At 48.4% G+C, this 137,337-nt stretch overlaps 8 protein-coding genes, 3 pseudogenes and 3 gene segments (V, D, J or C); 7 read left to right on the forward strand and 7 right to left on the reverse strand.

The window, feature by feature from the left end:
* Positions 1-2,768: 2,768 nt before the first annotated feature.
* LOC116798714 lies at positions 2,769-63,939 on the reverse strand. The segment is given in 5 exon segments: positions 2,769-3,716; positions 4,157-4,263; positions 5,323-5,370; positions 5,833-6,096; positions 63,777-63,939. Coding segments are annotated over 5 exon segments (477 nt in total).
* Positions 63,940-65,120: 1,181 nt separating this feature from the next.
* Positions 65,121-66,859, reverse strand: LOC116798717. The segment is given in 2 exon segments: positions 65,121-66,477; positions 66,735-66,859. Coding segments are annotated over 2 exon segments (396 nt in total).
* Positions 66,860-78,190: 11,331 nt separating this feature from the next.
* LOC116798716 lies at positions 78,191-79,739 on the reverse strand. The segment is given in 2 exon segments: positions 78,191-79,259; positions 79,688-79,739. Coding segments are annotated over 2 exon segments (462 nt in total).
* Positions 79,740-84,676: 4,937 nt separating this feature from the next.
* On the forward strand, positions 84,677-85,597 carry LOC116798713 (olfactory receptor 6F1-like). The gene has a single exon (XM_032711306.1). It carries the CDS (start codon positions 84,677-84,679, stop codon positions 85,595-85,597), a length of 921 nt encoding a protein of 306 aa, XP_032567197.1.
* A 2,067-nt stretch (positions 85,598-87,664) lies between these two features.
* LOC116798526 lies at positions 87,665-90,262 on the forward strand (annotated as a pseudogene).
* Positions 90,263-95,932: 5,670 nt separating this feature from the next.
* Positions 95,933-96,238, forward strand: LOC116798857 (feather keratin Cos1-1/Cos1-3/Cos2-1). Its single transcript, XM_032711521.1, has one exon. It carries the CDS (start codon positions 95,933-95,935, stop codon positions 96,236-96,238), a length of 306 nt encoding a protein of 101 aa, XP_032567412.1.
* A 3,396-nt stretch (positions 96,239-99,634) lies between these two features.
* LOC116798858 (feather keratin Cos1-2-like) lies at positions 99,635-107,874 on the forward strand. Its single transcript, XM_032711522.1, has 2 exons — positions 99,635-99,656; positions 107,554-107,874. The coding sequence occupies exon 2, from the start codon at positions 107,575-107,577 to the stop codon at positions 107,872-107,874; it is 300 nt and encodes a 99-aa protein (XP_032567413.1). The 5' UTR covers positions 99,635-99,656; positions 107,554-107,574.
* Positions 107,875-111,634: 3,760 nt separating this feature from the next.
* LOC116798720 (feather keratin Cos1-2-like) lies at positions 111,635-112,399 on the reverse strand. Its single transcript, XM_032711310.1, has 2 exons — positions 112,255-112,399; positions 111,635-111,955 (listed from the first exon to the last, which is right to left on the reverse strand). Exon 2 carries the CDS (start codon positions 111,932-111,934, stop codon positions 111,635-111,637), a length of 300 nt encoding a protein of 99 aa, XP_032567201.1. The 5' UTR covers positions 111,935-111,955; positions 112,255-112,399.
* A 2,919-nt stretch (positions 112,400-115,318) lies between these two features.
* On the forward strand, positions 115,319-116,363 carry LOC116798727 (annotated as a pseudogene).
* A 2,885-nt stretch (positions 116,364-119,248) lies between these two features.
* Positions 119,249-120,013, reverse strand: LOC116798722 (feather keratin Cos1-2-like). The gene is made up of 2 exons (XM_032711312.1): positions 119,869-120,013; positions 119,249-119,569 (listed from the first exon to the last, which is right to left on the reverse strand). Exon 2 carries the CDS (start codon positions 119,546-119,548, stop codon positions 119,249-119,251), a length of 300 nt encoding a protein of 99 aa, XP_032567203.1. The 5' UTR covers positions 119,549-119,569; positions 119,869-120,013.
* Positions 120,014-122,921: 2,908 nt separating this feature from the next.
* LOC116798728 (feather keratin Cos1-2-like) lies at positions 122,922-123,977 on the forward strand. The gene is made up of 2 exons (XM_032711322.1): positions 122,922-123,071; positions 123,371-123,977. Exon 2 carries the CDS (start codon positions 123,392-123,394, stop codon positions 123,695-123,697), a length of 306 nt encoding a protein of 101 aa, XP_032567213.1. The 5' UTR covers positions 122,922-123,071; positions 123,371-123,391; the 3' UTR covers positions 123,698-123,977.
* Positions 123,978-126,862: 2,885 nt separating this feature from the next.
* Positions 126,863-127,627, reverse strand: LOC116798729 (feather keratin Cos1-2-like). The gene is made up of 2 exons (XM_032711323.1): positions 127,483-127,627; positions 126,863-127,183 (listed from the first exon to the last, which is right to left on the reverse strand). The coding sequence occupies exon 2, from the start codon at positions 127,160-127,162 to the stop codon at positions 126,863-126,865; it is 300 nt and encodes a 99-aa protein (XP_032567214.1). The 5' UTR covers positions 127,163-127,183; positions 127,483-127,627.
* Positions 127,628-130,535: 2,908 nt separating this feature from the next.
* LOC116798730 (feather keratin Cos1-2-like) lies at positions 130,536-131,591 on the forward strand. The gene is made up of 2 exons (XM_032711324.1): positions 130,536-130,685; positions 130,985-131,591. The coding sequence occupies exon 2, from the start codon at positions 131,006-131,008 to the stop codon at positions 131,309-131,311; it is 306 nt and encodes a 101-aa protein (XP_032567215.1). The 5' UTR covers positions 130,536-130,685; positions 130,985-131,005; the 3' UTR covers positions 131,312-131,591.
* A 2,884-nt stretch (positions 131,592-134,475) lies between these two features.
* On the reverse strand, positions 134,476-135,228 carry LOC116798760 (annotated as a pseudogene).
* Positions 135,229-137,337: the final 2,109 nt, after the last annotated feature.

Genomic DNA, 137,337 nt, shown 5'->3' on the forward strand with positions numbered 1-137,337 from the left:
AATTGCAGGGGGACTTTTCACAAGGTTGTGTAGTGAGAGGACAAGGGGGAATGGCTTCAAACTTCCAGGGGGCAGGGTTAGATGGGATATTGGGATGGAATTCTTCCCTGTGAGGGTGAGGAGGCCCTGGCACAGGTTGCCCAGAGAAGCTGTGGCTGCCTCATCCCTGGAAGTGTGCAAGACCAAATTGGACAGGGCTTGGAGCAACCTGGGCTAGTGGAAGGTGTCCCTGCACATGGCATGCGGTGGAACGAGACGGGCTTTCATGTCTCTTCCAACCCAAACAAATCTGGTGTTCTGTGATTCTCTGATCAATTTCGGTCCTATCAAAGCTATTCCCCCATCGGAATAAGCTTCAACAAATCCATCAATGCCTTCAAGCCCTGCTCCTCATAAAGTCTGTGCTCGGGTTCCTGGTCACACAAGGAGAAGGATAAGAAGAAAGGCTGGTTTGTACACAGGACCTTGTTTGGTGAGAGATGACAAATGTTGGGCAGGGTATTTCCTCAAATGAAACCCTTAGAAAATGTTCAAATTCATCTACCCATAGGCAGGTTTGGGGGACACGAGCTGGTATAGGGGAGAGGGTGCTAGAGATGGACCATGCAACATCTTCCCTGCCAGTCTGACAGGACTCCGGCCTGGCCGTTCATCCTCCCTTCTCCTCTGGGTCAGGAGAAATGGAAGGATTTTTCTGGATGGATTCAGTCTGTATAAAGGGTCTGTATAGAGATCTATCAGCAAATTCAGAAATCTGACACAATTCTAAGATCTTTCCCCACCACCCACCACGCTTTATAATGCATTTTCTCCCCTTCTTTCCCTGCCCACTCTATTCATAGCTCAGTCCTTCCTGCTATAACCAAAACAACTCCCCCACCCTCCCCAAGTGCAGGCTGTGGTGAGGGGGTGGGAGGGAAGGATGTACTAACCTCATTCCACTTTGGCTTGTGGTCTAACGTCTGCTGTTCTTTTCCTTTCCACAGCTTCTCCCCCTCCCTGCCATGTGCCACCCCAACCCTGCACCTCCACCCCCATTTGTGCTCCACTTTCCAGAGGAAGTGGTTTCTGTGGTCAGATGTAGATGAGCATCAAAAGGTGACCCAGATCTCGATTGTGGCGTCATGGAACTGGTGCTGTGGCCTCTTCCTGCCTCACCTGGGCCGTGAGTCCCTTTCTACCTCCTGTCCTGCTGTATTATTTCCTGCCTTTGCTTTGCTCTGAGGTTTTTATTCTCAAAATAAACAAGAAAGCACAAAGGGGACAGGGGCACATTGTGGTGGTGGGAGATTGCCAGCCTGATATCTCGAAGTGTCTTTGAACATGCCCAGAGCCACATTAGTCAAAATATTTAACTCATCCCCCACTTGGAAAATCCTGTCACTGGGGTCGTTTAACCTGAAAGAAGAAAGACTGAGATGTAGAAACGAAGGCAGAACGGTCCTTAACCCTTGCCCTTACAGCTGGGAGTAGGTTTGAAGTGCAACATAAAAAAATTAAGATTTAAAAAGTGATGTTAAAAGTAAATGAGTATGGAAAGTTTTCTCCCACATCCCTGAAAGTTGCTGGGATGAGGTCAATCAGTTGGAAATTTGTGAAATTCAGTTACTTGCTTTATAATTCAAATATTGTTTAAGCAGCTTCATCAAGCTGCTTCCTGGTGATTTGGCAGATCTCATCATGAGCAGAGTGTAAGCTCCAAGAGCTGCCTGGAATCCAGCACTTAAGGAGCCACAGGCTTCCTACATCTGGAGAGATACCAGAGTGACTGTTACGTCAAGGGAGAGACAAGAGAACAAATCCCTGAACATCTGTACTATAAAATAATCAGGGCAATAGACACAGAAAGGTTAAAGTTGTTCCTTGGCAGGAGGGGTCAGTAAGTTTGTCACCCTGTGATAGGCCACCTCCTAAATGGTCAGGGAAGCTCACTATGATAAATGGTGACCATGGCAAGAGACCGGTGAGACACTGTCATGTTGCTGCTCAGCACTGCAGGGTCAGATCCTGGCATGGTCCTCCCACATGGAGCACCAGGACTTTTGGCTAAAAGCATTTGAATCATGAGCCTTTATGAAATCAGCCCCATGTGAAGGCTGTGAATCCAACAGGGTGAGAAATACCCTATGAGGGGGAATCATCCCCACGAGTACAGCGAGGCTTTTCCCACCACTCACTTTGGGCACCAGTGTAAGGTACGAGCAAGGCTCAAGCTTGTGTTTCTGTCAGAGCACACTTCTCATTCCTCCCTCCAGAGGAATTTCTGGGGCTTCAGAAGAAGATGGAGAAACTGATGTCACAAAAGGAGAAAAATTCTTTTCCAGTCTTGCCAGGGACAGATGGAACCTGGAGGCAGAGGGCGATCTGTTGGTGTCACCACTGCAGAGCAGCTGCCTTGTCCTGCAGTGACACTCAGAAGTGGGAAAACAGTTTGAGATAAGACACTTCAGGCTCCTGTGTCCCCCACAGCAGCAGGCAGCCTGGACCCATGACTAGTCCTCTCACTGGCCAAGCATGTTTTACTAGCACAGAGTCTGCTCTTGGAGAAGAGTTCCCCTGCTCCACTCCTTCCCCAGCCACACTCTTCTCACATGGACAGAGCACGGATGTCCTGGAGAGGGAATCTGTAGCTCTTCCCACCCTCCATGGTGAATCCAACCCCTTCCCTCCTTCACCCCAAAGGCCAGGCTCATTCCTAAAGCCCAGCTGAAGGCTGAAGCAATTCCTCAAACAACAAATACAACAGACAAACAAGTTTCTCATTTTGGTAAGAATTGTTTAATAACAGCCAAAGGCCTAAAGAAATGCCAAGACACGGTGTGGGTGCCAATACAGTTCATGCATTAGCGGCATGTGAATGTCATAGGCATGCACTGTCCAAAGGTGGGCACATGTGTACGGGTAAATATTACAGTATATTTTTATGCAATGATTATAAAAAGAAGTTGGGAAACCTCAGGCTGTTAGACCTAAACAAAAAGAACAAAGGTGGTTTGTATTTTTACTGAATACAAAGCCAAATCTGAAGCTGGTTTAAATTCAGGAAATAGTAAGGCCAGATAGACTTCAGAAAATAATAATTTTTTTTTAATTTTTTTTTTTTTTGTCTGTGATAGTGAGGTGACAATTTCACTGAATTTAGGACTTCTGGGACACATAGCAGCACGTCCTTTAGGGGAAATAAGAGATTTCTTGCTCTGATCTAGTAAAGGATAGCAGGACATGATGCACAGCATCCTGAGAAAGTCTCCCTTTGCTTTTCAAATTGTTTTATTTGTACATGAAAACGTGGCTAGGGGGTGCACCCTAAGAGACATGCATACCCTGAATCTGCCAAAATAGGAAAAAATCACATTCAGGTGATATTTATCTCGCAGTTTTCAACAAGCAGCACTGCTCCAGGCAGAAATTGTCATTTTAGTGCAAGTAACAGTGATATTTGGCAATCTATATTTATAGCAATGTCTGCTGCCTGCAGAAGAGGTGAATGAACCATTCGGGGGGGCAGAAAGCTGCAAATTTTAAGCTTAGTTTTGAGTAATTTTGTAGCAATGCAAACAAAGCAATTTGGAATAGAATGGTTGGTGTGATATATAAGAACAACAAGAGATGTTCCTTGCACCAGGAATATTCCTGTGTTCACTCTTGCTCTCAATGGTCTCTCAAAGATTCCTCAGGAGATTTTTTTGGACTACACCATCCAGTTACTTTCAATTCTGCGACAAAAATAAAGGTATGCTAAATCATTATTTGGGTTACAGTCACAGCTGCTGAAGTGACCAGGCAAGAGAAAGAGAAGAAAGAGACACTGGGCCAAAGCAAATATATTAAGGTCTTATATTCAAGTCTCTCATCTGGAGACTGGTCAGGGGATAAATCTGACAGATGAATGCAGACAAGGGAAGGGATGATGTAGAAATAAAAGGGAGAGATGTCTTGAAACAAAAAAAAAAATTGCATATGGACAAGGAAAGGTACTTGAAAGGTGGGTGAAAATGGTCTGGCCAGAGAAGTGGATGAGTTTTACTGTTGGTAGACAAAAGGTGTATGGATAGACTGCATAAACAGATGTTCCAGAGTGAAGGAAGATTCATAACTGATGAACTGATCCAGATATTTTCTGACAGATGATTTCAGACCCCCCATCCATATTCACTTCTTTTTTCCACAGGAGCATTGTCATCACCACATTAAAAATTAATCCTTTCATTAAAATTATTTTCAGGCTCAGCTGTGATAAAGACAGTGTGTTCAGGTGTTCATCTGGAAAAACATCAGAAAATGAGAGTCACAAGAGCACTGAGACATCCTTGTTCCAGACAGATTAAAAAACTTCCTAATGAGGCTGCTCAGATGGAGTCAGCTGGTGGGACAGGGAGCAGGACTGATGGACTTTTATTTCTGCCATTCAATAACCACTTAATTATCCAATATGCAAGTCTGCCAGCCATCTAAATACTGTGCATTATGAACTCAGGATGCTGGATGTGTCCCTCCTCCCTCTCTCTAAATTTTTTTAAAGATGAGCAGGAGGAAAACAAATCTAAATTTTATTCATAAAACAAAATTGTATTTGGATTTTCTATTAATCTGAAGTTTGAAAATACATTGTTCTATTCCGGAGAAGCAGAGAGCCATCATCAAAAACACATTTTATGTTTATCATCGAAAATCTCTCTCTGAAAGGCTGATCAAATCAGCACATTTACTGATGAGTATTTCCCTGAAATGGTGTTTTGGAAAGATTTGCAAAAGCACAACTGTTCTGTGAGCAGGGCAAGCTCAGGGGCAGGCTCAGCTCCTTTGAACCGGCAGGAAGAGCAGTCCTTGGGCTGCAGCACTACTCATACACCCCCCAGCCCTGAGCTGGAGCTCAGCTTGCTCAGATGCACCACAACTTTAGTGCATCCCTGAGCACACACAGCAAAAACCGCCTGCTTAGCTATTGGTTCATTAGGTGTTTGTGCACCCCAAAATAAACCCAACTCTTCTGAAGTCTGAAAGGCAGCAGACAGTGAGGCTGACTCATATCAGAACCTGAAGCCCCCAGTGATGGGCAGTAGCTATTTGGTGAGTCATTGCAGGAACATGTGAACACCGGCTACACTGGTTGCATAAAATTACCAGCTTGGATCTGGAAGGCCACATTTACCCCAGGACTCCTAGCCTTGGTTTTTAAAGCCTGTGGGGCCCTTTGGGAAATTTCCAGTCTGAACTTTTTGGTCCAACAACAATTCTGCAAGCAGGAAATATCTGCAAAAATTTGGGAAAATATTTCCTCTAATCAGGCCAATCTTTACTACTAAAATGCTGTGTACATACCTGTCCTGAAGTGTAGGGACAGCCCTGTAACACAGACAGTGCTGGCACCTGCAAAGAGTAAAGACAAATTTAATTAATAACAGAAATGGACTTATTCAGAAGCTCATAATGATATCTCTGCTTAGAAGGGATAAATTAGAGTTTCTGACCATCAAAACCTCCCATAAACACTCTTTTCTGCTGTTTTCAGGGCAAGTATAAAATATGACGTAATTAAACTTCAGGGTCCCACTGGGCAAAGGAATGTCAAGGTTTCCTTCCACACTCCCCCTCAAAGTGTTTTTAAGATCTCTCTGCTGTGACTGTACCAATCTACTGACCCTTAATCTTTTTTCCACCAAAGAGGAAGAAGAAAGAAAAGAGGGGCAACAAGGCAACATTCTTCTGGACTGTGAGAGTTAATGGAGCATTGCTTGCATTGCTGGGAGATGTGAACCAGTCCTGCTCACACGAACAGCCCAGAGCCCAGAGCACCTCTGACCCTGCACACCCCCCCAGCCATGCCATTACCACTTTCAGGGCCCTCGCCCTCCAGTTCTCCAAAGCCCACATGACTGGCACCACACTGCATTTCATCTCTCCTGGCCCAGTAGGTTGACAGGTAGCTCGATTCCACGCTGTTCTCAGCTGTTGCCACCTCCACAACAGCAGATGTGGCCTTCTCAGCAGTGTAAAAAGTGACATTTTCAGGGGAGTAATCTGTGATCAGGCACATTTCCAAATCCTCATCATCTTTAGAGGTCAGCCTGTAGGCTGAAGGAGACGGAGGAGCTCCTGAAAGTAGAGAAAATAAGAGTCATTCGATGAGAGTACACATTCACAGTTCCTTTAGTCTTAACATACAGACCCTTAGAAATGCAGGTTCTTCCATTACTCCAGTGGGAAGTTGCCTGATCATAGGGATCTTGTGCTAGGACACCTTTAGAGAACCAAAGCTTCTACTGCAGATGATGCAGGAGCTACTTCTGTTGACTTAGGTTATGTGGGAGACACAGAGAGTGGTCAGGCAGGGCCCCTGGAGCACCTCAAAAGGCACTCATGAACATCCACACTCTGGATGTTCACATCTAACCTGACCATTCCTCTCTGGAACAACTCCTCAACTCTGCTCTGCAGCCTGGGTGCACTCAGGAATGTGTACAACAGGTGAGAGGGCACCTGAGCAACCTGGGCTAGTGCAAGGTGTCCCTGCCCATGGTTGGAACATGGTCTTTAAGGTCCCTCCCAGCCCAAACCATCCTGTGATTCTGTGATTCTTTCTTCACTGCTATGACATGTAATGTGTCTGGAGAGAGCTGAGCAGCCCAGGGCCATTCAGCCTGTTCTACAAAGGTTTGGTCAAATCCACCAGTGAAACCTCTCTTCTCCCCATGTCCTGAGGGGCAGTGGATAAACCACTAAACCTAAACAGATCTCAGTCATTTACCATGAGTCTCACTAATGGTGCTCCTACAGCAGAAAGGTAGAGAAGCCACTGAAAAGCAGGAGCACATGGCTGCATTCAGGGAGAGGTGGATGAAGTAAAAAAATGTTTCATCATGTTCCACCACTTGACAGCTCAGTGCCAGTTCTTTTTACTAAATTTTACGCTGCAGAAAGGGGGGTTGAGGAACTAAAGGCTGCAGATATAAGACACTTCATGTTCATTACTGTTTTCTTGCTTCAAACTCTGCTAGCAAGTCAGTCAGACTGGGATTTTCCACACATAAAAACACAACCTGTTCATATACCTAACTGATAAATATTGTAGAAATGCTGAAGACTGCGTAGCTCCTAGATGAAAAATTCTTAATTTCTTCCCATATGAGAGGTTTGGAATAAATCTCGGCTTCTAGAAACTGTCTCAAAATCTATCACTCAGATAAATGCTCTTCATCTGTTTGGTTGCCAGCTGTCAGCACCATAGAGAAACAGCCATAGTTCTCTATTAGGATGACATCAGAAAAAAACTAATCCACAAAGCCCAACGGTTCGTTCTCTGGCCCTTCTTCTAAATTACGGTTCATCTGTCCTCACTTTGCCCTGGCTTTGAAGAACCTGATGAGAGTCTTTTCAAACTATGAAGAAATACAGTCCAATGTGTGTTCTGACTCCCTCAGCCCCTCTTCCCACCTCGCATACTCCCAGTTTTGTTTTGGAAATTTCAGTGATTTTTTTTTAGGGAGAGAAAGACAGGTGTAGGTAAAAAGTTTGGTGATAGATCCTTGTATGAAATACAGAGGAACCAGGGTACATCACTACCCCAGGGTGCATGGAAACAAAAGAGAAGAGGAGGAATTGCTAGAGCTGTTCTGTTTCTCTCTCATCACGAGCACTGTGCTTTCTGAACAGCTACACATCTCTCCAAATTAGGGTGGTTTTCGCTCTTTCAATCTGTGCAATGCTTTGATCTCAAGCAGATAAAACAATAGTCTGTTTTTCACAAGAAGCTTCGGCAGTACCTGTTTTGCAAAATATTCATCTCTCGATCTTACTCAGAGTGGGGCTGCTCTTGCTCTGGTGCTGTTTGTAGTACTGATAAGTTCTTTTATGTATCTGCACACCGTTATGAAAGTTTGCAGATAGTTTTGGTAAATACCAACTACTATAACCACGGCACTGTGACCTGTTATTCTGTCTTAATGAACTGGCAGATGTGCTGGAGATGCTGCATATTTATGAACTCTATTTACAGGAAAGATTGGGAAGTGATTCATGTTACTCTGAGCTGTCCACACTGCCTAATTTTATTTTTCCTGAAGAATATTTTCCAGATGGAAGAACAGGAGTTGTTGGAATGCTATTCCTGCCCAGTTTACAGAGAAAGCTAACTCCGAGGCTGATTTCATGGAGAGAGCAGTAGAACCCTGTTCCAATATCAGACTGAGACCTCTACCTTTTTTTATTTTTTTCCCTTAAACAAGCTTCAGTAGAAATCCTGAACTGGTTTTAATACCCAGTTTGTATTGCACAGAGAATGATCTCATTCTCCATTCCCCCTAAGGCAAACTCTCTGAATCTCTGGTCACTCTGGAACTGGTGTGACAGAGGTCTTTGATGCTCTTACCATTTCTCAGTCTGAGACATGATATTCCACAGCTTGAATCAACCTGGAGCTATGCCCAGTTCCAGGGACGTCTGCACCCCTTCACACACTCATACAGGCTGATCTTGACCCCAGAGGAGCAACTCCAATGAATTAACAAGCACTTTAGTGATGTTCCCCATCTGTCCCCCAATGCAGGTTCCAAAAGGTCCTCTGTGAAGTCTGCATGGATGCTGGGATGGCTACAGCAAGACTAGATGAACTTAGATAAGACCTTTAATAGATAACTTTCAATGCTCTTGTCTGGAGACTCTCAGGTAACAGAAGCCAGGTCCTAGTCCAGCATTAGCCAAGTCACCCAGAGTAGAGACTCTGTGCAGAGATTCACCATTTGCAAATGTGAATATGCTCCTTCGCTGGCAGACTTCAGGCATAATTCTGTTCTCCAGCCAAAAAATGTTCTTTTTATTGCCTCTGTAATTATTCTTGGAGAATTCAAACTACCTAAACTATCCAGAACCTCTCTCACAAAGCATTTAAGGGAAAGATTTCTAGCTAAACTAAAACTAACAGTGACTTAATAGAGGAAGATACCCAGTAGGTGAAGAGATATCAAGTGTTTAACGGATTAAATAGTTCTCTAGTACCAAACCAGGATGAATCTGGGGCTTTTATCATGTGTTCACATTGAGCACTCCATGCTAAATTTCATGAGTTCTTACTACGCTGTTGGGAGCTAGGCGAACTACCATCAGACCTTCGAGATGCAGTCATCATCACCCTATATAAGAAGAAAGGAATTAAATAAGACTGTTCAAATTACCGTGGTATTACTCTGCTCTCCATTGCTGGCAAAATCTTGGCAAGAATACTCTTGAACAGACTATTACCCGCTATAGCAGAAGGAATTCTACCTGAAAGCCAATGCAGTTTCAGAGCCAATAGGAGTACCACAGACATGGTGTTTGTTCTCAGACAACTGCAAGAGAAGTGTAGGGAACAGAACAAAGGTCCCTATGTAACCTTTGTTGACCTCACCAAGGCTTTCGATATTGTGAGCAGGAAAGGTCTATGGCAGATTTTGGAACATGTAAATTGTCCCCCCAAGTTCCTCAAAATGATTATCTCACTCCATGAGGATCAGCATGGTCAAGTCAGATATGGCAATGCACTTTCTGAGCCCTTTCTAATAAAGAACAGTGTGAAACAAGGCTGCGTTCTCGCACCAACCCTGTTCACCTTCTCCAAAGGGCCACAGCAGACCTCGAGGATCAGGACGGTATCTACATTCGATACCGTACTGATGGAAGCCTTTTCAACCTAAGGCGACTGAAGGCCCACACCAAGACCTTAAATCGTCTTGTCTGGGAGCTGCTTTATGCTGATGATGCTGCCCTTGTTGCTCACACAGAAGCAGCTCTGCAGCATTTAACATCCTGCTTTGCTGACGCTGCTGAGCTCTTTGGGCTGGAACTCAGCTTAAAGAAGACAGAAGTTCTCTATCTACCTGCACCTCAGGAAGTCTTCCATCATCCCCATATCACCATTGGCCAATCAGAGCTCAAATCAGTCCAGCAGTTTAATTACCTAGGTAGCCTCATCTCCTCAGATGGTAAGATTGACAGAGAGATAGACAACAGGTTAGCAAAGGCATATAGTGCCTTTGGAAAGCTTCACAAAAGAGTTTGGCAAAATAAACACTTGAAGAAAAGTACAAAGATCAGTGTTTACAGAGCCATAGTGCTGACTACTCTCTTATATGGTTCCGAATCATGGGTCATCTACCGCCACCACCTGCGACTCCTAGAACGCTTCCATAAACACTGCTTCTGTACAATCCTAAACATCCACTGGTCAGATTATGTGACCAATACATCTGTTCTAGAACAAGCAGCAGTCACAGGTATTGAGGCCATGTTGCTGAGAACACAGCTGTGCTGGGCAGGGCACATCTCCAGGATGAAGGACCCACCACCGCCTCCCTAATCCTCTTGCTTTATGGTGAACTTGCCACCGGCTGCCACAAGAGAGGAGCCCCGAAGAGAAGATACAAGGACTCCCTGAAACAACATCTCAGCCTTGGCCATATTGATCAACATAACTGGTCTACTCTGGCCTCAAATCAGGAGGTCTGGAGACACACCATCTATAACGCTGCTGATGCCTTTGAGAAAGCACTCAGGATCACCCTTGAGGAGAAAAGACAGCGCAGAAAGAATCGTGCCTTGCAGAATTTACCACCTAGGGAGTCTTTCTGTTGTGCCTTTTGCAACTGGACATGCCTGTCTCATATTGGCCTTTTTACCCACCAGCATGTTTGTAACAAACGTGTGTAGAGACCTTTCCCTAATCTTCATTCGCAAAGCCCAGCCATGACATTGAGAAAAAAATGAAATGGATTTTTCTTAAATTTCATATTGGGAAGCAATACCCTGTTTCTGTTCATGCACAGATCTGCTCATGCATCACCCAAACCATAGGAGAGACTTAGTATGATATGTCCCAGGTGACTGAGATGGCTTAACCCACCCATGGGACAGTTGCCTGGAAACAAAAAGACTTGAAATGTCTGCCCATGAACTTCCTGAGAACCTCTGTCTTTTTCACAAGATACTTTTCCATGCTTTTTCTTCCAAAATCAGACTGAGTTTTAATTGCCAGATCAAGTTTTCAACTTTATATGCCAGAGATTTAGTTTCTTAAAAAAAAAAAAATCCTAGAATCATAGAATGGTTTGGGTTTGAAGGAAGCTTTAAAGCTCATCTAGTTCAATCCTCAATTCAAAAAATGTCAACTAAATAAAAGAAACTTTCTAAATTAGGGATTAACTATTAATGTAGCCCCAGACAAAAAAAAGTGCATTTGTTTAATGAATAAAAAGCTCAAAAGAATCAACCTGATATCCCTTTCTAAGAATAGGTAAAAGTTAATTTTTTGTTCAAATCAGAAAGTCAGAAGAACTTTTGATCTCACTCTTGTGGAATTGCTTCAGGCATGTCTAGTTCACACTAAAATAATATCCATTCCCAATCAGTCTGTTTAATGCATACATTCAATTAGGTAACTTATTTGGGATCATACCTTTGTGCTGCTTCTCCCAGCTCCAGTATTCCATATCCCCCGGTTTGAATCATTGCAAATACTGTAGTCTAAGTCACCTGGGACATTTCTTCACAGTGCAGTGTGAAACTAAGACTTGACTATGAACCCAGAGGTATCTCTGATTTTTTTCCCTCTCTGACTAAGGCAAAACACTGTTACTGTCAGACAGGACTCAGAAGTTAATGATAGACCAACATCATTAACCTGAGACAGTGAGGATGCTCTCTCACTTCCCACTATTCCCAGTGTCCCTGCTCGACCTTCGCAAGCATCCTGCTGAGAAAGAATCTTGGATTCATTTTCTTTCGGCCTTCACTCTTCCCTCTACTCTTCGTCAAGAGTTTATGCTCATTCTCCATGAAAGCAGAGCTATTCAGAGACCCTGACCAGAGGACACTGCTCCTGCCTTTACACCTTGATAGCCTGTCCTTCTCCAAATCTTACACACTTGGTTTGACTTTAAATCTGATCCCTCTTCCAAACACGAATTTACTGGTTTTTTGAGTTTCCCACTCAACAAGAAGCCCCAGTTACCATAAGAATAACCAGGCATGACAAGAAATTTGGTTCCCCTTCCAGATGCAATCTTTGTACTTCCCGACAGCTCACACTGTAACAGTAGTTGTTGCAAATATGGAAGAGGACTTTATTTTTGGGTTTTAAAACCAAAAGATCATTATATATTTTCTTAGGCTAAGACTTGGAAAATCCAGGCTTCAAGTCCCTGCTATGACTATTAAACCTGTGTCAACATCACCATCTTCTCTTGCTGTTTTCTCCTGCAGTGGGTCACTGGCACACCACAGCCAAGCACCCCTTGCATTCCAAGACAACATCTCTAGTCCAGCTGGCTTTTGTCAAGGGAAGCTGAAAGGAAGTTAGAATATGCTTCCACCATAGTCCCTACTCCACCCACCCAATAAACACCAGTCCTGGTGTTAATATGGAAGAGAAAGCTCAAACTTACTTGGGGTAACAACAAGTTGGGTCCCAGTTCCAAATGTGAGTTTCAGGTATCCCTGGTTGGCACAGTGGTGTCAACCTCTACAAAAGTGTGGGCAGGTTTTCTCAATGCTTACTGACACCCAGGACAGCAGAGCAGGGAGCAATGATGAAACATGCTGGTTTAAGATACCATTAAAGTACCAAATAAATCTACTAAAAAATGATCAGGATCAGAAACACAGAGATCAAATAAAAAAATATTCATTCATTCGCTGGTTACAATTGTGTGTTACATCTTTTGGGGCAATAAAAAGAACAATCTGCTTTTCCATCTGCAACACCACCTAAAACTCCAGTTCCCTGAGACATGATGTTAAGGGCAACAGCCTGTGAGTCCATGTTTTTTCCTGAATATTTACTACCCTTGATCACCAACAGCATTCTTTTCTCTAATGTCAGCTTGTATCCTCAATCCCCATAATTCACATAGTTCAGGAAACCTTTGCAAGGACTCCTTTTGACCTTGGTTATAGTTCTCTCCTTACAAGTTTCAGTGGCACACTGTGTCCCTGTCCAGGTCTTAGAGCTTTATAGGTGGTTGCAAAGGCAATCTGAGCCTTCTAACTCCATTACCTGGGGTTTCACATGCTGAGCTCTGCAGTAGCCAGAGCAAGTATTTACACATGGCCTTGCAGCTGCAACAGCTCAGCAAACCTGGGTTCAAGTCACAGAGTCCACTTGCAATATTTGTGGATAATACAGTGTCTGTACATCAGGCAGACCAGCTAAAGTCCAGTTCTCTTTCAAGAGTAATATTACAAATGTTGTAGTGCAAGGTTCCTTGATGGGATTCTGATATGAGCAAAGACTGAAATGGTGATAATCACCGTAAATGGAATCAAAGATCCGTAGAGTTGTTTGGGTTGGAAGAGACCTTTAAAGGTCATCAACTCTCCTGCAATGATGAGGGACATCTTCAACTAGGTACGATTACTCAGAGCCCCATCTAACCTGACTTCTAATGTTTTCAAGGGTGGGGCATCCACCACCTCTCTGGGCAACCTGTGTTGGTGTTTCACCACTCTCATAATAAAAATTTCTTATTTAACTCTAGTTTGAATCTACCCTCTTTTAGTTTAAAACCATTCCTCCCTGTTCTCTTGATACAGGTTGTGTTAAAAAGCTTGTCACCATACTTTTCGTAAGCCTGAAAGTACTTATAAATACTGAAAGGCTGTAATAAAATCTCCTTGGAGCCTCCTCCAGGCTAAACAGCCTCATTTCTCTCAGCCTGTCCTCCCCCTAATCATTTCTGTGACCCTGCATCCACTCCCACAGGTCCATGTCTTTCCTGTGTTGGGGGCCCCAGAGCTGAGGCAGCATTGCAGGTAGGGGGGAGGTCTCACCAGAGCAGAGCAGAGGAGAATCACTTCCCTCAGCCTCCTGGACACGCTGCTGGACATGCAGCCCAGGACAGAGTTGGCTTTTTGGGCTGTCAGTTCACATCTCTACCTCATGTCAGGCAATGCAAATATTATAAATATTCTTGCGTTTCAATGACTTATATAATCTATGACTTTTCTTGAGGGCAGTGGAAGTGGCATGGATAGATCCTTAGGGGAGAACAAAGCCACATGGCTGACTTGGCAGAAGAGCAAACCCTGGCTTTGTCTTAGCTGATCCCAGGACTGCAATGGACGGAGGAGCACTGAAAGCACATCCTGCCTGCACCTGCCTCCAGGAAGGGCTGCTTGGACACCTGCCTGAGCTAAAGGTTAAGGTGGGCTACGCTGCCATTGACAACTGCCATTCCCCAGATCTTGGTGTCTATTCACAAAAAAATTGCATTAGTCAAAAAATCAGGATAAATGTACTTGGAAAAACCAGAAGCCTTGTTCCAAATCCAAATGTGAGTTTGTAGTTACTTCCATAGTCACACAATAGCACAGGCCTCTACAATATCCAGAGTAGTATTGAACGAAGCCTTCAACGAAGAAATACTCCACCAAAAGAAATCCTCTTTAACTAGACAGATCTATTTATCTAGGACTTTTCTTCTTATTGGCTTTCTTTCCATGTGGTATATTGCATCTGTCACACTCCCAAAAACCTGTTCTTTAATATTCCCCTCCACTGTATTTGTCCCATTTCTTCCAGAAAGCCACCTGTATCACAACATCTATTCTTCGTCTTATTCCTCATTTATTTAGTCTGCCAGTCAGGTTCCTCTCTCAAAATTAGTTTATTTACTGTTACTTCACACCTCACCTGGGGACTGATGGTGCAGTGCAACCTCCATCATCCCATTCTCTTGGATTTCCCATCTGAATTAGTCTAGAGTGATTCCAGAGCAAATATGCCATTTAGTTTTTCAGTAGAAAGCACTTTTTTGTGTGTTATTTCTTTGTGGCAGAGAGACCATTGTTCATTCTGTCATTAAACACTGAGGTTTCAGGATGCATTAGGGAAGCTCTGACAGTGTGACCAGAGTAAGACCTGGAGCAGTTCACACAGATATGACCATAGTGGTAAATCTGGAGACATGTAAATTAATTCAGGTAGAGCTTTGATTTATAGCTCCTCTAGCTTACTGATAGCTCCATATAAACCTGAGATTCTCATTTCTCTCAGATGCTTTTGAACAGGGTCGGAAGGGTCATTTGAAACAAGAGCAATTTCTTCAGAAGTTTTCAGAATGAACACTTTCTTTATGCTGCTGGTTTTTGTAACTTTCAGAATAAAATCATGGTGAAATTATGTTAACAATTACTACAACTTAAAGAAAGTGAAAAATTGCTTTTCAAGAGTAAACCTAACCTGTTTATATATTAAAGAATCCTAAATGTATTCTTAAGAAATTTGGAAAAGTTGATATATTTACAAAAAATATTGATATCTTGGGATCTGTCTTGCCCTTTTACAAAGAGTTTCAGACAAGAGATAGGGTGTGGAGTTTTGAGGGGACTTTTTTTCGTATATTTGTGGCAGCAACAGTCAAAGCACACATTTTTCCACACTTTTTTGTTCAGAAAAAAATATTTTGGAGTCAGGATCACCTTTCTATCCTTCCACCAAAGTCATTCACTAACTAACTTTGCTTCTTTCCCTCTTTCCACTCCATCTAGGTGTCTATGCCATACCCAATTTTATGGCTTTCACACTGTTCTCCAACAGTTTCAGATCCTCACTTTTAACGTGCTCCAAACTTCACCTGGATGTTGAAGGGCAAGATAAATTCCCAGTACTCAACACTACCTGGTTGTGATTACAAACTCGGTATCATTCTCAAGGTTGTTTTCTGAGCTTCCTGAGCATCTTGAATTTATATAATGTCTCACAGTGACAGAAAACACTCCCTCCATTACAGCTTGAGGATCTCCAGAGCAGAGACCCAACATGTGTATTTTTTGCATCCACATACAGTTATGAGTCTGGTTACCTCTAAGTATTTCTATCCACACACTGGAAAAGTCCTTTTTACCTCCTACAGCTTTACGTAACCAGCCTCACCACTCTGTATTTTGCTGATCCATGTTGTCTTTCATAATTTCCCTTTGCTTCTCCTCTACTTGAGGAGTTTGATTTAGGAGCCCACTTGCTCTTAGCTTTCCAAGGAAAATCCTCTTGCACATGTAAAACTTCTACTATGGCTGGTTCATCACTGGGAATAGGGAGGGGAAAATATGTATGCAGCCATGGAAATCACTTGCTCTTATACCAGTTCCAAATTTATAGTCCTGTTGCTAATGTAATGTGAGGTGACAAAATAGGCAAAATAACTTGTAAACTGAATGAAATACTGCCAAGAGAAATCCCATCTGAGAACTCAGACATACCTGGGGAAACCACGACTTTGGTTCCAGCTCCAAATGTAAGTTTGCCAAAACTCCTAGTATGGCACTGTGACACAGTGCTTTGCAAAATGGTACTCTGAGATGTACCTGTGCTGGATGAAGACTTGAGAACATAGAAATGCAAGATTTCTGTTGGAGGTATCTAACCAACATTACTGGCCACCACCTCAGAACCTACAGTGAAATAAACACTTCCTTCAGTCACATTCCTCTGCCTGGTTAATTCATCATCTGTTTATGGTTTCTTCTGTCTCCACACAGCATCTGTCCATCAGTGCGTGCAAACACAACTTTCCAGGCTCTGACTGCTGCTGTTGAGTCTCACCAGTCTGTGTTACCTTTCTGCTCTCTTATCTTGCAATGTCCACCTTCCTTTGCAGACTGCACTTCATGTTGTAATAATCCATACTTAGAATCATAGAATCATGAAATTGTTTAGGTTAGAAAAGCCCTCTAAGATCATAAAGTCCAACCCTTCACGCAGAGCCACCATATTCACCTCTAAACAATACAATTTTGCAATTTGGACTGTCCAAATACCTCCTCCCAATTTGCACAACTCACAGGAAAGCTCCACAGCTTGTGCCACTCCCATCACAGCTGTGGACCATCCCTGCTGCTCTACAGTTCCCAGCAGATACAACAGTAACCTACAGATCACTGTTATTACTTGTTGGTAAAGGCCTGAACTGCATTTTGCTACTTTCTTGCAGACATTAACCTTGGCTTTGTGTGGATTGAAGTTTTCCGCTGGGCTCAATGTCCAAAATCTCAGAAATCTTACTTTTCTTACACATCTCTGCTCTTAAATTTCACTTACTTTGTTGTCGCTTTTCCCCTGCTTGGATGCATATCTAGTGCACAGCAGTTAAGCAGAAAGTCTACCACTTCTTTCCAGGGAATACTAAACCCATCTAAAATTGCTCCACAAAGCCACTGCACTATTATTTCTACAGCTGAAGTCCAACATTGTCTATATTGAGTCCCTCTTGACTCAGAGGAGAGACAACTCACCTGGGAAAATGAGAAGTTTGGTTCCACTCCCGCAGGTGAGTTTTACCCACCCTCCCGAACCATCACTGTGTGACAGCTCATTACAAAATGGACCTCTTCATCCAATCCCCTCAGGGGCTGTTGGAGGGCTGGGATCTATTCCATCCTGGATCTGCCTCTGAAAGAGGTTGTAAACACCCAAACACATTTCCATAGATCTCCTTTAAGTTCTCTTTGCCAAACACTTTTCTTAATTTTTGAATGAGTGTGAATAACTGGTCTTGTTTACAGTCACCTAAGATGGGAAGAACCTACTCCTGAGGGTAGGTTATCAGGCAACATTTTATGATCCCTACCCCAAAGGCTGGTTGTACTGGAATGGAAAAAAAGAGTTTGAAATAAGAACCTGAACACAGCCTAGGCTCAGGGTCACTGATGCACTCCACCTTCCCAGGAGTCCAGACTTCCAGCTACAGGAGGCATGTTTGCAATGCTAGAGGTGCTCCACTATTTAAATAATTGCTCTACATTTCAAGTAGGCAGTTCCTCATTGCCAAACCACAGCAGAGCCCCAGGACAGAATTGGCTGAGGTTGCAACACTCAGGCATTGACCCACTCGTTTGGCAAGGTGGTGACTTGAGTCCCTGAGCCAAAGGTGAATTGGAGGTTGTTCTCAGAACAGCAGAGGACAGAAACCCAGAGAGTTGGCTCCCAGCTGGGAGCTACACCTCCCCCAGGGGGGCTGTCCTGGCAGCCTCCTCACTTATACCCTGGGCAATCAAGATGCCCACTGGAAGTGGAAACCTGCTGCATTCCTGCAGAGTGGTTCAATGGGGGACAATCTCACTTGTCTATTTTGGGGTCCTTACACTTCTGTCTGTCTGCTCAGTGAGATTACTGTCCTCCTTTCACTGTTCACACCTCAGCCAGGCTGAAATATTATAGTGCTCTGCATCTTTTTCTATCTGATCATGCTCAGAAGAACAACCTACCTACATACAGGTATTTCACAGCACTATCAGCCAATGTGCACAAACCATGATCGGAGACCTGAGTGAGTCAACTGAAAGTCCTATGTAAACAACAGAACTGAACCCCTTTACATTTCCTCTACCACTGTCTGCAACCTTGCTCAAATACTGAGCACACAAGCTGGTCAGTCTGCACGTCCTAAACCTCTCCCCTGTTCCTGTGGGCTGCTGGACTATCAGCATGTCAGTGCCATGTCCATAGTACATTTCTCTAAGCAGCAAATCCTCCACCTGGAAAAACTTATAGGCACAGGAGTATCTTGAAATACAACCCAAGATCTCCTTCTCATGTGTAATGTGACCCAGTAACACGAAGAAATTCTACAGTGTGCTCCAGGGAACACCCAAAGATTTTCAAAAATGAAACACATGAAGGCTGCACTCACTGGGCTGGATGGACAATCTGGTCCCTGAGCCAAAGGTCACCTTGCTGTAGCTGTCCCACAGCATTTCCTTCCCTAACAAAAAGCCCAGCAAGGCAGAGCAGCACCTCTTCCCCAGCCTTTGCCCAGCCATGCCCATGCTCACAGGGGCAGCAGGTGTTCCCACTACAACAGGAGACCACCGGGATGCAGTGGTACATGATGGGCTGCCCACAGGACATTTGTGAGCAGGTGTGTGACCACTCTGTCCATTCCATTCCAACTGAGATCAAGAAGGGTGAAGACACACCCCATGCCCCCACTCTGATTGTAGGATCAAGGACACTGTTGGACTATGAGGACAAACTCTGAGAGGCTGCTGCTCGTGCTCAGGGATAAAAAAGAAAGGATCTCATGCAGGTTCACCACCTCAGACTCCTCATCAATGCATCTACTGCATTCAATGAAATTACAACTTCCCCTATCAAAGATGACCCAGACTCAAAAAGTACATCTCCAAGACACTCCAGTGGACACTCAAAGACTTCTGACCAAGAACACAGAGGAAAGTTGCACACTCACTGGGCTGGATGGACAATCTAGTCCCTGAGCCAAAGGTCACCTTGTTGGAGCTGGAGCCAGAATCTCACAGCATTTCCTTCCCTAACAAAAAGCCCAGCAAGCCACTGGGGAGCAGCACCTCTCCCCCAGCCTTTGCCCAGCCATGCCAGCGCTGGGGGGACAGCAGAAGGTGACACAATGCAGGAGGTCCCTGGGCAGGAGCAGAGGCTGACATTCTGAGTCAGTGGGAGGAGGTCAGGGCTGGGGCCAGAACTAAGGGGCACCCACCACACCTCCTCCTCCTCCTCCTCCTCCTCCTGTCCCCACAGGGTCTCCAGGCTGTGTCCTGGTTTGCTGTAGGAGTGGCAAATCTCTGCCATGGAGAGAGAAAACCTGGCTGATGGTACACGTTCCCTGGGGATCAGAGAGCTTTAAAAGGATCAGGAACTTGGGCCTGGCCAGCCAGCACTTCCTGGGCATCCCCAGGAACCTTGTCCCACTCCCAGACAGGTCCCAGTGGGAAGCACCATTGCTTGCATGCTGTTTCCTGGAGCAGCGCAAACCCTGCTGAGTGCAGGGACATCAGAGAGCCAAAGGACTACCGGATCCACTTCAGTGTGGATGGGAACAGGTCTCCAAAGTGAAGTGTCAGGTCTCTGCGACACACACACCTCCCATCCCTGTTCAGAGGGAAGACAAATATGGGAACAGGCAATCAAAGAAGCTTTGACACTGTAACAGGACACATGGGAGGACAAAGCAGGGGGACATGTGGGAAAACCAAGTCCAAGGGACACCTGGGGAATTGCAGGTGCTCCGGCATTGGGCTTCCCAAAATTCTGCCCCTCAAAACAACAGAACAAGGTGAGAATGAACCAATTCCAGTCTGCAGGACAAGGGGTTGTTTACCTGGAAGGACAGAAAGCACTGTCCCCTTCCCCAAGGTGACTCTGCCTGCGACATTTACACCCTGACACATTTCATTACAAAAATGTCTCTGTCAGTCCTGCACAGGATCTCAAACACAAAGCAGCTGCATCCAGGCACCAGCAAATCTCCCTCACACAACAGGCTCCAGTCTCGTGACGTTCCCTGGAACAAGGCAACATCTATTCCTCAGCTCCCCCACACTTTTCCAAAAACCATTTCCCTTTGCCATTCCTAATTTTTAGAACCCCTGAGACACAACTCCCATCCATGGCAAAGCTTTTCCAGAATCATGGGGACCTGCTCCTGTGCAGAGACCTCATGGAAATTCCCAAGGTTGGGTGTAGGTGGATTTCAAAGGTGACTGTCAGACCAGTTGGTGCCCATGGAACTGGGCACATTTCTGGCAGCCCAGACCCAGATCCATTTGCTGAGGAAGAGAGAGTAGCTTGGGAAAGAAGGGACAAGTCAGCAGATTCTATTCATATCCAAGGGATGACTGCTCCAGTCAGATCAAGGTATGTGCTCAGGGAGGTGGAAAGAGAGGAGAGGGATAACAGAGCATAGGAATTCCCACCAGCTGGGCAGCACTTGTACTCACTGGATTTCACAACCAGCCGTGTCCCTGTCCCCAGTATCACTTTATAGTTCCCTGTGTCCACACAGTCCTTCACCCCCTAACAAAAACCATCAGCTCTCCTGCCACTTGCTCCTCCAGGGACCTCCAGGAGATCGGCTCCTTCCAAGCAACACCAGGCCTTTGAAGCCAGGAAGAACTGCAGCCTTGGGAAGAAATCTCTTGGCAAGCTCATCCACAGGAGGGATGACAGCTGGGATTGTGGTGTACACAAAAGCATTGTTAATTCACCCTTTTCTCTGCAAGGAGAAGCAGCCAGGGCTGTGCTAGAGAGAGCCATCAGCATTCCATCTTGATTTTCACTGGTGTGGATGAGATGAATTGTATATCCCTGAGCAAGAGGGCTCAGAACATCTGTCTACTTATGTGAAAGGAGAGAGCAGGAGCTGGCAGGGATATGTAGAAGGAGTAAATTCGTTGTTGAGTGAAGCTCCCTTCTGCTGCCAGAGAAAGCAGAGCAAAATTCCTCACAAATTGAATCGGCTTCCCTCCACTACCCCAACACTAACTGATGACCTAAAACTGTTCCATGCATTAGAGCAGGAAAAAGCTTGAAAACTTACTGGGATTTATTCTTAGCTGAGTTCCACCTCCAAAGATGACCTTGTTGCCATAACTAGTCACACAGTGTTTGCCTTCACAACAAAAACCCTGTCAGTCTCTGTGTAGGTTTATTCCCTGGAAAGCTGTACTTTGCTGGCTGGGCACTTCTTTTAAAACCTCACAGTTGGTTCATCCCTTTCAGCTCTGGCAGAGATGACCCCTGAGGCATCTTTGTCCCATGTCGAGGAAAGATGCAGAGTTATGATCACAGCTCCTCGCTCAGCCCTGGGAAAATGGCCCTAAAATGCGACACCTTCTCTCAGGCCTTCCTACACACACTGTGCACTGTCAAAATACTTTCCTTGCTCCTGGCTGCTCCCTGTCTCTCAGCCCCCTCCCATGCACAAACTCCATCCCTGTGTAGACCACTTTCCAACACAACCCAAGTGTTTTTCGCCAAGTAACGGATATACCTTTCCTATCCTCACTCCTCCAGCTACCTTTCTATCTACCAGGTTTCACCTTCAGCTGTGTCTCACTCCCAAAGGCAACTTTCCAGTGGATGCTGAATTCACACTGTGACTCTTCCATGAATAAAAACCACACACCACTTTTACTCCAGAAAGCAGTACAAGATTTCCCACAGATATATATAGGGATATCTTCTTAGTCGCATTCCTCTGACCTCTCCAGGTAAAACCAATCAAGAAATACATGCAGAGGGAGTTCCAAACACGTGCCCAGGTGGGCAGATGAGAGTCACCCCCACTGACAGGGTGACCAGGTCCCTCTTCCTGCTCCGTATTTCAGCCAACAGGACACTTAACAGGGATCTACTCACTGGCTTTCACAAAAAGTCTGCTACCAGGCCCAAAGGAGAGTTTGCTAACACCTGTCCCTGCAAAGTGCCACAACAGGGCCAGCTTTACCAAAACCCCACAGCTACCAGGAAGGAAACACCCAGAAGACACTGACATTTGGCTTTGCCAGCAGAGGCTGGAAAAAACAGTAAAAGATAAGGGAAATCCCTAATTCCTGAGCTACAACAACATCCTCCTCCCCTCCCCAGGCTGACATAGAGCTACTCTCCCTGCGACAGGGTCCTTGACCACAGGGTTGCGCTGCCTGGAGCCCCTTCCAGAGCATCCAGGGCTGCCCAGGGCACAGCTGGTGCGACTCAGGCACTTCTCTCAATCTCACAGATTTATGTACCTTTGCAAAGAGCTTTCCCCCTTTCCAAATACAAACTTTTTGCCCAGCCCACAGCAGCTCACAGCTTTTTCATTCCCAGAGAGAGGGCACTGGGATCTGTGTGCCTTCAGAAAGGCTTCCTAAGATTTACACCCCGACATTATAGCCTTGGACATTACTGCATTGCCCTGCAGGGCTAAAATGGACCTTTGAGAGGACTCACAAGGTGTCACTCCTCGCTTTGTCCCAGCTCCAGAGGTAGACCTGAGCCCATGCAAAGCCCTGAACAAAAGCCATCACAGCAGTGCTCTCATCTCCCCGGAGCATGGAAGCCCTCGGTGCGGCTGCCAAGGAACTTCCCAGCAAGGCACAGGTGACACTTTTCCAATAATCACACGGACCTCAAGTTGAGATTTACTCTGTGCAAGCACAGCCCCATTACAGACTACACTGAGGGCATTCTCAGAGTGTGAGGTGGCAGAGAAGGCATTTCAAGTGCACAAAGGCAAAAGGAAAGAATGAATATAAAAACATTCCCATTGCAGGAGAGGAATTTGGAAGACCAGTAGCAAGCTGCACACTCACTGGGCTGGATGGACAGTCTGGTCCCTGAGCCAAAGGTCACCTTTCTGGAGCTGTCCCACAGCATTTCCTTCCCTAACAAAAAGCTCGGCAAGCCACAGCAGAGCAGCACCTCTCCCCCAGCCTTTACCCAGCCATGCCAGGGCTGGGGAATCACAAATCCTTGTGTCTGTATCCCACATCTCAGACTTCTCTTTAGGATCTGAAGGTGCATTAGAGCAGGAATGCAGCAAGAGGAGACAGCCTGGAGAGAAGAAACAGGAGCAGAAAACATACTTGGCAGAACACGCAGCTTCGTCCCTGGCCCAAACTGCAGTTTTCCTGTGTTGCTGGTCACACAGTGTGATACTCTCCTACAAGAACCCAGGGCTCAGCCTGGCTCTCACCCCTCTGGTCTCCTTTTGAGAGGAGAGGGACGAGACTCCTGGACAGGAGATGGCTTTCCCTTAGGAACTGCAACAGAGAGAGGAGGGAAAATAAAACCTCAGGGGTCACTTTCTCAGGCTGTTTGCAAAATCCCTGTCACTGACTGGCATTGAGACTTTTCAGGACATGGTGCCCCAGGGCTTGGTGTTGGTCTGGTATCCAAAATAGAAAAAGCACACTTTGTCCATGGGGTTTGTAGTTCAGCACCGACATTACTACCCCTGACAGCTCAGTTTACCTTTGGTCTCCTCTGTGCTTATCCTGTGCTGCTGCTGGAGCACAGCCCCAGGACAGAATTGTTGGGTGACATTGCAACCCAATTGCTCCACAAAGTCACTGCACTGTTATTTCTGCAGCTGAAGTCCAACATTGTCTATATTGAGTCCCCCTTGACTCAGAGGAGAGACAACTCACCTGGGAAAACGAGAAGTTTGGTTCCACTCCCGCAGGTGAGTTTTACCCACCCTCCCGAACCATCACTGTATGACAGCTCATTACAAAATGGGCCTTTTCATCTAATCCCCTCAGAGGCTGTTGGAGGGCTGGATTCTGCCTCTGAAAAAGGTTATAAACACCCAAACACATTTCCACTGGTCTCCTCTATGTTCTTTTTGCCAAATACCTTTTTCCGTGTACAAATCCCTGGGAATAACTAGATTTTATTTTGGTCACTAAAGGTGTCAGAGACAGGAAGAACCTATCCCTGAGTTATCAGGGAACATTTTATGATCCCTGCCCCAAAGGCTGGTTGTACTGGAATGGAAAAAAGGATGGGAATAAGAACCTGAACCTAGCCTAGGATGAGGGTCTCTGGTGCAGTCCACATTTCTGTCATTTCACTGTCCATATTACATTTTCTAAAGGGCAGAAGTCCTCCAACTGAACATGCTACTAGTTTCAAGAGTCTCTTGAAGTAGTACCCAAGGTATCCCTCCATCTGTAATGTGATCCAGATAAAAGTAATTCTGCAGTGTGTCCCAGTGAACACCCAAGGATTTCCAAAAATTAGGCAAAGGAAAACTGCAGACTCACTGGGCTGGATGGACAGTCTGGTCCCTGAGCCAAAGGTCACCTTGCCATAGCCAGAGCCAATATCACACAACATTTCCTTCCTTAACAAAAAGCCCAGCAAGCCACTGCAGAGCAGCACCTTTCCCCCAGCCTTTGCCCAGCCATGCCCACGCTCACAGGGCCAGCAGAAGGGAGACAGTGCTTTACACTGCATCACCTACCACCCTGGGATGCAATGGCACAGCACAGCCTTCCCACAGGGCAGCTGGGACATTTGGGAGCATCAAAGTGTGGCTACTTTGTCCATCCCAGGCAAACTGAGAGCAGGAAGGGTTGTTTTGGGCATTCCCTTAAAACAAAGCCCATCCCTGGATATGGACACCCAGAGATGACCAAACAACCAGCCAGGCTGCTGCTCTCAACCACCCAAAGAACGGCCTCAGAGAGAACACACAGAACTGGACTTACCTGGCCAAACAGTGAGTCTCGTTCCAGAGCCAAAGACAAGTATATAAGACCCATATCCTGTGTTCACACAGTGTTTCTTCCCTCAACAAAAACCTTCCTCACCAGTCGGCAAGGCTGGTCACCTGCATCTCCACTGGGTAGTGCTGAATGTCATTAGCAGTGACAGCCTTAGGTGAAGAACCCCCCACACTCTAATTGCAAGGACACTGTTGGACCTGTGGATACAAACCCTGTTTGGGAGCCCTGTTGCTTCTGCCCAAAGCCAGTGCCTGTCTTGGAGAAAAGAAGGTGGCCTCTAACCCCATAGCTGAAGGGCCACAAGCCCAGGAAGGGCATCCTGGAGATGTCAGTGGGCAGGGGGCTGTTTTACTTGACATGGAGGGAGACTACAAGAAAGCAGTCGTACTTACTAGGAAAAACTTGAAGTCCTGTCCCTCTGCCAAGTGTGAGCTTGTGTCATAGTTCACACAGCTGTTTTCACCTCAACAAGAACACAAGCTCATCCACATCCCAAGAGACGAAAAGCAACCCTTCTGGCATGGCCATGGCACAAAATGTCCTGAGCAAATGTGTTTAGGACCCCATATTGCCTATCTGAAAGGAAGGACGTAGATTACTGACAGAGTAATTGTGGACATATCTCAGTTAGACCTGTCTCAACTCACATATCACTGGTATGATTTTTTTGTATCTTTCTTTTTTATATTTACAACATTGAGCAAATAATGGCTTAACCTTACTTGGTTTTACCCTCAGCTGCATTCTACTTCGAAAGGTGAATTTGTTTCCATAACTATTCATACAGTGTTTTTCTTCAAAACAGAAACCTTTTTTTCTCCTCCAGTACCGAATTAGATCCTGCTTAACATCTTTTTAACTTAGTCTACCCAGTAAATTCCATTTACTTTAAAGACTTTTCCTAGCTGATGGTTTCTTTCAGTTTGGTCAGAGATGGTCACTCACTGCAAGTTTTGTCCTTCATTCCTGCAATGAAATGCTACACCAAAATTCCTCCTCCAGCATTAGATCAGAATTAAAACAGAGATCTCCCCCTGGACCATCCTACATGGCTTCATAACACATTTCTTGATTCCCCAAACAAACAATGCCCTGCCTGTTCCCATCTCTTTCCATGACAGCCCAGCTTTTTTTTTTTTTTTTTTTTTTGCCAAGGAGTGAAAACCTGGATGGAAACCTGCCTGTATTCAGACATAGGAGCAGCTGAGCAAGGGGTAAGACAGTTTTTCCAGCTGAGAAGGAACTGCATCTTCTGGGACGTTGTCTGGGTTCTGGACCATGGAAATAAAAGGACAGTGTGAGGTCTGCAGGACTGGAAGTTTTCTGGGAATATGTAGTAGTGAAGAAAACGACTCAAATGTTACAGCTCTCAATGACACATATGCTATAAGAAAGTCCTCCAGATAGGTATTTAGCTTTACAAAGAAGTTTTTTTTCTGGTCCAGGGTCAACTCTGACCTTTTCCTAGCGGAAGGATAGAGCAAGGGAATTTTAATGGCTGTTTCAAAGAGGAATTAAGCTTTCCTATCCTTAACTCCTTCAGGCTTTCTACCTACCTCGTTTCACTGTCAGTCGTGTCCCACTTCCAAAGGTCATTTTCCAGCTGGATGCTGAATTCACACAGTGATACATTCACTAACAAAAACCACACACAACTTTGGGGCACACAAATATGTGTGTTTTTCAAAAGAGATCAAGAGGGAACACAGGTGTCATCCTTGTCACATACATTTGACTCTAAAAATTATGATGTCTTTCTAGCTGCATACCTCTGATCTTTCCATAGAAATTCAGATAGAAACAATCCTGAATGCACTAGAAAACCAAGCCCCGTTCCCTCTTAGCATAATGCAGCTGAAGTTCTTGGACAGTTTTTAAGTAGAATGATTTTTGTCATGATTAAGAGACAGGAGAATCTCAGCCTTGCATTTATAATGTGAAATAACTATTTGTTTTAAGATGTACCTGATCTCAGAATTAGTTTTGTGCCTCTCCCAAAGGTGACTTTTCAGGAAGACAGTTATCCCACTGTAACCAACCTTTATACAAAAACTGTTAAGGAGAGAAGCCCCAGCCTTTAACAGCCAGAACAGGCTGCTAGACATTTCAGAGGGAGATAAAATTTCCACCACTTTTTAAACAACTAACATAGCTGTTTCCAAAACTTCTCATGATCTGAAAAAGGAGTCAGATCAGCCAGCTAGTCAAGCTCAAAAGCTGAGCAGACCCATAAGAGAAAGAAGCCAAGAAAAATTAAGTAGAAGGAAACTTCCAGAGAAAACCAATGTAAGGTCCTATTTTTTCTTGTTTATTTAGTTGTAAAGGAGCACAGTAAAGGATCCAAACCCAAGTCCCAGAGACCAGCTCTGTCTAATGTTTTGAGTAAACAAAGGCTATTCATGAACACTAATCTCAAATACATTCCCCTTCAGGGTGTCTCCCGACTGACTGACTGCTTGGACAACACAAAGGCCATTCACTAATTTTCAGCAGAAGAGCAATTTCCAAGCTGTTCCACTCCAGCAACAAGTTAAAAGCTAATTGTTCAGAATGTGATCTCCTTCCCCATTCCCTTTGTGCTTCATATCAAAAAGAAGCTTTTCTCCATTTTGAGGAAGATCTAACAAAAGACCTAAAAGACTCTGTCTGTCCTAACCCTGTTGGTGAAGAGATACCTACTGGGCTTTATCAGCAGCCTGGTTCCTCTTCCAAAGGTCAATCTGTCTGCATTTCCTGAATACACACAGCGAAAAGCTTCCTTACAAAAACTCCATGGTCTTCTGAACGTTTCAAATTCCACGGCAGGAGACATGATTAGTCATTGAAATAAAACTGTATGTGCAAAATGCCTGTTACAGATCCTTACAAAATGTAGGCTGGGTTGTCTCTTTTCTGTCTCCTCTCAGGTTTTGTGTCAATTATTTTTACAGTTTAGGAAAGATGAAGTGCCCTGAACATGGGATGCTTTGTCACAGGAGGAATAAACTAAGACACCCCCCATATGGAAATCATACATCTATTAACTTCTATTTTCAAAGCTGTGCATTGGAAAGAGAGAGAAACATTACCAGAAGCACTTCATTCCCCAGTCCCGAAGAGTTTTGCAGGGGAAGATGTAACTGGACAGTCAGAATATCTGGCAATGACACCTGGCCTAGAATTTCACAGGAGAAGAACTTTTGCAAGCTCTCCTATATCTGATTTAATGCATATTAAATCACTTTTTTATAGGACAGAGACTTGTCAGTTCTCTGAAAGGCCATGTTCTCCTTTCTGCTTCTTGCTCACGTAATTCCACACATGGTGAGCCCTTGAGGTACTCTTCAAAAGAGATAAATGTGAAAAACACAAGGAAAATCCATTCTTTTCTATGGTCTGCCAAGGAATACCATGAAGCTTGATCAACTTGAGCAATGAGACAGCTCTATAGTTTGGGGAAAGATTTCCCTCTCTCTGGCACCTCACTCTGATTTACATGGTTTCCATTTTGCTGAGAATCTAGTCCTTGCTTCCTTTGTGTGAGTAGAAACTAACTGTAATTACTAAAAGCACTCCTCCCATAACAGCTAGTCTCCATGAACTCCCAGACATTACAAAAAAACCCCAGATTTCTTCTTGCTGCTGAGTTTACACTGAAGGGTCCAACCACGTTATCATTTCATCCTTACAAACAGTAGATACAGAAGGAGATTCCCCTCCCAGGATAATTACATAAAACCAATTCCAAGTATCAGGTTCTCCAATACTTTTCAAAACATTTTTGTTCAGATCATACACTTACTTGGTTTAACACTGAGACTCGTTCCTTTGCCAAACTGCAGCTTACTATAGCTGATGCTGGATTCACACATCATTTAACTGCTTTGCAAAAAACCTTTCCTGTTCTGCAACAAAATGGGGAAACTCCTGATATGTGATGATTTCTGGACAGGAACAAACTAAGATAATCCCATCCCAGACTTACTGCACCCAGCAAAGAAAATCTAGGCATATATTTGGGATCTCAATAAGTTTTTTCCATTCTTTAAGCTACCTGGAGAGGAAAATGCTCTCACCTGAACTACAAACCTCCATTCGCTGTTCCTCACTAAGAGTTCAAGCCATATATGCTGACTGAAATCTAAGGGAGAGAGAGAAAGACAACTTGCCCTTGCAGTCAGATAATTAACCATCCTCTTAACGAGTTTCTGTGATAGATAGGCCCTTTTCAGCTATTCATTGCATATCCTGTATGGTCTCACATAGATTTAAGTGGATAACTTGTTTATGTGAAGTTTTTAGAAATGCAAAAATTAAGATGTCACAAATGCAACCCCAACTAGTTATCCTTTCTGCACCCAATCAGGGCATAAATCACTTGCTGGATCCTGAATAGGATCCGGATCCAATGAAGTCTGTAGGTTAGTTAACCTACGCATTGTGGTGCCCACTTACTAAGAAAACCTTTGATTTCCTCCTATCATTTTCTACATGTCAATTTTCATTACCAGCATCCCCCTACTTGTATCACAGCCCCCCAAAAAATCTCTGCACTTTGACAGATATTAGCTTGGAAACAAAAATCTGGCACCAAAGGCTCGAATACAAACCCCGTTATAAAGTACCTCCTGGCAATTGCAAGGGCAGGACAGAATTTAACAGATGCTTGCAGTTACCCTGCCTGTGTATTCTGCTGCAAGCCTCTGGGATGAACCTGAATTCATTATTCCCTGCTGAATCTCTGGGAGAAGATCTCTAGGCCCAGAGCACAAGGACATTTCTGTATCCAGCTCTGCTGAGTGCTTAGGAGCCAAATGGAATGGACTCTGCTGGACCTGGGATGTGCCCAGATGCTATTTTGGAGTGAAAACAAATGCTGAAACACTGTTGCTGAAGCACTGCTTTTCCTGGAAGACTTACTTGGAAGCACAAACAGACGAGTTCCTCTACCAAAAGTGAACTTTCCATAAGCACCAAACACACTGTGAGAAGGTGCTTTCTATAAACCACTGCAGGTTGACTTGAACAGATTCCCAATCACCGCTAAATGACAGGGTCAACTATTGCCTTTCCAAAATCTGGAGAGGTCAGCATGAAGCAAAATGTCACTGTGCTGATGATTGTAGCCACATAAATCTACTTTTATTCACTAAAATTTTGCTAAACTAAATCTTATCATAAATGTCATTAATTAATACTTTAGTGTTCACATCAGGATATATTTTGGGTCTGTAAAAGCAAAAAAGTTTTATATCTCCCTGTTTTTTTCCATTTAAGATATTTCAGTTGAAGCATGGATACAAAAAGACGGTATTTAGTATTGACACATTCACCTGCAACCATTTTTGTGCCAACATATTAATTATAAAAAGACAAAAAAAATTTGTCTGAGTCATTTCCACCACTGCCCTTGTAACACAGTACATTTGGGAAGGGTTGACATACAAAAAATCAGTATTGAAAGGCTTTTCAGTCTTATGGATTCTCACCAGAACAGAAACAAGTTTTCCTATACCTTCAAACAAATGAAATGCTTAGAAAATAAGCACATGGAAGTGTAATTCTTACATTATTCATGCTCACTTACGTGGTTTTACAATAATTCTTGTTCCTTGACCAAAAGTTGTTTTCCCAAAGTTTCCTGCATTCACACAGCCAGAAACTGCTTTACAAAAACTATGCAGAGAAACAAATTTGCTTTTATAACTCTTCCTTTCCTAGAAGAGAAGCTAAATAAACCATCTGGGAGTAGTAAATTGTGATATTCACAGTTTGTTATGGAATGAGACTCATGGCTTAACTAAAGACATCACCATGAACCCATTACTCATAATTATACATGTCCCTTTCTTTTCTTTCTTCTTTAAACTGGAAATTGATTTCCTTCACCAAGGTGTAGTTATCACTCCATCTCAGTTATATATCTGCTTTCAGCTACAAAAGCATTTACAAGGCAGTTCCTCTCTAGGAAAAAACCCCACCTGTTTTTACCAGTAGTTTATTCCCATTTCTGAAGGAGAATTACCAGTTGAAAGGAGAACTCAGAGTAATGGTATCTGCAGTAATAAAAGCTTTAATGGACTCAGTTTCTACTGGTACCTCTTTTGCTGTAAAATACATGATCAGCTCTGGCTTAAAAGTCAGAGGAAGTTACTCCCTGTGAACTTTGCCAAAACATGCTGCAGCAAATTGCTTCCTCTTCTGTGTAAGGACTGGGCCACCTCCAATCACACAGGCAGGAATAGTCTCATCCAAAATATTGAGCTACTATAGTTGAAATGAAACCTTCTTTGGAAAGTCATCTAAAGACAGATGCAAGGGGGCACTTCTGGAAAACACTAAGTTCTTACCTACTCCTATCTACAGTCTGATAATCTGCCTTGGGACAAAAATCCATGAATACTTGTATTTTCTGAACACTAAAAATGCTGGTTGTCAAACCACTAAGAAAACTTGTTGAAGGATAAAGACACTCAAGAATATTTTTTCAATAGATTTCAGTGACCAGGGTCAGGCAATGACATGCATGAATTCTTCCCAGCCTCTGATATTCCAGTGCTTTTAAAATTCTAAGTTATATAAAAATTAAAAGTGAAATTTCTTGGACTATTGAAATGTTAAGTACTCACCTGCAATCCCCACTTCCATTCTGGAAACTTAGAATAATGCAATGACCCAATTCATCAGTTAAACTCCACGGGAGACTGATTGTGGATATGTGTGCCCCAAATCTACCTGCATGCAATCCTTGGAACTACAGGCACTTGCTTTTTAAAGTCTTTCACGATCCTTTTAGGCTGACATGGCTTAATTTTATACGTATTCCTTATTCCCATTTAAGCTCTTGATTTTCATCTCCAAAGTTGCACCTTGGCAGAGCTTTACAAAATCTTGGCTACGGAAGTTCTAATCCATGACAGACTTTTTCTCTCTGCTTATTAAATGCTCTTTCATTTCTAAAAATAATTGGACCTTAATTTGAAAAGAAACTGGCACTCTGAACTACATGTTCAGAGAAATGAGGTGTCTTGAGAGGTCAGAAACACATCCTACACGAGATATCTAAACTTATTACAGATGTCCTAGTGTCCCTTATAATCCATAGAAAAATATGGGCATTTTTCAAGCACATTCTCATCTTGAAGATACTACTTCAAAAAAAACACTTCAAAAAGCAGTGATGAAGATGGAAGCAAAATCCCCCTGGGTTGGTAGGTTTGACCTTGAATGTTTTGTATGAGAGCGAGTAAACTCACAAGTCTGACAATTTCAAGATGAATATTCACTTATTCTTTATCTGAAAGGTGGCACATCCACTGACTGTTGGTAGTTGGAAAGCTTGTCATTAGGTGGAAAATTATCTTTAAATCCCTGAACCATAGAATCATAGAATGGTTTGGGTTGGGATGGACCTTAAAGATTATTCAGTTCCAACCCCCTGCCATGGGCAGGGACACTTTCTACTAGTCCAGGTTTCCCAGAGCCACATCCAACCTGGCCTTGAACACTTCCAGGGATGGGCCAAAGCTCATCTCAGTATCATCAAACCCAGTTTTTGTGACATTTGTTTCTGGCACTTACTTGGATGAACAGACAGCCTTGTTCCTTTTCCAGAAGTCAGCTTTTCGTAGGTGCCTCCGGAGGTTCACTGTGACAAAGAGCTTTACCAAAACTGCTGGCAGCAGTTTTTGACTCAAAGGAATTTTTTAACTTTGATGTGTATTGACAGCTTTCTCAGGGTGTTTATTCTCAAGCTTCCTAGATCAAAAGTCTGAGTGAGCAACCTGCTCTAGAGGAAGGTATCCTGCCCATGGCAGGGCGGTTTGAATGAGGTGATCTTTAAGGTCCCATCCAACCCAAACCATTCTATGATTGAAATGCTTGAAAAAATTCTCCCGACAACTCCCTACATGAATCCCAGAGCTGTGGGATCCTCTCTCACCAGCCCAGCTCGTGTCTATCACAGAGGAGATTGTAGTTCCATCCTTCTGTGATAACAGCAAGTGTAGAAGTCAGAATAATTAACTGTGAGCATGAAAATGAATAAGAAAAAGCATAACACAGCAGAAATTTTCCTACAGCACGTGGTCCATCCACCTCAGTTATAGTGTTTATCTTGTCCCAGCTTGCACCAGCGTGCAGCATGAGGCACCTCACAGCAAAATTGTCTGAACTCCTCATCCAAGTGTCCCCCATCCCCTGAACACCACCAAAAGGATGATGAACCCTTAAGGATTTACTCCTCTGTAAGATATGACTGGTGAGAGATAAAGCACTGAAGTATGTTCAAAGCAGAGTGAATTGTTCACTTGGACTTCACGGGACACTGGATTATTGCTGATGATTTACTGAGAACAAGAATTGATTTGCTCCTGTCTGTCTAGTTTAGCCGTAAACCAAGAGAGTTCATGGAGCTGTTTTCCCCATTTGGATTTATTTGGAAGTAATTGAGCCTATAGAGGTCTGTGTATTTCTCATATTTAAGAAGAAATAACGCCTCTTTTAGGAAAAAAAAAACCAAAACAGGGGGAAAAAAGCCCAGAAGTTCCTATGGTGAGTGGGATTTAGTGTCAGATATATCCCCTTGACAAAAAGTCAGTTGATATTTGCCCCAAGTGTTTTCAGTACTATAGAAATCTTTGTAAAAAAACCTAATTGGAGTTAAAAAAAAAAAGAAGAAGAAAGAGGAGGAGACTGAAACATCTCCTTATTTTATTTTTTCATCTCCTGCAGTAGTTCTAGGTTTTTTTCATATTTTTTTTTTGAAACTGCTGATGTACAGAAAAGAAGCATTGCAGGATTTTAAATCCCAATTTTCCTTTCTCAAATATGACTTCAAATCCTTCCACAGAGACAAACCACCCTACGTGGTGCTTCTGTCTCTGAACAGGCAGAAGCTTCCAACCTCTTTCTCATGTAACACTGGACTGGCAATCACAACCAGTTTGTCCAGTCAGAAAACAGGTCTTAATCTGCAGAACAACATCAAACTGAAAAGATACGATTTAGTGGCAAGGATCTCAACTGCTCCTGGCCTTCAAAAGTTAAATGAACTTGAATTAAAATCAAATTTAAAAAATTAAAATAAAAATAAATTTAAACTTTAATTTTAAAATTAAATATAATTAAAATTAATTAATTAAAATAACATTAAATTAAAATTAAATTTGCTATCTGTATGCATCAAGTTAAATGCACAGGGAATAATGTGATCTAATTTGCTCATATCCATTCATTTGCAGTGTTTTTTCCCAATTTTTCTTACCTGACTGCACTTTCTGCTGTGAAAGGAACCTCTGGTGGAGCTGCTTCATTTCTATGTTAGACGATAGCTTTGAAAGCAACCACTGTAAGAAGGATTTTACTGATTATCTGCCTTTTACTTCCCCACACTGGCTACTATAGTTGGCAGGGAAGGGATTTGTTCTTCAAAAAAACATTTCCCCCCTGATTTTGGAATTGTAAATGGGAACAAGGCCCTTGGGAATAGCATCCTCATATTCCTGCAGCTAAACAGGAGTAGCTCACCTGAAACCACCACCAGCTGAAATCCAGACACAAACTTGAGCGTCTCAATGAATGCGTCCACAGCAGCTCAGCCCTTTACAAAAATGCCACCTCCATCCCCTCCTGAAATTTAATGTTTCTATGGCACATTAGGATTTTTAACTATTCCTTATCACATAGAAGTGTCGGTAATGTTTATTTTAAAGGAACCTGATAACTACACACAGGAATTAAATATTCAAAGCCATGAAAAATCCATTAAGCAGATCAGCACCTCTAAAACCAGCCAATAAAAACATTCCTCTGTATGGTAACACTGATTTGAAGAAATCAAGTAATTTCATTTGATTTGATGAAATCAATAATTCTGTAATAGTTTCTACAATTGTTAAATATGTGTAGATTTTCCTTAGAGTAAAAAGAACATTTTTTCAAATTTTTACTTTTCCCCAGAATGTAATCTTTCTTTCTATGTCCCACTCCATAGAGAAGGAAAACATTTTGAATAGATTTTCAAGACCGGATGAAAAAAAATCTGGGCATCTCTTTTGAAACAACTTAGTCCATCACTCCTATTCCAGCCAATTCTCAAGCGCCTTTACTTGAAGTCAACAGAAAACAGTTAATGATATTTTCTTCTTGGTGGCAAGTACAGCAGGGCTTGTGTCTTTACTCTGTGACAGTGGCTAAATTGAAGAGTCTCTGTGGTTCCTGCACAGAAGTCACTCCCAGCATCACAGTGTCACAGTACTTCACAAAACAATCCCTTCTTCCCATGTCCAGCTGAGTTTTTCTCTGTAGGTCACCATAGCACAATTGGCATTTGGAATTGTTCTTTGAGTGCCATTTCCAAAATTACTGTACAGCAAAGTGAGGAAGGAGGAAAGGCAGGAGGGAAGTAAGGAAAGGAAGGGAGAGAGGGAAGAAGGGAGGAATTCTAATGTTCAAATTATAAGTTCAGTGATAGGAAACCTTTGTACCTGCCCATGCAGAAATGATTTCTGTACAAACTCACTAGCTTTACAAACTACTCTGTATGTGCAATTCCTTCTAGAGTAGAAGATTTTCTGCTAAAAGCTGGCTGAGATGAGGGAGGAAAAACTGCTCGGTTCATTACAAGCTGGAAAGCAGTAGATTACATGACTAGACAGTTTTAAACCTCTCAGCCAGAGTTCTAAATACACAAACTTGTTCAACAATGGAAACTCTCTCACTGATGCTACTGTAACATATCATTGGAACATTTTATATATTTATATAAAATAGATAGAAAATTTTATATTCATTTAAAACAAAACCAGATCAATTCTGTCTCTTTAAGTCATTCCATCTTCCTCCAAGTCCCTGCAGCATTTTGGTACAGAAGAATTTTTAAGGAATTTAATTTCTCTCTTCTATTTCACAGAGTAGACACCATAGGATAAGTTATTTTACACCCACCTTCCCCTTGATTGCCTGTACCATGGACCCCATCACACCTCTTCAAAGCACCCCCTGAGGATTGTGATGCCTAAAGGAGAGAAGGACTCCACTGTATGGCACTCTGAATTCCCAGCTGGCTGAAATTCCAGAAGTATTATATCCATAGGTTTGTGCCATGCAGACAGACTTACCCGTGTGCAGAAAGAGCCAGGTCCATGGGCAGAACTTGATGTGAGAAATCCCAGTGAGAAACCCCCTCCTCAGACACCACACAGCTCAAAGGACTGGAGCCTCCCCAGGATGCAGCTCCTGAGGGCACCTCAGGTGCAGCCTTCCTGCACGGAACAGCTTCCCACAATTCCCTGATCCCAGGGTACCAGCCACTTGCATTCCCTCATCTTCTTATCAGCCTCTTCAGTACCTGAAGCCCGAAGGCTTGTGCTGTGTTCCTTGCTGGTTCAGACTTCCTCCTTGGTTAGCAAGACATCCCCACCTTTGGGAGACATGACTGAGACATAACGGCTTTTTGGGGCGCAGACATATCCCTTAATCCCAGCAAGGTATCTTTCCTCCAGCCAAGGACATTCTGACCACCAAGTTTCTTGAATAACATACAGTTTAAAGCTCCTTTAGAAATAGTAATAACTCGTGAAAGCAGTGCTGCAAGTGCTACCCATATTTTACTCCATTTCTTCTGGTACAAAACACTCACAGCTCTGCACCTGCTTTAGTTTGTATCTTTAAATAAAGCTTCTCTGAATCTCACTGCAGTTATTCATCTTCTTTCAGCTCCCTGAGCCTGCACTTTCTAAAGCCTCTGTATTACACAGCAAGAGTTTCCAACTGCACCTGCTGGCAAGGCAAAAATGCATGTGAAGAGCAAAGCAGTTTAATCTGTGGCATGTGCAGACACAACATTTACTGGGGGTTTGGGGGTTTTTTTTGGTTGGGTGATTGACTGGCTTTTTTGGTTTTGGCTTTGGGTTTTTTCCTTCTGTTTGCCCTGCTTACTGGATTTCATTAAATCAAAAATATTATGAGAACAATAAACACTTTGACCAGCAGGTAGCAGGAGAGATCAGACAAAAAATTCAGTTTCCATCAATAGATGTAATTTTATCAGGAACTCCTCAGTATTTTGGGGAAACAGAAGAGGTAGGTCAGATTATTACAAGCAAATGCAGAAATATTAATTTCACCTTGTATTTTTAGTGCTGTGTAAGACAACAGAAGAATTCAGCAATACAAAAATGTATTTAGCATTTACCATTCTCGTGGAGTTTGATATTGTTTAAATTAAAAAGAATAAAACAATAAGTTTATCATCTTATAAAAACACCTCTAAAGAGAAAGTGGAATAAAATCTGGCTTACGATCTCAACTATAAAGTTTAAATTGAAAAGAGTATTCTGACGAAATTTGATTTAAGAAAAAAAAAAGGGTGGGATATTTTTTCACCTAATTCCATATACTTTAATTGCTTTTACCAGACTAAAACTCACAGAATTTTAGAGGTTTGCTTTGAGTATCCTTTTGAATATAGGTACACTCCGCTTTCCAAAGGCAGGCCCTGCTCAGGGGATCCCGGACAGACAGTGATGGTCACAGACAGAGCTCTGACACCCAGCCGGGTTCACAGCAGAAAGAAATGAGCAGCACGAGCCACATCCCAAGTCAGACCCATTTTAACAGCACCTGGCAGCAAACTTCCCTGCTCTCCTCTGAAAGAGAGAACTAAAGAAACTCCAGGTCAGGGTGCTGTGCTGGGCATAGAAGTAGCTAAAGACTTGAAGGGGAGGAATTCTGGCCCTACAAGACTGTGGGGCATCACATGAAAAAAACCCCAAGGCTTCCTGCAAAGGTAAGACTGTACGTGTGTTCAGGGGCTGAGCTGGAAAGGGGAGATGTTCATCCAGTTGAGCCAATTTGCTCAGGAATGAGACTGGGAGTCCTGCCTGGTGCTGCCAGAGCCTTTCTGCCTATGAAGCTTCACCATCCTTTGTGTTTGGGCACTGAAACCTTTCAGATACTGAATCTTGCTTGGGGCATTCCCACACATTTCTGCAGAAGCAAGAAATGTGTAGACCAGAAGCAAAAACACTCCTATCCCCATACATGAATAAAAATATGAGGGGAAATGCAAAATATTCTCCTTGCTATTCAGATTTCCTTGTTCTTTGTGATGCTTTTCCACTTAACCTCTTGGAAAGATGTTTATTCTTTCAGGTGCTTTTAATGTTCTCTACCAAAGGAGAGAGCTCTCACCAGTTTGACTTGCTCAGCAGGACAGATCTTAGATACTACACTCTACGGGTGAGGCCCATCAGATGGGAGTAAGATCAAACGATGCGCCAGAGGTGAAAATTTGCCTAAAAAGTACTTAAAAGGTTTTATTTAAGTTCACATTGTGGGTGGCATGTGCCTTTTTAAAATGAGAAGCCACAAAACATACTGTGCCACGACCTGCTGGCAGCAAAAGGGCTGAGAAGGTGTCTGGAGGTGTTTTGAGAGTCAAGTCTCAAAGTTCATGGTGGTTGCAGCAGTCTCAGCCTCTGTAAAACCAGAAGAGACTGAAAACTGAAAGGCAACACCTTGGTTTTCCCAGGCCGGAATTTGCTTTCTGTCAGTGATGAGTGAAGCTCTTGTGTCTGATCAATTGCAGGTGTCTCCAGTCCATAGAAATGTAGATGTTGCACTTTCTGAGTCCTACTGGGCTCTAGGACCTCTTTGCATTCCCACTCTGCCCACAGCAGCCCTGAAGGATAAGGGCTTCTGAGAAACATTCCCAGTTGGAGGAGAAGCTGTCAAAGTGACAGGCAGCAGATCCCCAGGAGAAAGGTGAAAGTGGAACCGTTGCCTACAAGAGGCTGTAAACTTTTGCCAGAGAATGCCCTGGGGCTCTGTGGCCCTCAGAAAAGAACTGTAGACTTAAACTGGGTTAAGACACCATTTGCAATGGGGATTTAATACTTCACACAGTTCAAAAGGGTCTGAAGCCTCCCTGATCCAGGATGAGAGCTGAGGACTACAGAGAGGTAAAACAATGGCTGAGCACAACACATAGACCTCACTAAGTTAAAGTAAGAAAACAATGAAAAAAAAAAAAAACAAACCAAAAAGCAAAACAGATTAGAGCAGAACCATCATGATAAAATACCGAGCAAACCCACAAATCTCAGATTTCCTCATGGTGATCAAATTGAACAACACTTAAAGAAACATTGGTAAAGAAATGTTAATCAGCTCAACTTTTCTAAAACCCAGTGTTCTCGTTCAGTAGCATCCAGGTGAAGAGATTTTTAGGAGTTAGTAAAGTAGTTTAGATTTTCAGTTGAACGCTAGATATCATCATCATCATGTTAGCAAACTCTTCCACAGAAATGCAAGTTAGTTTTCTGAAGAGCTGGACTGTAGAAGTTATTCTACAGTTAACATAAATCTAACAGAGAAATAACCATGGTGATGCCTAGACAAACATGAGAGACTCTGAAATAAAACAAAAAATACAATACAAGCCCATACAACCATTTGAAACATGCAACCAAATCACTTAGATTTACAAAAAGCTGTCATATGATGTAAGTTGATTAGATATTGTAAATATTGGCATTTTGTGTAAATAAAAGTGCTGGTGAAATTGGTTCCTTATGCTCTTTTTCCAAACCGGGATGGTATTGCAGCTGATGTAGTAAGATGTAGAAATACTGAGAAAAAATCAAGCAATTAATGTTTATGATAGTAAAAAATGCCATACTTTCTTCCATGTACTTAGTAGGGAATGGTGTGTTAGCTCTCACCCCTAAATCATCTGACTCACTTGGAACCCTTTGAAAAAAACTGAATTATTGAACATGTTGGACCAAGTATTCTCCAAAATTTTGGCACTGAATCTGATGCTGAACTCCCTGAGGATGCAAGGGATCCTGAACTTAAAACTATCAAAAACTTTAACTGCCACTTTACATCAGACCTTGAGGGCTTTTTAAGGTCTCTCTTTTGCACCTCTTAGAGTTGAACATCTTGGATCACCAAGGTACACAGAAGGAGGAATAACTCTTCTGCAGGTGAGCCCTCTCCCAAGATGCCAGAGCAGACACAGACACTGTCTGTGCTCTTGTTTTGTCTTATTTCTTGAGTAATAATTTTGATAATAAAGTAATGGGATCCTTCTCAAATACTTTTCAATCCATCTAAGAGCCCATGCACTTTATCTTATTCACTGCAATAAATGTAACTTCAATTATAACTTTGGGGGTTACAGGCCTGCTGCTGACTGGTCTGGACCAGAAGAACATCTTTTATGACTCGAGTTTCTTAGGGCTGTATTAAAAGAAGAAACGGTGTGAATCAGAAACTTCAAACAAACAAGGCCCCACGAGACAACAGGAGTTGCACAGAAGAGGTGAGGAGGTGCTCACAATGAACAGCTTCCAGGCATGTGAGCCCCTTGTCTGACACACATGTGACCTTTACCTACAAAGATGAAAATTTCCTCACCCACAAGGTACATTTGTTGTGTGACTCAGCATGACCCAGACTTGGTTAACAGATCCTTGGGGCCAGGGGTGAGAATGGACAGGGATGCATCATTGGGAAGGGCCAGGAGCATTGAGAAAATAGAAGTCCACAGACTCTGCAGCTTGGATATGAGCACCTGCATACTGAGCCATATGTTCACATCAGCTGTTTCCGGGCTCTAACACTGGGTGGAGAGAGAGCTTTGGCTCGGGGGAATGGATCTCTGAAGGTTTTTCTTATCCTGAACTGGTGAGGCCCTGGCACAGGTTGCCCAGAGAAGCTGTGGCTGTCCCATCCCTGGAGGTGTCCAAGGCCAGGTTGGATGGGGCTTGGAGCAACCTGGGCTAGTGGAAGGTGTCCCTGTTCATGGCAGGGGGTGGAACGAGATGAGCTTTAGGGTCCCTTCCAACCCAAACCATTCTATGAAAACAATAACAGTCTTGGGAGGAATTTTTTAGCCCCTAGGCCAGTATTTAATGTGAAGAATACTCCTTTAGACAAAAATGGTGTAATCAGAGGGACAGGAGGGAAAGGTCAAAGCACAGTCATCACTAGTGATTTTAGAATAATTTTCTGTGCTATAAAAATGCTCATTTATACTGATGCCGTAAAATGTTGATGCTAAAAAATAACTCAGGAGCAGTTAATTGAGGGTGAAACAAGGAAAGGGTTTTAATTTGTGCCAAGGCAATACATGTTACAAGATGTGCGCCGGCTGTGCCTGAGATGTTACATTTTATGATACCATCCGTCCAATCCCGAGTGTATCCACCCTGTAGCCTTTGCTCTGGTCCGCCCCGAGTCCACCCCCTGAGAATTGGGTCTGGGGGCCTTTGGGACCACCTCTTCATCATTCTCGTCATCCTCAGAGCACAAAGCGTACACGGTCACCTAGTTCTTGACTCTCTTCTGTTGTTCAGGCCTATGTATGAGTGTTCTCTAAACAGTATAGGCCTTGCCTTGACAAGAGACTAAACATTTCTACTGGTTTCAGGGGTAGGATTGATATGGAGTGCATGGAATGGGGTAAGAGGGTTAAGGAATGTGTAAACTACTTGTGCTACAGGGTAAGGGAATGAGGGCTGCTGCTTTTAAAATCTACTTCTACTACTTATAAAACTTATAAAGCTTGCAAAAATTAGAAAAATAAAAAAACTAATAGGGGCTTAAGGCATCAATACCTTTGAATAACTAATAGTTCTAATAATTATACTCTTAAACTAGACTTTCTTCTTTGAAATTCCTAGGCAAACATTCTTTGTATGAGGAAGATATCACAGAAATACAGAACAATTGAGGTTGGAAGGGACCTCTGGGGGTCATCTGGTCTCCCCCTGCTCAGGCAGGACTATCTAGAGCTGTTTCTCGAGGACCATGTCCAGGTGGCTTTTGAATATCTCCAGGGACAGTGGTTCCACCTCTGGAGATATTCAAAGGCTCTCTGAACACAATCAAATATGGACACAATTAAGTCTGAAGGAGAATATAGCTAGTACTGTTAAAAGGTATTGTACCAAAGAGTTTGGCTTAGAATCGTCCTCCACTTTTCTGGTATCTCTGATTCCCTCACTGGACAATTTGGTTTTTTCTGATTTCAGGATAATTCCAAATGCAAAGGTGCTGGTTTTAACAGAGAGCATTTCACTGTGGAGCACAATTTCTCTACAAAAGCTTTCCTTAGATCATATGAGCTGGGAGAGCTGCAGACTCTGTCCTCTTCTGTGGAATTAGCCACACTAACACAATCTTACTATTGGACTGTACAAAAGCTCCTTATTTTGGGATTTCTTTTGGAAAATATTATATTGTCCTGGTTTTTTGAACTCTATGCATTGCAACTGTAAAGTGAAAAGCCACTACTCAGTGGGAGGCAATCAGGAGGCCTCTCGTGAAATGAATGGTTCAGGTCAATTAAACACTGTCAAAGGTGTAAGCAAAAGCAGGTTTAATAGAAATTTGCAAAAGCTCAGCAAAGTCCAACAGCAATGGTCACTCTATTTATTAAACATACACAGGAACATCGAATTAGAATTAATTTAGAATGATTTCTGCAGAGACTGGGGGGGGGGCAAAAAAAAGGTAGAGTTGTTAGAGAGAGACCATCCCACTGAGTCACAAGGTACAGAAAGGACCCTCTTGTTTTCTCAACTGCCTCTCAGGGAGGTGTGGATCAAGCCATTCCTAGCCCCAGACTTGATCAACAGTTTATGTAAAGGATTATAAAAGCACTCAGTCATTGACCTTTCCCTCCTGTCCATCTGATTACACCATTTTTCTCTAAGGGAGTGTTCTTAAAAGTTAAATCTGCCTGAGAGATTGGGAAAAGGTGTGGAGTGTAAGATGAAAACATTCAGAGTGTCATCAGAAAATCAGGATAAAAAAACTAGTGAGCAACTCCCCCTGATTTACATTATGGTGGTAGGATGCACTAAACAAGCATTTTACTGGATTTGGATTTGCAAGGCAAATTTCACTTCTCTTGTGCATAGGGTGAGGGTCTTCCTCCAGGGGTCTGCAGGGTCTGAGGGACAACCTGACAAAGCTTAATGAAGCGGACCTTGCAATGTTCTCTGCAGAGCCTGTCTTGAAGCCATCAGTAACTCAGCCAGTATGAGAAAAGCCTTATTTCTTCTCCAGGATGTGGTGAACTTGTTTTTCCAAACAAGGGGAGGGTTAATCTTGCACGGTCAGAAATGTTGGCCACAGCATCCTGCCCATTGCTTGTGAAAAAAAGGTGAGCTGGGGCATGTGTGTGGTGGGGTCTATTAGTTTATAACCAAGTAGCTGTGGAAACTATCACCCCATCAAACCTCCACATATTATTTCCTGTTGGCCTCTTCCTCATATCACTGAGTGGAAAAAAACAGCATGTTTTCTTCTCTTCTGCTCTGTGTGTTTCCCTCCCTCATGCTTTCAGCAAGCTATCTCTTAATTGAAGCTTCTGAATGTCCCAAGAGATACTTCCCTGCACAAAGTCTAGAAAAGACGAATCCAGCCAACAGGAAATCTGGGTTATCAAAGCTGTATTTCTAATCTCAGTGGTCATTAGGACAGTTGGGTTCCAGCAATGTCCATCCCAAATTCTTAAGAAAAAGCACAGAACAAACCACAGCATTTGGTCAAGGAAAATTTTATTTTTGTCACTACTACAGGAAACTAAAATACATGTGGAATACATTTTGCAGAAGAAATACAGGTTTAAGAAAGAAATGCTTCTACGGTTGAACATTATCTGTTTGAATTGGATCACTTCTCAGCCATGATAGGAAATTATTGTTAATAAAGCTGTCTAAAAGCCAAAGCTATAAATGGCAACTATTGTGCCTGAATTGTCTCTGCAGGAACACACCAGTTCTACAGACAGTAACACAACATGTCTGTGAAAGCTGATTTAAAACATTATATAGCTCTCTATATATCTATATGTATCAATAGTGAGGATTGGGTTTTTCTACAACTATTGATGCAGGTTGGACATTCCTGTGTAAATGCCAGAACAGTGGGGAGATCTACTCAGCAGGAGGATGAGGAGAAATCCACTCTCCTCAGTGCACAGAGAAAAAGAAATAGCAAAAGCAGTTACGACTCTTAATCTAAATGAACTGGCTGGGCAGGATTGAACAGCATCAAATGTCTAAAGGGGAAAGGGCTGTGTTGTCTTCTGGGTGCTCACTGTCAGCAGATGTGACACTGCTTGTCCAGCCTGTTGTGCTGCTGGTTCACGTTCTTTCCTGCAGTTCTTCAGGTCCCTCTTGCCTTGACTCCACATGTCTGGAAGAGCAAAGGGTGTTTTAAACTACATTTAATGCAACTGGAGCAATAAACCACTGTTTGAGAGCTGTCTGATCAAGACAGGTACACTACAAAACTTAGGCTGGACTATCTTTTGTGCCTCTTTGGACACTTTAATTTGAAAATCCCCCCTGTCTCCCCTCTCTTTACTCCCACAGGTTTGTGTTTTGGGATCCTTGCTTCTGAATCCTTATTTGTTTGGAGTTTTCTCCAGGCTTTGTGCTCTGACACTTGAAGTAGTGAAGGAGGTACCTCTTAGGCTCTTCAGGCAATACCTGAGTTGCTCGGGCAAAGAAAATTTGGGAACCCGCCACCAGGAACTGAGCTCTGGATATAGAAAAGTGTTGTTTCCTTTGTCACACGGGAGGCAGGGTGGGCTTCTCTTAATTGTTTTATTTTTGGGGGGGTGGGGGGGCTGGTGTGGGTGCTTTTTGTGGGTTTTGCTCATCGTTGTTGTTTTTTTCCCCAGAAACCTGCAAGAGCTATTTAATGGAATCAGGAGCAGATGAATAGGTGTCGTTACCTGTGAGGTTAGAGAAGTACACACAGACAGGCAGTCACTCCTGCCACATGCTTCCAGTATCTCTACAAATCAAGCTGAGTGCTTCCTTACCTCAGAAAAGAACCAACTTGATACTCATGAGTGTATTGAAGGCGATGCTTTTTGCCAGCAGGACTCTCAAACCCAGCACAGCCACAGACAGCATGTTCACTCTCTGCACTGTGGTACCTGCTCAGGGACAGCAAAAAGAGGAGAGAGACCATGGCCTAAGTTTGGATGTTGGGATCTTGGTAGAAAGTGGAAAAAGCCACAGGTAACAGCTTTAGGGAAAGGAACAGCAGCAGAGGAAGAGATGCCAGAGAACATGGCAACACCAGGGGAGGAGGGTGTCTGTCTCCATTGCTTTTTGCTTCCTGTTGCTTGTGTGTTCCTACAGCAGCAAACTTGAAAAAGCAGCTTGTGTTTGATAAATATGTCTTATTCTGACTCCTCTCCCCTTGAGAAATTACCTTTCTATGCATTTATCCCCCAACCAGCACTGTAAATTCACAATCTGTTTCGGTCACTAACCTTGGGCAGAGGTGTCTGTGCTGTTGCAAACCCTGTCACTGGTCCTCGTTACTGGTTCTTCAGCCTCCTTTTCTGTAGAATGATAAAGAAAAGGCATTTTAACCCATATCCAATTTTTAGAAAGTATTAAAAAACTATTCCTATAGCCCTTTCCATAGGGACATGTGGGAAGTAGAGTCTGGGGCTCAGATGATCAGTCACTAATTCCAACATAAATCTGAGGAGACAATTTCTCCCTGCAGTTGCAGGAAACAAAAGAATTTCTAGGTTGTTTTGTTTTTCCTATTTGAATGACCTTCAAGATGATAAAAACAATCGCAAAAAATATAAAAAGTGATTTAGTACAAACCAAAACCAAATCACACCACCAGTTTAACTTTTTGTTGGTTTTAGAAAGGCTGTTTCAGGTTGTGCTCCAGGAGGTTTGCTGCTGCAAATAAAATAAACTCCCATTTTAAAAAAAATGGATTGTGCCTTCTCTCCTCCCCCATCAAAAGAAAAGTTTCTCCAATTTATTAAACAGTTGAGACCATTTCTTTTAGATGCTTTTAAACATCTTTCATCTTTCCCTGCTTAAGTACCAGGGAAAGTTTCTCTCGTTTCTGCTGCCCACCCTGGGCAGTGCAGACTATCAGGGAAGAGCAGCACTACAAGACACTGCCTCCACAAATACGTTCCAGCTGTGCCCCCAAGTTGTACCTGACAATGCTGTAATGGTGCCAATGTCCAAATGGGCCTTGCAGGTCACCTCTGTGTCTTTTGTCACACTGACCACCTTCATAGCACTGTACAGCCCCTCTGATGCCAGAATGGGTGTGCTCTGTTCATACACGACCTCATCAGAGGACATCTCCAAGCTGATGTTCTTTGTACTGAAATTCCTTGCCAAACAAGCTGCTTTCCCAGTGCTGCCTCCTTCTTCCAGTTTCTTTGATTTCATCGCAACAACTTGTGGGACAGAATGTTTTGGACTGCCTGTAAAAAAAGTATGGTTTGGGCATGATGGATTTTACTGCAAGCCTGCCTGAGAGCTAAGTCATGAAAATTAATAGACACACCACCTGGGACTGGTTTGTAGCATTATCAGTGACCAACTGCCTTTTTTTTTTTTTTTTTGCCATTACTTCTTGCTGTTGCTTCCAAAAGATCAAATTAGAGACAGAAAGGGTGTATGAGAGCAGATATTTTATAGGAGATTTAATTCCACAGGATCTCAGCTTCCTTTTGCCAAAGGTGGTGCCTGTAAGTGAATTCTTCATTTTATAAATTAAGTTTTATAATTATAATTATAAAATTATAATTTTATAAATTAAGGACCTGCAAAGGAGAAGGGAACTTTTGTGCATGTCACTCCAAGAGTCCAATTATTCTGCTTTCTCAACAATTTAATTCCAAACAATGTCAACTCTATGAGGACTGCCTTGCATATTCGTGAGACATGAGGGAATAACTCATGTCATAACTAATTCCCTTTACTCTCCCTCCCCTCCCCAAATCTCCTGTTGTGGTTGAAAGGTCCAGCCACAGCAGGAGTGGCAGGGAGAGCAGAGGTCAGTTTGTTGCCTCACTGCTGTGCAAGGTTCCCCCTCTGAGTGACATTACTTGCAGAAATGAAGTCCTGCTGCTGCAGGGGGGGACAAGGCTGAGCTTTTCCATAACAAATGCTCAGGTGCAAGAAGGACTTCTGTCTGTAAGATGGGAAAGTAGGAGAGAAGCAATCAAAAGTCTGTGAATTGTATATCTCCACACAGAATCACAGAATCACAGAATGGGTGGGGTTGGAAGGGACCCTAAAGGCCCTCTGGTTCCAGCCCCTGCCATGGGCAGCGATATCACTCACTAGTTCTGCTCCAGAAGTTCCTGACAAGGCCAAGAACTTTCATTATGGGGGAGGTTTTCCCCCCTAGACATTGCACAAGGTGTAAGACATTCCAACCAGTCTGCAGGCGATGAGGAGAGAACAGGATTGGTCCTTGGTTCAACAACTCTTGTGCCTGTTCCAGAAAGTGTGACCGTTCTCACCCCTGTGCTGTGCCGTGTCGTCAGACCCACGGCTCCGGAGCAGTGGGAAGAGTAATGCAGTTTGTTTAATAAACTGATTGGAGGGAAAGAATATCCTGGGACCTACAAACATGATGCTCACGGACAAATCTTACAATATTCCTTTGAGTAGTGTAATAGCCTTCAGTGGTGGTCCTTTAGCACTAAGATACCAACAAACATCGAGACACGAAAACAAGAGTTTAGACAGAATCTAAAAGATGCTGACAACTTTTCATAGGATTTGAGATGCTTGCTCTGATCTGTCAGAAATTTGGTTACTCTGAAAATGTTAGATGTATTTTTTCAGTTTTGAAAGAATTTTAGAGTTGAATTGCCCTGGAAATACATGAATGACAAGGGATTGACAACTAAAACAGACTGAATTTCAATGGTATAGCAGAAGCCTTCTCTGGGAATTTCTTAGAAGACACAAGTAATGAAATAAGATTGCTTTACTTCCAGGAGCTGTCTTTTATGGTAACAGTTAGTCTCAAAAGAATTTTGTAACCAAAAAATCATTGTGATACCATGGGGCTTTTTTTACACAAAATATCTTTTCCTTCAGGTCAGGTCATATTTGGAGAATCCAAGATGACTTCACAAACCAATGTCAGGACTTTATTCAGATTAGTAATTTGTATTATAGTAAAAACATGTAACTGAAAGGAATCCTCTATCACCCTTCCTTGTCAGAAAGGCTTAGCTTATGAAAGGCTGTCAGACATACTAAAAGAGATTCACATGTTTAATTTGACAGGAGCATCCCGGTGGGTCTCTTTGCTAAAGAGAGGAACGTCAGGGGTTTAATTTTGCATGGTGTCTGCCTTGCAGTCTGGTCAAGGGATCTCTCATATAAAACATCTTGTGCATCAGAGGACACTTCACCAAAGTTTGATCAAGGAACTCTGATTTTACACTCTTTCCCCATCACCCTAAAGTGATAAGGAACTGAGGTGAAAGCCAAATCGTGCTCTGCCACAACTTCAGGGGTCAGCTCTGCTGATAAATCAGTCAAAACTACACTCTTGTCCACACCTACAGCAACCAGACACCCCACAGAAATCAGACATTCATTGGCAGGAAAAAAACGTAAAATTCAAACAATAACAACTCAGAAAAGGATAATGCATAAAGGACACCTACTTGGCTCCACGGTCAGTTGAGTTCCTTTCCCAAAGACAAGAGCAGCAGTTACACACAGTTAAAACACATACATCAAAAAAGGCTTGTTTTTCTATTCTTCCTACACACATTTCCTTCCCAGGTGTTGTAACATGGTTTGCCAGAGCATTGTGCATTCTGCATTATCTGAGAAGGTCTTTAAAGGCTTTTCATGTTTTCTCCTCTCCAGTATTTCCAAACACCCACTACACTAACAAGCTGCTTCTCTGCAATAACTCACTGTGCAAGATCTTCAGCAAGAAACAATGTACACATTGCAATTGAAGTTAGTAAAGCAGAATAATTTTTTATCAGACCCCAGAAGCCTCAACTGAGTCCCACCATTTTGCATTACCTGAAAATACAGCCATGAATTCCTACATCTGCTTGTGTTTGGGAGATATTTCTGTATTACATTCTGGGATTTTATTAGGACAGAAAGTTGTACTTCTCTTTCCTTTTAATCTAACGAGGTCACAGGAAGAGTCATATATTCTGTAGAGTCATGGGCCTTAGTATTCTTAACGGAAGTTTTGTCTGGAATAAACCAACCCACACCAAAACAAAAACCTTGTCTGTCCTCAAGAGAATAGACTGAAGTATTCTATAGTAACACTAATGGTTGTTATTTGATGTCATTTTGATTTGGAGCGATTCTCAAAAGATTTGGATAATAAAGTATATCTACTCTAAACATCTTAAAATGCATATTAGTAGCTCCCAAAGAAAATCAAAACCAAAGGAGTGAGGTTGTTCACATTCTGGAAATTTAGGCTTCAACTTATTAAGTGTTTCAATGGACGCTGAGAGACTTAGATACTTAGGGCCCAATATCTTTTACTGTCACACATAATCTGAAAGTCTTCATGCAGCTTTGAAAATATCTCATCTTTAGCTACAAAAAGAAAATCATTAACAGCACAGAAAGAATAGGTTTTTCTTCAAAAGGATAACTTGGCATTCCTTTGCCCCTTTGGAATTGGAAGTGGACTGAGATTGTTCCAAAACAGACATTTATTCCCATGCAACATCTCCTACAGGTATGGGCAGATATTAGGCAGCACCTCAGGCAGTCCCAAGCCCTTTTGAAATGAGAGCAGGGTGTTTTAGGAATGTAAAATGACATGGGACATTTTTGCAGCACTATAAAGACATGCAGACCTCTGAAAGCACAGCAACAAGTCTGTGTTATCTTCAGGATAACACAGAACAACCTGACAATCTCCTCTGACACCCCAACACTCACATTCCCATAGGGTGGGACATCCACCTTTTTTCCACATCAGGAAAGTCCAAATAAAGACAGGAATAACAACTATGGCTTGTTATCATCCCTACTCCCCACACCTGTGTTTTCAAAGCCCAGACAACTTGGGAGCCAGTTGTCTTTCATTCTAGGAGGTCTTGGATATGGGACACCTGTGAAAACTAAGGCCAGGGATATTTATCCTCCTTCCTCCTCTGTCTCCATGCCAGTGAAATTGCTTCCCTGGGGACACTGTGAGTGTGGTGCCAGTGTCAAAACTTCTCCAACCAGACAGTTAAAGATCTGTCTCAAAACTTCTCCCCACTGTGAGCTCTCCACTGAGCTGTGCATTCCTGCCCAAAGGGAGTCAGTGAAGATCCACTGGAGAAGAGGAGCCTTCAGAGTCAGTTTGGGCCAGAGTGGTGTCCAAACTGGGAATAAATTGTAACATGTTCAGTAGTGCACACCTGGTGTTTGGGGATCATGGAATGAAGGTGTTACACAGAGTTAGGCCAGTTGTTCCTGTGAAACCTTCCTAAGCAGCTCCAAGCTGAGGATTTGGCTTGAAAGCCTGGCTGGAGTGAGAGAGTGCACTCAAGGGATTATTGCAGCACAAAATTCTTGCAGTGAACCCAAACCATTAGATTCCTTTTTCCTCCCCCACTTCAATTTTAACACAAGTTTTAGAAATAGATAAAAAAAGGTACTTACTTGGTACAGCTGTGACGGTGGTCCCTGGTCCAAATACAAGCTTATCATCCTCACACTGCTAATACTCATTGCAATAAATCGCTCTTTCCACATGGTAATCAAAAGGGTAGAAAAAACAGGAGATGAAAAGTTAGACATTTTTCCTAATTATCCATGTGTGCAACTCCTTGAGGGTATCCAGAGGCATATTTTCTTCCAAAACTGGAAAGAGAAAAACAATAATGGAATAGTTAATGACTTCAAATAGCTTGATTGAGTACAGGACTTCCAAGTTCACCCTTTCTTCCCTATTTTAGAGACTCCATGAGCTCTATCTTTCCAGGATAAACAGAAATATAAAAGAATGCTCTATTTGTCTCTTTAATCATTACAGTCACCCATCTCCTTTCCTTCCCAAAATATATTGCCTTTTTACCTTCTTTGGGTTTTTGTACAGGGCCCTGTGCTGTTTATATCATTGTGGTACTCCAGCCCCTGTACACAGTGATGTATTTCATTGCAAAAACTGCCTCTCTTCCACTACACAGAATTTTGGATTATACAGGGAGTCACGTGACTTCTCAAGTGGTTCAAGACCCAACATACCACATGAAGAAACACAATATGGCTTTGAAGGAACGGTCTAAGAAAATTTCAGCAAGGTTGAATTAAAAATGAAAACTTGGGGATTACATGACACCTCTGAAAACTCTGATGAAGTTAGGCTGGATAGAAAGCAAGAAAAAAATCAGTACACATAGTGTTATTTCAAAGCATTTCAGAAAATTCTTTTGACTTGCAGGAAGTTGTCTATATTTTCACCAGTAATTTGGTGTCATGCTCAGAAGCATGAGAAATGTGCCTCTCTTGGCTCTTAGAATCGGTGTCTGGAGGTCACTTAGTACTTTTGAAAATATTTAGGCTGCTTTGGGTAAGATGAGAAAGTAGGCTAAATGATGGTTCTTTGTTATGTAGAGGCACTGTGGCCATGGGAGTGACTATCAGAGAGTGAAGGAGCTGTTGCAGAATTATCAAATCTTTCATGATGATCAACTTGTGCAGCATCTCCTTGCCATGGGCTCAAACTGGGGTCACTTTTAATGGACCTGCCCAGCTTATTGCACCTGCAGTCCATTACCCCTCCTTCTCTTCCTTGGGGGTATTAATGACAGTGCCATGGCAGTCCTGGGAAATAGCAGGCAGGCTCTGGGAGTGTTGGGAGGAATAGGTTAAGAGTAGAAGAGAGGTGAGGAGGATTGTAAATCACTCATGTGACCTTGCAGTGGGGAATAACCCTTGATAACCCAGAGTGAACTGCAGCCCATGACCCTCCAGCACGGACCGAGTTCAGAAGCCACTGCCTCTGTTTGTGCCTCTGCCTGGGTGTTGCTTTGAGATTCCCAGGGTTATCAAGGTAATGGAAACAAATTCACTCTTTGTGTTCTAGTCCTGAGTCTGTGTCTGTTCCAGCTGCCTGTCTGTGCTGACTCACATGGGGTGATGGCCAAGGGCATGTGGGCCCACATGGGATTCTCCTTGATCCTGCTGGTGAGGGAGGAGATGGAGAGAAGGAAGAGTAGATGAATCCTGGTGATCAACAGTTGGTTACACAGCTGGCACTGACAAATGGACTTGGTTTCTATGACCATGGGATCCTTTTGGAGGACTGAGGGCTCTTTGGAAGTGATGAGACCCACCTGATTCAATTAGGCAAAAACTTCTTTGCCAACAGACTGGCCAACCTGATAAAAGCTTTAAACTGGGAACAACAGAGGAGGAAGCAGAAAATAAATAAGTGAGGAATGGGATGAACAGGACAGGCTTCATTATAAAAAGAGAAAAAAGGGCTGAAAGGGTTGCACTTCTAGAGTGTGCACTAAATAAGGAAGTATTTATGGGTGTATTAGGGAGGGTTTGGATCATACTTGAGATCGATGAAACGAGGCTATCAATTTTAGGTTGCAAGGTAATAAAAGATTTATTAATGCCAACAAGCAAAAACGGCCAGCTGGGCAACTGGAGGAAACCTCAGTTCCTGCCGCGTCCACGAAAAGGGGAACAGAAACAGCACCAGTTATACCCTCTGGAATCACCTCCCCCCAAAGTCACGTCATCAGTTCCTTGATGGAGGCTTCGCGGGCTGCATCCTGCTTGGTTCCCTCTTCACGGGCAAACCTTGGGTTGGTTCCTCCTTTCGCGGGCAATTGCTGTTGCCGAGGGGTGCCCACCAATAATTCTAAAGTCATTAGTCTCTATAGGCCGTGGTCCTGGAAATTTCCATCGGGATGACGGTTGATCACCCGGGTTCCTCGTGGTCGACCCCTCCATATTGGCTCCTATTAATATGCTTGGGACAAACAGCTTTTAAATCGTAAAGTGCTTAATCATTATTGCGTTGTGTTAATCATCTGCAGCTTACAAAACTTTGTGGTTAGACATTGCATAACAACTTAACTTATGAATTTTAACCGAGCAGTTAACAGAATATAACAACTTTATTTATTCTCCCATTTGAACAGCAAATTTCTTTAGATCACTTATCACATACTGAATCTTGAAACCACGACACCGTTGAAAGTTCAACAAAAACCAATATTTATTACCAAGAGGTGGCCAACAAAATGAACAAACCCAAAAGGGAGGAAGGAGGAAAGAAATAAGGCCCCAGCACGACCTCCCCAGTTACCCAGCTGTTGCCCATAAAATTATCTTACCGACCTAGCATGCCTATAATTACCCAGAAGCTGCATCCTTGGAGAGTCAGTAAGTTCACAAACTGGCAGGTGTCTCTGCCAAAGGCAACGTTGTCCTTGATGTGAAGCTAGCTCCCTCCAAGAAAGCGCTATCTGCTTTTATACAGTTAACTGAGTGACCTCAGCCTGGGCAGGAGTGGTCATCACCGCCCAGCCAGAGGCCCTCAGTCCCACCCCCTGGTTATGTAAGTGCATCTCTTCTGCGCACGTGTGGCTTTCCCTGCGCCTGCGTACTGCACTCGGGGGGTCTTTCTTAATTGAGTCGGTGGGTTTACTTCATCCTCCTCCTCCTCAATCTCTCCTTCAAGTGACCTTGGAGAATGATTAGTCAATCACAGAACACCAATTAAAACAGTTTATACAAGAAGCTCTCTCTCCAAGGACGAGGTGCCCATTTATCAGTACTTGTTTTCTTATAACTTGGCAGAGAAAGAACAAAACCTTTACAGTTGTCTGGGCCAAACACAGACCAAAAGTATCAGCATAAATTCACCCTGATACAATGGGGAAAAAGAAATCCCTCTGGGCTTCTGGGAAATTACCATGGCTGGGTGCCTCTGTACAGTGCCTGTGCAGGAACACTTGCAGGGTGGGGAACAAACAAGAGAAATTAGAGCTCCAACAGCAGCTGCAGGGCTACAATCTCTTTGACAGCAGAGATGTGGTGGGGCAGCTCACCTGACCCAGGAACTACAATGGGTGGTGCAGTGTGGGTTAGCGCACATTGCCCGGGCTCCTCTCCAACAGAGAATCCTGGAATGGTGTGGGTTGGAAGGGACCTTAAATATCATCCAGTTCCAATTCCCTGCCACAGGCAAGGACACCTTCCACTAGACCAGGTTGCTCCAAGCCCCATCCAACCTGGCCTTGGACACTTCCAGGGATGGGGCAGCCACAGCTTCTCTGTGCAATGTGTGCCCGGACCTCATCACCCTCAAAGGGAAGAATTTCTTCCTAAGTGCCTCTTTTTCCAAAGTCCTCTCCAGCTCCCTTGGAGCCCCTTTAGGCACTGGAAGGGGCTTGAAGGTCTCCCTGGAGCCTTCTCTTCTTCAGGCCGAACAAGCCCAGTTCTCTCAGCCTTGCAGTTTTAACACTGGTTTCAGAGCTGTGAGATCATGGAGGTGTGGAGGGATAGCTTTCAGCAGTATTATAGCAACTGAAGGCTGATTACCAAAGTCAGACTGAGAAGGGAAGCGAGTTGCAGAAGCTATTGAGGAACAAGGCGGATCAAGTCAGGTTGAAGAGCTGAAGGCCATCCAGCTGACTTTAGATATCACTGAACAAGAGAAATGGCCAGAGTTCTACCTCTCCACTGACTCGCGGATGGTGGCAAAGGCTCTGTAGGGGTGGCTGGAACAATGGAAAAAGACCGATTGGCAGCACAGAGGGAAACCAATCTAGGCTGCTGAACTGTGCAAGACATCGCTGCCCAGGTAGGGAAGTTGGCTGTGACAGTCTGTCATGTAGATGCACAGGTACCCAAGAGCTGGGCTAATGGAGAACATCACAACAATGGAGAGGTGGATCAGGCTGCCAAAATTAAAGTGTCTCAGGTGGATCTGGACTGGCACATAAAGGAGAATTATTTCCGGCTCAGTGGGCCCAAGACACCTCAGGTCATCAGGACAAGATGCAACATCCAGATGGGCTCACGATCAAGGGGTGGATTCCGCCATGGACACCATCTCCCAGGTTATCCATAACTGGTAAACATGCACTGCAATCCAGCAGGCCAGGGTGTAAAGCCCCTTTGGAATGGTGGATGATGAATTGAAATATAAACCTGGAGAAGCCTGGCAGATTGATCCCATCACACTCCCCAGACCTGCCAAGGCAAGTGCTACATGCTGACAGTGGTGGACACAACCCCTCGATGGCTGGAGACACACCCTGTGTCTCACAGCACTGCCTGGAACACCATCCTGGGCCTAGAAAAGCAAGACGCTGGTGATATGGCCCCCCAGAAGGTATTGAGTTGGACAATGGGACTCATTTCAAAAGCAGCCTCATGGATACCTGGGCCAGAGAGCACCAGATGCAGTGGGTGGATCATGTTCCCTGTCATGCACCAGCCTCTGGGAAAAACTGAACTGTACAATGGACTGTTAAAAACCACATTGAAAGTGATGGGTGGTGGGACCTTCAAGCATTGGGATCTACATTTAGCAAAGGTCACCTGGTTATTTAACACCCGAGGCTCCACCAATTGAGCTGGGCCTGCCCAGTCAAAACCTCCACATACCACTGCTCAGAGCAAGCGACGGGGTGGCTTTAGCAGGAGTATTAAATTGGAGAACACCATTCCTAAACCATGACAACCTCCTACTTGCAAATGAGGAAGAATTTCTGGTGGCTGTGAGGTTGCCAGGGGCAGCTTTGGCTGCAGTGGCCATGCAACATTTGAGCACAGGATCCAGAGAGAAGAGAGCAATGTAAAAAAGAGACTGGAGCCCTGGACTTCAGGAGAGCAGAATTTGGGCTCTTCAGGGATCTTCTTGGAGGAATTCCACAGGTTATGATCCTGGACAGAGGAGGGGTCTAGGAGAGCTGCTCATTTTCAAAGATTAGCTCCTTCAAACTCAAGAATGGTTCATCTTGACAAAGCACTAAGTCAAGCAAAGGTGGTAGAAGGCCAAAACAATGAACAAAGGGCTCCTGAATAAACTCATAAATGGTGAATACAAAGCAACCATATGTGGCTCAAAGTCCTTGCTCTGACATTTATAGCTGGGACATTGTTAGCGGGAAGTGCCCTTTCTGGTCTCCTGTTCTTGTTCCTCAGGCACCTGCTTCTGGCCAGTGCTGGACATGAAGTTAAAAGGATCTTTGTTCTTAGCAAAAAACCTCCTCTGTGCTCTGAGACAAAGAGAAGAACATAATGCTGAGCTTAAAAATGGAAACATCTAAATACAATAGGTTAATGCCCACTTTTTCAATCTGAGCTGGTGATCAGATATCTAAAATGACATGTTTGTAAGATCCAAGATCTGATGTTGAGTGTTGAAGAAATTAGTTTTGCATAAAAAGATTTTTCTGCTGTTTGATTCTGGTAATTGAATTTGTGTATGTGCACAGAGTTGTCTAAGGAAAAATAGACCATGTAGGGTACCATGTTTCCACCTTCAGAGCATGGAAGTGAGGTAGTTTGTGTGTGATGGTTCAGTCATTTTAAATCACTGTGGTACGTACTGCACACTGTGGTAGACAGTTTTACAAAAATATTTTGTTTTTTTTCAGTGCCAGGTGATGTCTGCTCTTTCATGTCTTTGAGGAGCTGGCTTTTATTTTCCTGTTCCTCTACACTGTTCTACTTCTGAACATCAAATACTATTCCAGAGGATGCTCTACACTAAAAATAACATTATCATTATTGCTTTTTCTGACAGATAAGGTAGTTAGCATTAATCTCATTAAAATATTGCCCATGCTTGTAGAAAAGGAATTTTGCTGTTAGAACTGTTCTCACTGACAGGGTCTGATTACTGGTTTGTCTTTTAACAAATATCAAGAGAGTTAGGGTGAAATATTTTAGAGTATCTGGAGACCAGCTGGGTATCAGCAGCAGGTTTATTAATTTTCAGTTTATTTTCATTCTGTATGTCCTAACTTTTTCTGGACCTTCAAGCATTTCTGTCCTCAAAACCTATTTTCACTCCAAACTAAAAATCAGTCCATGTTTATGAATTGTTCAGAAGTTATTTTGGTTTAGCTGATAGTTGCCTTTTAATTTGATTTTTATCTTACTTTTGTGATTTTTATTAGTGGTAACTTGGAATTCTGGAGCAGTTTCCTAATCCTCAGATCCAGTTCTAGGACACAAAAACAACACAGCATTATTTCAACCCGTTTGCATTATCATTGTCACCAAGTGTATTTCTCATTTGTAATCATGGTTTTTAATCCCAGTGCTGCTATTTTCCATTGTTAACATGGGCAGGTTCATCTGCTCTTCCCTTTAGTGTGTCAAATTATTTTCTCCTCCTTATTGCTTCACTGCTCCGGGAAAGCTGTGGAATGTGCTGATGGGATACCTTCAGCCTGTTCAACTGCTGGCATGACAAAGAGAACAAGCCCAAAACACCTCCTGCAACAGGCCTGGGCTCACACAGGTGCCTCTCACACACCCTTCACTCGCTGGCAAGTCTTCCCCAGCAGGGAGACCTCGCCCTGCTTGTCCCTGAGATCTCAGAGGCCGTTAAACAGCCTGTTCCCATTGCAGTGCCACAGAGCACAGCTGTGCTCACAGCCTCCCACGAGCCACACGCTTGAATCCCTTCGGCTTAAAGTTGAGTTCTGCCGTTCTTTTGTCTATGTCTGTCCCGGTGCAGGCCCTCCAAAAAATTACAGGAGGTGCCCCAGTACTGTCAGTGACGTGTTGGAGAGAATGTTTAGGTTGTGTTCCACTACATGGTACTGAAGAGCCCTCCTTGAGTTCTGCTTCAGAGGAAACAGGAACAGAGGGAGTCCCCCTCTCCTCTAGAAATGTGTCACAGGCAGATGAAGATACATTTCAGAGGTTGTTTGAATTCCTTCAGTCCTTTGCTGAAAGGTTGACACTGCTGTTTTCCAGAAGAAAATATCCTGGCCCTTCCAGCATAACTCTTCTTTTTCCCCCCAAAATCTCCATTTGTATTTTAACACAATTTTCTCCTTTTTTTGGTGGGGAGATGTGGGGGGGACCAGCTCACTCTGAGCCTGTTTTCACACACACCCACCTGATTTCATTACACATTTACAAGAGCCTGTGTCCATGGATTTTTATTGATGGAGAGCTGGTTCTGGAATACCTGGGTCAAGAAGGCAACTTTTCTCTTAAAGGCTGTGGTGGGAATTCTATTCTTCTGTGGACAGAACCATCCCATTCAACCTTTCTTCCAAAACAGATGTTATTGGTCGTGGATTCTCTAGAGACACTATAAGGGATCATAGGAAACTAGATATTTAAGGTGAAACAGTAAGTCACAACATTCCCTGTGGAGAGGACAGGTAAAAGCAGTGATTTGGAAAAGTGAGCTACAATACCTGTTGGGGGAAGTCCCTGAGCTGCTGACACCTACAAGAAAAGAGGGTGGTAACAGAAGAAATAAAGTGGCCTTTCCTTTGTATTTGTAGCCTTTGCAAGACATTTGACAATGGCCTGACAGTCTCCTGTGTTGAATGGCTGTTAGATTAATCCGCTGCAGCAATTCTTCCACAGAGCCAAATGGGGGGCAAAGTCTGGGGACAAATGACCCTCCGGCATCTGCAGCTCTTGTAGAGGATGCCTCGGGCACTGTGCCCATATACACAAGCATATGGATGCATTTGCATGGGTCTCCAAATATCTTCCCTGAAAATCTACACTTCCAAGTAAAGAAATGAATGGTCAGTCCTCAGAATAAGAACACCTGTGTTTATTCACATGGAACCAAAGACAGGAGTGCAGAGAAGGAATTCTTTTAATCATCTCCTGGGAAAAAAACATCTTGGCAGCACAGTTCCTGGTACAGGGCCACTCTCTTCTAAGATACAATTAATTGACTATGGTTATGGGCTGCTGCAACATTCCTGTGAGACTCCCTAAACAATATGAAGTGTCCAAATGGAGTTGACTTCTGCCTTTCCATGTTAAAATTTTAACTCATTCAATGCTCATTTGTTTCTTTGTCATGGTTTCACCACAGATGGCAACTCAGGACCACACAGCTGCTTTCTCCTTTCCCCTTGGTTGGACGGGGGAGAGAATTGAAACAGTAAAAATGAGAAAATTCATGGGTTTAATAAAGAACTCAACAGTTTAATAAATAAAGCAAACACTGTGAGTACAAGCAAAGCAAAGAATTCATTCACTAGTTCCATCAACACCCAAGAGTTCTGCCTGCTCCAGAAAAGCACAGCAGTTACATGGAAATGCAAATGCCATCACTCAGTGTCCCCCCCTTCCTTCTTCTTCCCCCATCTTTAAATACTGAGCATGATGTGATATAGTCTGGAATACCCCTTTGGTCAGTTGGGGTCAGCTGAACCAGCTGTGCTCCCTCTCAGACTTTGTGCACCCACAGCTACTCCCTGGTGGATGGTAGGAGGAGCAGAGGAGGCCTTGACTCTCTGTCAGCACTGCTCAGCAATAACTAAAACACCCCTGAATTATCAACACGGTTTCCAGCACAAATTCAAAATATAGTCCCATTCTAGGTACTATAAAGAAATGTACTCCAGCCAGAACCAGCACATTATTTAATAAAAACAAACAAACAAACAAAACCAAATCCCCAAACACCCTGTTTCCCTGGCTCTTTCTGCCTGTGGGAGATACTGAGAAGGAAGTGATAAGTTAACAACATGTTCGTGGTTTGGGGTGTGCTTGTGGGAGACTGCTGCTGTTATTGCTACTATTGCATCTGTTTCTGGGAAAAGACAGCCCAGACTAGTCTTGAGAAGTCTGGGAAGAGTCTTGCCTTGCAGCAACCCCAAAAGACCCCACTGGATTAAAGCCCCTCCTTCCAGTTCTGCCCTGGCCCTGCCTGTGTTTCAAGCACTGTGCCCTTTTCAAGTTCTCGAGTGCTGCAGAAATAGGTGGCTGTGTCTGCAGCTGTTGGTGAGAGCACTTCCAGCAACAGCTGGTTCCTGGAGGGGTCTGCAGAGCTGGTGACTCGGGTCTGGAAGGATGAAGCGACGTGCTGGAGCCCTGTGAAAGGATATTGCAGCACTATGTGCTGCAGCTCTTTGCCAGGAGTCTGCCGGATCCAGTCCCATGCGTAGCTGCTGTCGGTGATGGGGACACCAGAGATGTGACAGGTAAGCGAGACAGACTCCGACATCTTCCCTCCTGTGGGGCCTGAGGCCTTTGTCTGCACTTGGCAAAGGCCACCTGCAACCCCAGGAGACAAGGATGAACAGATAGGAACAGCTTAAGCAGCCACTTAAACTGCTCCACCACATCCCTGGGTTTCTGCTTGTGATCTCCAGGATCCAGCAGCTGTAAACACACACACTCACCAACTCTTGCTCCCTTCAGAATCTCAGATCTGAGAGAAACACAAGCTTCCCCCTTCTCCCTTTGAGCTCCCTAATGACAACCTAGAATTTCCCCATTTCCTCTTCTCACCCCTCAGGGAGCAAAACTCGTGGGCTAGACTGAGTGAACACGAGCCCTGCCCAAAAGCACAGCAGGGCTGTTCACACCTCACCATTTCCCTCACTGGGTACCCATAATACTGGGAACCAAGGGAAAGAGGAAAAGTTGCTTCTAAAGGCAGTGTGGTGGGGTGGGAGGTGAGTCGACAAGAGACATGAGAAGAAAACAAGCATAAGGGTTAGAGCTCATTAGGGGACAGGAAAAGGCAGGATGACCCTGTTAGAATCAAACATTTGAAAATTCTATGCTGTGACTATAGGACTCTTTGGGACCAACCCTGCACATCTGTGGGACACAGCCCCTTCCAGCTCCGAGTCTGGGACACTGACAGGTGATTTGTGTTCAAGCTCAGCCGATTTCGTGTCTCTCTGCAAACAGCACAGAAGTAGTGGGCAGAGTCCCCAGCGTGCAGGAGGTGTAGGCTGAGAGATGCTTCAGAGCGGGAATTGTCCCGGGAGGCTGTGGCTCGACCCTCCACTGCTGGCCCAAACTGAATCTGTGATGAATAATGGCTTATCCAGGACACCCACTCGACCCCCACTCCGGGTGCCTGACGGTACCAGCGAACATAATGATTCTCGAAGGTGAAGCCGGACCCGCGGCAGGAGAGGAGCACGGAATCCCCGGGAGCTCGGTGCCCTCCGCCGGCCTCCTCCAGCCTCAGCTGCGCCCACAGCCCTGCGGTGGAGAGCGCAGGAATCGGGCAGGGTGCGACCACGGACCGAGTGTGTTCCCCCACTGTCCCGGTACCCTCAGCCCCGGCACGGACACAGCCACCGCCCCTGCCACCTCCCCGCTTTTGTTCCAGCCTCTGTCCCTGCCCCTGCTCCCGCCTCTCCTCTCTCGCTCCCTCCTTCCCCAGCGCTGGGCTCGCTGCCGTCCCCGCCCGGCTCTCACCTGTCGGCCCCACAACGTCATGTGGTAAGGAATCGGCCCTTGGCCAGTTGTGGTCAGCTGTACAGCTGGCAGGCAATATGAGAAGCAGAGAAGACTTGGTGCACTGTTCAGCAGTTGCTAAGTCATTGCTGTGTTATCAGCATGGGTTTGGCACAAAACAGCAGCTGCCCAGAGAGGCTGCCCAGACAGGCTGCCCAGACAGGCTGCTACAGAGAAATTTAATCCCCACCAAACCAGACCAGTACACCTTTGCTGGTTGACCCTGCTTTAAGCAGGGGGATTGAATGAAACCTTTCACAGAGATCCATTACTCTGGATGAGTATCAGTAGTTCAGAGGGGAGAAAATGTGTTATCAACTGACTGAAAGCCCCATTCCCCATCCCAGTGCACTGATCAGGGTGAGGGGATGTTTCCAGCTTTGTCCTTATTTCTCATTATCCATCTTTAATTTTATTGACAGTAAATTAAATTCATATCCCCATGGCCATACCTTTGCCCATGACGGGAACTGCTGGGACAGCTCCCTGTCCTGATCTTGATCCAAAAGTCTTTCATTGTAAACTTTCCCCCTGCTCAGTTGTGGAGGGGGACTGAGAGGAGTGTTTTGGTGGGCACCTGGTGGACAGACAAGGTCAACCCACCACACCTTCTCCACTTCTTCCTGATCAGGTGATCTGTAGCAGCCACCCAGAGCAATGTCATCTGTTGCTCTGTCTTTCCTGAACAGCCTGGCTCCATCCTCCACAGAACTGGAACTGGAAGATACCACAACACATCTCCATGATCCCATGGCTCCATGGCCAAGCCACAGAGGAAGAATGAGGCCATGCTGGAGAGAGGCTCAGGCAAAGCGCACTAAAACTGCACTTGCTTAAACAGTCTCTTAAGTTCCCAGAAAAGATCCTCCTGTATCATAAATGGTACCAGCCCTTCTACCACACTTCCCTCCACTGCCTGGACTGCCACCAAGCCAGAGGTCTGTTTCCTGCACCTGCCATTGCCCAACAACAGCCCCTGGGGAGCAGCTGCTGGAAAGAAATGCTGAGAGATCTGTCCTCCTGTCAGTCAGTTTTTGTTCCACTCTGCTGCAGAGCTGCTCCACGGTGATGCTGCTCCACAGTAATACGTTGCTGCATCCCCTGGCTTTGCTGCCAGGATCTGCAGTGTGACTCTGTTCTTGGAGCTCTCCACTGATCCCTTAAAGTGATCTTGGAAACCTTCTCCATAGATATCACTCTCCCTGTAAATCCATTCCAGAGTGCCACGTGGGTCCTGACGGTACCAGTACATGTAGTAATTCCTCATAACACCTTGTGTCATGCTGCACTGCAAGGTGACTTTATCTCCCTCTCCCACAGTCACTTCCCTGGGGTGTTGCTCCAAGGTCACCTGGCCAGTGACTGCTGCAGAGAGAGAGAACATGCCATGACCACTCCTAGATGGTGAAGACTGTTACGACCCGCCCCAGGAAAAGGGGAGAGGGGGTAACTCAGGTTTTTATCAATAATTCCCTTGGGGTGGATTATAGTGAAACGACACTAAATAATCGGTGTCTGAAAACATATACTGGCAAGGTTTATTTTAACAATTCTGTATCAACAGGCATGCTAGCAGTTTGGGTGCTGTCATACAACAATGTGATACAGAGATAACCTTTGGGGGGCGAAGAAAATGCATAGGGGAGAGAAAAAACCCAGGATGACAGTAAGGGAAAGTAAGGGAAAGAAAAGCTGAGGGTGGACAGATGTATATAGTCACTGCCCACGGGGTCCAACGATGCTTCCATGTCTGAAGTGGTGGCCTTGATCTGCTGGGGGTGAAGGAAGGAAGCCCCCACACTCCAAGAAGTTGTGAGTTATATCCATGGTCAGCGTCACGGGCCGTGCCTCGAGCCTCCAAACATCTCCTGGGTCTGTGCTGAGTTGGTTTTTTTTTTGTGTCTTTCCTGGTTCCCGCCTTTCCAAATTAGCAGAGGGAGGGAGGGGCCTGATTGCTCAGCAGAGGTCGAGCTCGGCTTCTTGCCTTTTCAGGATTTCACACCTTCAGCACTGGAGGGAGGGAGGGGCCCAATTGCTCATCAGAGGTATCATGCAAGTCAAAAGCCTGTAAAAGTCTCCTAGAATGCATAAATCATTAACCATTTCAGTCTCTGACAAGGACCCACTCACCTGTCCTTGAAAATGATCTAAATGGGCACAGGAGGGACAAGGACCTCTCACAGGCAAGTGGGGCTTAGGGCCCTGTGCTGCCATCCTCAAGCTGGGCTTTGCAAGATGGTTTGCAGTGCCCCATGAGCAGAGTGTCCAGTCCAAGTGCAAAGTGTTCTGGCCCAAGATCTGAGTGCAGCAGGGCCGTGCCCTGCTGTCCCCAGCCTGCAGAGGAGGCAGCTGGGATGGAGGTGATGAACTCCCAGCTAGAAAAGGAGGAGGGCTGTTCTTACCCTGCTTCACAGGGATGGTGGGACAGGTCGAGCCAGGGAACAGGTCAGGCTGCAAGGGGTCAGCACAGCTCCCCAGAGCCGTGCAGAGCACAGGGGCACGCTCAGTTCCTGGGGGGCATCACCCCTTCCTTTCACTTACCTACAGCGGGCAAGAACCCCCCCCACAGGACAGTCCACATGGCCAGGCGCATCTGTCTCACCTCTCTCCAGCTTCTCTCTGCCTGCAGAACAGCTCTGCCCACACCTTCCCTGCCCGTGCCTCTGTCACTGCACTCAGGCCCAGTCCCTCCCAGTCCCTCCCTCTGTCTCTGACAACAGGGAGGGTGAGAGCTGGGGGCTGCTGGAGCAGAAGCTGAAGCTGTTGGTGCACTCCCGGGTGTCTCTCACCCTGCAGGGCGCAAGAACAGTGTGTTCATTTGACAGGAAAAGCTCTGCTGAGCAAAAGGTGAGGTGCTGCTGTGGGGCAAACCTGACCTTTCCCCGAGGAAGTTTTGCAGGGTTTGCTGGGACTCTGGAGCTCCCCTGGGAGGGTGGCACGTTTTCCTTCCCCTCGGCTCCTGGCTCTTGCTTCTGCTGAGCTGCTGCTCCCACATGGGACCCCCAGGATCCCAGTTCCACTTGGAAAGGGCACCCTTAGGGCAGAAGTGCTCCTCACCCTGCTCCCTCCACTCTGCCCCAGCACTCCTCTCCCTACCCATGATGACACTTCTCCAGCTGCCTCTTCCTCTCAAAGCCCTCCCAGACCTCCCAAGCAGCAAATGCAGCCCAGGACTCAGCGGGGACCAGGCTGTTGGAGCTGCTCAGCAGAGCCAGGATACTTCCCTTCCCTGTGTCCTCCTACTCAGCAGGAACCCAGAGCTCTCCCTGTGACCACAGGATGTGACACCTGTGAGCCCTGACACACTGTCACCATCCTGGCTGCCACAACCCTTTTGGGGAGCATTGCCCACTCCACAGTGGCCCTGCACAGACTGTCTGAATCCATTCCTTCCCCTCTCTTTTCCTGGGTAACAGAACATGGTCCCTTTTGGATGGGATTGTCAGGACGGGGTGGGAAAAGGGACTTGGAGAGGGGTAGAGGAGCCCACTGAGAGTGGAGGCTTGAGGCTGGGAAAAGAAGCAGGGGGATGCAGGGCCAGGCAGAGCTGTGGTGCCCTGGGACACTTGGGGCTGCTCCAGCATTGTAGGACATGCCAGGTTCCCTATGGTCCCAAGGCCATGGAGGATTTGTTTATCTTGGAGGAAAGAAATGTGAGGAGGTCCCTCAACCTTCTCAGTTCCTGAGGAGGGGAAGTGGAGAGGGAGGTTCTCCATGTTACACAGTGATGTGGGAATGGTTTAGAGATGCACCAGGAGAGGTTTAGGTGGGATATTAGGAAGCATTTCATTACTCAGAGATTGGTAACACATTGGAACAGGCATCTTGAAGAGGTGGTCAATGCCCCAAGCCTGTCAATGTTTAAGAGGTATTTGGACAATTTCTTTTGAAACATGCTTTTATTTTAGTTCAAATCTGAAGGTAGTCAGACAGTTGGACTAGATGGTCATTGTAGCTCCCTTTCAATTGAAATGCTCTTCTCTTGCCTCTCCCCTGCCCTTCCCTCCCCTCCTTTCCACTGGGAGCACCCAGGCACAACGAGACCCCATTTCTCTGACCGCAGGCACAGCCCACTCACTGACTCCCCCCTTGCAGGGCCTGTGTCCTACCTGAACATGCAGGAGGGGAGGCAGCAGGGGAGGAAGCTGATGTTGTTGAGGCACACCCCGGGTGCCTCTCGCTGTGGTGCCTCCAGGCTGCAGTAATAGGATGCACTGTCCCTCTGCTCCAGCCCAGTGATGCTCACTGTCCCAGAGCTCTTGTCAGCCTGGCAGGAAAACCTCCTGTGGGCAAAAGGGGCTGTGTGGCTGTAGGAGCCTCCATGGCCCTGGCACTGCAGCAAGTACTGCAGGGGTCCACCAGGACGCTGCTGATACCAGGCCACGTAAATGTAGGAGGCATTGGAGCTGTAAGTGCATCGTAAGGTCCCAGTATTCCCTGCTGGCCACCACACTGCAGACCTTGTTGGTTGGATCTCATCACCCCAAAATGCATCTGAAACAAAAGCAGGCCTGTTCCGTCGCTACTTTGCTCTTCCTGGTGCCAGGAGATGGCCCAAAAGGGTCAAAGAAAGCAGGCAAAGGTGTTGTTAAAGCTCAGGTGCTTTGGGTGCCCCACAGAAGAAGGGGATCAAAGGAAGGCAGAGAGGGGCTGGAGCCAGGCAGAATGACTAGGCTGGCTGGGTGACAGAAGCACTTTGAACCACTTCTATGGAATAAAACATTGTATTTGGGACTCAGGATATGCCATTTATCATTCTGGGGAAAGAAGCTCTGGAAGAAAAGCCAAAACTGCCTGCAGAGAACAGTGATGGCCCCTGATTCCTTGGGAACAGCCCTGAACCACCTCAAAATTCTCCATCTCAAAATGCCATGGACCCTGTGCCAGGCCTCAGCAGGTTTATGTTAAAGCTCAGCTGGGTTTCCTGTCCTCGTGGGAACAGCACAGAAATATCGGGCAGAGTCCCGGGGCTGCAGGGCCCACAAGGACAGGGATGACTTGGACTGGGAATTGTCTCTCGACACCAAGGCTCGACCCTCCATTGCTGTCCCGTTTCGACTGACAGAGGAATCGGTGCTGATGGAAGACACCCACTCGGGTCTGCCTCCGGGTGCCTGACGGTACCAGTAAACGATATAAAGCCCAAAGTTGAATCCGGACCCGCGGCAGGAGAGGAGCACGGAATCCCCGGGAGCTCGGTGCCCTCCGCCGGCCTCCTCCAGCCTCCACTGTGCCCACAGCCCTGCGGGGGAGAGCGCAGGAATCGGGCAGGGCGCGACCACGGACAGAGGACGTTCCCCCACTGCCCCGGTGCCCTCAGCCCCGGCACGGACACAGCCACCGCCCCCATCCCTCAGTCCCTGTCCCTGCGTCTTCTCCAGCCCCTGTCCCACCCCTGTCCTTGTTCCAGCCTCTGTCCCTGCCCCTGCTGCCGCCTCTCCTCTCCCGCTCCCTCCTTCCCCAGTGCCGGGCTCGCTGCTCTCCCCGCCCGGCTCTCACCTGCCGGCCCCAAGGCCAAGGCCAAGCCCAGCAGCCACGGCCCCAGCCCGGCCGACATCGTGCCCGGCCGCGGCCGAGGGCTCCGCGGGAGCCGCCCCCGAGCCGAGCGGAGCCGCGCTCGGGCCGCTCCTGCCCGGCCCCGCCTCGCCGGGGCAGCGCCGGCGCCTCTGCCCGACCCCACAGACCCGCCCCGGCCCCCCCGGGGCCGCGGGAGAAGGGGGAACTCGGGAGAAAGGGGAACTCGGGAGAAGGGGGGACTCGGGAGAAGGGGGGCGCGGCGAGGGACGCGGGCAGCAGCGTAGGCAGAGGAGCAGCGCCCCGAGAGATGAAGGCTCCTGTCCCGGGGCTCCCAGCGCGGCTCCAGCGCTGTCCCGCCTTCTCGCCCCATATGCCCTTCAGAAGGTGTCGGCGCCTCGGCCCCGTGCAGCCGGGGCAGCCCCATCCCCGGCCCCAGCCAAGGGACGGGCTCTCGGCCCGCAGCGTCCCCTCCAGGACCATCCTCCTGCCCAGCACTCCCGGCCCGCCCTGGCATCGCCCCCATACCCTGCCCTGGGGACCAGGAGACAGGCAGGTCAGGGACAGTCAAGACTGCTTACCCTGGAGAAGGGAAGGCTTTATCTCTGTATAGAAACACGTGAAGAGGGAATACAAAGAAGACAGGGCCAGTCTCTTTCCAGTGATGCTTACTTACAGATCAGAGGGCAATGCACCCCAGCTGGAACACAGGATGCTCCTTCTGAACATCAGGAGGTACACTTTTACTGTGATGGTGACTGAGTTTGTGGCATCTCCATGCTTTGAGATATTCTGTAGCTGTCTGGACATGGTCTTGGGCAACTGCTCAAGCAGGCAGGAGGGACCAGGAGGGACCAGATGACCTCCTGAGGTACTTCCCAACTTCAGTCTTCCTGTGATTCTGTAACACTCATAGGCACATCCACGGCTTTGCAGGTAATTTGTGCAAGGTGTGGCAACGACCCTCCCACTCCTACTCCCATGGCCCACACTCTTCTTTCCCACAGGACACAGCTACCTGTCCATCATCCAGCCCTCAACTCCTAATCTTCCCTCCCATCCTTTGCTCCCTGCTGCTATCTTTGTGTCCTACAGGCCTGTCCTGATGGGTACCCCTGTCACCAGGCCCTCTGTTGCCCCATTCCACACAGAAAAACAGCAGGTCTGAGTGGATAGTGGGAACTGCTGACAGGGAGGTGCTGGGGCTTCATGGAAATGCTGGGATCCTTACGAGTTGGGTCCTCCCAGGGTGGGAAAACCCCCACAGAGATGCAAGCCCACGTAGCCACAACTGCTTCCTCCCACCTTCTGTGGCTTTTGACCACATTTTGCCTGTCTGCACCCCTTTCACCCCACCCTGGCCCACCATCACCCAACAGTGCTCCAGGCACAGCCTCGTTACTGCCTTGGCACTGCTCTGGCCTGTGGCAACTCTGATGCCCGGAGGTGCTAAAGAGCAAGTAGTTGACATCATCAGGGCACCCTCGGGTGTCCTTTCTGTCAACCCCACCAGGACACTAGAAGGTGTACTTCAGTTCCAGTGGGGTGATGCCCAGCACAGAGCAGTTATGGTCGGCCTTGTGGGAAAACTTCTTGAGGGCAACGGGACCTGTGAGGCTGCTGGAAGACCTTGGCCCTTCCTCAGTACCATGTGCTGCATGAACCCATTGAGATGTTTCTAGGACCAGGCCACTGCAATATAGCAGACATTGGACTGAAAGCACATCAGAGAGTCAGTACAGGCCCTACTCATCCCTGCGTGGCAGACCTCGTTTGGATCCTCTCACCGAGAAACACACCTGAAAATGCAGCAGCATCACTTCAACCTGCTCATGGCAACAGACCAAGTGTTTTGAGTATCTTCAGTGGTCCTAACCACAGGAGGCTGTTTTCCAGAGACAACTTTGAGAAACCTTTAATAAGCTGACACATGGGAGGGCACAGGCTTATATTGGATTGCACCCAACTCAGGACAATCTGCAATGAGCTGTGCTGTACACTTCCCTGACGCAGGATAAACTGAGCTGGCAAATCCTAGTGGGCGTGCCTGGAACTGCCACCCATGTGGTGTCTGTCCCGATGCGTGTTCTTATTTTTACCACAGTTTCAGATGCTGGGAAACCACTACCCTGGTGCATTAGCTGGCTGGCTGAACGTTGTCACTGTTTCATAGATTGATGCCATCTGTAGTGGCTGCTCATCCTATGACTGCCCCGCCCACATGGGAAACTGCCGAAAAGGAAACAAAGACAGTGTTTCCTGGGATTGAAATATAGGTGCCCATTTTTCCTCACAAGAGGTCAGTCTGCTGGTGGCAAAGCAAATCCACACGTTGGCACCTGCAGCAGCCAGACTGTGAACAGCTGCCTTGGTATAGCGTTTGTATGGGTACAGACAAAACAGATGCATGTGTAGCTGTTAAATCAACGTATCGTCATCATCATGGCTGGGCTTTGTGGACAAAGATTTGGGAAAGGTCTCTACCCACGTTTGACACAAGTGTGCTGGTGGCTAAAAAGGCCAATATGAGATAGACATGTCCGATTGCAAAAGGCACAGCAGAAAGACTCCTTAGGCGGTATATTCTGCAAGGCACGATTCTTTCTGCATTGTCTTTTCTCCTCAAGGGTGATCCTGAGTGCTTTCTCAAAGGCATCAGCAGCATTATAGATGGTGTGTCTCCAGACCTCCCAGTTGGAGGCTCGAGTAGACCAGTTATGTTGATCAATATGGCCAAGGCTGAGATGTTGTTTCAGGGAGTCCTTGTATCTCCTCTTCGGGGCTCCTCTCATGCGGCAGCCGGTGGCAAGTTCACCATAGAGCAAGATCTTAGAGAGGCGGTGGTTGGTCCTTCATCCTTGAGACGTGTCCTGCCCAATGCAGCTGTGTTCTCAGCAACATGGCCTCAATACTTGTGACTGCTGCTCGTTCTAGAACAGATGTATTGGTCACATAATCTGACCAGTGGATGTTTAGGATTGTACGGAGGCAGCGTTGATGGAAGCGTTCTAGGAGACGCAGGTGATGGCGGTAGATGACCCATGATTCGGAACCATATAAGAGAGTAGACAGCACTATGGCTCTGTAAACACTGATCTTGGTACTTTTCTTCAAGTGTTTATTTCACCAAACTCTTTTATGGAGTTTTCCAAAAGCACTATATGCCTTTGCTAACCTGTTGTCTATCTCCCCGTCAATCTCACCATCCAAGGAGATGAGGCTACCTAGGTAATTAAACTGCTGGACTGATTTGAGCTCTGATTCGCCAATGGTGATATGGAGATGATGGAAGACTTCCTGAGGGGCCAGTTGATAGAGAACTTCTGTTTTCTTTAAGCTGAGTTCCAGCCCAAAGAGCTCAGCAGCGTCTGCAAAGCAGGATGTTAAACACTGCAGAGCTCCTTCTGTGTGGGCAGCAAGGGCAGCGTCAGCATAAAGCAGCTCCCGGACAAGATGATTTAAGGTCTTGGTGTGGGCCTTCAGTCACCTTAGGTTGAAAAGGTTTCCATCAGTACGGTATCAGATGTAGATACCGTCCTGATCCTCGAGGTCTGCCATGGCCCTTTGGAGTATCCTGCTGAAAAAGACTGTGAATAGGGTTGGAGCGAGAACGCAGCCTTGTTTCACACCGTTCTTTATTAGAAAGGGCTCAGAAAGTGCATTGCCATATCTTGCTATCCATTGCCCAGACAGAAACCAAGGCCTGCACCCCACTCTCCCAGGGCTGGAGACAGGCACCTTTGCAGCCCCTGATGGTACCTGGAGCAGTGGCCTGACTCCCTCACTTCACAGGGAGTTTCTCTCTCTTCTAAAATGTCTCAAAGTAGCACCTGCTGTTAACATCTCACCCAGTCAGACACACCGATTCTCTCTCGCAGGAGAAGACAAGGTCTTCTTTAAAAGTATCTTCTCTCCATCTCTTCAGGTATCAAAATTGACTCATTTTTCTGAAGATGATATCTCCCAGAAGAAAGATAAGAGAGAATAATAGCCAGTTATAAACTACTGGGTATCTTTGCCTATAAAGGGATCAGGAATCATTAAGGGATGCAGTGGAAAAAGTATTGTGGGATAATACAAGACATGGGATGCTTGGAAGAAGCAGTAGAGGCAGGGAAAGGGAAGGATCCAGGCAGTTTGGGCTGGAGCATCTGTGGGGAAACAGATGGAGACAGGGACAAGAGGGGCAAATGATGTGTGAATTTGTGTCTGATCTGTGTGCTGACCTGGCCATGCCTGTTGCTCTGTCTTGTTTGCCCACCTGCCAGTAGTTCCCTGTAAACACAGTTATCAAGCCCAGCTGGAACAGGGAGCAGGACTGATCCTTCGCTCTGTGCTTTGGAAGCCTCTGACCATGGGCTTTGAACAGTTCTAAAAGCTACTGGAGCCACACAGAGTTCCCTGGGGACCTGCTGGAGCCCTCAGCCTCTTCCCAGAGGCCTCCTACCAGCTCTCATGCACTTCAGACCTCCAACCCTTCAGGGCAATTTAACAAATCTGATGCTCAACCACTCATCAAGTAGGAACCTGCCCCCCGTTGAGGCTACATCAGTGTATCCAGTCCAGCTTTCACCTTGTCTCCTGGGTCCAACTCCAAAGCTTATGAGACCTATAAAACTCAGTCTCAACACTGAGCCATTGTGGGGAGCACTTGAAAGTGCCCATGACACGGACATTCCTTTCTTCTATGAGCGAGGAGCCTGCACTCCTGACTGTGTGGGATGACTTTGTAACACTGTCAGGAACATTTTGAAAGCTCTGTGAAAGCCTGTAGCTGGAGGACTCAATTTTTAATTGCATATCTGTAGAAAGGAAAGCCACTCTCTATCATTTATTGTCATTCCTGATGTTCCAGAGGACTGGAAGTTGGTCACTGTGACACCTACCCATAAGAATGGCTGGAAGGAGGATCTGGGGAAGTCCAGACCTGTCAGACTGACCTCAGAGTCTGGCAACATTATGGAGCAGATCACCTTGAGTGAGATCACATGGTGCCTACAGGACAGTCGGGAGATCAGACCCAGCCAGCACGGGTTTAGGAAGGGCAGGTCCTGTCTGACCAACCTGATCTCCTTTTATGTTCAGGTGACCCACCTGGTGGATGAGGGGAAGGCTGTGGATGTGTCTGTCTGGACTTCAGCAAAGCCTTGGACACCATCTCCCATGGCACACTCCTGGAAGAGCTGCAGCCACAGCTTGGACAGGGACACTCTGTGCTGGGTTAGGAACTGGCTGGAGGGCCGGGCCCAGAGAGTGCTGGTGAACGGTGCTGCATCCAGTTGGGATACGGTCAGTAGTGGCGTCCCCAGGGATCAGTGTTGGGCCCAGTTCTGTTTAATATCTTTATTGATGATCTGGATGAGGGGATTGAGCGTACCATTAGCAAATTTGCAGATGACACCAGGTTGGGGGGGAGTGTCAATCAGCTGGAAGGCAGGAGGGCTCTTCAGGGGCACCTGGACAGTCTGGAGAAGTGGGTCGATTCCAATGGGATGAGGTTCAGCCAGGCCAAGTACCAGGTCCTGCACTTTGGCCACAACAACCCCCGCTACAGGCTGGGCACAGAGTTGCTGGAGAGCAGCCAGGCAGGAAGGGACCTGGGATTGTCAGGAAGCTGAACAGGAGCCAGCAAAGTGCCCAGGTGGACAAGAGGGCCAATGGCATTCTGGTCTGGATCAGGAACAGTGTGGCAGCAGGATCAGGGAAATGATTCTTTTCCTGTACTCAGCGCTGGTGAGGCCCCACATTAAGTATTGTGTCCAGTTCTGGGCCCCTCAGTTCAGGAACCTACAGGAGAATGGGCACATCAGCAAGGACAAGGATTGTGGGACTGCACTTCCCAGCAGAGCTGCAGGTGGGTGCAGAGCTCTTCACTGTTTCCTTGCTCCCCACAGAGGGTTTGTGCTGAGGAGTTGGCTGCCAGTCTGGGGGAGATGATGGTGTAACATGAACATCTCATCCCTTGTGATTGGTGAAACTTTCTCTTGGCAGCCACTACAGTCTTATATCTGATTTCCTGCATCTGCTCTGACATAAAGACCAGTGCCAACGGTGGAATTTTAATTTTTTTGATCATGGGGTAGTTTATACAGCACCCAGACCTGCTGTTTGCAAACAGAGAAAGGTTGGTGAGAGATGTGGTGATCAAAGGCCATCTGGAGCACAGTGACCATGAAATGATAGTTTTCCACACTTGATGAAGTAAGGAGGAGCATCAACCAAACCTCTACCCTCGACTTCTGGAGGTTGGATTTGGGCCTGTTGAGGACACCGATTCGGAAAGCCCCTTGGAAAGCAGCCCTTTGAAACAAGGGGGCCCAGGAAGGTGGGACATCGTTTGAGACAGAAATCTTGGAGGTGCAGGAGCGGCCCCTGCTGGCCCCGGCCGGCGCTGTGCCCCCGGCCCCGCCCGGGCCCGCCCGCGGCGGTTCGTGCCCGGCCGCAGCCCCGGCTCCTCTGGCCGTGTCTCCCCACGGCGCAGTAATACACCGCCGCGTCCCCAGCACGGGGCCCGGAGAGCCAGAGGGTGCTCCAGCGACGGTCTGGCGACACCGACACCTGTCCCGCCTCGTCCGGCAGATCTTTGGATCCTTTGTGAAAGCTCACGAGGAATTCGGGGCCTCGGCCCGGGAGCTGACGGTACCAGTGGATATAGTCATTGGTCCGTATGCTGGGGTGTGAGCAGTTGATGGTGACTTCGGTGCCCTCGGGGGTTTGTGCCAACGGCTCCTGCTGCACCTGGGCTCTGCCTGCAGCCACTGCCAGAGAGACAAAGAAGAAAAATATCAGAATTTCTTTTTGTCCTGTAAGTAGTTTCTCAGAACAAATCCTGCAGAAGCAGTCAGGGACATACAGAGATGATGAGGAGAAGAGTATCCAGAGCACGTCAACATGTGCAGTAATAGAAATGTCAATCACTAGTGGAGACATGAATGTGTGAATGATGGACAAAAGAAAAAAAAGAAACACATAGAGGAAAGGAAGGTGCAGTGATAGTTGGACAAAGAAGAGAGGCGTGAATTTTCTGAGGGAATGTGGGATGTTGTAGAGGGAGGGATGGATTGGAGGATGATTCAGGGACAGAGATCCGTGAAGAAGCCAGAGGGGACGGCAGCTTCCAGGGAGCTGTGTGACCACTCCAGCCCCAGCCCCTACCCCCAGGGTCCCCCGCCGCCAGCCCCGCGCACCGAGCAGCACCGCGGCCAGCGCCGCCAGCCCCGCGCCCCGCCAGCGCCGCATCCCGCCGCTCCGCCGCCCGCGCCTCGCTGCCCCCGCCAGCCCCGGCTCTCTGCTCCGGACGGACCGCCTCCTCTCCCATCCCCTCCCATTCTCCCTCCTCTGCCCTCCTCCGCCAGCTCCGCCCCGGGCCGGGCTCAGTCCCCTCCTCGCACAGCACCAGCACAAGCAGCGGCACAAATCCCTTTGGCATTGCCAGCCACAGCACACAGCTGGGGGCCAGCCCAGACACCACCGACACGCCATCGGAAGCACATCCACTCCGGGACTGGCAGCACACGGGCGGCGGCATTCAGGAGCCTCTCTCCTTGCCCACCAGGAAAACCTGCCCCTCCTCACCTCTGCAGCGCTGCTGAGAGCAGCAGCCTCACGGCTGGGGAGGGGGCACGGGGGGCTGCCAGGTGTGCTGACGCACTGCCAGTGTTGCTTACACTGAGGTCAACTCAGTATCCAAGCTTTTACATCTTGAGGAGGTGCAGAATTTTCATGTGAATGTTCTTATTAAAACTATTATCATTACCTCTATCGTTATTCAAATAATTGTAGATGTTTTGTAGAGGAAAAACCAATTTAGAGGTAACTAAAATGAACAGTATGATTTCTGTGGTGTGACAGGTGCCTGGGATCACTCTGGAGTTGATCTAGAGAAGGGGCTGGGAATAAGGGTCTCCATCTGCCAAGCCCGCAGCCCTTCACCTGCCCTTTCAGATGGGTGGGGCAGGGCTGTCCCAGCTGAAAGATAATATCTCTGCCCTCCTTCTTCCTTTGCTCCCCCAAGGGTGTTGTTTCTGGAACCTCTGTTGTCTCGGGGCTGGGAGGTGGTTTCTGACTCTCTCAGCAAACAGCAGGTTGGTCTCAGCATGAACCTCGGCTCTCTCGTCCTCACTGTCTGCCTGGGCACCTCCTGGGTAAGTCCTGGCTTTTCATCAGTGCACTCTTCTTCTTCCTCCCAGGAAACACTCAACAGCCCTATCAGGCCCCTGTGGGGAAATATCATTGAATAGAGAAAGATCATTGCAAAGTATCTTCTTGACTTTGCTGTGTTCACTCAAGAAGCTCTGATTTTTATAAAGGCAATGGGAAAAGAGAGAAGAGAAACCTCAGACCCCTTCTCCTTCTCTTCTCTCCCCTTCATTCCACCTCCCTCTCCTTCTCTCTTCTAATCCACCTGCTGCCACCACAGGACATCTCAGCTGTCTCTGCAGTACCACATTTCTCCCTCTCTAAAGAAAATCAGCAGATCCTGTCAAAGTTGGCCCAGGCACTTTCAAGCTCTCATCTCACTGACTTTACACATGGACTGTGTCCCATTCTGCCTCCAGGCTGCCAAATATCTGCCATGGTTTTGTCTTCTTCTGGCTGTCAAAACAGACAGGTCTCCCTCTTTGCAAGCTCAGAATTGTGTGTACTCAGGGAGTGAGGAACCCTCAGAGGTGACAGGGATGGATGAATCTTTTTGCTGTTCCTCCAAAAGCTCCTCAACCTGCTGGAGATGTGCTGGTTCCAGCACAAAAGCTAAGGCAAGACAGGCTGTTCCCTGGTCCTTTGAGTAGGAGGAGCAAGAAGGCAGAGACAGCACAGGTCTCTTCAGGATCTTCCTGAGCTCAGAGCTCCGAGATCCTGCCCAAAAGGAGTCTCATCTGACTGTCTCCAGTAGGGAGTCTCCAGCTCCCTACAGGGCGGGCAGCTTTCTCCACCAGGGTTTTGCATCCAGTTTGCTTTATCTTGCCATAGTATTTCCCTGTGCAGCTGCTGACCTTCACTTTCTTCCAGGCACCAAGGGGCAGATTGTTGTCACCCAGGAAGATGGAGAAGCCCTGGTGAAGCAGAGAGACCCCTTCCAGACCACCTGTACATACCAGACCAGTAACTTTAATGGATTGTCGTGGTACCAGCAGAGGAAAGGACAAGCCCCACAGCTGCTCTCGTCTCAGGCAGGGGCTGGCCAGAGGCAGAGCGGCCGTATCACTACGGAGCTGAACACCACAGGGAAATACAGTGTCCTGCAGGTGGAGGAAGTGGAGGTCTCTGACAGTGCCTTGTACCTCTGTGCTGTGCGAGACACCCTGGTGCAGGGAGCTCCCTGGGCTGTGCAACAAGCCAGGGGAGGGAGGGGATGTGTCTGTGCAAGGCTGAGCTTGGGGAAAGGGACCCTCCGCTGTCCCCTGGCAGCGCTGCTTCCCCTGTACACCCAGAGATCTGCAGGCTGAGCCCCTCTTCCAGGAGAGGAGAGTGTCAGTGGTTGAGAGGAAAGAGAAGGAGGTGAAACAGTTTCTGGATTGCTCATTCTCACTTATGGGTTCCGTGGTTCTTCTTCCCAACATCTCCAGGGAGTTGTTGGACAATTCAGGAGGCTGAGACCACTTCTGCAACGATTCCTTGTGCTGCTCTTGGCTTTCTGTTTTTCCCTGCTGCCTGTGGCTTCTCCAGGGTTTCCACTGGGCTTGTCCCTTATAATGCCTGCTCTGGGTTGTGTCCCTCAGAGTTCCGAGTTCAAAGTAGGGTGAAAAGCATAAATAAGATGTTATCTGCAATGCTCCTTTCTTGAATTGCATGACTCCAACAATTTCTGAAAGTGCTCAGAAGTGCCCAATGAAAACGTCCAGTTGCTGTGTGGCAGAAGAGAAGTGGAGGAGAGAGCAGGAAGTTGGGCTGCCTTTTATACCTGTCCTTCACTGCCACACAACCAGGGGCAGCCTCTGCACAGGTAACAATTTCCTCACAAGCTCATCTTGCATGCCAACCACCACACTGAGTGCTATGGGCTGTGCTTTCATGTCCTGCACTGCTGCCTTTACATTCCCATATTTGTGCCATGCCCATTCCCCAGTGAGGGCTTAGCCCTGGGATGAAAGGCCCCAGGATTTTGCAGCAGGAATGCAGCAGTGCAGGCAGAAGACTCATCCCAGTATTGGAATGTTGTGCATGGGATGATGTCCCCTTTCCTTGTCTTTCTCTCTCTCCTCAGCTCACCCCGATGCTCACTTGTGGTTGCCTCCCCATGGGTGTGCATTCAGCTGATGGGTTTGATTCTGTCCTGCCTAACGCTGCCCTCAGGAAAGTGCTCTGCACTATTTTGTCTCATCTCCACTTTGTGCAGTCTCTGAGTAAACACAGACTGCCCTGTGCTTGCCCGGCACCTTGTCCTTCCTCTCGATCCTCCAGCTCTGCTGCTTTTGACCTCAGGTGTCCTCAGCAGAGTCCACGGCTGATTGTGTGTTCCTGCCTTGTGTGCTCTTGGAGCAGCCGGGTTTGCACGGACACATGTGGGGACACAAATCTGTGTGTGATTCCACACTGGTATGCACGAGCCTCTGTGTGTGTCCATGTGTGTGTGTGTGTGTCCATGTGTGTCCATGTGTGTCCCTCTGTAACAGACAGATAACATACAAATGCTAAAAATTATGTTTCGCCTTTGTTTCTGCCTGTCAAAAACTTCCTACCAAAAATTCTGTGTCAGTTTTCCACCAGAAGTTCTCACCAGAATTTTTACACTGGAGTTTTCCTGCCAAAAGATCCTGTTATTGTTCATGGTTATCACATCTCTGCGAACATCTGAATAGGGCTACGTGCCAAGAAACCACACACAACCTCCTTTGAACACTATAAAAGATGAGGAAAAGTTTGGGAAAAGCAGGGGAAAGAGGAGTAGGAAAGAGAATTGGCTATAGCAGCTAAAGATCTCTCCTCCGCCTCACCCTTATCTTTTCTTCTGCCACCGTAAGCTGCCTGCCATCATCAGAGACTGGACTTCTGCCATCTTGAAGTGGACTGAGACCCACCATGCCACCCGTGTGAGTTTCTCCACCCTGACCATATTTCTGAGGGCCAAGAGGTGCAGCTGGACTGAGCTGCACAGCCTGGGACACGGCCCGGTGTGAGCGCAGGCGAGGCCCACAGCCTGGCTGCATTCCAGAGAACTAAGACCCCCTGCAGCTAAAGAGATAACATCGACAGCGGCAGAGACAGAGAAAAAAAAGGCAGAAAACTGCTTCTCTCTCTCTCTCTCCACCCCCACCCCACAGACCACTTCGACGGAAAGGTAGATTTTGGTGGTATCTTTTCTCTGCTTCTAAAAGTAATCTTAGCATTTTCTAACCTTTTCTTATTTTTTCCTCTTTCTCTTTGCATCTCTTAGCAGTCAATAAAAAACAGTTTTGGTATCAACAGATAACTTGTATGAGTTTTAATTTTGCTCAAGGGAATATTCGAATCTAAAACCACTTTCTGCAATATTTAAGCAGATCGCAACACCCTCATGGGAAGTTCATGGGTGTTGTTGAGATTTCCTATTCCAGGGATATCGTCCTCTGCTCTGGCCCTGAACTCCACAACGCAGCACGTTGCCAGGGTCAGAAGGAGCGTGGGTGCAGCTGAGTGGTGACGGCACCTGCCCCCTACAGCTGTGTCCCGGGAGAGGCAGAGAAATGCAGCTCCTGTCTCCGGAGCCCTTCTCTTCCTGTCCCTCCACAGCTCTCGCTCCGCTGCTGCTGATTTCGGCCCAAAAAGGCTGGTTTCACTGTCTGTCTGTCTGTCTGTCCCTTTTCCACACTGCGGGCAACGTCAGAATTCTCCCCCTACCCAAACAAAAGATCCTCATGAACCAGAGAATCTCGGTGCCTGCCCGGAATGGATCAGAATATCCAGGAGACGATTTCTCAGGAGAAGTCAGGGACACACATTGCAGCTGACTGGAGTATGCCCAGACCTGTGCTGTGCTGTGTATGTCACTTGGCACCCAGACATTCTGTCACAAACCTGTGCTTTAGGTAGGAGTGAAATGCCATTTTCGCAGGGATGTTTCTTTGCTCAGCTGTAGACACAATAAAAAGCTCCAAAGACAATAGTGTCAGTGAACCTGAGCTCAGGTGGGATTTGCAGCATGTGTCTTGCTGTCCCCGGCCGGCGCTGTGCCCCCGGCCCCGCCCGGCCCCGCCCGCGGCGGTTCGTGCCCGGCCGCAGCCCCGGCTCCTCTGGCCGTGTCTCCCACGGCGCAGTAATACACCGCCGCGTCCCCAGCACGGGGCCCGGAGAGCCAGAGGGTGCTCCAGCGACGGTCTGGTGACACCGACACCTGTCCCACCTTGTCCGGCAGATCTTTGGAGCCTCGAACAATAAGTGCGAGGAATTCGGGGCCGCGGCCCGGGAGCTGACGGTACCAGTGGATATAGTCACCAGTCCCTATGTTGGGGTGTGAGCAGTTGATGGTGATTTCCGTGCCCTCGGGGGTTTGTGCCAACGGCTCCTGCTGCACCTGGGCTCTGCCTGCAGCCACTGCCAGAGAGACAAAGAAGAAAAATATCAGAATTTCTTTTTGTCCTGTAAGTAGGTTCTCAGAACAAATCCTGCAGAAGCAGTCAGGGACATACAGAGATGATGAGGAGAAGAGTATCCAGAGGACGTCAACATGTGCAGTAATAGAAATGTCAATCACTAGTGGAGACATGAATGTGTGAATGATGGACAAAAGAAAAAAAGAAACACATAGAGGAAAGGGAGGTGCAGTGATAGTTGGACAAAGAAGAGAGGCGTGAATTTTCTGAGGGAATGTGGGATGTTGTAGAGGGAGGGATGGATAGAAGGATGATTCAGGGACAGAGGTCCGTGAAGAAGCCAGAGGGGACGGCAGCTTCCAGGGAGCTGTGTGACCACTCCAGCCCCAGCCCCGACCCCCAGGGTCCCCCGCCGCCAGCCCCGCGCACCGAGCAGCACCGCGGCCAGCGCCGCCAGCCCCGCGCCCCGCCAGCGCCGCATCCCGCCGCTCCGCCGCCCGCGCCTCGCTGCCCCCGCCAGCCCCGGCTCTCTGCTCCGGACGGGCCGCCTCCTCTCCGCCTCCTCTCCCTCCCCTGCCCTCCTCTCTCTCCCCTGCCTTCCTCTCCCTCCCCTGCCCTCCTCCGCCAGCTCCGCCCCGGGGCTGAGCCCTGCGCTGGCGCCTCTCGGGCTCTCGCCGGGTGCGGGCTGGATGCCGAGGGCAGGCGAGAGCGGCGACAGCGCGGCGGTGGTCGGGGCTCTGCACCGCGGAGGCGGCGGGGCCGGGCTGGGTGGTAGGGATGCGGGTTGGTATCGGGGAGATCAAGATTGACAGGCCATGAGCTCCTTTCACCGCCATCATCTCTTCTTCCCTCACATCCCTCCTTTACTGGCACGTGGGGACTCCTGAATTGTCCTTCAGGGCATGTGGTTGTTAGAATGGTCAAGGGGCAGGAGAGGCAGAACATCCCTCTGAGCTCAGCATCCTGGGCTTAGCCTCTCCTGGCAAAGAAGAACCTTCTGAAGTTCAACAAGGGCAAATGCAAGGTCCTGCACTTGGGGAGGAACAAACCTGGGCACCAGTACAGGCTGGAAGGTAAAGTCTGGAAATATTGTGCTGTAGCTTTACAAGTAAATACAGGAGACAGGATAATAACGGAAGGAAAAGCTCATGCACAAGTGGGAGAATTGGTAGCAGTTTGAAGTGGTTTTAACCAAGTTCTGACTCCATTTATATTTACTATGATTCTTTGGCTGTCTTCAAGGGGTGCCCTGAGCAGATCCCCTTCTGGGATAAAAATGACTGGCAAGTAAACAGAGTCCATGCATTCACAGATAATCTGCATCAAAAATTTGTCTTCCATATGCTCCAGACATATCTTACTTTGCACCCAGTCATTTTGCCCCCACAGCAAATACTGAGGTGGTAAAAGTCACCCACAGGTAACAGGGCCTTTGACTGTGAGATTTCCCCCAAGTGCCTGAAGAAGGCACCATTTGCCTCCTCTTGTTGAGCAGGAGCTGTGTAGCAGACGTGTAACTACAGCACCATCTGTGCCAGAGGGGAAGTGTGAGAGCCTCTCCTGGCATGCTGTGCTTACCTCTTCTACCCCTTGCGCCATCCTTGCTCTTCAGGCTCTGATAGACCAGCCCCTCCATTCCCACTTTTAGCTTCTCCTTCTGAATTTGGCAGACATTTGCCAAAATGCTCTTGCTTCACTGTGTCAAACACAGCACCACTGACCAGCAGGACCAGCAGGATCAGTTGAATACTCCAAGAGGGTCCTTTGGGGAGAGAAGCCAAAGCTGCTGAGTGCTACTGCACCCCACTCCTGCCAAGCAGGAGCTCAGATGAGCTCTCAAGGGAGAAGAATTATTTTCTGACTTCTGTGCCGGACTTTGCATCTCACTCTGTGTAAGCAAAGGTAACTATAGAGTTGACACTGAAATGGATCAAGATCCCTTCAGGGGATACACCCATCCAGCCCTGTGGGATCAACTTGGAGTTCAAAGATATTCCCATGTAGAAGCTCTTTGAGCCCAGACTCTCTGCCTTGGAGGAAAGGACCGCACCAAACCATCTTTGCTACTGGCACCATTTATAGAATCATAGAATCATAAAATGATTGGGCTTGTAAGGGACCTTGAAAGACCATCTAGGCCAATCCCCTTGTCATGGACAGGGACATCTGTCAATTTGTCATTGAATCACCTGGTCAAAGCTCCACCTAACCTGACCTTGTACACTCCTAATTATGAGGCATCCATTTCTCTGGGCAAATTCTTCTAATATTTCACCACTCTCATCCTAAAAAAATTATTGATTCTGTCTAATCTAATCCAATCCAATCCAATCCAACCTAATCTAATCTAAATGTACCTTCCTTTCATTGAAAACCACTTCTCCTGTCACTACTGTTGAAACGTCTTTCTCCATCTTTCTTATAAGCCCCCTACAAAACACTGAAATGCCACAACAAGGCATCCCCAGAGTCTTCTCCTCTCCAGACTGAACAACCCCACCTCTCTCAGCCTTTCTTCACAGGAGATGTGTTCCAATCCTCTGATCATTTTCATGGCCCTCCTCAGGATTTGCCCTGACAGATTCCATAGACTTTTTCCACAGTCAGTGAAGAGATATCAGCTCACCCACCAGACTTGTGCCAGCCCAAAGCAGATGTGCACAGGAAATGGCAGGAATCCTCTTTCTGGGGACACAGATCCTGCGATCCTGCCTCTGAACTTCCCCACTAGAATAAACTCACAGCAGGGCCCCCAAACCTGGTCACATGTGCGTGGGTTGTTTCATCATGGGATCACAAGCGAACCCACAGGCTGTCCTGCCAGAGCCTCCAACACCTCCATGCCATGGCCTCCAACCCCACACCCATGTCCATGGATAGGGCACATAGAGAGCAGGGACATGGTTTCATGGTCAGCAAACAGGCTCAAGCTGAGCATATTACTCTCATTAGCTGCAGCTCTACATTACACCAAGCACAGGTCAGTTTTGTCTCAACCTCACTGAAGCCTGGGACAGAAGACTTGCAGAAAATGTCAAGTCCAGCACCTGTGTGGTGGCCTTGGACAGTTTAGGCAGCCTCTCTCTGGAGGTGACTCCAGATACCTAAGGGATGAGACCTGTGTGTCTCTGTGTGTGATAAGCTATCTGTCGAGCTTATCTTGAGTGTCAACAGAAGAAAAACAGGTGTCTGTAAGGCCTGGATTGCCTGAACTGTGGGAGACAGCATATTTTGTAAGGGCTGAACCGAGGCTTGAGAGTGCCTATTTCTCTCCACTGATGATTAATGGAGCAAGAGAAGGACCTCAACTGGAGACACCTTATCTGGAGGCAGAGGAAATCAATTTTCTTCTACTAAGGTTTTGTCTGACTTTGAACTGAGATCTTTGCTTAGTTCTTCAATTAAGACTGAAGACATAGGCCTTAACTGCATTTAGAGGCTCTGAAATGAGGTAGGTGAATCCCTTAAAGCCTCTGTATTCATGTGCCCATAGTTGCCTTTAGTTATCTCCCACCCTGGACGTTTCACGACCACCTTAGTATCCATCACCAAATACTTGACACTTCCAATCTCTTGGGACATGACTATTTCAGACATCTGCATGTCAGCAAATGGATACACGAGAGAGCACTGAGTTCCTGACAAGGTTCTCATACCACAGCTGCAGGCAGGAAGCAAACACCCAGCAAATAGGCACTTAGGGAATTGCACTGCTGTTCTTTAATTGGCCTGAGGAAGAGAGAGTACTATCCATCTCTGACAAGCCCCTAAGGCCTCCCAAAGGTCAAACTCCCTGTGGCACACAGAAGGAAAACAGAGAACTGTCTCCCAGGTGTGGCCAGCTCAAGCTTCAGTGCGTTAATGAGGAGGGTGTGGGGATGTTCTCATGCTAATGATGCTGGCAACTCTCTGGGGTATGATCTCACCATATGAAGCTAAACTAAAGAGAGTTTACACTCTGTGTGTGCACGCAAAGCTCCCTTTAGTGGAAGTGCAGTGGTGGCTGTGAGAGGGAAAAGATCAGGAGCACAAGCTGTCAGTTCCTAGCAGGTGGATGGAGACGAAACTCGGCCAGGCAGTTGTGTACAGCTTGAAATGAGTCAGCAAGGTGAGAGCTGCTCCTCCATTCATCTCCTAACATCACCAAACCCAGAGTTCCCCCAATAAATCTACCTGTCTCCAATGCTCTCCTTTAGCCAAGGGGACCATGGCTTCCTCGGGAGGATGGTGCATGAAAAGATGTCATTTGGATCACTTCCATTGGCAGCTGTGGTGAGTAAAGCCTGCCCAAGACATCGAGTATAGACTTCCACTGCCTTGCATGTTTAAGGAGAGCTGGATTAAGGAGGATTTCTCTACCCTTTAAATACATGAGATTTCTGTGGAGGAAGATAGGAGAGAAAGAGATCCTTTAGATGGTGTTTCAGCAACGTTGTCTTACACAACCACCTGAGAATGACATATGTACTCCCCTAGACAACTGATGAAGAATCCTGCCTTGTCTGCAGGGAGGATATAGATTATACCCTGAAGTTCAGCAGAGCTCCCTTAAATGGAATTCACCTCAGAGGATTTTGCCTTCAATCACTGAGGCTTGGAATACCTCTGCACAAGTTGAGATGTGCGACATCCATCTAAAGTGCTCACCAAACTCCTGCCTTAGACCTCAGAGACAACCTGGCACTTCTAGAGGGCTTTTATCCTGTATATGAGGCAAAATGAGCCATGTGTCGCTCATGCTTTTTCTCTGTCCGTGGAGAAAGAAGGGGGGTAAGCTGAGGAGCTGAGATAAGAGTATTACTCCATAGATATTTCAGCTTGGTCAGTAGAAATTCTTCCCCTGACCCTGGGATGGCAAAATTACAAAGAGGTGAATCCTACCTCTAGCAGCTCTGCTGAGAAGCAGAGATCAGTGGAGGACATGGAGATATTTACCAAAGCTTCCTGTGCTGAGGCCTGGAAGAAAGCAAATATACAAGACCAGGAGTCCTTGAGCAGTATTTCATGTTAGATATTTCAACTTGGTCAGCAGAAATCTGACTTGCAAAGGCTTTTCCTATGGCTGGAGAGCCTCAGCCTGCTGTCCATACTTTCCTATGTTGGTTTCTTATCTCACAGAAGTGACTACATTTACTGTCTTCTAGATGAGGTACCTGATCCAACAAATAATTCTCCAAATGTTCATTTGCTGGCGTAGGCCTGATTTTCGGGATCAGATCTAGTTGTCCAAACATGTTTTAGCAGAGGAGGATTTTCCTGACAATTTTAACTGAGGATAGATGCCCTTTTTGCATACTGTGAATTTTCAGGGATGGTGGTTTTGTTTCATTACCAGCAGCATCTGAAGAGCCAGCACAGGCAAGCAAACTCAGAGAAACTTTTCTTTCTTTGCAGGTGGACCTCAACAGATGGAAGGACATGGCAAATGGGACAAATGTGGAAGAATTTGTCCTTCTTGGCTTCCCAGGCACGTGGCATTCCCGAGTGTCCCTTGTGGTGGTGTTTGCACTGATGTACTCCCTGACAGTAATAGGCAATGCGTCCATCATAGGCCTCGTGTGGATGAGCAGCAACCTACACACCCCAATGTACTTTTTCCTCAGCAATCTCTCCTTTCTGGAGATCTGGTACACTACGGGTGTTGTTCCCAAAGCCATAGGAGTCATGTTGGGGACTAGCCAGACCATTTCCTTCAGGGTCTGCATCCTCCAGTTGTTCTTTATTCTCTCTCTAGGCGCCACTGAGTGTTTTCTACTGTCTGTCATGGCCTATGACCGCTACTTAGCCATATGCTACCCCTTGAGATACAGCTCCCTCATGAACAGTGGCCTCTCCACTCGGCTGGTGCTCAGCTCCTGGCTGGGAGGCTTTCTGGCTGTCTCCCTGCTGGCCTTTCTGACATCCAGGCTGACTTTCTGTGGGCCAGATGTCATCAATCATTTTCTCTGTGATATAGATTCCTGCCTTGCCCTCTCCTGCAGTGATACATGGCCTGTGGAGCTGGCAACGTTCCTTGTCTCCATAATTGTTGTGGTGGCTTCCTGTGTGGTCACCCTGGTCTCCTACATGTACATCATCTCTTCTATCCTGAGGATCCAGTCAGTCCATGGCCAGAAAAAGGCCTTTTCCACCTGCTCTGCCCATCTCAGTGTCGTCACCATCTGGTTTGGCTCCACCATGTTCCTCTACGTCAAACCATCAGCCCAGAATTCCCTGGATCTGAACAAACTCGTGAATACCTTTAACACGGTGGTAACTCCTTTGTTAAACCCCTTCATTTACACACTCAGAAACAAAGAAGTGAAGCAAGCTCTGGGACGGGCTTTCCAGAAGAAGTGAAGTGGCTTTTCAAAAGGCCCCAGTGTGAGCAAACAGATTGATCCCTTCCCTCCCCTGACTTCTGCTCTGCAGAGGATCCTCACAGAGTGTAAGTGTGTGTGTGGGCACCCCAGGCAGTGAGAAGCCTCCAGTTCCCCAGCTCATCTCACTCACAGCCAGCTCAAGTTGGGCTGAGCCTCAATTCTACGGCTCCCACCACCCTCTGTTCCTTCTGAGGTGAATCCAGCATGCCTCCCCAGTGCTTTAAAGAGCAGTGCTTGGCAAGAGTCACAAGCCCCATCAATAAGCTAACAGAACTGGAGGAGTGGTCCTATCACAGGTTTCTATTCTAGTTTGCCAAGTGCTTCATCTTGTCAGGGTTTGTCTGAATCCCCTAAAGGAATCCCAGCAACTGCCTCACTGTTTAGGAAATAGATGTGTTTCTCCATTTAGTCTGATGTTTTCTGGATGTATCTATGCCCCATTCTTGTGGCTATTTCATTGAATCATGCTCTGATTCAAGATAAAATTTGACAATGTCTAATATTTCTACCTGCAGTCACTATTCCTAGCATAAGACTGTAAACAAATTTTGCATAATTCCTCTTCTTTCCTCTCCTTAATATCTGAATCTACTCTTTTAATTTTAATTAAAAATATGCAAAATAGTGTGCTTCACCCTGGATGGGTCAGATCATTTCCACATCTAAAACCCACATCATTTTTAACAGCCCATTTTGGTCTTTGTTGTGGAAAAACTGTAATGTCACAGCAAAGTGCTCAGACTGCAGAGCTTTGGAAGGCTGGCTGAGAAGCAAGTCTCCCTTCACACTCAATGGGAGGATATTAGCACTTCCAAAGGCCACTTGCTTTTTCCCTCCCAACTTTCATTTCAGAACAGATTAGTCATGTTCTCAAAGCTTTTCTTTCTGCACACTGACCGTGAAGAGTCCATGTGGCCACTTCATAAAGAGGAGGCATCAGCATGACAGACACGCCTTTATGGAGAGTGTGGGATTGATTTCACCTGAGTGTGGAGCTTCCCAGCTGAGATGATTGAGTCTGAACTGAACATCTACTTCTAGAAGCAATGGCACTTCTAGGGAGATTCACCAACCTCCTGGATCCGCCTGGGCACTTGGCTCTTCGGCCTGCATCCAGGCCCAGGCACCACTGCCCAAGGACAGGCTGAGTCCCACCCTTGTCAGCTGTGCTCTCTTTCCCAGTGGCATTTTGGAAAATCCCTGGCACAGCCCACTGAGGCTGCAGAAAAAGCCTGAGATTGGATTTATCCTCAGGTAGACATCACTGCTTGTCATTCTTGCATGGGAATGATGCAGTTTGGGGAGAATTGTGTCTGTGGAGTGTTGAAGCCCTCTGCAGCCCTGGAGAGCAACAAAAAGCTAGAGCTGGAATGTCCAAGAAATCCAAGACACAGCAGAGTGCAGGACACTGAGAGATGCTGTGAATTCCTCATCAGCACTGCCTGAAGCTCTCTGAGAGAAACAGAGGCATGCAAAGCCTCAAAGAGGGCTGTCAGAGCAGACCTACATCACCTGGGAGAGGCAGACCACCCTGGAAGAGAAGTAGGAAAACAACAAGTACCCTTAGGTTTCTCAAGTGAAGTGGATGATGTTTCATATGCAACAGACTCCAATTCAAAGAGTGGGATCCACCTGGAAAGCCAGCACCCCTAAGCTGAGCTTCCATAAGCAACGCTGTTGCCTGAGAATGTGTTCCCAGAACCCTTCCTTTCGCTCATGGGAGGAAGAAAGATCACTGAGATATGCTTACCAGCTGTTGGACAGAAAAACTAGCATGGACTCAGGAACATAGGAGCTCCCTCCAGCTCTGGGGATTTCCCTGAGAAGAAGAAAATACATGAAAAAGAGTGAGACCTCTCTCTGGCAGTGGATGAGTGCAGGAAGAATGTTGTCCAGAGTCTGGCTGGTGACTGTTTTCCACTTGCTGATGCCGGGCAAGGAAGGGCTCTTCACTTATTGGGCTACTGTGACCACATGGCAAAACCATAAAAGCAAAGGCCTACCAAAGGCTGCATTCCCCATCTGTGGCCATCAGCAGAGGCCCATGGAAAGGGAACAGAAAGAAGAGCTGTAGGTTACTTGTCCCGAGTACTCCAGTTTACTACCTATTTTAAGCAGAGGGCATTGACAAGGGTGGTTTGGCTTGTTTATGGTGTAGCCTTCCAATGGATCTGCACCAAGTTAGGTTTCTTGGACAGTTTTAATCATCAAAATCCCTGGATCTAGAAGCAGCTGTAAAAGTTGCATGAGTGTTTCACAGCAGAAGGCCAGCCCAGCCCAGCCCTGCCTCCCCACTGCCCCCAGGTGCCACTGCTGGGCAGGCTGAGATCAGAGCTACGTGTAAGTGGTGGCACAGAGGGAATCGCTCCTCAGACCACCTCTCAAATTTCATAGAATCATAGGATCATTTAATGGCTTGGGTTTGAAGGCACCTAAACGATAATCAGTTCCAACCCTGCCACATGGGCAGGGACACCTTCCACTAGACCAGGTTCCTCAAAGCCCCATCCAACCTGGCCTTGAGTGGCCAAGTTGTGGCCAGTGTGGCACTTCCAGGGAGGGGGTATCCACAGCTTCTCTGGACAACCTGTGCCAGGGCCTCACCACCTTCACAGGGAAGAATTTCTTCTTAATAAGTAATATGAATCTATCCTCTTTCAGTGTGAAGACATTCTTCCTTGTCCTGTCACTCCATGCCCTTGTAAAAAGTCCCTCTCCAGCTCTCTTGGAGCTCATTTAGGTAGTGGAAGGGGCTTTAAGTTGTCCCTAGGGCCTTCTCCAGGTGAACGCTGCCAGCTCTCCCAGCCTGTCTCCAGAGCAGAGGGGCTCCAGCCCTTCGAGTGTCTTTGTGGTCTTCTCTGGGCTTGCTCCAGGAGCTCCACATCTCTCTTATGTTGGGGGCCTCAGAACTGGGCACAGCACTCTAGCTGGGATCTTACAAGAGAGGAGTAAAGAGTCACCTCCCTTGACCTGGTAGTGACTCTTCTTTTGATGCAGCCTGGGATACAATGGCTTCCAGGGCTGCAAACAACATTGCCAGCTCATGTCCAGCCTCTCATCCACCAGTACCCCTAAGTCCTTCTTGGCAGGGCTACTTTCAGTCCACTCATCACCCAGCCTGTGCTTGGGAGTGGTCCAACCAATATTCAAGACCTTACACTTGGACTTGTTGAGCTTCATGAGCTTCATGGGCCCACCTCTCTACCCTGTAAAAGTCAATGTTGTAGGAACACAACACACAGTGGACTCTGAGGACACCTGGGGACAACCAAGGCAGGGCAGAAGCATTGTGGGGAAGAACAAGGCCCCACACAAGCTCTGGGAATTGTTTGTGTACTCACAGGCTGCACAGAGAAGGGATGAGTCAAAACCAGCCAGAAATTTTTCCTGAGGGCAGAGTTACACAGGTTGGAGCCAGCAGCACAGTCCATGGACACGGAGAGGGAAGAAGTGACCATAAGGAGGGAAAGAGAAGTTTAGGACACATCCTTATAAAGAGGAGTCCTTGGACATCCAGCTGAGGATTCCTGGAACTTCTTCTTTAGAACAGCAATTCAAACAACCCCACCAGAATGATCCAGACTGATATATCACTTGCCTGCTCTGGTCCCATCCAGCACATAAACTGAATCTTCCACCCGCAGTGCTGCATTCCTACTTTAGAAATCCTGGGGCCTTTAATCCCAGGGATCAGAAGAAGCCTTCATTGGGAAATGGGCATGGAACAAACCGGGAAATGAAAAGGCAGCAGTGCAGGAAATGAAAGCACAGCCCATATCATTAGCTGGTTTGCATGTAAGATGAGCTTGTGGGGAAATTGTTACCTCTGGAAAGGCTGCCCCTGGTCCTGAGGCAGTGAAGGGCAGGTATAAAAGGCAGCCCCAGTCCCTGCTCTCTCATCCACTTCTCTTGCCTCCTTCTGCTTGGGAACCAGGTGAGTGTGAAGCCCCTTCTCCTCCTCTTCCAAACAGAGGTCTCCATCACTTGATGGACATCTCAGGTGATTTTGGCTTTCTCATATTTGGGGTTTGGAGTGCTTTTTCATGAGAGATGAAAACGGGGAGGAGGTTGGCACAGAGAGAGACTGGGACACGACTGTGGTGGCTTTTGGTTTTTGCACCAGAAGAGAGCTTTGCTTCCTTGGGCCAGGCTCTTAGTAGCGCCCTGGCCAGATGAGGCAATGAAGACTGTGTGGCTGCTGGCACAGTCTCCAGCATCCACTCATGGATGGCCTTTGCAGTTTTGTGATGGGATAACCAGGCTGCTCTTCACCCATCCACCCCTGTGCTCTGTTTGCTCTCTGTCCTCTGTCCCAGGTGCAGCTCCAGCCCCAGACATGTCCTGCTACACCCCGTGCCGTCCCTGCCAGCCCTGCGGCCCGACCCCGCTGGCCAACAGCTGCAATGAGTGCTGTGTCAGGCAGTGCCAGGACTCCACTGTTGTCATTGAGCCGCCTGCTGTGGTGGTGACCCTGCCCGGGCCCATCCTCAGCTCCTTCCCACAGAACACCGTGGTGGGATCCTCCACCTCCGCTGCCGTTGGCAGCATCCTCAGCTGTGACGGAGTGCCCATCAACTCCGGGGGCTTTGACCTCTCCTGCATCACCAGGCGCTATGGTGGCAGGAGGGGCCTCCCCTGCTAAAGCTGCTGAGCATATACAGGTCTTGGGAGGTTTCCCCAAGATGTCCAGACATCGAGAACAAAGAGAGAATCTTCAGGTCATTTCTTTCAGAGGAACTGAGCATCTTCAGCTCCTCCTAAGAATGCTGGCAGGAAGGGGCCAGCCTGGGCACTTTGAAAACATGGCCCATGTCTTTCCTTTGATATTTCTACATACCTCCTTTTCTCATTTTTCATTCTTTTCTTCTGCTCCCCTGGGCTGCAAGGCTCCTCCAAGCCAGCCTGCACTCTACAGGAAAGGCAAATGGATACCCTGCATGGAGTTCGCCATGGGCAAGAGGTGAAGTCTCTTACTTGTCCCTCCAGACCGCTGCACTGAGGTCCTGTGCTTGTGGTGACCTTGATTCCATCTTTAAACTCAATAAAGATTTTTAGATCTCAGCCTGAGTCTCCAGCTGGTCCTTCCCTCAGTTATATCGCCTCCGGGTAATGGTGTTGATCCTGTCAAGCTGATGATGTAGGGAGATCCTTCACCCAGAAAAATGTGAGACTGGGACATGCTGCAGAGGGTCCTCTTCAGGGCACTATCCTAGGGCAGTATGTAAAATATTCTCAGCTACCCCAGACTAAGTGGGAATCAGCCCTTGCCTTGCAGTGTCTCTGCCCAGACATCTCCCCACAGGTCCTACAAGAACCTCTACTGTCCTCAAGTGACAGCTAGAATTCCATGGAAGCTCATGGAGACAAACCACCTTGTAGGATCATGGGAATGGGGCACCTCTTGCTCTGGTCAGTGCTGTGGCAGGGGAGACAGAAGATGTTCCCAAAGGAAAGCAGGAGTGTGGATGGGTGGAATTGCCTCAGGGATGGCCCATGGCCTCATGTCCTCCTTGTCCTCCCCTCTATTGCCCAATCTGGGGCCTGGCCAGCACACATGGGCATGGGCAGCCAGGGTCAGTTCCCCTATCCAGCTCTACCACTGCTGAGGCCCATGGCAGGATCCAGGTTTTGGCAGGCAGGCAGAGTTCATTCACAGGTCAGTATTGGGATTAACCACTCTGGATCTCACGCTTGGGTCCCCGGGAATCCCACGGGCCAGGGCAGTCCAAGGACAGTAACCGGTGCCCACAGGCCCATCACTGACTGGTGGAGCTTTGTCACTCCCAGGCTCGGGTGGAGCAGCTATGTTCAAGCTCAGCACCTGCAAAGCCCTGCTGAACCAGCTCTGCTCCAGAAAAGCTCTGTGCAAGGTCATTCTAGATCCCTTGAGCTGTGGAGGTGACAATGGGACACACTCAGTCATATCTGTGACCTCTCTGTGGCAGACAAGTTTTGTCCATGGGAGTCCCTCTTGCTTAGACTGATGTTCTTGGGCACTTTGATCAAAAGCACTTTAGAGGCCTCAGTCAGGAAGAGCCTGATAAACAGAATCCATCTGTCCATCCTTCCATCCACAAGGGAGACTGTGTAAATTGCCCTTTCCCCATCTGGGAACTTGAAATGCAAGTAGATGTTCTGTTCTTCCAGAGGGTCAGGTTGTGAACTCCTTTGACAACATCATCTCCTCTTGCCTGTTTGACCAAGGGTGAACTAGGATGACAGAGGTATCAAGGTGTTGAACACATCTCTCTTGGCAATAAGGTTGATGGAGGCTGTGTAAGCCAAGTTCTGCAGGCCTCAGTGCCACAAAATATCTGTACCCTGTGCGTATCTGTTGGAAATCCCTGCTTTTTAGCCATCCCTTCACAATTTATAGATGGTGGGTAACAGGGCTGATGACAGCACAGCACAGAGTATTCCTACAGAAAGTTGGGCCTATCAGTGTCCCACATTCCTCTTCCTTTCCATGACATGCTCCTGGCATTCGTCTTCTCTGAGTTTCTGTGAAGGACATCTGGGTTCACTATTAATACAGACACTTAGGGATTTTTTCTGTGTACTACTCTGAAATTTCTTTTTCAACCTTCATTCTCAGCTTAAGGGATCAATTAAAAGGCTGGCACATCTCAGACATCTACAATTGCCTGGATGCAGGGAAGGAGCTGATGAAGGCAAAGCTAAATTTTGCATGAAGGGACCAACAGGGAAACTTCCCTGCATATTCTTCCTGCCGGAGATTTGGGGCAGAGCCACTGAACCCCTCCACCTCTTTGGACAATGGACATGTTCCTGTGATGCCCATGCCTCACCTTCTCCCCCACAAGAGCTGCACTGCGGTCACTGGGTGAATTGGCAATATATGGGCAATCCAGTTCCTTGTTCTACCTGGCACTCCTGGAGTCCCCCATTCTCTCTCTGCTCTACAGTGCCCCAGGGCACTGGCACCACCCCTGCCCCAGGGATGCAATGGCACGTGCAGGGACCAGCCCAACCACAGAGCAAATGTTGGGGCATCCCCACCAACACTTGTCTACCCAGTAGCCCCAGCACCTCCCTGGCTTTCCCTGGGCAACATGCAGTGGCTCTGCCCTTTCACTCCAGTGCCCAGTGATATCACGTACAGTGATTCTTAAATTCTGTATCTGTTTGGGCCAAGACCTCAGCCTGACACAGCACCAGGTCAATGAATCGCACAAATACATTTGACATCGGCTTTGGCATGAAGGAAGGCTGTGTCCCACACCTGAAAGCACCAGCAATTCACTGGAAGCAGATTTATTTGGACATGGCCTGCACAAGGAGGGTAGGATTCCTTTTCCTTTCTCCAGATCCATAAAGCCAACCCCATCCTTTCAAACTCTCTAGCAGCTGTGCCCTGGCCTGGTGAGGCAGGCAGAGGAGGACTGCCCACCAGGCTGAGGCAGTCCCAGCGCTGGTACACTGAAATGAACTAAGGATCTTGGTGGGAAATGGTCCTTGTTGGGGCTTGGTATCAGCAGCAGTGGAGTGTGAGCTTCATAAGAACAGAAGGAGGGTTCAGGAAACAGGGGCTGCATTACAGTGCCTCTTGGAGAGATTTCTAGGAGGCTGATGCCATTACCTTTCAACTGCACTTGAGCTCCTGCTGATGTTGGGAAAATGCTGCTTTGCAGAGCTCATGAACTGAGCCATGGAGAGTGCCCCTGCCATGAGCAACACAGTCTGTTTGTGAGGAGAGACACAAAAAGACATAAGCTCTTGTAGACCTGTCAAATATTTGGTACATTCATACAAGTCTGGCTGCACACAAATCACCCAAGACATGAACACATGTAGGAACACAGCCTACTGTGAACTCTGCTGAGAACACCTGGGGACAACCAAGGCAGGGTTGGAGCGTTGTGGGGAAGGACAAGGCCCCAGGTAAGCCCATGGCAATGTTTATGTACTCACCAGAGAGTGGATAAGTCAAAACAAGCCTGAAATTTTTCCTGAGGGCAGTGTTAGGCAGGACAGAGTCAAAACCAGCAGCCCAATGCACACATGTGGAGATAACACAGGATCACCCATCAGGGTGAGCTGAGGAGGGAGGGATAGAGAAGGACATGGACCATCTTCATGCACAGAAGTCCTTGGGCATCCAGTTGCAGGCTGGATTTTCAAAGAGGGGAAACAAAAGACATGGGGAACTACAGACTGGTGAACTCCACCTCTGTGCCTGGAAAGATCATGGAGCAGATCCTAATGGAAGCAATTTTAAATCACATACAAGACAAGGAGGTGATCCACATAGCCAGCAAAGCTTCTCTGAGGGCAACTCGTGTCTGAGCAACCAGGTGGCTTTCTATGATGGAGGGACTGAAACAGTCAACAAAGGAAGACTGACCAATGTCCTCTGCCTGAACTTCTGTCCGGTCTTTGAAATGGTCCCACACAACATTCTTATCTCCAAACAGGAGAGACATGGATTTGAAGGGTGTACTATTGTGAATATGGAAATGGCTGGATGGACATAGACAGGGAGTTTTGGTCAATGGCTCTGTGATCAGGTGGAGGCCAATCATGAGAGATTTCTCTTAGGGCTCTGTCTTGAGACCAGTGCTTTTTAATATTTTTCTTCAATGATAGAGACATGAGATTGAGTGCCTCCTCAGCACATTTGCAGATGACACAAAGTTGACCAGTACAGATGACACTACAGATGGATAGGGATATCCAGGGGGACCTGGACAAAGTCGAGAAGTGAGCACATGAAAACCTCATGAAAATTAAGAAATTCAATGCAAGGTGCAGCACTTATATCAGGACAATCCCAGACATGAGTACAGACTGGGACATGAGTCACATTCACATTAAGAGCAGCCCTGTGGTGTTCTGGTGGATGAAAAGATGTACACGAGCCAACAGTTCACATTTGCAGCCCACAAAGCCAACTGCATCCTCTGCTTCATCAGAAAAGGTGTGACTGGCAGGCTGAGGGAAGTGAATCTTTGCATCTATTCTGCCCTCATGAGACCCCACCTGGAGTACTGTGTCCAGACCTGGAGTCTTCAGCAGAAGAAAGATGTGTACCTGTTAGACCAGGTCCAAAGGAGGCCACAAAGATGCTCAATGGGCTGGAGCAACTCTCCTTTGAAGACAGGCTGAGAGACTTGAGGTTATTAGCATGGAGAAGAGAAGGCTCCAGGTAGATCTCATTGAGGTCTTCCAGGATGTGAAGGGGGCTTATAAGAAAGATGGAGAGCAACTTTTTACATAGGTAGATACTGATAGGACAACTAGGGGAACAGTTGGAAATAAAAGAGGAAAGATTTAGATTAGATGTTAGGAATAAATTCTTACACAGACGGTGGTGAGTCAATGGAACCATTGACCCAGGGAAGCTGTGGCTGCCCCATTCCTGAAAGAGTTCAAGGCCACGTTGGATGGGGCCCTGGGCAGCCTGATCTAGTGTGTGGCATCCTTGTCCATGATGAGGGAGTTCCTTCCAACCCAAGCCATTCTATGATTACATGATTCTATGACTGCTACAGATTCTGTCTGAAAACAACACTTCAAACAACCCCACCAGAGTGATGAGGATAGGATCACTTGCCTGCTCTGGTCCCATCCAGCACATAAACTGAATCTTCCACCCGCAGTGCTGCATTCCTACTTTAGAAATCCTGGGGCCTTTAATCCCAGGGATCAGAAGAAGCCTTCATTGGGAAATGGGCATGGAACAAACCGGGAAATGAAAAGGCAGCAGTGCAGGAAATGAAAGCACAGCCCATATCATTAGCTGGTTTGCATGTAAGATGAGCTTGTGGGGAAATTGTTACCTCTGGAAAGGCTGCCCCTGGTCCTGAGGCAGTGAAGGGCAGGTATAAAAGGCAGCCCCAGTCCCTGCTCTCTCATCCACTTCTCTTGCCTCCTTCTGCTTGGGAACCAGGTGAGTGTGAAGCCCCTTCTCCTCCTCTTCCAAACAGAGGTCTCCATCACTTGATGGACATCTCAGGTGATTTTGGCTTTCTCATATTTGGGGTTTGGAGTGCTTTTTCATGAGAGATGAAAACGGGGAGGAGGTTGGCACAGAGAGAGACTGGGACACGACTGTGGTGGCTTTTGGTTTTTGCACCAGAAGAGAGCTTTGCTTCCTTGGGCCAGGCTCTTAGTAGCGCCCTGGCCAGATGAGGCAATGAAGACTGTGTGGCTGCTGGCACAGTCTCCAGCATCCACTCATGGATGGCCTTTGCAGTTTTGTGATGGGATAACCAGGCTGCTCTTCACCCATCCACCCCTGTGCTCTGTTTGCTCTCTGTCCTCTGTCCCAGGTGCAGCTCCAGCCCCAGACATGTCCTGCTACACCCCGTGCCGTCCCTGCCAGCCCTGCGGCCCGACCCCACTGGCCAACAGCTGCAATGAGCCCTGTGTCAGGCAGTGCCAGGACTCCACTGTCGTCATCCAGCCCTCCCCCGTGGTGGTGACCCTGCCCGGGCCCATCCTCAGCTCCTTCCCACAGAACACTGTGGTGGGATCCTCCACCTCCGCTGCCGTTGGCAGCATCCTCAGCTGTGACGGAGTGCCCATCAACTCCGGGGGCTTTGACCTCTCCTGCATCACCAGGCGCTATGGTGGCAGGAGGGGCCTCCCCTGCTAAAGATACTGGAAAAGCCCTGATGAGACATCTTGAGAAATTCAGAACATGGTGTCAGGCAGAGGATCTAGGCTTTGGGTGCTGTTTGCAGGATAGCTGACCAAACTTGCCTTTCTCTCCCTTTTCATTGTTTGCATCGGTGCTGCAATGTTCTCCAAAGGCCAGATTGGTGGGGACCATCTGTTTTCTCCCCTCTTTTTGGGACAGGTAGACAAACATCATGCAGGAACTATTCCACAGCCAAGGAACATAGGCTCTCTGCTGCCCTTGGTACTCCCTGCACCGCTGATCTGTGCTTGCAGTAACTTTGTTTCTGTCTTTTTTTTCAATAAAATTCTGCTGCATTCAAGTCTAGCCTCCATGTGGTTCTTTCCTCTGGTTATACTCCTGAATGCCAAAGGAGAATGGTGTTGCTCAGTGGTGGAAGGGGCTGAGCATATGAGACCCTTACCTATTCACAGAGGAATGGTCTTTTGGGGCACCAATGGAGGTGCAGATCTTTAGGGAAACATCCCTTGGAGGAAGACATCCCCGGCTGCTCTGCTTCCAGACACCATCAAGCCTTGTTTTGACGTGTCTCTCCCCATAAATTCCCAGGAAATTGGGAGACCCTGAAGCATTAGCAGCCCCATGAGCTCTTCAGGAAGAGTGTTCCTCTTGTTATGGCCAGAGCTGCACTGGGGGGGGGTGAGTGTGAGGGTTTTGGACATAATCTGCTCTGCAGAATATCAGGAGTTGGAATTTGAGGAACAGCCTTCATGTTGGACCATGACTTCTACTCCATCTTCCTCTTCCCTCCACGACCCAATAAAAAGTGAGCAAAATATCTATTGAGCACTTTCTTTTCCCTCTGCCGTGTTCCTTTAGCTGTTGATTCCAAGGTCTCAGCCTCTGTCTGACACAGCACCAGGCTGATGGGATGCACTGGTACATTTGGCATTGGCTTGGACATGAGGCAGGGACTCGTCTCACACCAGACAGCACTGACACTGCAGCGAATGCAAACTCACTCAGGCATAGCCTGGATGAATCTGGCAGAACTTCTCAGCCTTTCTCACTGTCCACAGAACAAAACTCACACTTTTGAAGTCCCTAGATTGGGGGAGAGCCATGTCCTGGTCTGGAGAAGCAGGGAGTGAGGACTGCAAGCCATGCTTATCATTCCCAATATTGTTTACACTGAATTAATCTAAGGGTCCAAAACAGTGTGAAAACATCCTTGCTGGGGCCTGGAATCATCATCAGCAGACTGTGAGCTTTGAAGGAGTAGGAAAAGGAGGACTGAAGATACAGAAGCTTGCATTTCAGTGCCTGTGGTGAGGACAATTATCTGCCAGGTTTGTTCTCTTGTTCAGTTGCACTGAAGTTCCCCCTGGCTCTGGCTGCTCTGTGGAGCTTATTGACAGAGCAGTGGAGAGTGACACTGCCATGAGTAGAGCAATCTCTCACGAGGAGGGACACATATACATACACACTTGTGCACAAATTTTTGCACCCGTGTACATTCACACAATCCCAGCTGCACACAGGACACAGAAAGTCACAGACAGCACAGCTTCTGCCAGGAAAATCCTGCTTGTCAAATCTGATTTCATTCTACGACAAGGTGACCCACCTGGTTGATCAATGGAAGCCCTTTGATGTAATCTTTTTGGATTTCAGTAAAGCTTTTGATACTGTCTCTCCCAGGATCCCTCTGGACAAACTGTCCAGCTCAGAGCTGGATAAACACATCATGTGGTGGGTAAGTAGTTTGCTCATGGGGCGAGCACAGAGGGTGGAAGTGACTGGGGTGACATCAGGTGGGCACCTGTCACTAGTGGGGCTCCACAGGGCTCCATTTTGGGCCCTCTGCTCTTCAGCATCTTCATCAATGACTTGGACACAGGACTGGAAGGGACATTGAGCAAGTTTGCAGATGACAGTAAATTAACAGACAGACAATAAACAGTAAAAGTTGTTGACTCCCTTAAAGGCAGGGAGGCCCTGCAGAGAGATTTCAATAGATCAGAGGACTGGGAATCACCAAGCATAGGAAGTTCAACAAGGGGAAGTGCCAGATCTTCCCCTGGGATGGGGCAACCCTGGATCTATGGACAGACTGAGAATGAGATGCTGGAAAACAGTGCCAGGAAAGGGCCCTGGGGGTCCTGGTGGGTGGCCAGTTGGCCATGAGTCAGCAGTGCCCTGGCAGCCAGGAGGGCCAACCCTGTCCTGGGGGCATCAGGCCCAGCATCACTGGCCGGGCCAGGGAGGGGATTGTCCCGCTCTGCTCTGCCCTGGGGCGGCCTCACCTCAATATTGGGGCAGTTTGGGGGGACACAATGGAAGGAAGGGATTGAGCCATTAGAGAGTGTCCAAAGGAGGCCACGAGGATGGGGAAGGGTCTTGAGGGGAAGGCGTGTGAGGACACTGAGGGCACTTGGTGTGTTCAGCTGGAGAAGAGGAGACTGAGGGGAGACATCATTGCAGTTCCAGCTTCCTGGGGAGGGGCAGAGAAGGGGCAGGCCCTGAGCTCTGCTCTGTGGGGACCAGGGACAGGATCCCAGGGAATGGCTTGCAGTTGTGTCAGGCAGGTTTAGTTTGGATATTAGAAAAAGCTTCTTCCCCCACAGGATGGTTTGGCACAGCCTCAAGTCTGACAGAGTTCAATAAGTGTTTGGATGATACTCGCAGGCACATGGTGTTACTCCTGGCACTGTGCTGTGCAGGGCTAAGAATTGGACTCCGTGATCCTTGTGGATCCCTTCCAACTCAGAATATTCTGTGAAAGAATCACAGTGAACTGTGGCCTCTTCAGTAGACAAGTGGAGATGATAGTGGCAGGGCTAGAGCATTCTGAAGAAGAACGAGGCATGGGCCTCACAGACCTCTCAGGTGTAGAATAAGAGAAGTATGAGAAACAGTCCAGCAGAATTTTTGTGGGTTCATTTTTAGGCAGGATAGAGCAAAATCCAGGAGCTGAGCCACTTCTTGCCAACAGGAGCACCAAAGACCCCCAAAGCAGTGATCCAGACTGACATAATTTGCTTTTACTAGACTCTTCCAGCATGTGAGATGAGTCCTCTGAGTCATCTGCCTACACTGATGTGTTTTGCTCCAGAAGGGCTTGGGCCTCTCATCTTGTCACACAAAAAAACCAAAGAAAAGCGTTCACAAGGAAATGTGCCTGAAACAAAGCAGGAAATGAAACACAGACATTCAGGAAGCCAAGCCACAAACCATAGAATTAAATGGGATGTTTTGCATATTAAATGGGATGTTTTGCAATCGAGTTTCTCAGAAAATGATCATGTCTACCAGGGATGCCTCTGGCAGCTTGGGGAAGTAAAGGTCCATAATAAATGCTTGCTCAGCTTCTCCACTTCTCTCGCCTGCTCAGCTTCTCCACTTCTCTCGCCTCCTTCTCCTCAGGAATCAGGTAAGTCTGAAGCCCCTTCTCCTTCTCTGCTTTCTCTAAAGGAGATCTCACCTCCATGGACCTCTCAATTGATTCCAGCTCTCTTCTAGGATGGCTCTTGGGATTGCTTTTCATGGGAGAGAGAAGTAGGGAGAAGGTCAGAAATGGAGGAAGGCTGAGGCTTGTATGCAGGTGGCATCTGCACTCGGGGGCTGAGCAGTAGCTGCATAGGAGCTGGGGGCTCTTTTTGGGCCCTGGCAGGATGAGGGCAATAAGCCCTCGTACATCTCTGCACAGCCTCCACCTCCTGGCTTGTCTTGTGTCTTGTCTCCCTCATGGCGTGGTGACAAGCTGCTTCTCACACATCTCCATTTTTTGCTTCCTCCCTGCCCTCTCTCCAGGTGCCCTTTGTGCCCCAAGACATGTCCTGTACAGAGTTGTCCCTGCAGCCCAACCCTGTTGGCCAACAGCTGCAATGAGTGCTGTGTCAGGCAGTGCCAGAGCTCCACCGTCGTCATTGAGCCGCCGGCTGTGCTGGTGACCCTGCCCGGGCCCATCCTCAGCTCCTTCCCACAGAACACCGTGGTGGGATCCTCCACCTCCGCTGCCCATCAACTCCGGGGGCTTTGACCTCTCCTGTATCACCAGCTGCTACTGTGGCAGATGTCCCCCCTGCTAAAGCCCCTGCCAACATTGTTCAACAACCTCCAAGACCTCCAGTCCTGGTGCTGGACTGAAGACAGGTTGGCTGCCATATGCCCACCAAGATGCTCTACCACTGCCCTCCACAACTAGACAGGGGGAGAAAATATGATGAAGGGCTCATGGGTTGAGTGAGAGAAGGACAGTAAGAGATCATCTAGACTTTACCATTATATGCAAAGTAGACTCCGGGAAAATAATTGAATTTATTTCTAATCAAAATCAGAGCAGGATAATATAAAATAAGGACAAATCTAAAACCACATTCTTCCCACCCTTCCCTTCTTCCTAATCTCAGCTTCACTCCTGACTTCTCTACCTTCTCCCACTGAGTGGCACAGGGGGACAAGGTGTTGCAGTGTGTTGTTTCTGCTGCTCCTTCCTCCTCATGCTCTTTCCCAGCTCTAGCATGGGAAGATTCCTTTACAAACTTCTCTAACATGGGACCTTCCCACAGGCTGTAATTCTTCACAAACTGCTCCAGCACTGATCCTTTCCACAGGGTGCAACCTTTCAAGAACAGACTGGGTTCCAGTGTGGCTCCTCCACAGGTCTGTTACGACCCGCCCCAGAAAAAGGGAGGGGGGTAACCCAGGTTTTTACCAATAATTCCCTTGGGGTGGATTAGAGTGAAACGACACTGAATAATCGGTATCTGAAAACATATACTGGCAAGGTTTATTTTAACAATTCTGTATTAACAAGCATGCTAACAGTTTGGGTGTTGTCATGAAACAATGTAACATAAAGATAACTTTTGGGGGGCAGAAACTGTTTAGGGGAGAGGAAAACCAGGATGAGAGTGAGGGAAAAGAGAAGCTGAGAGTACAGAAGAGATGGACATAGTCACCGCCCACTGGATCCAGCGATGCTTGAGAGCGATGGTCTTGATTCGCAGGCGGTGGGGGAGAAGGAGAACCCAAATTCTCAAAGTCACCAGTCAGTTTATATACTCTCAGCATGCTTTTGCACCTCCCTGGCATGAGGAGTTGTTTGCCTTTTAGGGCTTAGTACTGGAGGGAGGGATGGGCCCAATTGGCCACCTGAGGTATCTTCTTGCCTTTTAGGGCTTAGCCCCTCTGAGGCAACTTCTTGCCTTTTTAGGGCTTAGTCCACCTGAGGCATCCTCTTGCCTTTTAGGGCTTGGCACTGAGGGGACGGGCCCAACCGTCCATCTGGGGCACCCCCCCGCATCTCCAGGGCAAAAAGTCAAAGCCCACAAACTCCTGGAGTGCATAAATCATTAACTATTTCAGTCTCTGACAAGGTCCTACCAGCAAACCCACTCCAGCAAAGCCTTTTCTCCATAGGGCCACACTTCCTGCCAGGAACCCGTTCCAGATCTCCATGGTGTCACAGCTTCCTTCAGGGTACATCCATCTGCTCTGTCATGAGGTGGATACCTGCTCTACTGTGTACCTCCATGGGTTGCAGGGAAATCTCTGCTCCAGTGCCTGAGGCTCTTGTGCCACATCCTTCTTCACTGACCTTGGTGTCTGCTGTTTTCTCTAATTATTCCACCCTTCTCTCCCAGCTGCTGTTGCACAGCAGTTTTTTACCTCTTCTTAAAATGATAACAGGGAAGCAGTACCAACATCACAACTTAGCTCAGCTCTGACCAGCAGTGGGTCCACCTTGGAGCCAGTGGAATTGTCTTCATCTGACAACTCACAGAAGCCACCCCTGGGATCCCCTTCCCTACCAAAACCTTGTTACATAAAGCAGATACACTCTTCATATAAAAAATTGAGGGGAAGGTGCAAAGAAGACTCTTCTCAGAGGTGCCCAATGACAGGACCAGAGGTAATGGTTACAAGCTGAAGCACAGGAGGCTGTGTCTGGAACATCAAGACACTGACTGAGCACTGGAAAACAAATTGTCTGGAAAAGTCTTGGAGTCTCCATCTTTGGAGATCTTCAAAAGCCGTCAGGACATGGTTCTTGGCAACTTGCTCTATTTGCCCTGAATCAGAAGGGTCATTGGACTAGGTGGCCCCTTCCAACCTCAACCATCCCATGAAATGGTTCTCCAAAGGGCTTTTTACAAAATAACTTTTCCCACAATTGCTCTGGACTTCCAAGATAGCAGAGGAGTGTTTCCAGTGCATGCCCATGACCCAAATCTATGGAGGCGACTTTTAAATTTTCATGCTGTACTCTTTGGTCATAAATCACCTTCTGCATCCTCCAAAGGGGCCTTGGTGTCTGTTGCCCGCTTCTGCTTGTTTCTGGTGATACAGTGATACAGTGGTGCACTATCACAATATTTTTAGGGTTGTTACTGTCTATATTTACACTGTAGTACTGTAACACTGTGACTGATCCAACACAGGATACCTCAGTGCCTCAAGATAGATCTTTCCTCTATTTGTTATGTTATTTAAAGTGATGCCTTTGACCTCAAAGTTACATTTTGCTCTAGACTGCAAGAAGTCATAGGGGCTTAGGGACTAGTGACACAAAATCCACAATATACTCATCTGCCAAAACCCTGCCTGTCAATTCACTGAGCAGGGGCATCCCAGTCCCCCGACTGACTCAGAGATGTAACAGGGTCTGTGTCAAGATAAAGGCAATGGTCTGGCAGGGAAGTTGAGTGTTTGATTGTAAAACTCTAGGTGTGCATATGCTGTTGAGAAACAAGCTACACAAATGTCAGCATTGTTCTCCAAGATCACATACCCATTGGTGTGGTTCCATGAGTCAGTATCTGTATCCCCATCAAAAAAAGCTGGAGAAAAGAAACAACCATGCAACTTATCTCGTTGTCTTACAATGTCGATGCTGAGTAGGTCTGAGCTCTTTCCAAATTTTCTCCATAAATAATTTTAAAACAGCTTTCCCATTTGGTATTTCGCTGGGGGTGTTGGTGGTGTTTGCTTACTGTGTTCGGGCCACAAAATTACATCTTCTTTTTGCCTGTGAATTGGAAAGTTTCCACAAGTTTCATGTAGTGAATGATGTAAATTATTACCTCTGTATCCCTCTAGATATTGTCTAGCTCCTGCCTCTGGATCAGCCAATGCCACTGATGAAAGTGCTCCATGGAGGCCATGAAATGGACTTTCACTTCCTCTGCCCCTGTTGCATTTGAGGGTGGGGGCCAAAATGGACTCTCAAAAGCTGTCTCAGAACTTGGGAGTGCAAAAGGCAGCCTCCACAGGGTAACATCCTCACTGGGGAGGGAGGGAGAGAGAGAAAGGAGACACAGCATGTCCTCACACAAGGAAATCCCTAGGGTGACCAGCCAAGGATTTCAGGGCCCCTTCCTCTCAATACAGTCACAGGCAACACTACTAGCGAGCTCCAGGCCAACATCACTTGCCTGCCCTGCAGCCATCCAGCACTTGAGCTGAGTCTTCTGCTGGCATAGAATAATCCTGTCCTGGAAATCCTGGAGCCTCTCAATCCCTGCACTCAGAAGCCTCTGTGAGGGAATGTGTGTGACATACACCAGGAAAATAACAGGTAGTGTTGGGGAGAAAACCCACCCAGCCCATGTCATTAGCTGGGATGTTTTCCATTCAGCATGAGCACCCTAGGAAATTGCCACTTCCACAGCAGCCACCTCTGGCCCTGGGGCAGATTGGAGCCACCACAAAAGCCAGTCCAACTCCTTGCTCTGTCATCTACCTCTCTTTCTTCTTTTCCTTTGCAATCTAGGTGAGTCTGAAGTCCTTTCCTCCCAACATTTTTTCTGGTCATGCAGATGCATGATCTTCCATCCAACGCTTCCATCCAGGATTTTGGTGCTCCTTATCATGGGAAGGGGAAAAAAGCAAAGATCTGACTCAGAGACTGTCTGGAATTTGCCTGAGGAGGCCCTTCATTGAAGAAAAAGGCAGCAGCCCCACTGGGCCTGGTGACACTTTGCAGTATCGTGTTTGGATGAGGCCAAGAAACTTTTTTGTCTCACCACCCAGCCTCTACCTCCTGGCCTTTGGAACATTCACAGTGGGGTGATGGGCTTGTGACTTGTGACCAACTGCTCCTCACGTGTCCCACTGCTCTAATTCATTTCAAGTGTTTCTCCCAGGTGCAGCTCCAGCCCCAGACATGTCCTGCTACACCCCGTGCCTGCCCTGCCAGCCCTACAGCCCGACCCCGCTGGCCAACAGCTGCAATGAGCCCTGTGTCAGGCAGTGCCAGGACTCCAATGTCTTCATCCAGCCCTCCCCGTGGTGGTGACAGTAGCTTACTGGGAGCCGAGCTTGCCCCAAGCCCAGCCATAAGAGCATGTCAGTGCAGCATTGCTGCCTCCATAGGAACTGGAGCTGGTCCCAGAACACCATTTCACTCCTAAGAATATGACCAGGCCACCAGGAAGTGGTAAGGTCTGTAGTTATTCCTACCAGCTACCAGAGGAGGTATCAAAACTGCTCCAAAGGAGGATGGGTGTGATACCTGTTTTGGCATGAACTCAAACTACAAGTGGACCCAGGCTGAACTGAGTTCATTACAAAGAACACCAGTTTAAATACAATGCTTGAGTCATGACACGTGATCTCTTAACCAATGGCATTAAAGCACGCCACTGCGCATGTGCGATAGAGTACCGAGGACTACAGTTCCCAAGATGCTTTGCTACACTCTTCCTGTAATATGAACCGCCACAGATGGGTGGTCCCGTCTGAGATTGGGCTGTTGATGTCACTCACTGTGGCTGCAGACCTCATGCTGTCATTAGGCTTGATGCAAATCCTCTCCCCTTCCTCGTTGGTGAGGTGAAGGAGCGGAAGAAGCCAGAGATGCAGCAAGAGCAAGAGTAGAATGAGGTGTCCCTAAAGGGGCACAAGGCCAAGAAGTATCAGAAGTACATGGGAAGCAAAATATCCCTGACAGCATATGCCCTGCTTGGCTGAGGCCTGTCCCCTTGTGCAAAGAAGCTCTCTGAATGGTCCAGAGAAGTCTTATGTGGGGAGAAGTGACAGCTCCATGAAATCCGTGGGGCTTGAAGAGTTTAAAATATTACAGAGAGTTAGGCCTTTTCCCATGAGAACAGTGAGGCTAATTGGATGTTTCCATGGACACAGCCTTGAGTTCTACGGAGTACGGGGCGAAGCTGTTTGGCTGCGTGCAGGTGTTACATTCCTGGGTGTTTTTGCAAGAATATGTTTATGTGTGTGGGAAAGTAGAAGCGAGTGAACTGAATAAAAGCTACTGCTTCTCTGGAGCAGCAGACGTCCCTTTATCTCATAACCGTGTTGTGTGTGTGTGTTCTTTTCTCCAAGGACCAAGACCTATCGACATATACCCCACGACAGTCTTATGCATGCACACATGCATTCCTGATCCTACCAGGCTGAAAGCATCAATATCTGATATACATTAGTCCTTTGCAGACCTACAAGGATTCAAAAGAAGGATTTCAAGTTCGCCAGAACTCAGATCATCTCACACTGCTGAACTCAGCCTCCACAACGACCTGAGAAAAATATGTCTGCAGTAAGATGAATTTTCATGTGAATGCTCTCCTGTGGTCAGCCTGGACAGAATAGAGGGACGGAAATTGTCACAGGCATTGTCAAAGGCACTAAGAAGCCTTAGTTCATCACTCATGCTCCTTTCCATTTAGGGATTTCCACTTTCATGGAAGTTAGGGGATGCAGTTCTTCTGGAGCTCTGTGTCAGCACCATTATCTTCTCAAGAAAAGTCTACTGTGGGAAGGTCCACCTTGATGGAGTTTTGAGGAAAACTCAGAGAACAAAATGAAGTTTTTTATTCAGAGAAAAAAGAAGCTTTTTTGACAGGAACTGGTTGCAACGCTCAGGTTGGTTCCTTCCAGCCCTTGGTGCGGTGCAGAGCACACAAAGAGGAGAATGGACAGGCATTCTCTGTACAGCACATGACAAATATTTTCCTGTCCTAGGGTGCACACAGGGAAACCAGTTCCAAAGCAGGGGTTCTTTCACCACCTTCTCCTGCTTCTCAAGCCATGGACATTGACCCCTTCTGGAAGAATACAATGGCCTGGAGGTCTCTGCGTGCACTGAGGAAATAGTTCTGTAAGAGAAGAGCCCACCTTTCCCTGAGCTCAGCCTTGCACAGACATGTCCCCTCCCTCCCCTGGCTTGTTTTGGTTTAAAGGTAAGAAAATACGTACTACAGAGAGAGAAAAGGGCTTCTACAATACTTCTTCTTCACATCTGTCTGCTAAAAACTGGGTCCAGATAGATCAAAGGGAGAAGCAGAATTATTTGGGGAAAAAAACAAGACAAGGGGTCTGAGATAATGAGAAGATGTTTTTTCTCTCTCTTATTTTATAAAATTTTCAAGTAGTAATTGCATCTAGAGAAAACAGGTGCAAAACAACACATGTTAACCAATGTTTTCTGTAATTTGACCGTAATTCAAGACCATCCACTGCTGTGGCAGCAGAAGGTGTCCCCCTTGCTAAAGCCACTGATGACAGACAAGACAAGGAGCACTGGAAACCAAGAAGTTGATGTCAGACTGAAAGGTGCTAAAGGTGCTGCCATGTCCCTACACACAGCAGTTCCTGGGCATGTGGGAAAGAAGCACAAGATTGATGCCCATTTCCTGACAACTTTAGGATAAATGAACTCACAGAAGTAACACAGGTGAACATCACCTGCTCACAGAGGATGCCACCAGCTCTAAGCATTCTGACTCTGCTGACATCTTTCTGCCCTGGAAATGCTTTGGCCTCTAATTGGGCACACAGAGAAATGAACCACACTTGACATGTACCAGGAAATGAAAAGGCAGCAGTGCAGGAAACCAGGGCACAGCCCCTACCATTAGCTGGGATGGTTCACAACTGACATGAGCTGGTCAGAAAATTATGACTTGCACAAAGGTGCCTGTGGGCCTGGGGCAGTGCAGAACTGCTATAAAAGGCAGCCCAAGTCTCAGCTCTCACATCCACTTCTCTCACCTCCTTCTCCTCAGGAAGCAGGTGAGTGGGAAGCCTCTTCTCCTTCTCCTCTTGCTTCAAGACCACATTTTTTCTCACTGCAGGTCTCAGCTGATATGGGCTGTGTTAGCCCAGGGCTGGGAGCTGCTTCTGCTGGGAGAGGGAAGGGGAGAGAAGGTGTTGTGCAGAGAGAGGCTGGGACTTGGCTGAGGAGGCTGCTGGGCTTTGGGCTGGGCAGTGTCAGGTGGTGCAGGAGGTGCCTTGTCTGCAGGGGGGTTGGGTGCAGGGCTGCTTCTCATGTGTGTCTGCTTTGTGCTTCTCCCTGCCCTGTGTGCCAGGTGCCCCTGTGAGCCAGAGACATGTCGTGCTGCCAGCCCTGCAACCCTTGCTGCCAGCCCTGCGGCCCGACCCCGCTGGCCAACAGCTGCAATGAGTGCTGTGTCAGGCAGTGCCAGGACTCCGTCGTTGCCATCCAGCCCTCTGCTGTGGTGGTGACCCTGCCCGGGCCCATCCTCAGCTCCTTCCCACAGAACACCGTGGTGGGATCCTCCACCTCCGCTGCCGTTGGCAGCATCCTCAGCTGTGACGGAGTGCCCATCAACTCCGGGGCCTTTGACCTCTCCTGCATCACCAACCGCTACAGGTGTCGGCCCTGCTAAAGCTGCTGGCAACGTCCTGGGGCAAGAACCTGCAAGACCTCACAGCATGGGGCTGGACTGAAAACAGAACTCCGGGACATTGTGTTTCGAGCTTCAGGACATTATTTCCTTTTCCCGCTCTTCCATCTCTTTCCTTTGCTTTCTGTGTCTCCCCAGGCCAGCCAAGGGGGACCTGTCACCCTTTCTGCCTCTGCAGAGCAGGCAGATGGACACCCTGCTCCACTGCATCTTAGTGGCTGCTCCTTTTGCTCTCTGTGAGCCATCTCCTTTGCTTCTTTTGACTGAATCTGAAAAATCAGTCCGAGAAACTGCTCAGAGACTTTTTTATCTTTAAGCAGCAAGGTATTTGTTTATTCAACGTTGGGAACAAGCCAGCTCGCGCTGGACAAACTTGCTCGAAGGCTTTCCAGAGAATCAACACTTTTATACAATTTTCAGATGTGATTAAATGCATATTCAAGTGATTACAACATCTATCTATGCATATTAATAATAGGCGGAGTATAGGTGGAACTCAGGCGGGGCTTGGGGCAGTGCTTCTCTTGGCTTCCCATTTCGGAGGGGAGTTCCCATCTTCCTCCATGGGGCAGGGGGCTTCAACTCATCTTCCTCAGCTTGACCCTTCTTCTTTTCCATTGTTCTTGACCCATTCACTGTAGCTTGGAAAAAGCCCTGGCTCCAGACCTATTTCTCCTATTCAAATGTCTGCCTGATCCTGTTATATTTCTAATTTATTGCCTCTAGGCCTATTACATGTTCTTGTACTATTCTCTTAAGCTTTGGTCCAGCACAGATCGTTTTGGATGTTGGTAGCTTGTTAGCAGGCCCAAATTTCTTAGTTAACTCTTTTGGGCCTAGCCTCCTGTTTCAAGACTTGTTAAAGTTGTTGTGCATCCAAACCTGGGCCTCCACATGCTCCTTTTTTTCTTTAGCAGCTCTTCCAATCTGATCGGGGAAGAAGGTGAAGGAAGCAGACAGTGGAACTCCCTCTTGTGCCCTTTCCCTTGGAGCTGAAGAAAACATTCCTGGCTACTTCACAGCCAATGATCGTTAGGGACCCCATGGCTCCAAAGGGTGGCAGGAGTGAGGAAGGGAAACAACGTCAGTGGACAAGCCACAACATCACCTCCTCCTTCTCCCCCCTACTTTACCCACTCTGGGGTCCATGCCCAGCACACAGGAGCACAGGCAGATATGTACCTCCTACAGTCCCTCAGCACAGGCAGGCAAAGCCTCTGTGCAGACATGCAGGGCTGAGATAATTCACAGCTTGGGATTGGTATCAGCCACACTCAGGCTATGCAGTGATAAATAACTTTTTACTGCATTTTTACAGATGACTTATGGCTTCACTATTAATTGAAAACATCCCTCCCATGTATGGATGTCTGTCATCAACGCCTTTCTGCCTGAAACCTTTCACCAAAGCAATGCCCAAGAGCAGCAGCCAAAGAAAGACAGACCCTGGGGAACAAAGGTGATCTGTAATGGACAGCCCACAGATCAAAGAGTCATAGAATGGTTTGGGATAGAATGGATTGACAGAATCATCTAATCCCACCCACCTGCTGAGGGCAAGGATGCTTTTCACTAGACCAGGCTGCTCCAAGCCCCATCCAACTTGCTCTGAACACTTGAAGGGATGGAGCATCCATAAGCTCTCCATGCACCCTGTTCCAGTGCATCACCACCCTCACAGGGAAGAATTTCTTCCTAATACCTAATCTGAATTTATCATCTGTCCGTTTAACCACATTCCCACCACTGCAGGCCCTTCTGCACAGCCCTGCCCTTCAGTGCGCCCATGGAATTCCCAGTGGAGAACACACATATCCACACCCGGGAGAAATTGGGATGTGCTTGGCTGATGTCCTATTTATGTGCTAGAACTGATCACCTGAAGAAACATACACTGGAGACAGAGAATAGCACAGGGGGACTCGAGGAAATGAACTTCTCTAGAAGGCTTTTGCCACAACCAAGAGAAATGAGAACGACCAATGGGTGAGCCAGCAGGACCAATTAGACTTCTGTCTCAGGTGGCAGATAAAGGTACCCAGAGCAATGTATGGATTATCCAGCACTTGCAGAGGCCAGTTCTGCTGCGCTTCCTGGCGTACCTGGGGTCCAATTTCCCAAGCCCAGAGTACAGTGTGCCTTGGATCCATTCTGGGCTGTGCCTTCCTGGGCTTAGTGTGAGTACTGGTCCACACGGTGGAACTGCCCAGACTGTTTCCTGCAGAGCCCAGGGTGGGGAGAAGAAATACTCCTCTGAGGGCACAGCCCTGCCCCTCAGTGTTCCCATGTGGTTGCCCACGGAATGCAAGGTCTGTTGGAGGACAGATCTCCCATGGCCAGAGACTCTTAGAAGACCAGGCACAGCCTGGCCAGGAAGTGAGAAGCACTGGGGTGTGAAGAGAGCTGGGGCTGGCCCTGCCTCAGAGCACTGGGTGAGCCAGGGAAGATGAGTACGAGCAGGGTCATTCTCAGTGTTTGTGCTGCGATAGGGCTGGTCCTGTACCACTGAAGCTGCCCAGCGCCCAGTGAGGTGGACAAGGATGGTGTCTGACGTGCAGGAAAGCACAAGGGGAACTTCACATGGTCCATGAGGTGTTGTGTGCCTGAGCCATTATTTTGAACCCAGCTTTGCCTTCTGGAGTCCCTTTTTTTGCAGCCAGGCAACCACAGATAAGCAAGGGATGCCAGGATTTAGAGTTTCTCTTGGGGCTGAAGTCCAAGGTGTAAAAAGATGCCATTGAAAACCATACGCAAACGTGAATTAATGAGGAAGCGAAAAGTCATTTGCTCCAATTCAGATGGACATCTGAAAAAAATCCATGAGGAATCAAGGGATAATTGTCTTGCAGAGAGCCAAAGTGGCTGTGGGGTTGCTCTATGCATCATCTGCCCAGTTCCCCTCTGCCTGTGAGTGGAGGCGTGGTGGCCAGAAAGTGGCTCTTTGGGCACTGGGTGCTCAGCTGGAGCTGTGGTTGGCCCTGGGGGTGTTGGGTTCAAGGAATGGAAACTGCACTGCGTAGCCTGATCATGGCAGATACTGATCCCAGCCGCAGAGTTGTCTCAGCCCTGGATGTCTGGAGAGCAGCTGGGCCCTGCCAGGGCCTGAAGGACTGTGAGAGGTATGGGTGTCATCTGCCATTGACCATGTGTGCTGCTCATGGGCACTAGAAAGGGCAGTGGAGAAGAGGAGAAGGAAGAGATGAAGTTGTGGGCTTTCCCCAGACGCTGTGGTTTCCCATCCTCACTGCTGCCACCCTTTGAGCCGTGGTGTCCCTAAAGCCCTTTCACTGTGCAGTTAGCAGGGATGATTTTGACAGCTCTATCACAAAATGCACAAAACAAAACCCACTGCAATCTGCTTCCTCCACCTTTCTTCCCTGAATAGGCTGAAAGAGATGCACAGATTGAAAGAAGACTCTGAGGCTCAGGCTTGGATGCACAACAACTTTAATGAGTCTAAAGAAGCAAAGGAGGTGGCTCACAGAGAGCAAAAGGAGCAGCCACTAAGACGCAGTGGAGCTCCTGCAGGGTGTCCATCTGCCTGCCCTGCAGAGGCAGAAAGGGCGACAGATCCCCCTTGGCTGGCCTGGGGAGACACAGAAAGCAAAGGAAAGAGATGGAAGAGCGGGAAAAGGAAATAATGTCCTGAAGCTCGAAACACAATGTCCCGGAGTTCTGTTTTCAGTCCAGCCCCATGCTGTGAGGTCTTGCAGGTTCTTGCCCCAGGACGTTGCCAGCAGCTTTAGCAGGGCCGACACCTGTAGCGGTTGGTGATGCAGGAGAGGTCAAAGCCCCCGGAGTTGATGGGCACTCCGTCACAGCTGAGGATGCTGCCAACGGCAGCGGAGGTGGAGGATCCCACCACGGTGTTCTGTGGGAAGGAGCTGAGGATGGGCCCGGGCAGGGTCACCACCACAGCAGAGGGCTGGATGGCAACGACGGAGTCCTGGCACTGCCTGACACAGCACTCATTGCAGCTGTTGGCCAGCGGGGTCGGGCCGCAGGGCTGGCAGCAAGGGTTGCAGGGCTGGCAGCACGACATGTCTCTGGCTCACAGGGGCACCTGGCACACAGGGCAGGGAGAAGCACAAAGCAGACACACATGAGAAGCAGCCCTGCACCCAACCCCCCTGCAGACAAGGCACCTCCTGCACCACCTGACACTGCCCAGCCCAAAGCCCAGCAGCCTCCTCAGCCAAGTCCCAGCCTCTCTCTGCACAACACCTTCTCTCCCCTTCCCTCTCCCAGCAGAAGCAGCTCCCAGCCCTGGGCTAACACAGCCCATATCAGCTGAGACCCGCAGTTAGGAAAGACGTGGTCTTGAAGCAGGAGGAGAAGGAGAAGAAAAGGCTTCCCACTGACCTGATTGCCGAGGAGAAGGAGGTGAGAGAAGTGGATGCGAGAGCAGAGACTTGGGCTGCCTTTTATAGCAGTCCTGCACTGCCCCAGGCCCACAGGCACCTTTGTGCAAGTCATAATTTTCTGACCAGCTCATGTCAGTTGTGAACCATCCCAGCTAATGGTAGGGGCTGTGCCCTGGTTTCCTGCACTGATGCCCTTTCATTTCCTGCCTAATTCCGCTTGCCCTCCTATATGAAAGCTTCTGGAAGTGCCGGGATGAGTGGGTCAAGGATTTGCAGGGCAGAAAGATGTCAGCACAGGCAGAAGGCTCAGATCAAGGCTGGTGGCATCTCTTGTTTACAGGTGCTGTTCTTCTGGGTCATTTCTGTGTGGTTTATTTGTGGCAAAGATGACAGGAAATGGGCACCACTTTTGTGCTTTTTTGCCCATATGCCCCAAGACTGCTGTGTGAGTGGCCATGAGTGCACATGTGAGGGATGCTGGACTTTTTGTCCTTCTTCCACCCTTCTCACTCTCTTACATATGCTGTCTCTGTCTGCTCAGCCACCCAAGTTGCCACCTGTAACCCTCCCTCCCTCTACAGGGCAGGCAGATGGACACCCTGCATGAGCTCCTCTGCATCTTGGTGGCTGCTCCTGGGGTTCTCTGAGCCACCTCCTTCTCTTCCTTAATCTCATTAGGTTTGTTGCACGTCCAGGCCTGGGCCTCTGAATCCTCCTTCGTTCTGTGGCAACTCCCCCAGTCTCCTCTGGGATGAAGTTTGACAAAGCAGAGGGTGGGCCTCCTTGCAGTGATTTTCCTTTGTGCCCCCTCCCTTGGAGGTGGATGGAGACCTCCCTGGCTACTCCACGGCCAATGGCCATCAGGGAGAGCCTGACTCCAACGATCGGCAGCAGTGGGGATGGGAAAAAACAATGCCTTGGACCAGCTCACAACCTCATCTCTTCCTTCTCTTCCCCTCCATCACCCAGTGTAGGGTCCATGACCAGCCACAGGAACTGATGACATGTGCACCTCAGGTGGTCCTTCAGTGCCTGGCAGGGCCCAGGGGTTGTTGATACAGTCAGGCCGCAGGGGATTCAGCAGTTAGGATTGGTAACAGTCACACTCCAACTGTGCCATGAAGTCCCTATTTCTTTGAAGCCAACATATCCAAAAGGCCCAGATGGCTTGCGTCAGGTGTCCATCTTCCCTGTGCACGTGACCTGTAGCCTCACTATTGATGACAACATTTATCCCTTTTTATTAAGACTTTCTCCTCAGACCCCGGCCTTCAGCCTTGAATAATGCTGTAATTTGTGTCATCCCTCAGATATCCATGGTCTCCTGTGTGCAGAAGAGGAACTCTTGAAGGCACTGCTGGGCTCAAAGTAACAGCTCAGGCACAGAGTGTCCCGTGAAGCCTGTGAGGTTCCACACGTGCTCCTGCTGCCCTCAGTTCAGGGCAGAGACACCACCTTTATCCACATGACTGGCCACTGGGCACATCTTGTGCTGTCCAGAGGCCAAGGCTTCACTTTCACCTTCAGCTAGTGAGACCGGCTGCCCAAGCACTGGTGTCTGTTGCCAGCACCCAAATCATCTCCAGTTCCTCTTCACTGTGCCTGTGACCTCCACAGACAAGCCCTGCACGTGGGTCCTTGTTCCGAGAAAGTCTCGGTCCTCTTGGCAGACCCCACTGAAGTACTAAAATACTGGGAAGAGCTCCTCCCCAAGTCTCCTGTTCTCCAGGGAGAAAAGGCCACACTCCTTCAGTCTTTCCTCACAGCACAGGTTCTCCAGCTCTCTGGTCATCTTTTGAAAAACACAATCTGGTGGCAGCAGCCGCTGGATCAGGATAAGCACCGGCCAAGCCAGGGAACTTGGGTCTCAGTGGTGTCTTTCCCGATGCAGAACAGCCAGCCAGCAGGAGAAACACCTGGGTTGAGATGACAACAAGCCCAGTGTCCACGGGGTTGGGGCATGCAGGAAGCAGATTTTGTTCTTCATGGGGGTGGTGAAACGGAGCGGTTTGCGGATGGTGACATCTCGATTACAGGACATCCCTGAGAGGATCATGAACTCAGTGGTAGTCAGGAAGAAGGAGAAAACGACGGTTTGCTGTTTCTTGCTGAGGTAGAGATAACTTCCTTCACAGGTTTTGGGATGGGATTATGTTTTGAATTTTTGCTCAAAACAGAGTTGATAATGCAGAGATGATTTTGCTATTGCTAAGTTTGCAGAGAGCCAAGGCCTTTTCAGCTTTTCCTGCTGCCACGCTGGCAAGGAAGTTGGGGGTATGTGGGAGGCTGGGAGAAGACACAGCCAAGACAGGTGACCCAAAGTGATCCAAGGGATATGTCAGACCATGTGGCACTATACTCAGTATATAAAGGTGTGGGAAGAAGGAGGAGGGGGGGACACTTGGAGACACGGTGGTTTTGTCTTCCCGAGCCACCATTCATCAGAATGGGGCCATGCTCTTCTGGAGATGGCTGAACACCTGCCTGCTCATGGGAAGCAGAGAATTAATTAATTCTTTGTCTTTCTTTGCTTCTGTACGCAGAGGACCACCCTGCCAGGGCAGGACTGCAGTACACCTTGGAAGGACAGAGGACCCAGAGAGGGCACAGAGGGGGCATGACACGAATAACCCAGTGCACTGATCTGAGAGTACACGTAGAGTAGCAATAGGGTCAACCCCCCAGCAGAAGCCCACTTGAGTGTAAGAGTGACCAGCACAGAGACGAGGTGGAAGCAAAAGACAAGGATGTGTCATGTCCCCTCCCATGGCAGTCCTTGGGCACGTGTACAAGAAGCACAAGAGCAGCGTCCATTTCCTGACAACTTTGCCAAAGACAAGACCACAGGAATGACCTTGGGGCAAATCACCTGCCCTCAAGCCATGCTAACAGCCCTTCATCTAAAACTTCTTCCTCTAATGGCATCTTTCTGCCCTACAAATCCTGGCACTTAGAGAGATGGCGCTTCATGTAGGAAAGCACTTGGCATGTACCAGGAAATGAAAAGGCAGCAGTGCAGGAAACCAGGGCACAGCCCCTACCATTAGCTGGGATGGTTCACAACTGACATGAGCTGGTCAGAAAATTATGACTTGCACAAAGGTGCCTGTGGGCCTGGGGCAGTGCAGGACTGCTATAAAAGGCAGCCCAAGTCTCTGCTCTCGCATCCACTTCTCTCACCTCCTTCTCCTCGGCAATCAGGTCAGTGGGAAGCCTTTTCTTCTCCTTCTCCTCCTGCTTCAAGACCACGTCTTTCCTAACTGCGGGTCTCAGCTGATATGGGCTGTGTTAGCCCAGGGCTGGGAGCTGCTTCTGCTGGGAGAGGGAAGGGGAGAGAAGGTGTTGTGCAGAGAGAGGCTGGGACTTGGCTGAGGAGGCTGCTGGGCTTTGGGCTGGGCAGTGTCAGGTGGTGCAGGAGGTGCCTTGTCTGCAGGGGGGTTGGGTGCAGGGCTGCTTCTCATGTGTGTCTGCTTTGTGCTTCTCCCTGCCCTGTGTGCCAGGTGCCCCTGTGAGCCAGAGACATGTCGTGCTGCCAGCCCTGCAACCCTTGCTGCCAGCCCTGCGGCCCGACCCCGCTGGCCAACAGCTGCAATGAGTGCTGTGTCAGGCAGTGCCAGAGCTCCACTGTTGCCATCCAGCCCTCTGCTGTGGTGGTGACCCTGCCCGGGCCCATCCTCAGCTCCTTCCCACAGAACACCGTGGTGGGATCCTCCACCTCCGCTGCCGTTGGCAGCATCCTCAGCTGTAATGGAGTGCCCATCAACTCCGGGGGCTTTGACCTCTCCTGCATCACCAGCTGCTACCGTGGCAGATGTCCCCCCTGCTAAAGCTGCTGGCAACGTCCTGGGGCAAGAACCTGCAAGACCTCACAACATGGGGCTGGACTGAAAACAGAACTTTGAGACACTGTATTTGGAGCTTCATGATGACGTTTCCTTTTCCCGCTCTTCCATCTCTTTCCTTTGTTGTCTGTTGTCCTTCCTCCCTTTGCAAGGCGGGCAGATGGACACCCTGCAGGAGCTCAACTGCACCTTAGTGGCTGTTCCTGGGGCTCGTTGTGAGCCACCTCCTTTTCTTCCTTAAACTCAATAAATCTGTTGTGCATCCAAGCCTGGGCATCCAAGTCCTCCTTTATTCTGTGGCAACTCTTGCAGTGTGCTCAGGGAAAATGTTGCACAAAACAGACCTTGGGAGTCCCTGTAGTGCATTTTACTTTGTGCCTTTTCTGTTGGAGGTGTCCAAAATGTCCCTGACTGCTTGAGGGACAAAGACCATCAGGGAAACACTGACCCCAAAGGCTATCAGGAGTGGAGAAGGAAAAGAACACTTCCTGGAGACAGCCCACAACCTTGTCTCCTCCTTCTCCTCCCCTCCATTCCATTGTCTGGAGTCCATGCCCAGCACACAGGAGCACAGGCAGATGAGATACGTACCTCCTACAGTCCCTCAGCACAGGCAGGCAAAGCCTCTGTGCAGACATGCAGGGCTGAGATAATTCACAGCTTGGGATTGGTATCAGCCACACTCAGGCTATGCGGTGATAAATAACTTTTTACTGCATTTTTACAGATGACTTAAGGCTTCACTATTAATTGAAAACACCCCTCCCATGTATGGATGTCTGTCATCAACGCCTTTCTGCCTGAAACCTTTCACCAAAGCAATGCCCAAGAGCAGCAGCCAAAGAAAGACAGACCCTGGGGAACAAAGGTGATCTGTAATGGACAGCCCACAGATCAAAGAGTCATAGAATGGTTTGGGATAGAATGGATCATATTTATCATCTAACCCCACCCATCTGTCAAGAGAAAGGATAGTTTCGCTAGACCAGGCTGCTCCAAGCCCCATCCCACCTGCTCTGAACACTTGAAGGGATGGAGCATCCATAAGCTCTCCATGCACCCTGTTCCAGTGCATCACCACCCTCACAGGGAAGAATTTCTTCCTAATACCTAATCTGAATTTATCATCTGTCCGTTTAACCACATTCCCACCACTGCAGGCCCTTCTGCACAGCCCTGCCCTTCAGTGCGCCCATGGAATTCCCAGTGGAGAACACACATATCCACACCCGGGAGAAATTGGGATGTGCTTGGCTGATGTCCTATTTATGTGCTAGAACTGATCACCTGAAGAAACATACACTGGAGACAGAGAATAGCACAGGGGGACTCGAGGAAATGAACTTCTCTAGAAGGCTTTTGCCACAACCAAGAGAAATGAGAACGACCAATGGGTGAGCCAGCAGGACCAATTAGACTTCTGTCTCAGGTGGCAGATAAAGGTACCCAGAGCAATGTATGGATTATCCAGCACTTGCAGAGGCCAGTTCTGCTGCGCTTCCTGGCGTACCTGGGGTCCAATTTCCCAAGCCCAGAGTACAGTGTGCCTTGGATCCATTCTGGGCTGTGCCTTCCTGGGCTTAGTGTGAGTACTGGTCCACACGGTGGAACTGCCCAGACTGTTTCCTGCAGAGCCCAGGGTGGGGAGAAGAAATACTCCTCTGAGGGCACAGCCCTGCCCCTCAGTGTTCCCATGTGGTTGCCCACGGAGTGCAAGGTCTGTTGGAGGACAGATCTCCCATGGCCAGAGACTCTTAGAAGACCAGGCACAGCCTGGCCAGGAAGTGAGAAGCACTGGGGTGTGAAGAGAGCTGGGGCTGGCCCTGCCTCAGAGCACTGGGTGAGCCAGGGAAGATGAGTACGAGCAGGGTCATTCTCAGTGTTTGTGCTGCGATAGGGCTGGTCCTGTACCACTGAAGCTGCCCAGCGCCCAGTGAGGTGGACAAGGATGGTGTCTGACGTGCAGGAAAGCACAAGGGGAACTTCACATGGTCCATGAGGTGTTGTGTGCCTGGGCCATTATTTTGAACCCAGCTTTGCCTTCTGGATTCCCTTTTTTTGCAGCCAGGCAACCACAGATAAGCAAGGGATGCCAGGATTTAGAGTTTCTCTTGGGGCTGAAGTCCAAGGTGTAAAAAGATGCCATTGAAAACCATACGCAAACGTGAATTAATGAGGAAGCGAAAAGTCATTTGCTCCAATTCAGATGGACATCTGAAAAAAATCCATGAGGAATCAAGGGATAATTGTCTTGCAGAGAGCCAAAGTGGCTGTGGGGTTGCTCTATGCATCATCTGCCCAGTTCCCCTCTGCCTGTGAGTGGAGGCGTGGTGGCCAGAAAGTGGCTCTTTGGGCACTGGGTGCTCAGCTGGAGCTGTGGTTGGCCCTGGGGGTGTTGGGTTCAAGGAATGGAAACTGCACTGCGTAGCCTGATCATGGCAGATACTGATCCCAGCCGCAGAGTTGTCTCAGCCCTGGATGTCTGGAGAGCAGCTGGGCCCTGCCAGGGCCTGAAGGACTGTGAGAGGTATGGGTGTCATCTGCCATTGACCATGTGTGCTGCTCATGGGCACTAGAAAGGGCAGTGGAGAAGAGGAGAAGGAAGAGATGAAGTTGTGGGCTTTCCCCAGACGCTGTGGTTTCCCATCCTCACTGCTGCCACCCTTTGAGCCGTGGTGTCCCTAAAGCCCTTTCACTGTGCAGTTAGCAGGGATGATTTTGACAGCTCTATCACAAAATGCACAAAACAAAACCCACTGCAATCTGCTTCCTCCACCTTTCTTCCCTGAATAGGCTGAAAGAGATGCACAGATTGAAAGAAGACTCTGAGGCTCAGGCTTGGATGCACAACAACTTTAATGAGTCTAAAGAAGCAAAGGAGGTGGCTCACAGAGAGCAAAAGGAGCAGCCACTAAGACGCAGTGGAGCTCCTGCAGGGTGTCCATCTGCCTGCCCTGCAGAGGCAGAAAGGGCGACAGATCCCCCTTGGCTGGCCTGGGGAGACACAGAAAGCAAAGGAAAGAGATGGAAGAGCGGGAAAAGGAAATAATGTCCTGAAGCTCGAAACACAATGTCCCGGAGTTCTGTTTTCAGTCCAGCCCCATGCTGTGAGGTCTTGCAGGTTCTTGCCCCAGGACGTTGCCAGCAGCTTTAGCAGGGCCGACACCTGTAGCGGTTGGTGATGCAGGAGAGGTCAAAGCCCCCGGAGTTGATGGGCACTCCGTCACAGCTGAGGATGCTGCCAACGGCAGCGGAGGTGGAGGATCCCACCACGGTGTTCTGTGGGAAGGAGCTGAGGATGGGCCCGGGCAGGGTCACCACCACAGCAGAGGGCTGGATGGCAACGACGGAGTCCTGGCACTGCCTGACACAGCACTCATTGCAGCTGTTGGCCAGCGGGGTCGGGCCGCAGGGCTGGCAGCAAGGGTTGCAGGGCTGGCAGCACGACATGTCTCTGGCTCACAGGGGCACCTGGCACACAGGGCAGGGAGAAGCACAAAGCAGACACACATGAGAAGCAGCCCTGCACCCAACCCCCCTGCAGACAAGGCACCTCCTGCACCACCTGACACTGCCCAGCCCAAAGCCCAGCAGCCTCCTCAGCCAAGTCCCAGCCTCTCTCTGCACAACACCTTCTCTCCCCTTCCCTCTCCCAGCAGAAGCAGCTCCCAGCCCTGGGCTAACACAGCCCATATCAGCTGAGACCCGCAGTTAGGAAAGACGTGGTCTTGAAGCAGGAGGAGAAGGAGAAGAAAAGGCTTCCCACTGACCTGATTGCCGAGGAGAAGGAGGTGAGAGAAGTGGATGCGAGAGCAGAGACTTGGGCTGCCTTTTATAGCAGTCCTGCACTGCCCCAGGCCCACAGGCACCTTTGTGCAAGTCATAATTTTCTGACCAGCTCATGTCAGTTGTGAACCATCCCAGCTAATGGTAGGGGCTGTGCCCTGGTTTCCTGCACTGATGCCCTTTCATTTCCTGCCTAATTCCGCTTGCCCTCCTATATGAAAGCTTCTGGAAGTGCCGGGATGAGTGGGTCAAGGATTTGCAGGGCAGAAAGATGTCAGCACAGGCAGAAGGCTCAGATCAAGGCTGGTGGCATCTCTTGTTTACAGGTGCTGTTCTTCTGGGTCATTTCTGTGTGGTTTATTTGTGGCAAAGATGACAGGAAATGGGCACCACTTTTGTGCTTTTTTGCCCATATGCCCCAAGACTGCTGTGTGAGTGGCCATGAGTGCACATGTGAGGGATGCTGGACTTTTTGTCCTTCTTCCACCCTTCTCACTCTCTTACATATGCTGTCTCTGTCTGCTCAGCCACCCAAGTTGCCACCTGTAACCCTCCCTCCCTCTACAGGGCAGGCAGATGGACACCCTGCATGAGCTCCTCTGCATCTTGGTGGCTGCTCCTGGGGTTCTCTGAGCCACCTCCTTCTCTTCCTTAATCTCATTAGGTTTGTTGCACGTCCAGGCCTGGGCCTCTGAATCCTCCTTCGTTCTGTGGCAACTCCCCCAGTCTCCTCTGGGATGAAGTTTGACAAAGCAGAGGGTGGGCCTCCTTGCAGTGATTTTCCTTTGTGCCCCCTCCCTTGGAGGTGGATGGAGACCTCCCTGGCTACTCCACGGCCAATGGCCATCAGGGAGAGCCTGACTCCAACGATCGGCAGCAGTGGGGATGGGAAAAAACAATGCCTTGGACCAGCTCACAACCTCATCTCTTCCTTCTCTTCCCCTCCATCACCCAGTGTAGGGTCCATGACCAGCCACAGGAACTGATGACATGTGCACCTCAGGTGGTCCTTCAGTGCCTGGCAGGGCCCAGGGGTTGTTGATACAGTCAGGCCGCAGGGGATTCAGCAGTTAGGATTGGTAACAGTCACACTCCAACTGTGCCATGAAGTCCCTATTTCTTTGAAGCCAACATATCCAAAAGGCCCAGATGGCTTGCGTCAGGTGTCCATCTTCCCTGTGCACGTGACCTGTAGCCTCACTATTGATGACAACATTTATCCCTTTTTATTAAGACTTTCTCCTCAGACCCCGGCCTTCAGCCTTGAATAATGCTGTAATTTGTGTCATCCCTCAGATATCCATGGTCTCCTGTGTGCAGAAGAGGAACTCTTGAAGGCACTGCTGGGCTCAAAGTAACAGCTCAGGCACAGAGTGTCCCGTGAAGCCTGTGAGGTTCCACACGTGCTCCTGCTGCCCTCAGTTCAGGGCAGAGACACCACCTTTATCCACATGACTGGCCACTGGGCACATCTTGTGCTGTCCAGAGGCCAAGGCTTCACTTTCACCTTCAGCTAGTGAGACCGGCTGCCCAAGCACTGGTGTCTGTTGCCAGCACCCAAATCATCTCCAGTTCCTCTTCACTGTGCCTGTGACCTCCACAGACAAGCCCTGCACGTGGGTCCTTGTTCCGAGAAAGTCTCGGTCCTCTTGGCAGACCCCACTGAAGTACTAAAATACTGGGAAGAGCTCCTCCCCAAGTCTCCTGTTCTCCAGGGAGAAAAGGCCACACTCCTTCAGTCTTTCCTCACAGCACAGGTTCTCCAGCTCTCTGGTCATCTTTTGAAAAACACAATCTGGTGGCAGCAGCCGCTGGATCAGGATAAGCACCGGCCAAGCCAGGGAACTTGGGTCTCAGTGGTGTCTTTCCCGATGCAGAACAGCCAGCCAGCAGGAGAAACACCTGGGTTGAGATGACAACAAGCCCAGTGTCCACGGGGTTGGGGCATGCAGGAAGCAGATTTTGTTCTTCATGGGGGTGGTGAAACGGAGCGGTTTGCGGATGGTGACATCTCGATTACAGGACATCCCTGAGAGGATCATGAACTCAGTGGTAGTCAGGAAGAAGGAGAAAACGACGGTTTGCTGTTTCTTGCTGAGGTAGAGATAACTTCCTTCACAGGTTTTGGGATGGGATTATGTTTTGAATTTTTGCTCAAAACAGAGTTGATAATGCAGAGATGATTTTGCTATTGCTAAGTTTGCAGAGAGCCAAGGCCTTTTCAGCTTTTCCTGCTGCCACGCTGGCAAGGAAGTTGGGGGTATGTGGGAGGCTGGGAGAAGACACAGCCAAGACAGGTGACCCAAAGTGATCCAAGGGATATGTCAGACCATGTGGCACTATACTCAGTATATAAAGGTGTGGGAAGAAGGAGGAGGGGGGGACACTTGGAGACACGGTGGTTTTGTCTTCCCGAGCCACCATTCATCAGAATGGGGCCATGCTCTTCTGGAGATGGCTGAACACCTGCCTGCTCATGGGAAGCAGAGAATTAATTAATTCTTTGTCTTTCTTTGCTTCTGTACGCAGAGGACCACCCTGCCAGGGCAGGACTGCAGTACACCTTGGAAGGACAGAGGACCCAGAGAGGGCACAGAGGGGGCATGACACGAATAACCCAGTGCACTGATCTGAGAGTACACGTAGAGTAGCAATAGGGTCAACCCCCCAGCAGAAGCCCACTTGAGTGTAAGAGTGACCAGCACAGAGACGAGGTGGAAGCAAAAGACAAGGATGTGTCATGTCCCCTCCCATGGCAGTCCTTGGGCACGTGTACAAGAAGCACAAGAGCAGCGTCCATTTCCTGACAACTTTGCCAAAGACAAGACCACAGGAATGACCTTGGGGCAAATCACCTGCCCTCAAGCCATGCTAACAGCCCTTCATCTAAAACTTCTTCCTCTAATGGCATCTTTCTGCCCTACAAATCCTGGCACTTAGAGAGATGGCGCTTCATGTAGGAAAGCACTTGGCATGTACCAGGAAATGAAAAGGCAGCAGTGCAGGAAACCAGGGCACAGCCCCTACCATTAGCTGGGATGGTTCACAACTGACATGAGCTGGTCAGAAAATTATGACTTGCACAAAGGTGCCTGTGGGCCTGGGGCAGTGCAGGACTGCTATAAAAGGCAGCCCAAGTCTCTGCTCTCGCATCCACTTCTCTCACCTCCTTCTCCTCGGCAATCAGGTCAGTGGGAAGCCTTTTCTTCTCCTTCTCCTCCTGCTTCAAGACCACGTCTTTCCTAACTGCGGGTCTCAGCTGATATGGGCTGTGTTAGCCCAGGGCTGGGAGCTGCTTCTGCTGGGAGAGGGAAGGGGAGAGAAGGTGTTGTGCAGAGAGAGGCTGGGACTTGGCTGAGGAGGCTGCTGGGCTTTGGGCTGGGCAGTGTCAGGTGGTGCAGGAGGTGCCTTGTCTGCAGGGGGGTTGGGTGCAGGGCTGCTTCTCATGTGTGTCTGCTTTGTGCTTCTCCCTGCCCTGTGTGCCAGGTGCCCCTGTGAGCCAGAGACATGTCGTGCTGCCAGCCCTGCAACCCTTGCTGCCAGCCCTGCGGCCCGACCCCGCTGGCCAACAGCTGCAATGAGTGCTGTGTCAGGCAGTGCCAGAGCTCCACTGTTGCCATCCAGCCCTCTGCTGTGGTGGTGACCCTGCCCGGGCCCATCCTCAGCTCCTTCCCACAGAACACCGTGGTGGGATCCTCCACCTCCGCTGCCGTTGGCAGCATCCTCAGCTGTAATGGAGTGCCCATCAACTCCGGGGGCTTTGACCTCTCCTGCATCACCAGCTGCTACCGTGGCAGATGTCCCCCCTGCTAAAGCTGCTGGCAACGTCCTGGGGCAAGAACCTGCAAGACCTCACAACATGGGGCTGGACTGAAAACAGAACTTTGAGACACTGTATTTGGAGCTTCATGATGACGTTTCCTTTTCCCGCTCTTCCATCTCTTTCCTTTGTTGTCTGTTGTCCTTCCTCCCTTTGCAAGGCGGGCAGATGGACACCCTGCAGGAGCTCAACTGCACCTTAGTGGCTGTTCCTGGGGCTCGTTGTGAGCCACCTCCTTTTCTTCCTTAAACTCAATAAATCTGTTGTGCATCCAAGCCTGGGCATCCAAGTCCTCCTTTATTCTGTGGCAACTCTTGCAGTGTGCTCAGGGAAAATGTTGCACAAAACAGACCTTGGGAGTCCCTGTAGTGCATTTTACTTTGTGCCTTTTCTGTTGGAGGTGTCCAAAATGTCCCTGACTGCTTGAGGGACAAAGACCATCAGGGAAACACTGACCCCAAAGGCTATCAGGAGTGGAGAAGGAAAAGAACACTTCCTGGAGACAGCCCACAACCTTGTCTCCTCCTTCTCCTCCCCTCCATTCCATTGTCTGGAGTCCATGCCCAGCACACAGGAGCACAGGCAGATGAGATACGTACCTCCTACAGTCCCTCAGCACAGGCAGGCAAAGCCTCTGTGCAGACATGCAGGGCTGAGATAATTCACAGCTTGGGATTGGTATCAGCCACACTCAGGCTATGCGGTGATAAATAACTTTTTACTGCATTTTTACAGATGACTTAAGGCTTCACTATTAATTGAAAACACCCCTCCCATGTATGGATGTCTGTCATCAACGCCTTTCTGCCTGAAACCTTTCACCAAAGCAATGCCCAAGAGCAGCAGCCAAAGAAAGACAGACCCTGGGGAACAAAGGTGATCTGTAATGGACAGCCCACAGATCAAAGAGTCATAGAATGGTTTGGGATAGAATGGATCATATTTATCATCTAACCCCACCCATCTGTCAAGAGAAAGGATAGTTTCGCTAGACCAGGCTGCTCCAAGCCCCATCCCACCTGCTCTGAACACTTGAAGGGATGGAGCATCCATAAGCTCTCCATGCACCCTGTTCCAGTGCATCACCACCCTCACAGGGAAGAATTTCTTCCTAATACCTAATCTGAATTTATCATCTGTCCGTTTAACCACATTCCCACCACTGCAGGCCCTTCTGCACAGCCCTGCCCTTCAGTGCGCCCATGGAATTCCCAGTGGAGAACACACATATCCACACCCGGGAGAAATTGGGATGTGCTTGGCTGATGTCCTATTTATGTGCTAGAACTGATCACCTGAAGAAACATACACTGGAGACAGAGAATAGCACAGGGGGACTCGAGGAAATGAACTTCTCTAGAAGGCTTTTGCCACAACCAAGAGAAATGAGAACGACCAATGGGTGAGCCAGCAGGACCAATTAGACTTCTGTCTCAGGTGGCAGATAAAGGTACCCAGAGCAATGTATGGATTATCCAGCACTTGCAGAGGCCAGTTCTGCTGCGCTTCCTGGCGTACCTGGGGTCCAATTTCCCAAGCCCAGAGTACAGTGTGCCTTGGATCCATTCTGGGCTGTGCCTTCCTGGGCTTAGTGTGAGTACTGGTCCACACGGTGGAACTGCCCAGACTGTTTCCTGCAGAGCCCAGGGTGGGGAGAAGAAATACTCCTCTGAGGGCACAGCCCTGCCCCTCAGTGTTCCCATGTGGTTGCCCACGGAGTGCAAGGTCTGTTGGAGGACAGATCTCCCATGGCCAGAGACTCTTAGAAGACCAGGCACAGCCTGGCCAGGAAGTGAGAAGCACTGGGGTGTGAAGAGAGCTGGGGCTGGCCCTGCCTCAGAGCACTGGGTGAGCCAGGGAAGATGAGTACGAGCAGGGTCATTCTCAGTGTTTGTGCTGCGATAGGGCTGGTCCTGTACCACTGAAGCTGCCCAGCGCCCAGTGAGGTGGACAAGGATGGTGTCTGACGTGCAGGAAAGCACAAGGGGAACTTCACATGGTCCATGAGGTGTTGTGTGCCTGGGCCATTATTTTGAACCCAGCTTTGCCTTCTGGATTCCCTTTTTTTGCAGCCAGGCAACCACAGATAAGCAAGGGATGCCAGGATTTAGAGTTTCTCTTGGGGCTGAAGTCCAAGGTGTAAAAAGATGCCATTGAAAACCATACGCAAACGTGAATTAATGAGGAAGCGAAAAGTCATTTGCTCCAATTCAGATGGACATCTGAAAAAAATCCATGAGGAATCAAGGGATAATTGTCTTGCAGAGAGCCAAAGTGGCTGTGGGGTTGCTCTATGCATCATCTGCCCAGTTCCCCTCTGCCTGTGAGTGGAGGCGTGGTGGCCAGAAAGTGGCTCTTTGGGCACTGGGTGCTCAGCTGGAGCTGTGGTTGGCCCTGGGGGTGTTGGGTTCAAGGAATGGAAACTGCACTGCGTAGCCTGATCATGGCAGATACTGATCCCAGCCGCAGAGTTGTCTCAGCCCTGGATGTCTGGAGAGCAGCTGGGCCCTGCCAGGGCCTGAAGGACTGTGAGAGGTATGGGTGTCATCTGCCATTGACCATGTGTGCTGCTCATGGGCACTAGAAAGGGCAGTGGAGAAGAGGAGAAGGAAGAGATGAAGTTGTGGGCTTTCCCCAGACGCTGTGGTTTCCCATCCTCACTGCTGCCACCCTTTGAGCCGTGGTGTCCCTAAAGCCCTTTCACTGTGCAGTTAGCAGGGATGATTTTGACAGCTCTATCACAAAATGCACAAAACAAAACCCACTGCAATCTGCTTCCTCCACCTTTCTTCCCTGAATAGGCTGAAAGAGATGCACAGATTGAAAGAAGACTCTGAGGCTCAGGCTTGGATGCACAACAACTTTAATGAGTCTAAAGAAGCAAAGGAGGTGGCTCACAGAGAGCAAAAGGAGCAGCCACTAAGACGCAGTGGAGCTCCTGCAGGGTGTCCATCTGCCTGCCCTGCAGAGGCAGAAAGGGCGACAGATCCCCCTTGGCTGGCCTGGGGAGACACAGAAAGCAAAGGAAAGAGATGGAAGAGCGGGAAAAGGAAATAATGTCCTGAAGCTCGAAACACAATGTCCCGGAGTTCTGTTTTCAGTCCAGCCCCATGCTGTGAGGTCTTGCAGGTTCTTGCCCCAGGACGTTGCCAGCAGGTTTAGCAGGGCCGACACCTGTAGCGGTTGGTGATGCAGGAGAGGTCAAAGCCCCCGGAGTTGATGGGCACTCCGTCACAGCTGAGGATGCTGCCAACGGCAGCGGAGGTGGAGGATCCCACCACGGTGTTCTGTGGGAAGGAGCTGAGGATGGGCCCGGGCAGGGTCACCACCACAGCAGAGGGCTGGATGGCAACGACGGAGTCCTGGCACTGCCTGACACAGCACTCATTGCAGCTGTTGGCCAGCGGGGTCGGGCCGCAGGGCTGGCAGCAAGGGTTGCAGGGCTGGCAGCACGACATGTCTCTGGCTCACAGGGGCACCTGGCACACAGGGCAGGGAGAAGCACAAAGCAGACACACATGAGAAGCAGCCCTGCACCCAACCCCCCTGCAGACAAGGCACCTCCTGCACCACCTGACACTGCCCAGCCCAAAGCCCAGCAGCCTCCTCAGCCAAGTCCCAGCCTCTCTCTGCACAACACCTTCTCTCCCCTTCCCTCTCCCAGCAGAAGCAGCTCCCAGCCCTGGGCTAACACAGCCCATATCAGCTGAGACCCGCAGTTAGGAAAGACGTGGTCTTGAAGCAGGAGGAGAAGGAGAAGAAAAGGCTTCCCACTGACCTGATTGCCGAGGAGAAGGAGGTGAGAGAAGTGGATGCGAGAGCAGAGACTTGGGCTGCCTTTTATAGCAGTCCTGCACTGCCCCAGGCCCACAGGCACCTTTGTGCAAGTCATAATTTTCTGACCAGCTCATGTCAGTTGTGAACCATCCCAGCTAATGGTAGGGGCTGTGCCCTGGTTTCCTGCACTGATGCCCTTTCATTTCCTGCCTAATTCCGCTTGCCCTCCTATATGAAAGCTTCTGGAAGTGCCGGGATGAGTGGGTCAAGGATTTGCAGGGCAGAAAGATGTCAGCACAGGCAGAAGGCTCAGATCAAGGCTGGTGGCATCTCTTGTTTACAGGTGCTGTTCTTCTGGGTCATTTCTGTGTGGTTTATTTGTGGCAAAGATGACAGGAAATGGGCACCACTTTTGTGCTTTTTTGCCCATATGCCCCAAGACTGCTGTGTGAGTGGCCATGAGTGCACATGTGAGGGATGCTGGACTTCTTGTCCTTCTTCCACCCTTCTCACTCTCTTACATATGCTGTCTCTGTCTGCTCAGCCACCCAAGTTGCCACCTGTAACCCTCCCTCCCTCTACAGGGCAGGCAGATGGACACCCTGCATGAGCTCCTCTGCATCTTGGTGGCTGCTCCTGGGGTTCTCTGAGCCACCTCCTTCTCTTCCTTAATCTCATTAGGTTTGTTGCACGTCCAGGCCTGGGCCTCTGAATCCTCCTTCGTTCTGTGGCAACTCCCCCAGTCTCCTCTGGGATGAAGTTTGACAAAGCAGAGGGTGGGCCTCCTTGCAGTGATTTTCCTTTGTGCCCCCTCCCTTGGAGGTGGATGGAGACCTCCCTGGCTACTCCACGGCCAATGGCCATCAGGGAGAGCCTGACTCCAACGATCGGCAGCAGTGGGGATGGGAAAAAACAATGCCTTGGACCAGCTCACAACCTCATCTCTTCCTTCTCTTCCCCTCCATCACCCAGTGTAGGGTCCATGACCAGCCACAGGAACTGATGACATGTGCACCTCAGGTGGTCCTTCAGTGCCTGGCAGGGCCCAGGGGTTGTTGATACAGTCAGGCCGCAGGGGATTCAGCAGTTAGGATTGGTAACAGTCACACTCCAACTGTGCCATGAAGTCCCTATTTCTTTGAAGCCAACATATCCAAAAGGCCCAGATGGCTTGCGTCAGGTGTCCATCTTCCCTGTGCACGTGACCTGTAGCCTCACTATTGATGACAACATTTATCCCTTTTTATTAAGACTTTCTCCTCAGACCCCGGCCTTCAGCCTTGAATAATGCTGTAATTTGTGTCATCCCTCAGATATCCATGGTCTCCTGTGTGCAGAAGAGGAACTCTTGAAGGCACTGCTGGGCTCAAAGTAACAGCTCAGGCACAGAGTGTCCCGTGAAGCCTGTGAGGTTCCACACGTGCTCCTGCTGCCCTCAGTTCAGGGCAGAGACACCACCTTTATCCACATGACTGGCCACTGGGCACATCTTGTGCTGTCCAGAGGCCAAGGCTTCACTTTCACCTTCAGCTAGTGAGACCGGCTGCCCAAGCACTGGTGTCTGTTGCCAGCACCCAAATCATCTCCAGTTCCTCTTCACTGTGCCTGTGACCTCCACAGACAAGCCTTGCACGTGGGTCCTTGTTCCGAGAAAGTCTCGGTCCTCTTGGCAGACCCCACTGAAGTACTAAAATACTGGGAAGAGCTCCTCCCCAAGTCTCCTGTTCTCCAGGGAGAAAAGGCCACACTCCTTCAGTCTTTCCTCACAGCACAGGTTCTCCAGCTCTCTGGTCATCTTTTGAAAAACACAATCTGGTGGCAGCAGCCGCTGGATCAGGATAAGCACCGGCCAAGCCAGGGAACTTGGGTCTCAGTGGTGTCTTTCCCGATGCAGAACAGCCAGCCAGCAGGAGAAACACCTGGGTTGAGATGACAACAAGCCCAGTGTCCACGGGGTTGGGGCATGCAGGAAGCAGATTTTGTTCTTCATGGGGGTGGTGAAACGGAGCGGTTTGCGGATGGTGACATCTCGATTACAGGACATCCCTGAGAGGATCATGAACTCAGTGGTAGTCAGGAAGAAGGAGAAAACGACGGTTTGCTGTTTCTTGCTGAGGTAGAGATAACTTCCTTCACAGGTTTTGGGATGGGATTATGTTTTGAATTTTTGCTCAAAACAGAGTTGATAATGCAGAGATGATTTTGCTATTGCTAAGTTTGCAGAGAGCCAAGGCCTTTTCAGCTTTTCCTGCTGCCACGCTGGCAAGGAAGTTGGGGGTATGTGGGAGGCTGGGAGAAGACACAGCCAAGACAGGTGACCCAAAGTGATCCAAGGGATATGTCAGACCATGTGGCACTATACTCAGTATATAAAGGTGTGGGAAGAAGGAGGAGGGGGGGACACTTGGAGACACGGTGGTTTTGTCTTCCCGAGCCACCATTCATCAGAATGGGGCCATGCTCTTCTGGAGATGGCTGAACACCTGCCTGCTCATGGGAAGCAGAGAATTAATTAATTCTTTGTCTTTCTTTGCTTCTGTACGCAGAGGACCACCCTGCCAGGGCAGGACTGCAGTACACCTTGGAAGGACAGAGGACCCAGAGAGGGCACAGAGGGGGCATGACACGAATAACCCAGTGCACTGATCTGAGAGTACACGTAGAGTAGCAATAGGGTCAACCCCCCAGCAGAAGCCCACTTGAGTGTAAGAGTGACCAGCACAGAGACGAGGTGGAAGCAAAAGACAAGGATGTGTCATGTCCCCTCCCATGGCAGTCCTTGGGCACGTGTACAAGAAGCACAAGAGCAGCGTCCATTTCCTGACAACTTTGCCAAAGACAAGACCACAGGAATGACCTTGGGGCAAATCACCTGCCCTCAAGCCATGCTAACAGCCCTTCATCTAAAACTTCTTCCTCTAATGGCATCTTTCTGCCCTACAAATCCTGGCACTTAGAGAGATGGCGCTTCATGTAGGAAAGCACTTGGCATGTACCAGGAAATGAAAAGGCAGCAGTGCAGGAAACCAGGGCACAGCCCCTACCATTAGCTGGGATGGTTCACAACTGACATGAGCTGGTCAGAAAATTATGACTTGCACAAAGGTGCCTGTGGGCCTGGGGCAGTGCAGGACTGCTATAAAAGGCAGCCCAAGTCTCTGCTCTCGCATCCACTTCTCTCACCTCCTTCTCCTCGGCAATCAGGTCAGTGGGAAGCCTTTTCTTCTCCTTCTCCTCCTGCTTCAAGACCACGTCTTTCCTAACTGCGGGTCTCAGCTGATATGGGCTGTGTTAGCCCAGGGCTGGGAGCTGCTTCTGCTGGGAGAGGGAAGGGGAGAGAAGGTGTTGTGCAGAGAGAGGCTGGGACTTGGCTGAGGAGGCTGCTGGGCTTTGGGCTGGGCAGTGTCAGGTGGTGCAGGAGGTGCCTTGTCTGCAGGGGGGTTGGGTGCAGGGCTGCTTCTCATGTGTGTCTGCTTTGTGCTTCTCCCTGCCCTGTGTGCCAGGTGCCCCTGTGAGCCAGAGACATGTCGTGCTGCCAGCCCTGCAACCCTTGCTGCCAGCCCTGCGGCCCGACCCCGCTGGCCAACAGCTGCAATGAGTGCTGTGTCAGGCAGTGCCAGAGCTCCACTGTTGCCATCCAGCCCTCTGCTGTGGTGGTGACCCTGCCCGGGCCCATCCTCAGCTCCTTCCCACAGAACACCGTGGTGGGATCCTCCACCTCCGCTGCCGTTGGCAGCATCCTCAGCTGTAATGGAGTGCCCATCAACTCCGGGGGCTTTGACCTCTCCTGCATCACCAGCTGCTACCGTGGCAGATGTCCCCCCTGCTAAAGCTGCTGGCAACGTCCTGGGGCAAGAACCTGCAAGACCTCACAACATGGGGCTGGACTGAAAACAGAACTTTGAGACACTGTATTTGGAGCTTCATGATGACGTTTCCTTTTCCCGCTCTTCCATCTCTTTCCTTTGTTGTCTGTTGTCCTTCCTCCCTTTGCAAGGCGGGCAGATGGACACCCTGCAGGAGCTCAACTGCACCTTAGTGGCTGTTCCTGGGGCTCGTTGTGAGCCACCTCCTTTTCTTCCTTAAACTCAATAAATCTGTTGTGCATCCAAGCCTGGGCATCCAAGTCCTCCTTTATTCTGTGGCAACTCTTGCAGTGTGCTCAGGGAAAATGTTGCACAAAACAGACCTTGGGAGTCCCTGTAGTGCATTTTACTTTGTGCCTTTTCTGTTGGAGGTGTCCAAAATGTCCCTGACTGCTTGAGGGACAAAGACCATCAGGGAAACACTGACCCCAAAGGCTATCAGGAGTGGAGAAGGAAAAGAACACTTCCTGGAGACAGCCCACAACCTTGTCTCCTCCTTCTCCTCCCCTCCATTCCATTGTCTGGAGTCCATGCCCAGCACACAGGAGCACAGGCAGATGAGATACGTACCTCCTACAGTCCCTCAGCACAGGCAGGCAAAGCCTCTGTGCAGACATGCAGGGCTGAGATAATTCACAGCTTGGGATTGGTATCAGCCACACTCAGGCTATGCGGTGATAAATAACTTTTTACTGCATTTTTACAGATGACTTAAGGCTTCACTATTAATTGAAAACACCCCTCCCATGTATGGATGTCTGTCATCAACGCCTTTCTGCCTGAAACCTTTCACCAAAGCAATGCCCAAGAGCAGCAGCCAAAGAAAGACAGACCCTGGGGAACAAAGGTGATCTGTAATGGACAGCCCACAGATCAAAGAGTCATAGAATGGTTTGGGATAGAATGGATCATATTTATCATCTAACCCCACCCATCTGTCAAGAGAAAGGATAGTTTCGCTAGACCAGGCTGCTCCAAGCCCCATCCCACCTGCTCTGAACACTTGAAGGGATGGAGCATCCATAAGCTCTCCATGCACCCTGTTCCAGTGCATCACCACCCTCACAGGGAAGAATTTCTTCCTAATACCTAATCTGAATTTATCATCTGTCCGTTTAACCACATTCCCACCACTGCAGGCCCTTCTGCACAGCCCTGCCCTTCAGTGCGCCCATGGAATTCCCAGTGGAGAACACACATATCCACACCCGGGAGAAATTGGGATGTGCTTGGCTGATGTCCTATTATGTGCTAGAACTGATCACCTGAAGAAACATACACTGGAGACAGAGAATAGCACAGGGGGACTCGAGGAAATGAACTTCTCTAGAAGGCTTTTGCCACAACCAAGAGAAATGAGAACGACCAATGGGTGAGCCAGCAGGACCAATTAGACTTCTGTCTCAGGTGGCAGATAAAGGTACCCAGAGCAATGTATGGATTATCCAGCACTTGCAGAGGCCAGTTCTGCTGCGCTTCCTGGCGTACCTGGGGTCCAATTTCCCAAGCCCAGAGTACAGTGTGCCTTGGATCCATTCTGGGCTGTGCCTTCCTGGGCTTAGTGTGAGTACTGGTCCACACGGTGGAACTGCCCAGACTGTTTCCTGCAGAGCCCAGGGTGGGGAGAAGAAATACTCCTCTGAGGGCACAGCCCTGCCCCTCAGTGTTCCCATGTGGTTGCCCACGGAGTGCAAGGTCTGTTGGAGGACAGATCTCCCATGGCCAGAGACTCTTAGAAGACCAGGCACAGCCTGGCCAGGAAGTGAGAAGCACTGGGGTGTGAAGAGAGCTGGGGCTGGCCCTGCCTCAGAGCACTGGGTGAGCCAGGGAAGATGAGTACGAGCAGGGTCATTCTCAGTGTTTGTGCTGCGATAGGGCTGGTCCTGTACCACTGAAGCTGCCCAGCGCCCAGTGAGGTGGACAAGGATGGTGTCTGACGTGCAGGAAAGCACAAGGGGAACTTCACATGGTCCATGAGGTGTTGTGTGCCTGGGCCATTATTTTGAACCCAGCTTTGCCTTCTGGATTCCCTTTTTTTGCAGCCAGGCAACCACAGATAAGCAAGGGATGCCAGGATTTAGAGTTTCTCTTGGGGCTGAAGTCCAAGGTGTAAAAAGATGCCATTGAAAACCATACGCAAACGTGAATTAATGAGGAAGCGAAAAGTCATTTGCTCCAATTCAGATGGACATCTGAAAAAAATCCATGAGGAATCAAGGGATAATTGTCTTGCAGAGAGCCAAAGTGGCTGTGGGGTTGCTCTATGCATCATCTGCCCAGTTCCCCTCTGCCTGTGAGTGGAGGCGTGGTGGCCAGAAAGTGGCTCTTTGGGCACTGGGTGCTCAGCTGGAGCTGTGGTTGGCCCTGGGGGTGTTGGGTTCAAGGAATGGAAACTGCACTGCGTAGCCTGATCATGGCAGATACTGATCCCAGCCGCAGAGTTGTCTCAGCCCTGGATGTCTGGAGAGCAGCTGGGCCCTGCCAGGGCCTGAAGGACTGTGAGAGGTATGGGTGTCATCTGCCATTGACCATGTGTGCTGCTCATGGGCACTAGAAAGGGCAGTGGAGAAGAGGAGAAGGAAGAGATGAAGTTGTGGGCTTTCCCCAGACGCTGTGGTTTCCCATCCTCACTGCTGCCACCCTTTGAGCCGTGGTGTCCCTAAAGCCCTTTCACTGTGCAGTTAGCAGGGATGATTTTGACAGCTCTATCACAAAATGCACAAAACAAAACCCACTGCAATCTGCTTCCTCCACCTTTCTTCCCTGAATAGGCTGAAAGAGATGCACAGATTGAAAGAAGACTCTGAGGCTCAGGCTTGGATGCACAACAACTTTAATGAGTCTAAAGAAGCAAAGGAGGTGGCTCACAGAGAGCAAAAGGAGCAGCCACTAAGACGCAGTGGAGCTCCTGCAGGGTGTCCATCTGCCTGCCCTGCAGAGGCAGAAAGGGCGACAGATCCCCCTTGGCTGGCCTGGGGAGACACAGAAAGCAAAGGAAAGAGATGGAAGAGCGGGAAAAGGAAATAATGTCCTGAAGCTCGAAACACAATGTCCCGGAGTTCTGTTTTCAGTCCAGCCCCATGCTGTGAGGTCTTGCAGGTTCTTGCCCCAGGACGTTGCCAGCAGGTTTAGCAGGGCCGACACCTGTAGCGGTTGGTGATGCAGGAGAGGTCAAAGCCCCCGGAGTTGATGGGCACTCCGTCACAGCTGAGGATGCTGCCAACGGCAGCGGAGGTGGAGGATCCCACCACGGTGTTCTGTGGGAAGGAGCTGAGGATGGGCCCGGGCAGGGTCACCACCACAGCAGAGGGCTGGATGGCAACGACGGAGTCCTGGCACTGCCTGACACAGCACTCATTGCAGCTGTTGGCCAGCGGGGTCGGGCCGCAGGGCTGGCAGCAAGGGTTGCAGGGCTGGCAGCACGACATGTCTCTGGCTCACAGGGGCACCTGGCACACAGGGCAGGGAGAAGCACAAAGCAGACACACATGAGAAGCAGCCCTGCACCCAACCCCCCTGCAGACAAGGCACCTCCTGCACCACCTGACACTGCCCAGCCCAAAGCCCAGCAGCCTCCTCAGCCAAGTCCCAGCCTCTCTCTGCACAACACCTTCTCTCCCCTTCCCTCTCCCAGCAGAAGCAGCTCCCAGCCCTGGGCTAACACAGCCCATATCAGCTGAGACCCGCAGTTAGGAAAGACGTGGTCTTGAAGCAGGAGGAGAAGGAGAAGAAAAGGCTTCCCACTGACCTGATTGCCGAGGAGAAGGAGGTGAGAGAAGTGGATGCGAGAGCAGAGACTTGGGCTGCCTTTTATAGCAGTCCTGCACTGCCCCAGGCCCACAGGCACCTTTGTGCAAGTCATAATTTTCTGACCAGCTCATGTCAGTTGTGAACCATCCCAGCTAATGGTAGGGGCTGTGCCCTGGTTTCCTGCACTGATGCCCTTTCATTTCCTGCCTAATTCCGCTTGCCCTCCTATATGAAAGCTTCTGGAAGTGCCGGGATGAGTGGGTCAAGGATTTGCAGGGCAGAAAGATGTCAGCACAGGCAGAAGGCTCAGATCAAGGCTGGTGGCATCTCTTGTTTACAGGTGCTGTTCTTCTGGGTCATTTCTGTGTGGTTTATTTGTGGCAAAGATGACAGGAAATGGGCACCACTTTTGTGCTTTTTTGCCCATATGCCCCAAGACTGCTGTGTGAGTGGCCATGAGTGCACATGTGAGGGATGCTGGACTTTTGTCCTTCTTCCACCCTTCTCACTCTCTTACATATGCTGTCTCTGTCTGCTCAGCCACCCAAGTTGCCACCTGTAACCCTCCCTCCCTCTACAGGGCAGGCAGATGGACACCCTGCATGAGCTCCTCTGCATCTTGGTGGCTGCTCCTGGGGTTCTCTGAGCCACCTCCTTCTCTTCCTTAATCTCATTAGGTTTGTTGCACGTCCAGGCCTGGGCCTCTGAATCCTCCTTCGTTCTGTGGCAACTCCCCCAGTCTCCTCTGGGATGAAGTTTGACAAAGCAGAGGGTGGGCCTCCTTGCAGTGATTTTCCTTTGTGCCCCCTCCCTTGGAGGTGGATGGAGACCTCCCTGGCTACTCCACGGCCAATGGCCATCAGGGAGAGCCTGACTCCAACGATCGGCAGCAGTGGGGATGGGAAAAAACAATGCCTTGGACCAGCTCACAACCTCATCTCTTCCTTCTCTTCCCCTCCATCACCCAGTGTAGGGTCCATGACCAGCCACAGGAACTGATGACATGTGCACCTCAGGTGGTCCTTCAGTGCCTGGCAGGGCCCAGGGGTTGTTGATACAGTCAGGCCGCAGGGGATTCAGCAGTTAGGATTGGTAACAGTCACACTCCAACTGTGCCATGAAGTCCCTATTTCTTTGAAGCCAACATATCCAAAAGGCCCAGATGGCTTGCGTCAGGTGTCCATCTTCCCTGTGCACGTGACCTGTAGCCTCACTATTGATGACAACATTTATCCCTTTTTATTAAGACTTTCTCCTCAGACCCCGGCCTTCAGCCTTGAATAATGCTGTAATTTGTGTCATCCCTCAGATATCCATGGTCTCCTGTGTGCAGAAGAGGAACTCTTGAAGGCACTGCTGGGCTCAAAGTAACAGCTCAGGCACAGAGTGTCCCGTGAAGCCTGTGAGGTTCCACACGTGCTCCTGCTGCCCTCAGTTCAGGGCAGAGACACCACCTTTATCCACATGACTGGCCACTGGGCACATCTTGTGCTGTCCAGAGGCCAAGGCTTCACTTTCACCTTCAGCTAGTGAGACCGGCTGCCCAAGCACTGGTGTCTGTTGCCAGCACCCAAATCATCTCCAGTTCCTCTTCACTGTGCCTGTGACCTCCACAGACAAGCCCTGCACGTGGGTCCTTGTTCCGAGAAAGTCTCGGTCCTCTTGGCAGACCCCACTGAAGTACTAAAATACTGGGAAGAGCTCCTCCCCAAGTCTCCTGTTCTCCAGGGAGAAAAGGCCACACTCCTTCAGTCTTTCCTCACAGCACAGGTTCTCCAGCTCTCTGGTCATCTTTTGAAAAACACAATCTGGTGGCAGCAGCCGCTGGATCAGGATAAGCACCGGCCAAGCCAGGGAACTTGGGTCTCAGTGGTGTCTTTCCCGATGCAGAACAGCCAGCCAGCAGGAGAAACACCTGGGTTGAGATGACAACAAGCCCAGTGTCCACGGGGTTGGGGCATGCAGGAAGCAGATTTTGTTCTTCATGGGGGTGGTGAAACGGAGCGGTTTGCGGATGGTGACATCTCGATTACAGGACATCCCTGAGAGGATCATGAACTCAGTGGTAGTCAGGAAGAAGGAGAAAACGACGGTTTGCTGTTTCTTGCTGAGTAGAGATAACTTCCTTCACAGGTTTTGGGATGGGATTATGTTTTGAATTTTTGCTCAAAACAGAGTTGATAATGCAGAGATGATTTTGCTATTGCTAAGTTTGCAGAGAGCAAGGCCTTTCAGCCTTT

The sequence above is a fragment of the Chiroxiphia lanceolata genome, chromosome 26, assembly GCF_009829145.1.
Source record: "Chiroxiphia lanceolata isolate bChiLan1 chromosome 26, bChiLan1.pri, whole genome shotgun sequence".
NCBI lineage: Eukaryota > Metazoa > Chordata > Aves > Passeriformes > Pipridae > Chiroxiphia > Chiroxiphia lanceolata.

Bases quoted from the DNA above. Each gene is read 5' to 3' on its own strand.
- LOC116798713 (XM_032711306.1), top strand. From the start codon at position 84,677: ATGGCAAATGGGACAAATGTGGAAGAATTTGTCCTTCTTGGCTTCCCA.
- LOC116798857 (XM_032711521.1), top strand. From the start codon at position 95,933: ATGTCCTGCTACACCCCGTGCCGTCCCTGCCAGCCCTGCGGCCCGACC.
- LOC116798858 (XM_032711522.1), top strand. From the start codon at position 107,575: ATGTCGTGCTGCCAGCCCTGCAACCCTTGCTGCCAGCCCTGCGGCCCG.
- LOC116798720 (XM_032711310.1), bottom strand. From the start codon at position 111,934: ATGTCGTGCTGCCAGCCCTGCAACCCTTGCTGCCAGCCCTGCGGCCCG.
- LOC116798722 (XM_032711312.1), bottom strand. From the start codon at position 119,548: ATGTCGTGCTGCCAGCCCTGCAACCCTTGCTGCCAGCCCTGCGGCCCG.
- LOC116798728 (XM_032711322.1), top strand. From the start codon at position 123,392: ATGTCGTGCTGCCAGCCCTGCAACCCTTGCTGCCAGCCCTGCGGCCCG.
- LOC116798729 (XM_032711323.1), bottom strand. From the start codon at position 127,162: ATGTCGTGCTGCCAGCCCTGCAACCCTTGCTGCCAGCCCTGCGGCCCG.
- LOC116798730 (XM_032711324.1), top strand. From the start codon at position 131,006: ATGTCGTGCTGCCAGCCCTGCAACCCTTGCTGCCAGCCCTGCGGCCCG.